This window comes from Syngnathus scovelli, chromosome 2 (genome assembly GCF_024217435.2).
Source record: "Syngnathus scovelli strain Florida chromosome 2, RoL_Ssco_1.2, whole genome shotgun sequence".
Taxonomy (NCBI): Eukaryota; Metazoa; Chordata; class Actinopteri; order Syngnathiformes; family Syngnathidae; genus Syngnathus; species Syngnathus scovelli.
The window spans coordinates 23,689,588-23,833,766 of record NC_090848.1 but is presented as its reverse complement, the minus strand read 5'-3'; the positions used below and the strand labels follow the sequence as shown (position 1 = coordinate 23,833,766).

The 144,179-nt window shown below is 45.6% G+C and overlaps 1 protein-coding gene and 1 long non-coding RNA gene across 4 annotated transcripts; one reads left to right on the top strand and one right to left on the bottom strand.

Annotated features, from left to right (window-relative positions):
* Window positions 1–43,196: 43,196 nt before the first annotated feature.
* LOC125988884 (SRSF protein kinase 3) lies at window positions 43,197–122,834 on the top strand. Of its 3 annotated transcripts, XM_049754622.2 has the most exons (18): window positions 45,068–45,159; window positions 47,584–48,557; window positions 88,089–89,161; window positions 89,268–89,376; window positions 89,464–89,551; window positions 95,296–95,383; window positions 95,476–95,582; window positions 95,790–95,955; window positions 96,164–96,189; window positions 99,461–99,553; window positions 102,844–102,936; window positions 110,818–110,851; window positions 113,679–113,885; window positions 116,489–116,586; window positions 116,688–116,795; window positions 116,881–116,950; window positions 121,819–121,911; window positions 121,979–122,834. In XM_049754622.2, the coding sequence occupies exons 2-18, from the start codon at window positions 48,229–48,231 to the stop codon at window positions 122,161–122,163; spliced, it is 2,967 nt and encodes a 988-aa protein (XP_049610579.2). In that variant the 5' UTR covers window positions 45,068–45,159; window positions 47,584–48,228; the 3' UTR covers window positions 122,164–122,834. The 3 variants fall into 3 exon arrangements, with proteins under 3 accessions (XP_068504911.1, XP_068504910.1, XP_049610579.2); XM_068648810.1 differs by lacking the exons at window positions 88,089–89,161; window positions 89,268–89,376; window positions 89,464–89,551; ... (11 more) ...; window positions 121,819–121,911; window positions 121,979–122,834 and adding exons at window positions 43,197–43,558; window positions 48,700–63,754 and having other exon boundaries at window positions 45,063–45,159; window positions 48,410–48,557; XM_068648809.1 differs by lacking the exons at window positions 88,089–89,161; window positions 89,268–89,376; window positions 89,464–89,551; ... (11 more) ...; window positions 121,819–121,911; window positions 121,979–122,834 and adding an exon at window positions 43,541–43,558 and having other exon boundaries at window positions 45,063–45,159; window positions 47,584–63,754.
* LOC137839678 (uncharacterized) lies at window positions 111,589–116,237 on the bottom strand. Its single transcript, XR_011085731.1, has 2 exons — window positions 115,341–116,237; window positions 111,589–114,864 (listed from the first exon to the last, which is right to left on the bottom strand). It is a non-coding gene; the product is annotated as an uncharacterized lncRNA (long non-coding RNA).
* Window positions 122,835–144,179: the final 21,345 nt, after the last annotated feature.

The following is a 144,179-nucleotide window of genomic DNA, read 5'->3' as shown; positions in this document are numbered from 1 at the left end:
TTATTTCCCCTGATCCCCAGTCTATAGCGGGGTTGTGGCGTTGAAGCCATGGATACCCGAGAATGAGAGGGTTCATTGGGGAGGTCACGACATGTAGCCGTATGTTCTCCTGGTGGGGACCAATTGACAGCGAGACTGGTTCTGTTATGTGAGTTATCTCAAAGAGTGCCTGTCCATTGAGTGCCTTAGCTTTCACGGGAGTGTTCAGTAGCTCAGTCTTTACCCCCCACCGGCGAGCAAATGCCCAGTCTATCAAGCTTTCGTCTGCTCCTGAGTCAATTAATACTTCGAGTTCTATTTCTCTTCCCAACTGTGTGATCCTGCCCTTGGGGAGCACTCGCCCCGGGGACAGAGCCGCCGAGAAGGCGCTTACCTTCAGGGTCCTCCTCACTGGACAGGAGAGAAGGAGGTGTCCGAGCTCGCCGCAGTAGTAGCATCTTCCCTCTCGGCGCCGCCGTAACTTCTCCTCCTCTGTTAACTTAGCTCTGCCCAACTGCATCGGTTCTGGCTTCTGGCGCTGCCGATCCCCGTACAGCCTGGAGTGGTGAACGTCAGGGCCGGCTACTGGGACGAAGGCGGGGGCGTTGCTGCTTCGGTGCTTCCTCCACTCTTGCAGCCGATTGTCAGTGCGGATAGCCAGAGCGATGAGGGCGTCGAGGTCGGTGGGAAGGTCTAAGGGGATTAGCTGATCCTGTATGGGTCCAGACAGGCCCCGGAGGAAGATGTCATATAGTGCCGCCGCGTTCCAACCGCACACCGCGGCCAGCGTGCGGAACCGGATGGCGTAGTCTCCGACGGTGTCTTGTCCCTGGACTATCTGACAGAGTTGGTGAGCCTTGTCTCGGTCAGCGGAGATTGGATCGAACACCGTTCGCAGGGCCTGGATGAAAGCGGGGAGAGAGCGACAGGAGGTGGAATCCCTGGCCCATTCCGCGGTGGCCCACGTGCGGGCCCTTCCCGTCAGGTATGATACCATGTAGGCCACCTTGGAGCGCTCGGTGGGGAAATCTGCTGGGGAACTCTCAAAATGCATCTCGCATTCTGTAATAAAGGCCCGGCTAAGGCCGGGTTCTCCGGAGTAGCGCTCTGGAGGAGCCAGTCTGGCACCGCCAGTCATGGGAGCTATTGCAAGGGGAGTAACGGGGGAAGCAACGGGTGTACTGGAGGTTGCTGCTGGTCCCGCGTTTAAGAACGAGAGCACTTCCTGCATTTGCTGACCCAGCTTTGCTACTTGGGTGGCGACCGCTCCTCTGAAATCTTCTTGATTCTTAGCGAGTCCTCGGATCTCTTCTCCCAAGTCGCCCACTTCCCTCTGGTGCTGGGCGAGCAGTGAGGCATGGGAGCGCACTGCGGCGCACAGGTGCTCCGACTCTGCCGAGTCCATGTCTGGCCAGTGTGTACTGTCAGGCAGGGGACAAGGCGAAGGACTCGGATGCAGAGTCGTTTCTTTCTTGGATTTATTCCAGCAAGCACACTGATCAAAAGTACAAAGTAAAACGCCTCTTGCGAGGGAAAACGCGTGGCAAAAAGTACAAACAGAAGGCGTCGCACTGAGGCGAGAAAAAAGGCTAAAAGTACAAATCAAAACGCCTCTTACGAGGGATAACACGCGGCAAAAAGTACAAACAAAAGCGTCGCTCGGTGGCGAGACAGAGAGGAGGGGTCTTACTGAGAATTTGGACATCAAGGAATCGCTGGTGGTCGGGACGAGGCAAGACACACTGGCACAGGAAAAGGGGAAGACACGGACTAAATACACACAAAAGGGCGTGGACACAGGTGCTGACCATTATTGTCAATTACACAGGTGCACACAATCGGAATCAGGGAAGACAAGACAACCAACACCGAGGAAGGAAACACAAACTGAAACGGAAGGGACGACAAAATAAAACCGGAAGTAAAATTACGACAGACGAGACAGAAACCCGGAAAAATAAACGCGACCGCATGACAGAACCCCCCCCCCCCCTAGGGCCGGATCCCAGACGGCCCAGGAGCCCCAGGGTGAGCCGCATAAAAGTCCTCAAAAAGTCCCGGGTCCAAAATATAACTAGGCGGCACCCATTGCCGCTCCTCCGGCCCATAACCCTCCCAGTCCACCAGGTACTGCCAGCCCCGGCCTCTTCTGCGCACATCCAATAGTTCTTTAACGGTGTAGGCCGTCCCACCTCCCACAGTCCGCGGAGGCGGAGGGGGCGCAGGATCTGGCACCAACGGACTGTCCACCACCGGCTTGACCTTCCCAACGTGAAAGTTGGGGTGGACTGCAAGGGACCTGGGCAAGCGGAGACGCACCGCGGCCGGGTGCACGACCTTGGCGATGGGGAACGGACCCACGAAGCGAGGCGCCAGTTTCCTGGAGTCCCCCCGGTGGGGAAGATCCTTGGCGGATAGCCAGACACGTTGACCTCGCTGGTACACGGGCGCCGGACGTCTCCTCCGGTCAGCCATCCGCTTGACCCGGTCCCCCTGTCGGACCAGCGTGGCCCGAGCCGCCGACTAGACGCGACGACAGCGCACCAAGGCGTGGGCTGAAGACACCGTCACCTCCGGCTCACTGTCAGGGAAGACAGGGGGCTGGTAGCCATACACACACTTGAAGGGGGACATACCTGTAGCCGTGGTGGGCAGGGAGTTGTGGGCATACTCCACCCAGGAGAGGTTCTTGCTCCACGAGGAGGGGTTCTGGGAGACCAGGCAGCGGAGACTTGTCTCCAACTGCTGGTTAATACGTTCCGTCTGTCCGTTTGCCTCCGGGTGATAGCCTGACGTGAGACTCACGGTTGCCCCTATGAGCCTGCAAAACTCCCGCCAAAACCTGGATACGAATTGGGGCCCTCTATCGGAAACAATGTCTTTCGGGAACCCATGAACCCGGAATATGTGGTCCATCATCACGGTGGCCGTTCGTTTAGCGGACGGGAGCTTGGGCAAGGCGATAAAGTGAGCCATCTTTGAAAATCTGTCCACCACTGTGAGTATGGTGGTTCGCCCATGCGAGGTCGGAAGCCCGGTGACGAAATCCATGGATATCTCCGCCCATGGGCGCGAAGGAATGGGTAGGGGATGCAGCAACCCCATACGGGCTCCGTGGGAGTTCTTATTCCGGGCGCAGACGGGACAGGCTGCAACGTATTCATTGACGTCTGCCCTCATGGAGGGCCACCAAAATCGCTGCTGGATTACAAACAGCGTTCGGCGCATGCCCGGATGGCAGGAGAGTCTGGAGGTGTGAGCCCAATGGATGACTTGGGATCGTAATTGAGCAGGGACAAATAGTCGGTTCTCAGGGCAACCACTCGGGGGTGGCTTGTTACCATTGGCCCGCTGTACCCGGCCTTCGATAGGCCAGGTCACTGCTCTAACCAGGCAATGAGGAGGCAGGATGGTTTCGGGCTTCTTAATTTCTGGATCCGAGTTGAAAACACGGGAGAGGGCGTCAGGCTTGGTGTTCTTGGTTCCCGGTCTGTAGGACAGAGTGAAGTTAAAACGATTGAAAAAAAGTGACCAGCGGGCTTGGCGTGAATTCAGTCTCTTAGCTGACTTTATGTATTCTAAATATTTATGGTCTGTCCAGACCAAAAAAGGCTGCTGTGCTCCCTCTAACCAATGTCTCCATTCTTCCAATGCCAGCTTTACTGCCAACAGTTCGCGATCCCCCACATCATAATTCTGTTCGGCTGGCGTCAGCCGTCGAGACAGGAACGCGCACGGATGGAGCTTGTTGTCGCTCTTGGCTCTCTGTGAAAGGATGGCACCTACTCCTTGATTGGAGGCGTCCACCTCCACCACAAACTGCCGCGACGGATCAGGAAGCGTGAGGATGGGAGCGGTGCTGAAGCGGTTCTTTAGCTCCTGGAAGGCCGCCTCCGCCTCCGCCGACCAGTGGAAGGGAACCTTAGGAGACGTGAGCGCGTGCAAGGGAGCCGCTGTGGCACTGAAGCCCTTGATGAACCGCCGATAAAAATTGGCAAAGCCCAGGAATTGCTGCACCTTCCTGCGTGAGTCAGGGGTAGGCCATTCCGTTACCGCGCTTACTTTCGCCGGGTCCATCTCAACCTTGCCCGGGGCTACGATGAAGCCGAGAAAAGAAACAGTGCTCTTGTGGAATTCACTTTTCTCGGCCTTTACGTATAGTTGGTGTTCAAGGAGTCGTTGCAACACCGTCTCGACGTGAACCCTATGGGTCTTCAGATCTGGGGAATAAATCAAAATATCGTCCAAATATACGTACACAAACCGGTCCAAACAGTCTCTCAAAACATCGTTTATCATGGCCTGAAACACAGCGGGAGCATTGGTGAGGCCAAATGGCATGACGAGGTATTCAAAATGTCCTCGATGGGTGTTGAACCCTGTCTTCCATTCGTCCCCTTCCCGGATGCGCACCAGATGGTAGGCGTTGCGCAGATCTAACTTTGTGAACACCCGGGCTTGCTGTAATTGGTCGAACACGGTCGACATCAGTGGGAGCGGATACCGATTCTTGATGGTGATCTGATTGAGGGGACTATAATCAATGCAGGGACGTAGGGTGCCGTCCTTCTTGCCCACGAAAAAGAACCCCGCCCCCGCAGGCGACGACGATGGTCGAATCAGTCCTGCTTGCAGGGAGGAGTCTATATATTCATTCAAGGTTTGCTTCTCAGGTCCCGAAAGAGAATAAAGCCTCCCCTTGGGTATAGTTGAACCCGGCAGGAGGTCAATGGCGCAATCATACGGACGGTGGGGAGGCAGAGAGGTAGCCTTGGCCTTGCTGAATACCTCGGCCCATTGGTGGTAACACGCAGGGACCCCGGTTAAGTCTGGGGTTGGCGCGTCTGGAGCAGGAGGCACAGGGCGCGGGTTAGACTTGATACAGGAATCATGACAGTCGGACCCCCATCCCGTTATTTCCCCTGATCCCCAGTCTATAGTGGGGTTGTGGCGTTGAAGCCATGGATACCCGAGAATGAGAGGGTTCATTGGGGAGGTCACGACATGTAGCCGTATGTTCTCCTGGTGGGGACCAATTGACAGCGAGACTGGTTCTGTTATGTGAGTTATCTCAAAGAGTGCCTGTCCATTGAGTGCCTTAGCTTTCACGGGAGTGTTCAGTAGCTCAGTCTTTACCCCCCACCGGCGAGCAAATGCCCAGTCTATCAAGCTTTCGTCTGCTGCTGAGTCAATTAATACTTCGAGTTCTATTTCTCTTCCCAACTGTGTGATCCTGCCCTTGGGGAGCACTCGCCCCGGGGACAGAGCCGCCGAGAAGGCGCTTACCTTCAGGGTCCTCCTCACTGGACAGGAGAGAAGGAGGTGTCCGAGCTCGCCGCAGTAGTAGCATCTTCCCTCTCGGCGCCGCCGTAACTTCTCCTCCTCTGTTAACTTAGCTCTGCCCAACTGCATCGGTTCTGGCTTCTGGCGCTGCCGATCCCCGTACAGCCTGGAGTGGTGAACGTCAGGGCCGGCTACTGGGACGAAGGCGGGGGCGTTGCTGCTTCGGTGCTTCCTCCACTCTTGCAGCCGATTGTCAGTGCGGATAGCCAGAGCGATGAGGGCGTCGAGGTCGGTGGGAAGGTCTAAGGGGATTAGCTGATCCTGTATGGGTCCAGACAGGCCCCGGAGGAAGATGTCATATAGTGCCGCCGCGTTCCAACCGCACACCGCGGCCAGCGTGCGGAACCGGATGGCGTAGTCTCCGACGGTGTCTTGTCCCTGGACTATCTGACAGAGTTGGCGAGCCTTGTCTCGGTCAGCGGAGATTGGATCGAACACCGTTCGCAGGGCCTGGATGAAAGCGGGGAGAGAGCGACAGGAGGTGGAATCCCTGGCCCATTCCGCGGTGGCCCACGTGCGGGCCCTTCCCGTCAGGTATGATACCATGTAGGCCACCTTGGAGCGCTCGGTGGGGAAATCTGCTGGGGAACTCTCAAAATGCATCTCGCATTCTGTAATAAAGGCCCGGCTAAGGCCGGGTTCTCCGGAGTAGCGCTCTGGAGGAGCCAGTCTGGCACCGCCAGTCATGGGAGCTATTGCAAGGGGAGTAACGGGGGAAGCAACGGGTGTACTGGAGGTCGCTGCTGGTCCCGCGTTTAAGAACGAGAGCACTTCCTGCATTTGCTGACCCAGCTTTGCTACTTGGGTGGCGACCGCTCCTCTGAAATCTTCTTGATTCTTAGCGAGTCCTCGGATCTCTTCTCCCAAGTCGCCCACTTCCCTCTGGTGCTGGGCGAGCAGTGAGGCATGGGAGCGCACTGCGGCGCACAGGTGCTCCGACTCTGCCGAGTCCATGTCTGGCCAGTGTGTACTGTCAGGCAGGGGACAAGGCGAAGGACTCGGATGCAGAGTCGTTTCTTTCTTGGATTTATTCCAGCAAGCACACTGATCAAAAGTACAAAGTAAAACGCCTCTTGCGAGGGAAAACGCGTGGCAAAAAGTACAAACAGAAGGCGTCGCACTGAGGCGAGAAAAAAGGCTAAAAGTACAAATCAAAACGCCTCTTACGAGGGATAACACGCGGCAAAAAGTACAAACAAAAGCGTCGCTCGGTGGCGAGACAGAGAGGAGGGGTCTTACTGAGAATTTGGACATCAAGGAATCGCTGGTGGTCGGGACGAGGCAAGACACACTGGCACAGGAAAAGGGGAAGACACGGACTAAATACACACAAAAGGGCGTGGACACAGGTGCTGACCATTATTGTCAATTACACAGGTGCACACAATCGGAATCAGGGAAGACAAGACAACCAACACCGAGGAAGGAAACACAAACTGAAACGGAAGGGACGACAAAATAAAACCGGAAGTAAAATTACGACAGACGAGACAGAAACCCGGAAAAATAAACGCGACCGCATGACATCTGTACTGTTAAGGATCGGAGAGTACAGCCAAGTGCGTAACGACGGACTTTATTTGAAGGGGATGATGGGAACAGCTGGCGCTGGAGCGGCGATCGGGCTGGAGAGGACAACGATTCTGCGAGGGTTCCGAGTAGTCAAGTGAGTCAATTCTCTCCGGGATTGATGAGCGAAGCAGCATCAAGGGACAGACTGGCACTCGGGTCTGCGCTGGCAGCGCTGATATAGCGCTGTCCATGAACCCGTGGCAGGTGACGGTGATCCCACTGACAGGGGGGCGTGGTCCCGTCGCAGGTGGCACCAGCACGTGACACATAGTAAAAAGTGCTCTTGGCAGCTAGAGAGTGCCGCGTTGACCACTGCGCATAAAGAAATAACCACCTGCAACGTTTGGTTTAGGTTTTAGGTGCATTTTTAATTTTATTGCTTAAATCGCATTTTCTCGACGAGCTGAGCACGTTTTCTGAAATGTGCTCCTCCCGTCACTCTGGTTGGGTGCGCATAGTAAAAAGTGCTCTTGGCAGCTAGAGAGTGCCGCGTTGACCACTGCGCATGAAGAAATAACCACCTGCAACGTTTGGTTTAGGTTTTAGGTGCATTTTTAATTTTATTGCTTGAATCGCATTTTCTCGACGAGCTGAGCACGTTTTCTGAAATGTGCTCCTCCCGTCACTCTGGTCTGGTGCGCATAGTAAAAAGTGCTCTTGGCAGCTAGAGAGTGCCGCTTTGACCACTGCGCATGAAGAAATAACCACCTGCAACGTTTGGTTTAGGTTTTAGGTGCATTTTTAATTTTATTGCTTAAATCGCATTTTCTCGACGAGCTGAGCACGTTTTCTGAAATGTGCTCCTCCCGTCACTCTGGTTAGGTGCGCATAGTAAAAAGTGCTCTTGGCAGCTAGAGAGTGCCGCGTTGACAACTGCGCATGAAGAAATAACCACCTGCAACGTTTGGTTTAGGTTTTAGGTGCATTTTTAATTTTATTGCTTAAATCGCATTTTCTCGAGGAGCTGAGCACGTTTTCTGAAATGTGCTCCTCCCGTCACTCTGGTTGGGTGCGCATAGTAAAAACTGCTCTTGGCAGCTAGAGAGTGCCGCGTTGACTGCTGCGCACGAAGAAATAACCACCTGCAACGTTTGGTTTAGGTTTTAGGTGCATTTTTAATTTTATTGCTTAAATCGCATGTTCTCGTCGAGCTGAGCACGTTTTCTGAAATGTGCTCCTCCCGTCACTCTGGTTGGGTGCGCATAGTAAAAAGTGCTTTTGGCAGCTAGAGAGTGCCGCGTTTACCACTGCGCATGAAGAAATAAAACCACCTGCAACGTTTGGTTTAGGTTTTGGGTGCATTTTTAATTTTATTGCTTAAATCGCATTTTCTCGACGAGCTGAGCACGTTTTCTGAAATGTGCTCCTCCCGTCACTCTGGTTGGGTGCGCATAGTAAAAAGTGCTCTTGGCAGCTAGAGAGTGCCGCGTTGACCACTGCGCATGAAGAAATAACCACCTGCAACGTTTGGTTTAGGTTTTGGATGCATTTTTAATTTTATTGCTTAAATCGCATGTTCTCGTCGAGCTGAGCACGTTTTCTGAAATGCGCTCCTCCCGTCACTCTTGTTGGGTGTGCATAGTAAAAAGTGCTCTTGGCAGCTAGAGAGTGCCGCGTTGACCACTGCGCATGAAGAAATAACCACCTGCAACGTTTGGTTTAGGTTTCGGGTGCATTTTTAATTTTATTGCTTAAATCGCATTTTCTCGACGAGCTGAGCACGTTTTCTGAAATGTGCTCCTCCCGTCACTCTGGTTGGGTGTGCATAGTAAAAAGTGCTCTTGGCAGATAGAGAGTGCCGCGTTGACCACTGCGCATGAAGAAATAACCACCTGCAACGTTTGGTTTAGGTTTTGGGTGCATTTTTAATTTTATTGCTTAAATCACATGTTCTCGTCGAGCTGAGCACGTTTTCTGAAATGTGCTCCTCCCGTCACTCTGGTTGGGTGCGCATAGTAAAAAGTGCTCTTGGCAGATAGAGAGTGCCGCGTTGACCACTGCGCATGAAGAAATAACCACCTGCAACGTTTGGTTCAGGTTTTAGGTGCATTTTTAATTTTATTGCTTAAATGGCGTTTTCTCGACGAGCTGAGCACGTTTTCTGAAATGTGCTCCTCCGGTCACTCTGGTTGGGTGCGCATAGTAAAAAGTGCTCTTGGCAGCTAGAGAGTGCCGCGTTGACTCCTGCGCATGAAGAAATAACCACCTGCAACGTTTGGTTTAGGTTTTGGGTGCATTTTTAATTTTATTGCTTAAATCGCATTTTCTCGACGAGCTGAGCACGTTTTCTGAAATGTGCTCCTCCCGTCTCTCTGGTTGGGTGCGCATAGTAAAAAGTGCTCTTGGCAGCTAGAGAGTGCCGCGTTGACTGCTGCGCATGAAGAAATAACCACCTGCAACGTTTGGTTTAGGTTTTAGGTGCATTTTTAATTTTATTGCTTAAATCGCATTTTCTCGACGAGCTGAGCACGTTTTCTGAAATGTGCTCCTCCCGTCACTCTGGTTGGGTGCGCATAGTAAAAAGTGCTCTTGGCAGCTAGAGAGTGCCGCGTTGACCACTGCGCATGAAGAAATAACCACCTGCAACGTTTGGTTTAGGTTTTAGGTGCATTTTTAATTTTATTGCTTAAATCGCATTTTCTCGACGAGCTGAGCACGTTTTCTGAAATGTGCTCCTCCCGTCACTCTGGTTGGGTGCGCATAGTAAAAAAATGCTCTTGGCAGCTAGAGAGTGACGCGTTGACCACTGCGCATGAAGAAATAACCACCTGCAACGTTTGGTTTAGGTTTTGGGTGCATTTTTAATTTTATTGCTTAAATCGCATTTTCTCGACGAGCTGAGCACGTTTTCTGAAATGTGCTCCTCCCGTCACTCTGGTTGGGTGTGCATAGTAAAAAGTGCTCTTGGCAGCTAGAGAGTGCCGCGTTGACCACTGCGCATGAAGAAATAACCACCTGCAACGTTTGGTTTCGGTTTTGGGTGCATTTTTAATTTTATTGCTTAAATCGCATTTACTCGACGAGCTGAGCACGTTTTCTGAAATGTGCTCCTCCCGTCACTCTGGTTGGGTGCGCATAGTAAAAAGTGCTCTTGGCAGCTAGAGAGTGCCGCGTTGACTGCTGCGCACGAATAAATAACCACCTGAAACGTTTGGTTAAGGTTTTAGGTGCATTTTTAATTTTATTGCTTAAATCGCATTTTCTCGACGAGCTGAGCACGTTTTCTGAAATGTGCTCCTCCCGTCACTCTGGTTGGGTGCGCATAGTAAAAAGTGCTCTTGGCAGCTAGAGAGTGCCGCGTTGACCACTGCGCATGAAGAAATGACCATCTGCAACGTTTGGTTTAGGTTTTGGGTGCATTTTTAATTTTATTGCTTAAATCGCATTTTCTCGACGAGCTGAGCACGTTTTCTGAAATGTGCTCCTCCCGTCACTCTGGTTGGGTGCGCATAGTAAAAAGTGCTCTTGGCAGCTAGAGAGTGCCGCGTTGACCACTGCGCATGAAGAAATGACCATCTGCAACGTTTGGTTTAGGTTTTGGGTGCGTTTTTAATTTTATTGCTTAAATCGCATTTTCTCGACGAGCTGAGCACGTTTTCTGAAATGTGCTCCTCCCGTCACTCTGGTTGGGTGCGCATAGTAAAAAGTGCTCTTGGCAGCTAGAGAGTGCCGCGTCGACCACTGCGCATGAAGAAATGACCATCTGCAACGTTTGGTTTAGGTTTTAGGTGCATTTTTAATTTTATTGCTTAAATCGCATTTTCTCGACGAGCTGAGCACGTTTTCTGAAATGTGCTCCTCCCGTCACTCTGGTTGGGTGCGCATAGTAAAAAGTGCTCTTGGCAGGTAGAGAGTGCCGCGTTGACCACTGCGCATGAAGAAATAACCACCTGCAACGTTTGGTTTAGGTTTTAGGTGCATTTTTAATTTTATTGCTTAAATCGCATTTTCTCGACGAGCTGAGCACGTTTTCTGAAATGTGCTCCTCCCGTCACTCTGGTTGGGTGCGCATAGTAAAAAGTGCTCTTGGCAGCTAGAGAGTGCCGCGTTGACCACTGCGCATGAAGAAATAACCACCTGCAACGTTTGGTTTAGGTTTTAGGTGCATTTTTAATTTTATTGCTTAAATCGCATTTTCTCAACGAGCTGAGCACGTTTTCTGAAATGTGCTCCTCCCGTCACTCTGGTTGGGTGCGCATAGTAAAAGGTGCTCTTGGCAGCTAGAGAGTGCCGCGTTTACTGCTGCGCATGAAGAAATAACCACCTGCAACTTTTGGTTTAGGTTTTAGGTGCATTTTTAATTTTATTGCTTAAATCGCATTTTCTCGACGAGCTGAGCATGTTTTCTGAAATGCGCTCCTCCCGTCACTCTGGTTGGGTGCGCATAGTAAAAAGTGCTCTTGGCAGCTAGAGAGTGCCGCGTTGACCACTGCGCATGAAGAAATAACCACCTGCAACGTTTGGTTTAGGTTTTGGGTTCATTTTTAATTTTATTGCTTAAATCGCATTGTCTGGACGAGCTGAGCACGTTTTCTGAAATGTGCTCCTCCCGTCACTCTGGTTGGGTGTGCATAGTAAAAAGTGCTCTTGGCAGCTAGAGAGTGCCGCGTTGACCACTGCGCATGAAGAAATAACCATCTGCAACGTTTGGTTTAGGTTTTAGGTGCATTTTTAATTTTATTGCTTAAATCGCATTTTCTGGACGAGCTGAGCACGTTTTCTGAAATGTGCTCCTCCCGTCACTCTGGTTGGGTGCGCATAGTAAAAAGTGCTCTTGGCAGCTAGAGAGTGCCGCGTTGACCACTGCGCATGAAGAAAAGACCATCTGCAACGTTTGGTTTAGGTTTTGGGTGCATTTTTAATTTTATTGCTTAAATCGCATTTTCTCGACGAGCTGAGCACGTTTTCTGAAATGTGCTCCTCCCGTCACTCTGGTTGGGTGCGCATAGTAAAAAGTGCTCTTGGCAGCTAGAGAGTGCCGCGTTGACCACTGCGCATGAAGAAATGACCATCTGCAACGTTTGGTTTAGGTTTTAGGTGCATTTTTAATTTTATTGCTTAAATCGCATTTTCTCGACGAGCTGAGCACGTTTTCTGAAATGCGCTCCTCCCGTCACTCTGGTTGGGTGCGCATAGTAAAAAGTGCTCTTGGCAGCTAGAGAGTGCCGCGTTGACCACTGCGCATGAAGAAATAACCACCTGCAACGTTTGGTTTAGGTTTTAGGTGCATTTTTAATTTTATTGCTTAAATCGCATTTTCTCGACGAGCTGAGCACGTTTTCTGAAATGTGCTCCTCCCGTCACTCTGGTTGGGTGCGCATAGTAAAAACTGCTCTTGGCAGCTAGAGAGTGCCGCGTTGACTGCTGCGCATAAAGAAATAACCACCTGCAACGTTTGGTTTAGGTTTTGGGTGCATTTTTAATTTTATTGCTTAAATCGCATTTTCTCGACGAGCTGAGCACGTTTTCTGAAATGTGCTCCTCCCGTCACTCTGGTTGGGTGTGCATAGTAAAAAGTGCTCTTGGCAGCTAGAGAGTGCCGCGTTGACAACTGCGCATGAAGAAATAACCACCTGCAACGTTTGGTTTAGGTTTAAGTTGCATTTTTAATTTTATTGCTTAAATCGCATTTTCTCGACGAGCTGAGCACGTTTTCTGAAATGTGCTCCTCCCGTCACTCTGGTTGGGTGTGCATAGTAAAAAGTGCTCTTGGCACCTAGAGAGTGCCGCGTTGACCACTGCGCATGAAGAAATGACCATCTGCAACGTTTGGTTTAGGTTTTAGGTGCATTTTTAATTTTATTGCTTAAATCGCATTTTCTCGACGAGCTGAGCACGTTTTCTGAAATGTGCTCCTCCCGTCACTCTGGTTGGGTGCGCATAGTAAAAAGTGCTCTTGGCAGCTAGAGAGTGCCGCGTTGACCACTGCGCATGAAGAAATAACCACCTGCAACGTTTGGTTTAGGTTTTGGGTGCATTTTTAATTTTATTGCTTAAATCGCATTTTCTCGACGAGCTGAGCACGTTTTCTGAAATGTGCTCCTCCCGTCACTCTGGTTGGGTGCGCATAGTTAAAAGTGCTCTTGGCAGCTAGAGAGTGCCGCGTTGACCACTGCGCATGAAGAAATAACCACCTGCAACGTTTGGTTTGGGTTTTAGGTGCATTTTTAATTTTATTGCTTAAATCGCATTTTCTCGACGAGCTGAGCACGTTTTCTGAAATGTGCTCCTCCCGTCACTCTGGTTAGGTGCGCATAGTAAAAAGTGCTCTTGGCAGCTAGAGAGTGCCGCGTTGACTGCTGCGCACGAAGAAATAACCACCTGCAACGTTTGGTTTAGGTTTTAGGTGCATTTTTAATTTAATTGCTTAAATAGCATTTTCTGGACGAGCTGAGCACGTTTTCTGAAATGTGCTCCTCCCGTCACTCTGGTTGGGTGCGCATAGTAAAAAGTGCTCTTGGCACCTAGAGAGTGCCGCGTTTACCACTGCGCATGAAGAAATAACCACCTGCAACGTTTGGTTTAGGTTTTGGGTGCATTTTTAATTTTATTGCTTAAATCGCATTTTCTCGACAAGCTGAGCACGTTTTCTGAAATGTGCTCCTCCCGTCACTCTGGTTGGGTGCGCATAGTAAAAAGTGCTCTTGGCAGCAAGAGAGTGCCGCGTTGACCACTGCGCATGAAGAAATAACCACCTGCAACGTTTGGTTTAGGTTTTGGATGCATTTTTAATTTTATTGCTTAAATCGCATGTTCTCGTCGAGCTGAGCACGTTTTCTGAAATGCGCTCCTCCCGTCACTCTTGTTGGGTGTGCATAGTAAAAAGTGCTCTTGGCAGCTAGAGTGTCAGGCAGGGGACAAGGCGAAGGACTCGGATGCAGAGTCGTTTCTTTCTTGGATTTATTCCAGCAAGCACACTGATCAAAAGTACAAAGCAAAACGCCTCTTGCGAGGGAAAACACGTGGCAAAAAGTACAAACAGAAGGCGTCGCACTGAGGCGAGAAAAAAGGCTAAAAGTACAAATCAAAACGCCTCTTACGAGGGAAAACACGCGGCAAAAAGTACAAACAAAAGGCGTCGCACTGAGGCGAGACAAAAGGGCTATGGGAATCCAGGCACAAACAAAAGCGTCGCTCGGTGGCGAGACAAAGAGGAGGGGTCTTACTGAGAATTCGGACATCAAGGAATCGCTGGTGGTCGGGACGAGGCAAGACACACTGGCACAAGACAAGGGGAAGACACGGACTAAATACACACAAAAGGGCGGGGACACAGGTGATGACAATTAGTATCGATTACGCAGGTGCACACAATCGGGATCAGGGAAGACAAGACAACCAACACCGAGGAAGGAAACACAAACTGAAACGGAAGGGACGACAAAATAAAACCGGAAGTAAAATTACGACATCGACGAGACAGAAACCCGGAAAAATAAACGCGACCGCATGACAGAACCCCCCCCCCCCTAGGGCCGGATCCCAGATGGCCCAGGAGCCCCAGGGTGAGCCGCATCAAAGTCCTCAAAAAGTCCCGGGTCCAAAATATAACTAGGCGGCACCCATTGCCGCTCCTCCGGCCCATAACCCTCCCAGTCCACCAGGTACTGCCAGCCCCGGCCTCTTCTGCGCACATCCAATAGTTCTTTAACGGTGTAGGCCGTCCCACCTCCCACAGTCCGCGGAGGCGGAGGGGGCGCAGGATCTGGCACCAACGGACTGTCCACCACCGGCTTGACCTTCCCAACGTGAAAGTTGGGGTGGACTGCAAGGGACCTGGGCAAGCGGAGACGCACCGCGGCCGGGTGCACGACCTTGGCGATGGGGAACGGACCCACGAAGCGAGGCGCCAGTTTCCTGGAGTCCCCCCGGTGGGGAAGATCCTTGGCGGATAGCCAGACACGTTGACCTCGCTGGTACACGGGCGCCGGACGTCTCCTCCGGTCAGCCATCCGCTTGACCCGGTCCCCCTGTCGGACCAGCGTGGCCCGAGCCGCCGACCAGACGCGACGACAGCGGCGCACCAAGGCGTGGGCTGAAGACACCGTCACCTCCGGCTCACTGTCAGGGAAGACAGGGGGCTGGTAGCCATACACACACTTGAAGGGGGACATACCTGTAGCCGTGGTGGGCAGGGAGTTGTGGGCATACTCCACCCAGGAGAGGTTCTTGCTCCACGAGGAGGGGTTCTGGGAGACAAGGCAGCGGAGACTTGTCTCCAACTGCTGGTTAATACGTTCCGTCTGTCCGTTTGCCTCCGGGTGATAGCCTGACGTGAGACTCACGGTTGCCCCTATGAGCCTGCAAAACTCCCGCCAAAACCTGGATACGAATTGGGGCCCTCTATCGGAAACAATGTCTTTCGGGAACCCATGAACCCGGAATATGTGGTCCATCATCACGGTGGCCGTTCGTTTAGCGGACGGGAGCTTGGGCAAGGCGATAAAGTGAGCCATCTTTGAAAATCTGTCCACCACTGTGAGTATGGTGGTTCGCCCATGCGAGGTCGGAAGCCCGGTGACGAAATCCATGGATATCTCCGCCCATGGGCGCGAAGGAATGGGTAGGGGATGCAGCAACCCCATACGGGCTCCGTGGGAGTTCTTATTCCGGGCGCAGACGGGACAGGCTGCAACGTATTCATTGACGTCTGCCCTCATGGAGGGCCACCAGAATCGCTGCTGGATTACAAACAGCGTTCGGCGCATGCCCGGATGGCAGGAGAGTCTGGAGGTGTGAGCCCAATGGATGACTTGGGATCGTAATTGAGCAGGGACAAATAGTCGGTTCTCAGGGCAACCACTCGGGGGTGGCTTGTTACCATTGGCCCGCTGTACCCGGCCTTCGATAGGCCAGGTCACTGCTCTAACCAGGCAATGAGGAGGCAGGATGGTTTCGGGCTTCTTAATTTCTGGATCCGAGTTGAAAACACGGGAGAGGGCGTCAGGCTTGGTGTTCTTGGTTCCCGGTCTGTAGGACAGAGTGAAGTTAAAACGATTGAAAAAAAGTGACCAGCGGGCTTGGCGTGAATTCAGTCTCTTAGCTGACTTTATGTATTCTAAATATTTATGGTCTGTCCAGACCAAAAAAGGCTGCTGTGCTCCCTCTAACCAATGTCTCCATTCTTCCAATGCCAGCTTTACTGCCAACAGTTCGCGATCCCCCACATCATAATTCTGTTCGGCTGGCGTCAGCCGTCGAGACAGGAACGCGCACGGATGGAGCTTGTTGTCGCTCTTGGCTCTCTGTGAAAGGATGGCACCTACTCCTTGATTGGAGGCGTCCACCTCCACCACAAACTGCCGCGACGGATCAGGAAGCGTGAGGATGGGAGCGGTGCTGAAGCGGTTCTTTAGCTCCTGGAAGGCCGCCTCCGCCTCCGCCGACCAGTGGAAGGGAACCTTAGGAGACGTGAGCGCGTGCAAGGGAGCCGCTGTGGCACTGAAGCCCTTGATGAACCGCCGATAAAAATTGGCAAAGCCCAGGAATTGCTGCACCTTCCTGCGTGAGTCAGGGGTAGGCCATTCCGTTACCGCGCTTACTTTCGCCGGGTCCATCTCAACCTTGCCCGGGGCTACGATGAAGCCGAGAAAAGAAACAGTGCTCTTGTGGAATTCACTTTTCTCGGCCTTTACGTATAGTTGGTGTTCAAGGAGTCGTTGCAACACCGTCTCGACGTGAACCCTATGGGTCTTCAGATCTGGGGAATAAATCAAAATATCGTCCAAATATACGTACACAAACCGGTCCAAACAGTCTCTCAAAACATCGTTTATCATGGCCTGAAACACAGCGGGAGCATTGGTGAGGCCAAATGGCATGACGAGGTATTCAAAATGTCCTCGATGGGTGTTGAACCCTGTCTTCCATTCGTCCCCTTCCCGGATGCGCACCAGATGGTAGGCGTTGCGCAGATCTAACTTTGTGAACACCCGGGCTTGCTGTAATTGGTCGAACACGGTCGACATCAGTGGGAGCGGATACCGATTCTTGATGGTGATCTGATTGAGGGGACTATAATCAATGCAGGGACGTAGGGTGCCGTCCTTCTTGCCCACGAAAAAGAACCCCGCCCCCGCAGGCGACGACGATGGTCGAATCAGTCCTGCTTGCAGGGAGGAGTCTATATATTCATTCAAGGTTTGCTTCTCAGGTCCCGAAAGAGAATAAAGCCTCCCCTTGGGTATAGTTGAACCCGGCAGGAGGTCAATGGCGCAATCATACGGACGGTGGGGAGGCAGAGAGGTAGCCTTGGCCTTGCTGAATACCTCGGCCCATTGGTGGTAACACGCAGGGACCCCGGTTAAGTCTGGGGTTGGCGCGTCTGGAGCAGGAGGCACAGGGCGCGGGTTAGACTTGATACAGGAATCATGACAGTCGGACCCCCATCCCGTTATTTCCCCTGATCCCCAGTCTATAGTGGGGTTGTGGCGTTGAAGCCATGGATACCCGAGAATGAGAGGGTTCATTGGGGAGGTCACGACATGTAGCCGTATGTTCTCCTGGTGGGGACCAATTGACAGCGAGACTGGTTCTGTTATGTGAGTTATCTCAAAGAGTGCCTGTCCATTGAGTGCCTTAGCTTTCACGGGAGTGTTCAGTAGCTCAGTCTTTACCCCCCACCGGCGAGCAAATGCCCAGTCTATCAAGCTTTCGTCTGCTGCTGAGTCAATTAATACTTCGAGTTCTATTTCTCTTCCCAACTGTGTGATCCTGCCCTTGGGGAGCACTCGCCCCGGGGACAGAGCCGCCGAGAAGGCGCTTACCTTCAGGGTCCTCCTCACTGGACAGGAGAGAAGGAGGTGTCCGAGCTCGCCGCAGTAGTAGCATCTTCCCTCTCGGCGCCGCCGTAACTTCTCCTCCTCTGTTAACTTAGCTCTGCCCAACTGCATCGGTTCTGGCTTCTGGCGCTGCCGATCCCCGTACAGCCTGGAGTGGTGAACGTCAGGGCCGGCTACTGGGACGAAGGCGGGGGCGTTGCTGCTTCGGTGCTTCCTCCACTCTTGCAGCCGATTGTCAGTGCGGATAGCCAGAGCGATGAGGGCGTCGAGGTCGGTGGGAAGGTCTAAGGGGATTAGCTGATCCTGTATGGGTCCAGACAGGCCCCGGAGGAAGATGTCATATAGTGCCGCCGCGTTCCAACCGCACACCGCGGCCAGCGTGCGGAACCGGATGGCGTAGTCTCCGACGGTGTCTTGTCCCTGGACTATCTGACAGAGTTGGCGAGCCTTGTCTCGGTCAGCGGAGATTGGATCGAACACCGTTCGCAGGGCCTGGATGAAAGCGGGGAGAGAGCGACAGGAGGTGGAATCCCTGGCCCATTCCGCGGTGGCCCACGTGCGGGCCCTTCCCGTCAGGTATGATACCATGTAGGCCACCTTGGAGCGCTCGGTGGGGAAATCTGCTGGGGAACTCTCAAAATGCATCTCGCATTCTGTAATAAAGGCCCGGCTAAGGCCGGGTTCTCCGGAGTAGCGCTCTGGAGGAGCCAGTCTGGCACCGCCAGTCATGGGAGCTATTGCAAGGGGAGTAACGGGGGAAGCAACGGGTGTACTGGAGGTCGCTGCTGGTCCCGCGTTTAAGAACGAGAGCACTTCCTGCATTTGCTGACCCAGCTTTGCTACTTGGGTGGCGACCGCTCCTCTGAAATCTTCTTGATTCTTAGCGAGTCCTCGGATCTCTTCTCCCAAGTCGCCCACTTCCCTCTGGTGCTGGGCGAGCAGTGAGGCATGGGAGCGCACTGCGGCGCACAGGTGCTCCGACTCTGCCGAGTCCATGTCTGGCCAGTGTGTACTGTCAGGCAGGGGACAAGGCGAAGGACTCGGATGCAGAGTCGTTTCTTTCTTGGATTTATTCCAGCAAGCACACTGATCAAAAGTACAAAGTAAAACGCCTCTTGCGAGGGAAAACGCGTGGCAAAAAGTACAAACAGAAGGCGTCGCACTGAGGCGAGAAAAAAGGCTAAAAGTACAAATCAAAACGCCTCTTACGAGGGATAACACGCGGCAAAAAGTACAAACAAAAGCGTCGCTCGGTGGCGAGACAGAGAGGAGGGGTCTTACTGAGAATTTGGACATCAAGGAATCGCTGGTGGTCGGGACGAGGCAAGACACACTGGCACAGGAAAAGGGGAAGACACGGACTAAATACACACAAAAGGGCGTGGACACAGGTGCTGACCATTATTGTCAATTACACAGGTGCACACAATCGGAATCAGGGAAGACAAGACAACCAACACCGAGGAAGGAAACACAAACTGAAACGGAAGGGACGACAAAATAAAACCGGAAGTAAAATTACGACAGACGAGACAGAAACCCGGAAAAATAAACGCGACCGCATGACATCTGTACTGTTAAGGATCGGAGAGTACAGCCAAGTGCGTAACGACGGACTTTATTTGAAGGGGATGATGGGAACAGCTGGCGCTGGAGCGGCGATCGGGCTGGAGAGGACAACGATTCTGCGAGGGTTCCGAGTAGTCAAGTGAGTCAATTCTCTCCGGGATTGATGAGCGAAGCAGCATCAAGGGACAGACTGGCACTCGGGTCTGCGCTGGCAGCGCTGATATAGCGCTGTCCATGAACCCGTGGCAGGTGACGGTGATCCCACTGACAGGGGGGCGTGGTCCCGTCGCAGGTGGCACCAGCACGTGACACATAGTAAAAAGTGCTCTTGGCAGCTAGAGAGTGCCGCGTTGACCACTGCGCATAAAGAAATAACCACCTGCAACGTTTGGTTTAGGTTTTAGGTGCATTTTTAATTTTATTGCTTAAATCGCATTTTCTCGACGAGCTGAGCACGTTTTCTGAAATGTGCTCCTCCCGTCACTCTGGTTGGGTGCGCATAGTAAAAAGTGCTCTTGGCAGCTAGAGAGTGCCGCGTTGACCACTGCGCATGAAGAAATAACCACCTGCAACGTTTGGTTTAGGTTTTAGGTGCATTTTTAATTTTATTGCTTGAATCGCATTTTCTCGACGAGCTGAGCACGTTTTCTGAAATGTGCTCCTCCCGTCACTCTGGTCTGGTGCGCATAGTAAAAAGTGCTCTTGGCAGCTAGAGAGTGCCGCTTTGACCACTGCGCATGAAGAAATAACCACCTGCAACGTTTGGTTTAGGTTTTAGGTGCATTTTTAATTTTATTGCTTAAATCGCATTTTCTCGACGAGCTGAGCACGTTTTCTGAAATGTGCTCCTCCCGTCACTCTGGTTAGGTGCGCATAGTAAAAAGTGCTCTTGGCAGCTAGAGAGTGCCGCGTTGACAACTGCGCATGAAGAAATAACCACCTGCAACGTTTGGTTTAGGTTTTAGGTGCATTTTTAATTTTATTGCTTAAATCGCATTTTCTCGACGAGCTGAGCACGTTTTCTGAAATGTGCTCCTCCCGTCACTCTGGTTGGGTGCGCATAGTAAAAACTGCTCTTGGCAGCTAGAGAGTGCCGCGTTGACTGCTGCGCACGAAGAAATAACCACCTGCAACGTTTGGTTTAGGTTTTAGGTGCATTTTTAATTTTATTGCTTAAATCGCATTTTCTCGACGAGCTGAGCACGTTTTCTGAAATGTGCTCCTCCCGTCACTCTGGTTGGGTGCGCAAAGTAAAAAGTGCTCTTGGCAGCTAGAGTGCCGCGTTGACCACTGCGCATGAAGAAATAACCACCTGCAACGTTTGGTTTAGGTTTTAGGTGCATTTTTAATTTTATTGCTTAAATCGCATTTTCTCGACGAGCTGAGCACGTTTTCTGAAATGTGCTCCTCCCGTCACTCTGGTTGGGTGCGCATAGTAAAAAGTGCTCTTGGCAGCTAGAGAGTGCCGCGTTGACCACTGCGCATGAAGAAATGACCATCTGCAACCTTTGGTTTAGGTTTTGGGTGCATTTTTAATTTTATTGCTTAAATCGCATTTTCTCGTCGAGCTGAGCACGTTTTCTGAAATGCGCTCCTCCCGTCACTCTTGTTGGGTGTGCATAGTAAAAAGTGCTCTTGGCAGCTAGAGAGTGCCGCGTTGACCACTGCGCATGAAGAAATGACCATCTGCAACCTTTGGTTTAGGTTTTGGGTGCATTTTTAATTTTATTGCTTAAATCGCATTTTCTCGACGAGCTGAGCACGTTTTCTGAAATGTGCTCCTCCCGTCACTCTGGTTGGGTGCGCATAGCAAAAAGGGCTCTTGGCAGCTAGAGTGCCGCGTTGACCACTGCGCATGAAGAAATGACCATCTGCAGCGTTTGGTTTAGGTTTTAGGTGCATTTTTAATTTTATTGCTTAAATCGCATTTTCTCGACGAGCTGAGCACGTTTTCTGAAATGTGCTCCTCCCGTCACTCTGGTTGGGTGTGCAAAGTAAAAAGTGCTCTTGGCAGCTAGAGAGTGCCGCGTTGACCACTGCGCATGAAGAAATAACCACCTGCAACGTTTGGTTTAGGTTTTAGGTGCATTTTTAATTTTATTGCTTAAATCGCATTTTCTCGACGAGCTGAGCACGTTTTCTGAAATGTGCTCCTCCCGTCACTCTGGTTGGGTGCGCATAGTAAAAAGTGCTCTTGGCAGCTAGAGAGTGCCGCGTTGACCACTGCGCATGAAGAAATGACCATCTGCAACCTTTGGTTTAGGTTTTTGGTGCATTTTTAATTTTATTGCTTAAATCGCATTTTCTCGTCGAGCTGAGCACGTTTTCTGAAATGTGCTCCTCCCGTCACTCTGGTTAGGTGCGCATAGTAAAAAGTGCTCTTGGCAGCTAGAGAGTGCCGCGTTGACAACTGCGCATGAAGAAATAACCACCTGCAACGTTTGGTTTAGGTTTTAGGTGCATTTTTAATTTTATTGCTTAAATCGCATTTTCTCGACGAGCTGAGCACGTTTTCTGAAATGTGCTCATCCCGTCACTCTGGTTGGGTGCGCATAGTAAAAACTGCTCTTGGCAGCTAGAGAGTGCCGCGTTGACTGCTGCGCACGAAGAAATAACCACCTGCAACGTTTGGTTTAGGTTTTAGGTGCATTTTTAATTTTATTGCTTAAATCGCATTTTCTCGACGAGCTGAGCACGTTTTCTGAAATGTGCTCCTCCCGTCACTCTGGTTGGGTGCGCAAAGTAAAAAGTGCTCTTGGCAGCTAGAGAGTGCCGCGTTGACCACTGCGCATGAAGAAATAACCACCTGCAACGTTTGGTTTAGGTTTTAGGTGCATTTTTAATTTTATTGCTTAAATCGCATTTTCTCGACGAGCTGAGCACGTTTTCTGAAATGTGCTCCTCCCGTCACTCTGGTTGGGTGCGCATAGTAAAAAGTGCTCTTGGCAGCTAGAGAGTGCGGCGTTGACCACTGCGCATGAAGAAATGACCATCTGCAACCTTTGGTTTAGGTTTTGGGTGCATTTTTAATTTTATTGCTTAAATCGCATTTTCTTGTCGAGCTGAGCACGTTTTCTGAAATGCGCTCCTCCCGTCACTCTTGTTGGGTGTGCATAGTAAAAAGTGCTCTTGGCAGCTAGAGAGTGCCGCGTTGACCACTGCGCATGAAGAAATGACCATCTGCAACCTTTGGTTTAGGTTTTGGGTGCATTTTTAATTTTATTGGTTAAATCGCATTTTCTGGACGAGCTGAGCACGTTTTCTGAAATGTGCTCCTCCCGTCACTCTGGTTGGGTGTGCATAGTAAAAAGTGCTCTTGGCAGCTAGAGAGTGCCGCGTTGACTGCTGCGCATGAAGAAATAACCACCTGCAACGTTTGGTTTAGGTTTTGGGTGCATTTTTAATTTTATTGCTTAAATCGCATTTTCTCGACGAGCTGAGCACGTTTTCTGAAATGTGCTCCTCCCGTCACTCTGGTTGGGTGCGCATAGTAAAAAGTGCTCTTGGCAGCTAGAGAGTGCCGCGTTGACCACTGCGCATGAAGAAATGACCATCTGCAACGTTTGGTTTAGGTTTTAGGTGCATTTTTAATTTTATTGCTTAAATCGCATGTTCTCGTTGAGCTGAGCACGTTTTCTGAAATGCGCTCCTCCCGTCACTCTTGTTGGGTGTGCATAGTAAAAAAGTGTTCTTGGCAGCTAGAGAGTGCCGCGTTGACCACTGCGCATGAAGAAATGACCATCTGCAACGTTTGGTTTAGGTTTTAGGTGCATTTTTAATTTTATTGCTTAAATCGCATTTCCTCGACGAGCTGAGCACGTTTTCTGGAATGTGCTCCTCCTTTCACTCTGGTTGGTTGTGCATAGTAAAAAGTGCTCTTGGCAGCTAGAGAGTGCCGCGTTGACCACTGCGCATGAAGAAATGACCATCTGCAGCGTTTGGTTTAGGTTTTAGGTGCATTTTTAATTTTATTGCTTAAATCGCATTTTCTCGACGAGCTGAGCACGTTTTCTGAAATGTGCTCCTCCCGTCACTCTGGTTGGGTGCGCAAAGTAAAAAGTGCTCTTGGCAGCTAGAGAGTGCCGCGTTGACCACTGCGCATGAAGAAATAACCACCTGCAACGTTTGGTTTAGGTTTTAGGTGCATTTTTAATTTTATTGCTTAAATCGCATTTTCTCGACGAGCTGAGCACGTTTTCTGAAATGTGCTCCTCCCGTCACTCTGGTTGGGTGCGCATAGTAAAAAGTGCTCTTGGCAGCTAGAGAGTGCCGCGTTGACCACTGCGCATGAAGAAATGACCATCTGCAGCGTTTGGTTTAGGTTTTAGGTGCATTTTTAATTTTATTGCTTAAATCGCATTTTCTCGACGAGCTGAGCACGTTTTCTGAAATGTGCTCCTCCCGTCACTCTGGTCTGGTGCGCATAGTAAAAAGTGCTCTTGGCAGCTAGAGAGTGCCGCGTTGACCACTGCGCATGAAGAAATAACCACCTGCAACGTTTGGTTTAGGTTTTAGGTGCATTTTTAATTTTATTGCTTAAATCGCATTTTCTCGACGAGCTGAGCACGTTTTCTGGAATGTGCTCCTCCCGTCACTCTTGTTGGGTGTGCATATTAAAAAGTGCTCTTGGCAGCTAGAGAGTGCCGCGTTGACCACTGCGCATGAAGAAATGACCATCTGCAGCGTTTGGTTTAGGTTTTAGGTGCATTTTTAATTTTATTGCTTAAATCGCATTTTCTCGACGAGCTGAGCACGTTTTCTGAAATGTGCTCCTCCCGTCACTCTGGTTGGGTGCGCATAGTCAAAAGTGCTCTTGGCAGCTAGAGAGTGCCGCGTTGACCACTGCGCTTGACTAAATAACCACCTGCAACGTTTGGTTTAGGTTTTAGGTGCATTTTTAATTTTATTGCTTAAATTGCATTTTCTCGACGAGCTGAGCACGTTTTCTGAAATGTGCTCCTCCCGTCACTCTGGTTGGGTGCGCATAGTAAAAAGTGCTCTTGGCAGCTAGAGAGTGCCGCGTTGACCACTGCGCATGAAGAAATAACCCCCTGCAACGTTTGGTTTAGGTTTTGGGTGCATTTTTAATTTTATTGCTTAAATCGCATTTTCTCGACGAGCTGAGCACGTTTTCTGTAATGTGCTCCTCCCGTCACTCTGGTTGGGTGCGCATAGTAAAAAGTGCTCTTGGCAGCTAGAGAGTGCCGCGTTGACTGCTGCGCATGAAGAAATAACCACCTGCAACGTTTGGTTTAGGTTTTAAGTGCATTTTTAATTTTATTGCTTAAATCGCATTTTCTCGACGAGCTGAGCACGTTTTCTGAAATGTGCTCCTCCCGTCACTCTGTTTGGGTGCGCATAGTAAAAAGTGCTCTTGGCAGCTAGAGAGTGCCGCGTTGACCACTGCGCATGAAGAAATAACCCCTGCAACGTTTGGTTTAGGTTTTGGGTGCATTTTTAATTTTATTGCTTAAATCGCATTTTCTCGACGAGCTGAGCACGTTTTCTGAAATGTGCTCCTCCCGTCACTCTGGTTGGGTGTGCATAGTAAAAAGTGCTCTTGGCAGCTAGAGAGTGCAGCGTTGACCACTGCGCATGAAGAAATAACCACCTGCAACGTTTGGTTTAGGTTTTGGGTGCATTTTTAATTTTATTGCTTAAATCGCATTTTCTCGACGAGCTGAGCACGTTTTCTGAAATGTGCTCCTCCCGTCACTCTGGTTGGGTGTGCATAGTAAAAAAGTGTTCTTGGCAGCTAGAGAGTGCCGCGTTGACCACTGCGCATGAAGAAATAACCACCTGCAACGTTTGGTTTAGGTTTTATGTGCATTTTTAATTTTATTGCTTAAATCGCATTTTCTCGACGAGCTGAGCACGTTTTCTGAAATGTGCTCCTCCCGTCACTCTGGTTGGGTGCGCATAGTAAAAAGTGCTCTTGGCAGCTAGAGAGTGCCGCGTTGACCACTGCGCATGAATAAATAACCACCTGCAACGTTTGGTTTAGGTTTTGGGTGCATTTTTATTTTATTGCTTAAATCGCATTTTCTCGACAAGCTGAGCACGTTTTCTGAAATGTGCTCCTCCCGTCACTCTGGTTGGGTGCGCATAGTAAAAAGTGCTCTTGGCAGCTAGAGAGTGCCGCGTTGACCACTGCGCATGAAGAAACAACCACCCGCAACGTTTTGTTTAGGTTTTGGGTGCATTTTTAATTTTATTGCTTAAATCGCATTTTCTCGACGAGCTGAGCACGTTTTCTGAAATGTGCTCCTCCCGTCACTCTGGTTGGGTGCGCATAGTAAAAAGTGCTCTTGGCAGCTAGAGAGTGCCGCGTTGACCGCTGTGCATGAAGAAATAACCACCTGCAACGTTTGGTTTAGGTTTTAGGTGCATTTTTAATTTTATTGTTTAAATCGCATTTTCTGGACGAGCTGAGCACGTTTTCTGAAATGTGCTCCTCCCGTCACTCTGGTTGGGTGCGCATAGTAAAAAGTGCTCTTGGCAGCTAGAGAGTGCCGCATTGACCACTGCGCATGAAGAAATAACCACCTGCAACGTTTTGTTTAGGTTTTGGGTGCATTTTTAATTTTATTGCTTAAATCGCATTTTCTGGACGAGCTGAGCACGTTTTCTGAAATGTGCTCCTCCCGTCACTCTGGTTGGGTGCGCATAGTAAAAAGTGCTCTTGGCAGCTAGAGAGTGCCGCGTTGACCACTGCGCATGAAGAAATAACCACCTGCAACGTTTTGTTTAGGTTTTATGTGCATTTTTAATTTTATTGCTTAAATCGCATTTTCTCGACGAGCCGAGCACGTTTTCTGAAATGTGCTCCTCCCGTCACTCTGGTTGGGTGTGCATAGTAAAAAGTGCTCTTGGCAGCTAGAGAGTGCCGCGTTGACCACTGCGCATGAATAAATAACCACCTGCAACGTTTGGTTTAGGTTTTGGGTGCATTTTTATTTTATTGCTTAAATCGCATTTTCTCGACGAGCTGAGCACGTTTTCTGAAATGTGCTCCTCCCGTCACTCTGGTTGGGTGCGCATAGTAAAAAGTGCTCTTGGCAGCTGGAGAGTGCCGCGTTGACCACTGCGCATGAAGAAATAACCACCTGCAACGTTTTGTTTAGGTTTTGGGTGCATTTTTAATTTTATTGCTTAAATCGCAATTTCTCGACGAGCTCAGCACGTTTTCTGAAATGTGCTCCTCCCGTCACTCTGGTTGGGTGCGCATAGTAAAAAGTGCTCTTGGCAGCTAGAGAGTGCCGCGTTGACCACTGTGCATGAAGAAATAACCACCTGCAACGTTTGGTTTAGGTTTTAGGTGCATTTTTAATTTTATTGTTTAAATCGCATTTTCTGGACGAGCTGAGCACGTTTTCTGAAATGTGCTCCTCCCGTCACTCTGGTTGGGTGCGCGTAGTAAAAAGTGCTCTTGGCAGCTAGAGAGTGCCGCATTGACCACTGCGCATGAAGAAATAACCACCTGCAACGTTTTGTTTAGGTTGTGGGTGCATTTTTAATTTTATTGCTTAAATCGCATTTTCTGGACGAGCTGAGCACGTTTTCTGAAATGTGCTCCTCCCGTCACTCTGGTTGGGTGCGCATAGTAAAAAGTGCTCTTGGCAGCTAGAGAGTGCCGCGTTGACCACTGCGCATGAAGAAATAACCACCTGCAACGTTTTGTTTAGGTTTTGGGTGAGCTGAGCACGTTTTCTGAAATGTGCTCCTCCCGTCACTCTGGTTGGGTGTGCATAGTAAAAAGTGCTCTTTGTCATGCGGTCGCGTTTATTTTTCCGGTTTTCTGTCTCGTCGGTGTCGTAACTTTACTTCCTGTTTTATTTTGTCATCCCTTCCGTTTCAGTTCGTGTTTCCTTCCTCGGTGTTTGGTTGTCTTGTCTTCCCTGATCCCGATTGTGTGCACCTGTGTAGTTGACACTAATTGTCAGCACCTGTGTCCCCGCCCTTTTGTGTGTATTTAGTCCGTGTCTTCCCCTTGTCTTGTGCCAGTGTGTATTGCCTCGTCCCGACCACCAGCGATTCTTTGACGTCCGAGCTCTCAGTAAGACTCCTCCTTTTTTGTCTCGCCACAGAGCGACGCCTTTTGTTAGTGCCTTGATCCCCATAGCCTTTTTGTCTCGCCACCGAGCGACGTTTTTTGTTAGTGCCGTGATCCCCATAGCCTTTTTGTCTCGCCCCAGTGCGACGCTTTTGTTTGTACTTTTTGCCACGTGTTTTCCCTCGCAAGAGGCGTTTTGAGTTGTACTTTTGATCAGTGTGTGTGCTGGAATAAATCAGAGAAAGAAACGACTCTGCATCCGAGTCCTCCGCCTTGTTCCCAGCCTGACAGTACACACTGGCCAGACATGGACTCGGCAGAGTCGGAGCACCTGTGCGCCGCAGTGCGCTCCCATGCCTCACAGCTCGCCCAGCACCAGAGGCAAGTGGGCGACTTGGGTGAAGAAATCCGAGGACTCGCTAAGAGTCAAGAAGACTTCAGAGGAGCGGTCGCCACCCAAGTAGCAAAGCTGGCTCAGCAAATGCAGGACGTGCTCTCGCTCTTAAACGCGGGACCAGCAGCGACCTCCAGTACACCCGCTGCTTCCCCAGTTACTCCCCTTGCAATAGCTCCCATGACCGGCGGTGCCAGACTGGCTCCTCCAGAGCGCTACTCCGGTGAACCCGGCCTTAGCCGGGCCTTTATTACTGAATGCGAGATGCACTTTGAGAGTTCCCCAGCAGATTTCCCCACCGAGCGCTCCAAGCTGGCCTACATGGTATCATACCTGACGGGAAGGGCCCGCACGTGGGCCACCGCGGAATGGGCCAGGGATTCCATCTCCTGTCGCTCTCTCCCCGCTTTTATCGAGGCTCTGCGAACGGTGTTCGACCCAATCTCCGCTGACCGAGAAAAGGCTCGCCAACTCTGTCAGATAGTCCAGGGACAAGAGACCGTCGGAGACTACGCCATCCGTTTCCGCACGCTGGCCGCGGAGTGCGGTTGGAACGCGACGGCAATGTATGACATCTTCCTCCGGGGCCTCTCTGGATCCATACAGGATCAGCTAATCCCCCTAGATCTTCCCACCGGCCTCGACGCCCTCATCGCTCTGGCTATCCGCACAGACAACCGGCTGCAAGAGTGGAGGAAGCACCGAAGCAGGAACGCCCCCGCCTTCGTCCCAGTAGCCGGTCCTTACGTCCTAGACGCTAACCACTCCAGGCCGGACGGGGATCGGCAGCGCCAGGAGCCAGAACCGATGCAGTTGGGCAGAGCTAAGTTAACAGAGGAGGAGAAGTTACGGTGACGCCGGGAAGGAAGATGCTACTACTGCGGTGAGCTCGGACACCTCCTTCTCTCTTGTCCGGTGAGGAGGACCCTGAAGGTAAGCGCCTTCTCTGCGGCTCTGTCCCCGGGGCGAGTGCTCCCCAAGGGCAGGATTACACAGCTGGGAAAAGAAATAGAACTTGAAGTGCTAATAGACTCAGGAGCGGATGAAAGCTTGATAGACTGTGCATTTGCTCGCCGATGGGGGGTAAAGACTGACCTGCTGAACACTCTCGTGAAAGCTAAGGCACTCAATGGACAGGCACTTTTTGAGGTAACTCACATAACAGAACCTGTTTCGCTGTCGATTGGGCCCCACCAGGAGAATATACGGCTACATGTCTTGACCTCTCCAATGAACCCTCTCATTCTCGGGTATCCATGGCTTCAACGCCACAACCCCGCTATAGACTGGGGATCAGGGGAAATAACGGGATGGGGGCCCGACTGTCATGATTCCTGTATCAAGTCTAACCCGCGCGCTGTGCCTCCTGCTCTAGACGCGCAAACCCCAGACTTAACCGGGGTCCCTGCGTGTTACCACCAATGGGCCGAGGTATTCAGCAAGGCCAAGGCTACCTCCCTACCTCCCCACCGTCCATATGATTGCGCCATTGAACTCCTGCCGGGTTCAACTATACCCAAGGGGAGGCTTTATTCTCTTTCGGGACCTGAAAAGCAAGCCTTGAACGAATATATAGACTCCTCCCTGCAAGCAGGACTGATTCGACCATCATCGTCGCCTGCGGGGGCGGGGTTCTTTTTCGTGGGCAAGAAGGACGGCACCCTACGTCCCTGTATTGACTATAGTCCCCTCAATCAGATCACAATCAAGAACCGGTATCCGCTCCCACTGATGTCCACCGTGTTCGACCAATTACAGCAAGCCCTGGTGTTCACAAAGTTAGATCTGCGCAACGCATACCATCTAGTGCGCATCCGGGAAGGGGACGAATGGAAGACAGGGTTCAACACCCATCGAGGACACTTTGAATACCTAGTCATGCCATTTGGCCTCACCAATGCTCCCGCTGTGTTTCAGGCCATGATAAATGATGTTTTGAGAGACTGTTTGTACCGTTTTGTGTACGTATATTTGGATGATATTTTGATTTATTCCCCGGATCTGAAGACCCATAGGTTTCACGTCGAGACGGTGCTGCGACGACTCCTTGCACACCAACTGTACGTAAAGGCCGAGAAAAGTGAATTCCACAAGAACACCGTATCTTTTCTCGGTTTCATCGTAGCCCCGGGCAAAGTTGGGATGGACCCGGCGAAAGTTAGCACGGTAACGGAATGGCCTACCCCTGACTCACGCAGAAAGGTGCAGCAATTCCTGGGCTTTGCCAATTTTTATCGGCGGTTCATCAAGGGCTTCAGTGCCACGGCGGCTCCCTTGCACGCGCTCACGTCTCCTAAGGTTCCCTTCCGCTGGTCGGCGGAGGCGGCCTTCCAGGAGCTGAAGAACCGCTTCAGCACCGCTCCCATCCTCACGCTTCCCGACCCGTCACGACAGTTTGTGGTGGAGGTGGACGCCTCCAATCGAGGAGTAGGGGCCATTCTATCACAGAGAGCCAAGAGCGACAACAAGCTCCATCCGTGCGCGTTCCTGTCTCGACGGCTGACGCCCGCCGAACAGAATTACGATGTGGGAGATCGCGAACTGTTGGCAGTAAAACTGGCATTGGAAGAATGGAGACATTGGTTGGAGGGAGCACAGCAGCCTTTTTTGGTCTGGACGGACCATAAGAATTTAGAATACAAAAAGTCAGCTAAGAGATTGAATTCCCGCCAAGCCCGCTGGTCACTTTTTTTCAATCGTTTTAACTTTTCTCTGTTTTACAGACCGGGAACCAAAAACACCAAGCCTGACGCCCTCTCCCGTGTCTACAACTCAGATCCAGAAATTAAGAAGCCCGAATCCATTCTGCCTCCTCATTGCCTGGTCAGAGCAGTGACCTGGCCAATCGAAGGCCGGGTACAGCGGGCCAATGGTAACAAGCCACCCCCTAGTGGTTGCCCGGAGAACAGACTTTTTGTCCCCGATCAATTACGATCCCAAGTCGTCCATTGGGCTCACACCTCCAGACTCTCCTGTCATCCGGGCATGCGCAGAACCCTGTTTGTCATCCAGCAGCGATTCTGGTGGCCCTCCATGAGGGCAGACGTCAAAGAATACGTTGCAGCCTGTCCCGTCTGCGCCCGGAATGAGAACTCCCACGGCGCCCGTATGGGGTTGCTGCATCCCCTACCCATTCCTTCGCGTCCGTGGGCAGAGATATCCATGGACTTCATCACCGGGCTTCCGGCCTCGCATGGGCGAACCACCATACTCACGGTGGTAGACAGATTCTCAAAGATGGCTCACTTTATCGCCTTGCCCAAGCTCCCATCCGCTAAACGAACGGCCACAGTGATGATGGACCACATATTCCGGGTTCATGGGTTCCCGAAAGACATTGTTTCCGATAGGGGGCCCCAATTCATATCCAGGTTTTGGAGGGAGTTTTGCAGGCTCATAGGGGCAACCGTGAGTCTCACGTCAGGCTATCATCCGGAGGCAAACGGGCAGACGGAACGCATCAACCAGCAGTTGGAGACAAGTCTCCGCTGCCTGGTCTCCCAGAACCCCTCCTCGTGGAGCAAGAACCTCACCTGGGTGGAGTATGCCCACCCACAACTCCCTGCCCACCACGGCTACAGGTATGTCCCCATTCAAGTGTGTGTATGGCTACCAGCCCCCAGTCTTCCCTGACAGTGAGCCGGAGGTAACGGTGACCTCGGCCCACGCCTTGGTGCGCCGCTGCCGTCGCGTCTGGTCGGCGGCACGGGCCACGCTGGTCCGACAGGGGGACCGGGTCAAGCGGATGGCTGACCGGAGGAGACGTCCGGCGCCCGTGTACCAGCGAGGTCAACGTATCTGGCTGTCCGCCAAGGATCTCCCCCACCGGGGGGACTCCAGGAAACTGGCGCCTCGCTTCGTGGGTCCGTTCCCCATCGCCAAGGTCGTGCACCCGGCCGCGGTGCGTCTCCGCTTGCCCAGGTCCCTTGCAGTCCACCCCACCTTTCACGTCGGAAAGGTCAAGCCGGTTGTGGACAGTCCATTGGTGCCAGATCCTGCGCCGCTCCCGCCTCCGCGGACTGTGGGAGGTGGGACGGCCTACACGGTGAAAGAACTATTGGACGTGCGCAGAAGAGGCCGGGGCTGGCAGTACCTGGTGGACTGGGAGGGTTATGGGCCGGAGGAGCGGCAATGGGTGCCGCCTAGTTATATTTTGGACCCGGGACTGTTTGAGGACTTTAATGCAGCTCACCCTGAGGCTCCTGGGCCGTCTGGGATCCGGCCCTAGGGGGGGGGGGGGTTATGTCATGCGGTCGCGTTTATTTTTCCGGTTTTCTGTCTCGTCGGTATCGTAACTTTACTTCCTGTTTTATTTTGTCATCCCTTCCGTTTCAGTTCGTGTTTCCTTCCTCGGTGTTTGGTTGTCTTGTCTTCCCTGATCCCGATTGTGTGCACCTGTGTAGTTGACACTAATTGTCAGCACCTGTGTCCCCGCCCTTTTGTGTGTATTTAGTCCGTGTCTTCCCCTTGTCTTGTGCCAGTGTGTCTTGCCTCGTCCCGACCACCAGCGATTGTTTGACGTCCGAGCTCTCAGTAAGACTCCTTCTTTTTGTCTCGCCACAGAGCGACGCCTTTTGTTAGTGCCTTGATCCCCATAGCCTTTTTGTCTCGCCACCGAGCGACGCTTTTTGTTAGTGCCGTGATCCCCATAGCCTTTTTGTCTCGCCCCAGTGCGACGCTTTTGTTTGTACTTTTTGCCACGTGTTTTCCCTCGCAAGAGGCGTTTTGAGTTGTACTTTTGATCAGTGTGTGTGCTGGAATAAATCAGAGAAAGAAACGACTCTGCATCCGAGTCCTCCGCCTTGTTCCCAGCCTGACACTCTTGGCAGCTAGAGAGTGCCGCGTTGACCACTGCGCATGAAGAAATGACCATCTGCAACGTTTGGTTTAGGTTTTGGGTGCATTTTTAATTTTATTGTTTAAATCGCATTTTCTCGTCGAGCTGAGCACGTTTTCTGAAATGTGCTCCTCCCGTCACTCTGGTTGGGTGCGCATGGTAAAAAGTGCTCTTGGCAGCTACAGAGTGCCGCGTTGACCACTGCGCATGAAGAAATAACCACCTGCAACGTTTGGTTTAGGTTTTAGGTGCATTTTTAATTTTATTGCTTAAATCGCATTTTCTCGACGAACTGAGCACGTTTTCTGAAATGTGCTCCTCCCGTCACTCTGGTTGGGTGCGCATAGTAAAAAGTGCTCTTGGCAGCTAGAGAGTGCCGCGTTGACCACTGCGCATGAAGAAATAACCAACTGCAACGTTTGGTTTAGGTTTTAGGTGCATTTTAAATTTTATTGCTTAAATCGCATTTTCTCGACGAGCTGAGCACGTTTTCTGAAATGTGCTCCTCCCGTCACTCTGGTTGGGTGCGCATAGTAAAAAGTGCTCTTGGCAGCTAGAGAGTGCCGCGTTGACCACTGCGCATGAAGAAATAACCACCTGCAACGTTTGGTTTAGGTTTCAGGTGCATTTTTAATTTTATTGCTTAAATCGCATTTTCTCGACGAGCTGAGCACGTTTTCTGAAATGTGCTCCTCCCGTCACTCTGGTTGGGTGTGCATAGTAAAAAGTGCTCTTGGCAGCTAGAGAGTGCCGCGTTGACCACTGCGCATGAAGAAATAACCACCTGCAACGTTTGGTTTAGGTTTTAGGTGCATTTTTAATTTTATTGCTTAAATCTCATTTTCTCGACGAGCTGAGCACGTTTTCTGAAATGTGCTCCTCCCGTCACTCTGGTTGGGTGTGCATAGTAAAAAGTGCTCTTGGCAGCTAGAGAGTGCTGCGTTGACCACTGTGCATGAAGAAATAACCACCTGCAACGTTTGGTTTAGGTTTTAGGTGCATTTTTAATTTTATTGCTTAAATCGCATTTTCTTGACGAGCTGAGCACGTTTTCTAAAATGTGCTCCTCCCGTCACTCTGGTTGGGTGCGCATGGTAAAAAGTGCTCTTGGCAGCTACAGAGTGCCGCGTTGACCACTGTGCATGAAGAAATAACCACCTGCAACGTTTGGTTTAGGTTTTAGGTGCATTTTTAATTTTATCGCTTAAATCGCATTTTCTTGACGAGCTGAGCACGTTTTCTGAAATGTGCTCCTCCCGTCACTCTGGTTGGGTGCGCATGGTAAAAAGTGCTCTTGGCAGCTACAGAGTGCCGCGTTGACCACTGCGCATGAAGAAATAACCACCTGCAACGTTTGGTTTAGGTTTTAGGTGCATTTTTAATTTTATTGCTTAAATCGCATTTTCTCGACGAACTGAGCACGTTTTCTGAAATGTGCTCCTCCCGTCACTCTGGTTGGGTGCGCATGGTAAAAAGTGCTCTTGGCAGCTAGAGAGTGCCGCGTTGACCACTGCGCATGAAGAAATAACCACCTGCAACGTTTGGTTTAGGTTTCAGGTGCATTTTTAATTTTATTGCTTAAATCGCATTTTCTCGACGAGCTGAGCACGTTTTCTGAAATGTGCTCCTCCCGTCACTCTGGTTGGGTGCGCATAGTAAAAAGTGCTCTTGGCAGCTAGAGAGTGCCGCGTTGACCACTGCGCATGAAGAAATAACCACCTGCAACGTTTGGTTTAGGTTTTGGGTGCATTTTTAATTTTATTGCTTAAATCACATTTTCTCGACGAGCTGAGCACGTTTTCTGAAATGTGCTCCTCCCGTCACTCTGGTTGGGTGTGCATAGTAAAAAGTGCTCTTGGCAGCTAGAGAGTGCCGCGTTGACCACTGTGCATGAAGAAATAACCACCTGCAACGTTTGGTTTAGGTTTTAGGTGCATTTTTAATTTTATTGCTTAAATCGCATTTTCTTGACGAGCTGAGCACGTTTTCTGAAATGTGCTCCTCCCGTCACTCTGGTTGGGTGCGCATGGTAAAAAGTGCTCTTGGCAGCTACAGAGTGCCGCGTTGACCACTGCGCATGAAGAAATGACCATTTGCAACGTTTGGTTTAGGTTTTGGGTGCATTTTTAATTTTATTGCTTAAATCGCATTTTCTCGACGAGCTGAGCACGTTTTCTGGAATGTGCTCCTCCCGTCACTCTGGTTGGGTGTGCATAGTAAAAAGTGCTCTTGGCAGCTAGAGAGTGCCGCGTTGACCACTGCGCATGAAGAAATGACCATCTGCAGCGTTTGGTTTAGGTTTTGGGTGCATTTTTAATTTTATTGCCTAAATCGCATTTCCTTGACGAGCTGAGCACGTTTTCTGAAATGTGCTCCTCCCGTCACTCTGGTTGGGTGTGCATAGTAAAAAGTGCTCTTTGCAGCTAGAGAGTGCCGCGTTGACCACTGCGCATGAAGAAATGACCATCTGCAACGTTTGGTTTAGGTTTTGGGTGCATTTTTGATTTTATTGCTTAAATCACATTTTCTCCACGAGCTGAGCACGTTTTCTGAAATGTGCTCCTCCCGTCACTCTGGTTGGGTGTGCATAGTAAAAAGTGCTCTTGGCAGCTAGAGAGTGCCGCGTTGACCACTGCGCATGAGGAAATAACCACCTGCAACGTTTGGTTTAGGTTTTAGGTGCATTTTTAATTTTATTGCTTAAATCGCATTTTCTCGACGAGCTGAGTACGTTTTCTGAAATGTGCTCCTCCCGTCACTCTGGTTGGGTGCGCATAGTAAAAAGTACTCTTGGCAGCTAGAGAGTGCCGCGTTGACCACTGCGCATGAAGAAATAACCACCTGCAACGTTTGGTTTAGGTTTTAGGTGCATTTTTAATTTTATTGCTTAAATCGCATTTTCTCGACGAGCTGAGCACGTTTTCTGAAATGTGCTCCTCCCGTCACTCTGGGTGTGCATAGTAAAAAGTCCTCTTGGCAGCTAGAGAGTGCCGCGTTGACCACTGCGCACAAGGGTCACAAGGCGACAGTTAACAAGACAATGACTGCAATAGGGGCCACCTACGACTGCACCGACATGAAAAAGTAGAAGTGAGAGAGCAGAGTATGGGATTATATGCTAAAACGTCTGCTATACAGTTACCAATAGGAGATTCTATCAAAAGAAGCTACATGAGAGATGGATTAGAATCCCTTTGTCTGTGTGTTCTGTGTTTGTGCGTAATCTCTGTAAAATTGTGACAGTTTGTTGTCGTTCGTCTGAACTTTGTATGCCGTTTTGTGTATGCGTGCGTGCAGGTGTGTGTGTGTGTGTGTGTGTGTGTGTGTGTGTGTGTGTGTGTGTGTGTGTGTGTGTGTGTGTGTGTGTGTGTGTGTGTGTGTGTGTGTGTGTGTGTGTGTGTGTGTGTGTGTGTGTGTGTGTGTGTGTGTGCGCACACCCTGTGTGGGTGAGAGCGTGTGAGGAGAAAGAAGGCATGGATAAGACAATCTCTTTTACATCAGGAGGCAATAAATGCGAACGCCCCTGTCATAAATAGTCTTTGGTTAAAGGGAATCATTAGGAAGTGTTCAAACTCTTCCCGCAAACACTCCTATTTGCCAGTTAAATGGGCACTACAATTGACTACGAGAGTTGCAAGTAACAGATGAAGAGCAGTCCTTGGCAGATTATATGATCAGGGCGCTCAAACTGTGTCAAAGACAAATTTACTGCCGCTTGATCATTCCTCCTCACAGGTCAACAACCCCATCAATCCAGGAGACTGGGTCTACATCGAGGTCATCAAAAGAAGGAACTGGGCCAGCCACGACGGGAGGGGTGTTATGTATGTTCGAAACTCCCCTCTTCCTCCACACTAGGTCGCTTGGAGGCCAGAGCAATGAATGTCACGTATGGCATCCATGGGAGGAGTTGGATATCAACGCCGAGCAGTCACAATCAGTGATGCCGACCCATCCCACTCTGGACTTGCAGACGGTGCCTATGATGAACACTTCTTGGCAAATCTCAATGTGACTGTTAGAGGATGAACAATACCACAAGTGGCCTACACGGAGAGACCACCAGCAGCGGCCACTCTCTGTCCCGTTCGGTGTTTTGTGAGTGTTTACTGAGTGTTTGTCTGGCAGTTTTGTGTGTATTCGTCTCGTGTGATACGTCGTGCTACTAGTGCGGCGGGCATGTTCTGCTCAACATCGGCGGAAGTGGGTTTTATGGCGTTCTGGACTTTGGTGTGGAGAGATTTGCTGCTGGTGTTAGCGCTCGGACTGCTTCGTCATGGAGCGACGCCGGACTGGCCTACTCTTCCTCCCCCGGTTGGACTGCGTCCTGAGCTCGGACTGCTCCGTCCTGGAGCATTGTTGGGAGGCGTCGGCAGCGGGTCTGCGAGGCAGCGAAAGAGGGGCCAGCGCGGAGACGTCGGGCCAGGCTTGCGGCCAACCCAGCTCGCCCATCCGTGCCTTCCATTCTCCTGGCGTACGTTCGTTCGCGGGACGACAAGATGGGTTGCGTTCGCCTGATAGGATCCACGAACCGGACAGTGCGTGCCTGCTGTGTGCTCGTGTTCACAGTGGCCTGGTTGACTGTCATCTTACCGGACTCTGCTGTGCATCGGGAGCGGCTAGCGTGCTATCACGCTTATTGTTCATTGATGTTGACTTCTTATGTTATTTTTCCTGTGTTGTTTACTTGTATGTGCGTTGTGAACTCTGTCTTGTCACCCTGGGATAGTGAGAAACGTAATTTCGATCTCTTTGTGTGTCTTGACATGCGGAGGAATTGACAATAAAGGAGACTTTGACTTTGACTTTGACTTTGAGTGAATTACACATGTTACATCCAAGGTAGCAGGACCCACAAATGCATTAACGACGACTGCTCTCCAGGAGGAAACTGGATGGGAGCTTTGGACATCACCGCTGTGTGCCAGGATGAGAGGGCCGTTTTCAAGGTGTAAGGGCTCTACTACCAACATGGCTGCACCATCGGACGGGACCTACTTCATCCAGAAGTTCAGAGGCACTGCCTCACCTGCATCCTATGGGTGCACGTGCCTGTTCAGAACAGATCGTGGTTTTGTGGTCACAGGAGTTGTCCGATGCTGCCTGCCAACTGGACACGAGTGTGTGCGCCAGTGTGTGTGACAGAAAACACCTACAGACTAGAGAACATCATCAGCTGACGAAAACACGAGCACATATACAACTTCTTAGACGTGACAGATGTGATAATGATAATGAGACGTGGATTGGAGACATGGGGGACAGGGGTACGGCATGCGGAACGCAGAAGGAGAGAGGATCCTAGAGTTCGGCGACGCACTGGAGCTGGTGCTGTGCAACACGCTTTTCAAGAAGGACGAAGCCAAATTAGTAACATACAGTTCGGGTGGCTACAATAGATTACATCATGGTCAGAAAGGAGGACCGCAACCTGGTCAGGGATGCCAAGGCAATCCCCGGAGAAGAGTGTGTGTCCCAGCATCGCCTAGTCATCGGAGACTTAACTCTGCGAATCAAGAAGGTGGGGGCTAAGAAGCATCCTCCCAAGTTGAAGGTGTGGAAGCTACATAGCGCAGGGAGTAAAAATGAGTTTAGGGAGAAGATTGATCATATAGCAGAAGAAGTGGAGGAGATGATGAAGTTGGGTGGCGTGGATGGCAAGTGGCAGGCAATGAAGAAGGCTCTGCTTGAAGCTACAGAGGAGGTGTGCGGATGGTCAAAGGGTAAAGCAAGACAAAGAAAGACATGGTGGTGGAACAACAGCGTTGAAAGAGCGGTGAATGAGAAGAGGAGGTGCCATAAAGCATGGAAGAAATCTAAAAGGGAGGCAGACCGAGCACGGTATGTAGAAGCAAGGAGGGCGTCACGGACAGCAGTGTGGGAGGCCCAAGAGACCAAGAGGAAAGAATTTGCAAGTGAACTGGAGAGTGAGAGAGGACGAAAGAGCTTCTTCAAGATAGCAAAGCAAATGGTTAAGGAAAGGCGTGATGTGACCGGTGCAAACTGTGTAAAGGATGAGGATGGCAACATCGTGACAGACAACAGAGGAGTGAAGGAAGTATGGCGAAGGTACATGGAGAAGCTGCTGAATGTGGAGAATGACTGGGATGGAGAGGTGGGATGCGACGAAGTGGAGGGTGAATGTGGCCAGATCACGCGAACGGAAGTGGGGAAAGCCATGAAAGCCATGAAGGATGGAAAGGCAGCTGGACCATCTGGAGTGGTGGCAGAGATGCTAAAGGCAGCGGGAGACGTCGGTGTGCAGTGGATGACTGACCTGTGTAACAGTGTCATCGCTGAAGGGCACATTCCGGAGGACTGGACAAGAAGCATCCTGGTGCCGCTATTCAAAGGGAAGGGGGACCCACTTGCATGCGGGTCATACAGGGCCATAAAGCTGCTGGAGCATGGAATGAAGTTGTTAGAGAGGGTGTTGGAAAGGAGGGTGAGGTCACGGGTAGAGGTGGACAAGATGCAGTATGGCTTCATGCCTGGTAAAGGTACAACAGATGCAATTTTTGTCATCCGACAGATGCAGGAGAAACACAAGGAGAAGAGGAAGAGGTTGTACTTCGCTTTTGTTGACCTGGAAAAAGCATTCGACAGGGTGCCAAGGGAGGTGGTGAGATGGGCCCTAAGGAAGTCGGGCGTGGAAGAGGGACTGGTTAAGGCTGTGATGACTCTCTACTGCAGAGCATGCACAGCTGTTAGAACAGGAGTTGGCGACAGTAATGGGTTTGAAGTAAGGGTAGGGGTGCACCAGGGATCGGTGCACAGCCCATTATTGTTTGCTATCGTGATGGATGTGGTATCGAGGGAAGTGAGGGGTGGACTACCATGGGAGCTGCTCTACGCGGATGACCTGGTATTGATGGCTCACAGTCGAGAAGACCTAGCTAGGAAGCTAGCAGCATGGAAGACCTGCCTGGAAGTGAAAGGAATGAAGGTGAATGCAGCAAAATCAAAGGTCATGGTCGGTGATGCTTGCCTGGGAGTGGTACCACAGTCAGGAGCATGGCCATGTGGAGTTTGCGGGAAGGGGGTGCAAGCTAACTCTATCCGGTGCAAGGGTTGTCAGAGATGGGTACACCGGAGATGCAGCGGAGTAAAAGGCAGCCTACTAGCTGCAAGTGAGACCTTCAAATGCAAGCGGTGCAGGGGAGAAGTACGAGGTGGTGGACAGCTTCTGCTACCTTGGAGACATGCTTAACGCTGATGGTGGGGTGGACCTAGCAGTGACTACAAGGGTGAGAAGCGGGTGGAAGAAATTCAGGGAACTCATGCCCTTCTTAACATCTAAGGCCCTATCCCTGAAGATGAGAGGCCAAGTGTACTCCGCCTGCGTCAGAAGTAGTATGACGTACGGAAGTGAGGCATGGGCCCTGAAAACAGAACACGAAGAAAAACTAAACAGAGCAGAAATGAGGATGATCAGATGGATGTGTGGTGTGTCAATGAGGGAGAAAAAACCCAGTGCAGAGCTGAGAAAGAAGATGGGAGTGGAGGCCATAGTGGATGTGGTGAGGAGAGGCAGACTGCGATGGTACGGACATGTAGTGAGGAAGGACGAGAACGACTGGGTGAAGAAAGTTATGTCGTATAACGTAGAGGGAACAAGACCCAGTGGCCGACCTAAAAAGACCTGGCAGACGACCGTGTCAGCCGACATGAAGGCACTCGGCATCAACCACGAGATGGCCATGGACCGTTCCCGGTGGAAGAAAGCCATGTCAAGAACCCAGTCCAACCCAGCGGCGCCTGGAAAACGGACTTTAAACTGATGATGATGATTGCGTAGATGCTGTTCTGTTGAGCATGTTTTACAGAAACTTGATGATTTGACCATCGAAAATGCTTCGCAAGTGATGGATACAATGATGTACTGTTTCTGTGTTTTTCTTTTTGTTTTTTATTGATAGCATTCTGGCCGCCTAAGGCAGAGGGGCCGTGTAAGAATTTTCCTGCTAATAACATCTGGCCAGCAGGTTTTTCGCTTACACAATAAGTTTGATCTGGGGTGGTAAGGTAATGCCTCTTCACTGGAAAGCGTTGCTATCATTGTTTGTTGTTTTTATTTTTACTATTCTTCTTTCTTCATTATACATATATATATGTTTTTTCTTACTTGTCTTTGTTGTTTGGGGTGACATAATCATTTGATAAAACAGGAGGGAGATATTAGGGTTTTCCAGGTTATCTTTATCGTAGGATTATGTTGGAATGTAGACTATAATGATTAACCAATCTTGTCTTGCTCTCACAAAGCAGTAAAATTAAGTGGTTGCTTCCTCTGCTTGATTGACCAGCTGCAGAGGAAGCAATCAAAGTTGTTCTGTTTCCCACAACATCGTAAAACACACCCTGCTCTGATCTTGTCCACTCTCACCCCCACTCTGTTCCTCCTAATAAATATGCCCTTGCAGGAAGGAGACTTTCAGATTTTATTCCTTGAGCGAGTGAACTCTCCACCTGCAGGTGTCTAAAAGGACTTGCAAATCTCTAACAGTGGGACATTTGGCTAACTTGATAAAGGGCTTTCATTGCTACTTTGCTGACATGGAGGAGAAATCTGCACAGCTGGATTGGGTGAGAAACCCATTCTCTTGTCTGAAGCAAAGAGAAGCAAGCTTCCTGTCACTCACCAGGAAAAACTGATGGAAGTGGCATCTGACCGTGGCCTGCAGATGAAGTTTGGCGCATCCACTCTCACATAGTTTTGGGTGTGTGTGAGGCAGGAGCACCCTGAGCTGGGACAGAAAGCTTTGGGGCAGCTGCTGCCCTTTGCCTCCACATATTTATGAGACCTCCTTCTCTGCAATGACTGTGGTCAAAACAAAGCAAAGAAACTGACTGAGCCTGGAGAAGAACTTGATCACAGCATTTGCCTCCCTGCCACCAAGGATAACAAAGTGAGGTACAAGCCCATGTTTCTCACTAAAATGTAGTATGAGTGCAAAAGACTCATTCAAGCTTCAAGACTGTTCAATGCTTGTCAAATAAAAATCAAATGTTCAATGCAACAATTCAATTTTAAGAGAAAACAAGTTTATTTTTTATCCCAAAAGAGGTCAAGTTGATATTTTTTATGAGCAAATCTTTATTTATTATTAAGTTATCAATTTAGTTTGTAAACAAGATATTATTTATTTATAATTAAGTTAATTTATTTTTGTGAACACATTTTTAGTTATGTATATTTTTATTTCCTTGCAAGAAATTATTACAAGAAAGATTAATATAAATTAGCAGTGTTCTGCATACAGTATTTGAGTTTTGAAAGGGTTTATGCCTTCTTGGTGGTCACTGTTTACTGTTTATCTTTTTTGTTTCTATATGCATTGTTTGAAACATAAATGTGTCTGTCAGGTACATAACACTGATGGCACAATCCTGTACCTCTTTCTTTTCGACCATAAATGTTTTGCGCTGGTCAGGGGGTAAATGGCTGAAAAAATATTTCAGAGTGGGTACATCACTGAAAAAGGTTTGAGAACCACCGGCATACTACATAAGGAAAATATACATATTATCACCCATTTCGGTGCCCCTTGGCGAACGGACAAAAAGTGTTCTCTATTAATAAATAAATTCATATGATCTAGGATAGGAGAATTCATGAATTTGAGGGGATTATGGTTACTAAGTGAAATCTTTGAGGCCAGAGTAGGACCAACTTCTGAGAAAAAAACATTGAAATTGTTTGCAATTTCCTGAGGGTCAGAAATGAACCCTCCTTTAGCCTTGAATTCTTTAGATAGTTTCTTGCATGTTTTGTTTTTGTTGAGGATACAGTTAATTGTTTTCCACAACATAGTCATGTCATTTTTATGTTTAGAAAGCTCTTTGTTGTAATAATGTTTTTTAGCTCCTCTAATAATATGATTTGATTTGTTTCTATAGTTTTTCAATTGAGCATGATTAAATGGTGTTGGAAAGATGTTTTTTGTACAATCTATGTTTAGTATTTACAGATTTGATGATGGCTGACGTTATCCATGGTTTGAATGGGTTAATGAGGTTTGGAAGACACCAGTCTAAGGGGAAAACACAGGTCATAAGCTTGAGAGATACAGTGTGAAAACAGAGTGTAAGATTCTTGTGGGTCTACAGAATGAAGGATATCGGTCCATGGATGGTTGCTGATCACTGACTTAAATTTAGCTGTGTTTGTTACATTAACTGTTCTCATATTTAGAAGATTTTGATGTTAGCTCAATGTGTTTCTTGGATATTATTAAGAAAATTGGACAGTGATCAGCAACCTCCATGCACAGAACCCCTGACTTACAGTTTACACCCAACTCATGGGTCATACTTGAATGTTCTGAAAATATTGGCTACATAATTGCATGCTTTTTAAACTAAGAATTGCACTTTAGCATGCCCATTCCTGTGTGTTGGGCTTTTTGAGTGCTGTCTGTTGTCTCAAACTTGTGGTTTTTATTTTGTCTTGTTTTACTTGGACCCGGAGTCCATCAATAAAGATGAAGTATAAAGGCTAAACTGTTTTGAGGTCAAATTACACTAACGTGCATGTATTTCCTGTCTACTTATTATTCTCTCTCTCTCTCTCTCTCTCTCTCTCTCTCTCTCTCTCTCTCTCTCTCTCTCTCTCTCTCTCTCTCTCTCTCTCTCTCTCTTTCTCTCTCTCTCTCGCTCCATGGCCAGTGCTCATGTGTGCATGTGTGCCAAAGTGTTTGGTGTCAGCAGCTGTTCTCAGCTGTGATCAATCTCTTCAAGAGCAGCCCACCAAGAATAACCCAAGATGTTATGGAACAAGCAAACCACTGTGGAAAGATGCTCTGTTCACCACGGCATGCCGTGAGTTAAAGAGGGGAAGGTCTGACAGGCTGAGAATAGAGCGTCAGCTGCTCCGACAGTGCACCCCACTCAACAGCTCAGACCCTGACCCAGTTCTTACCCGGTGCCACTAGGAACCACCAGAGAAGTCGGACTGTCTCTCAAGTCTGTTGAGCTTACAAAGGTAGAGGATAACTGTCAGCCCTGCTTGGGATTCACAATGCTCATAGGTAAAGTATATTGGATTGGGTGCTGGTTACAGAAGTTAATGTTCATTCACTCGTGCATTTAATGTGGTCATGAGCAGGTCAACATGCTAAGTGCTTAAGAGCTGCACGACCACAAAAATAGTATACGTTCATTTGACACTCATTGATGTCACTTCCACTTGTACAGTGTTCCCTTGGTATATTGCGGTTCACCTTTCACGGCGTTGCTGTTTAGCTGATTTTTTGGGGGGGCTATCAGTGTAGTAAAGAGTGAACATTTTCAATTCGGGGGAGGGGAGCGTTTAGTCGCCGACTGCAGCATAAGGATGGTGAAACATCACCAAATAACTATGCTATTGTTTTTATTTTAGCTGAACTGTAATCTGACATCTTTAGCCAAAGGTTCAATCCTAGTAGTTTATGGTGTTCCTTATTGGTGTTATTCTTCAAAGTAAGTTGCCATGGCTACTTCCAGCTGATTCATCTTCGTGTTCTTATAAACAGAGTAGATGATGACACAACGAAGTAGATGACAACAAAGAAGATGACGACGAAGAAGAAGATAACAAAGAAGCAACAAAGTTGAGGCCACCAACTTTTGGTTTTCAGAACAAAAACAAAGAGTTTAAACTCACACAAATCCACCATGGGATTCTAATTAAAGGAAGCCATTTTTCAACAAATAAATAAAGAAGTACTCGTCCACTGCTGTGGGGCAGAGCACACCCCTTCGTACAGCCAGCAGCTCGCAATCTTTTCTTAATTTTGCGTTTTGTAATCTTATTTATTATCTTTAGAAGAGTACCATTCGTGGGGGGGGGGGAGGAAGGGGGGGGCTCGTAACTGTGTAATAGAGGCGTACATAATGATAATAATGGTAATAGTAATAAATCCAGGGCGACATGGTGGATGCGACTGTGAGTGTGATTGTTTGTTCATGTGTGCCCTACAATTGACAACTACAATGTCATTTTCAGTCAACAGCAAGTGGCAAAATGGCTGTCCCCTGAGTTGGATAAGAAATTGGTGAATTTTGCTGTTCAACCCATACTCCACAAACACAATATTTATAGGTATATAGTACATGGTATTTTCCGGACTATAAGTCCCATTTTTTTTCATAGTTTGGCTGGGGGTGCAACTTATAGTCAGGAGCGACTTATATGTGAAATTATCAATACATTAGCATATCACTACAAATGTTCTTTTCACACTTAACCGCATGAGAGCGCCCTGGGCCTGTGGAATAATTGGAATTGCATCTGAGGATGAGTCTGATAAGCCACGTAGAAGACAAAGCAGTGCATCTTGTACTTCCACGGTTAGCAGAGTCATTTATAAGTGATACAGAGGATGAAGATTTTGTTGGATTTAATGATTTGGAGTTACGCGGATGGTTCAATAAACTTGTTAGCATGTTTTTGTTTTGCTATAGTTATTTGAATAACTCATAATATGGTGTGTTGAAGACATGTGTTCATGGCTTTTTGATGACAACATATGTTGTTGTTTTTCTGTCTGTCAGCATCAGCCGGGATTGGGCGTGAAACCCCTGTCTGCGTAAACAAGAAGCACAGGCGGCGAGGCAAAAAGTACCGCAGGGTCCGCACTGAGGAGACCTGGTGAGACTGATGCATGTGGACTCTTAATTTATAGATGGATGCGTGCTCCCTGCACTCATTGCACATGTGATATGCACAGCTCACCACTGCATGGACATGAACTGCGCTAAACTTAGTCAGGTTGTCCAGACTCCAGTCTCCCTTCTTCTAGCCTATGCTAGCTGGGGTCCAGTTTATTTCAGAGAGGATTATTTGACAGGACAGCCATTAATAGAAGCACACACACACACACACACGCACGCACGCACGCACGCACACACACACACACACACACACACACACACACACACACACACACACACACACACACACACACACACACACACACACACACACACACACGCACGCGCAACACGCACACACACACACACACACAGACACACACACACACACACACACACACACACACACACACACACACACACACTACCCCTTCCTCTCTCTCACACTCCCTCCTCCGTTGTTTCGTTTGCACTGACGTTTCATTGGCTAACCCAGATATGGGCAAACTACGACCCGCGGGCCACATCCGGTCCACGGGGCCGTTTACTCCGGCCCGCCAACCCTGAATAAATTGTATTATTAATTTTTTGGGGGGTCATTTTCCCTGCAATTACTATGTTTCCCCAGTAGATGGGGAAGCGCCCGCCCGCGCATTTACTCCCGGGAGCCGTGTCAGAAAGCACGGTGCACACTCACAAGTGCGTGCGCGTACTCAGTAGTACGGACGCGGCACACTCCTCGCTCTATTTCATCTATCAGTGCCGAATTTCGAGCGTAGGCTGTGACGTCAGTATTCTCGTAATTCGCGCGCTGAGCTTTCAGATGACATGACTTAACAAACAATAACTTGACTGACTGACCGGGATGTGAAACAAGAAGACAGCAGGACATGACGGCATCAAGACAGTACGACAACCCCGAACGACAGCAACCAATGATCCGACAGGGAGTGAGGGGCAGACAGGACTTTTATACACGACAGGTAACGAGAGGCAGGTGGGAACAATCACACTGATCATGGGCACACAGGAGGGGAGGGGCGAGAACACAGACAGAAACCAAGACAACAGACACATAGTGGAGCAGTTGGGGACGAGACGTGACACATGCTTTAGTATCTACTAAAAGTAAAAACCTTTTATGCAATGACCTTTACATGTCATTTATATTACTTCACACAAACACTACATCCATCTGCTCCTGGTTCGGCCCCCCGGTCAAAATTTAGAACCCAATTCGGCCCGCAAGTCAAAAAGTTTGCCCACCCCTGGGCTAAACGAATGGCTAGTCAGCTGATGGTTCTCAACCACTATAACTTTCGAAACAAGAGTAAAACGTTGACAACAAAACACCCTTTCCTCTCTCACACTTTCTCCCCTGTTGATTCAATTGCACAGACTTATGTTGCACAGGCTAAACAAAACACTAGTCAGCTGTAAAACATTAACAATGAACCCTAGTTTACAACGCATTTGCGTACTGACTGTATCGAAGACCTGGACATGTTTTAACTCGGCATTGTGCAAGATTTTCCCTCATGTTCCATACGAAATTAACCACAGAACAAAGGCAATGGGCAGCCTATCCATCTAAGGAAAGGGGTTACGTTGCCTTGCTTACCTGACTGCTGTTGTCTTTGTTCATTGTCATAAACACCTTTCTTTTTTCATTCCCTGATTTAAAATGTTGCAACATCTTTGCGGCTACGAGTCTACAACACACTGCTGCAACCCATACAGGGCTACTAGTCTACAACACACGACAGAATCAATAATGACGTCATGCGTGTCGCACGAGGCCTAATACTTATAGTGCGTGTATTGGGTGCGCCGCCACTGATACAAGATGGTTCTCTGTGCCTTTCTATGCTTTGAACTGGTGGTAAATTGAAGTACAAAAAAAAATTGTTTTATGTGCGAGGCAGCAAAATAGACAGAAAACATAAATCGGCATCTGGGCTAAGCCCCTGATGTCCTAGAATCTTAGATCCGCCCCTGCTCGGCACGTTAGCAGTGTCAAAACAGTATGTCTCCCAAGACTATAAATATGAAACTGGAAATCATAAAGGCGAAGGTACGCAGATTGTAGAGCTTGCGACGGTGTATGGCCAGTGGTTTTCCAAATTATACCCATGTGAACATCCCCTTGCTGCAGGATCGCACACGCATTGACTGAAAGGAGGAAGCCGTTGCCGTGTGGCAGACAGTACCAGCTTGTTCCTTGTTTCTGCCTGTTCCTTCCGTGACAAAATTTAAATAAGTTTTATGGAACTGAGATTAATTTTAGGTGGTTCAGAATAGAATAGATCTTTATTGTCATTGTCACACATTTACAATGAAATTTAAAAAGTGCCAACCGATCAGTGCAAAGATAAAAAATAAATAAATACAATAAACAGAGCTCTGCTTAATTTTAAAACAGGATTAACTTGTCACGTGCTGGTGCCACCTGCGACGGGACCACGCCCCCCTGTCAGTGGGATCACCGTCACCTGCCACGGGTTCATGGACAGCGCTATATCAGCGCCGCCAGCGCAGACCCGAGTGCCAGTCTGTCCCTTGATGCTGCTTCGCTCATCATTCCCGGAGAGAATTGACTCACTTGACTACTCGAAACCCTCGCAGAATCGTTGTCCTCTCCAGCCCGATCGCCGCTCCAGCGCCAGCTGTTCCCATCATCCCCTTCAAATAAAGTCCGTCGTTACGCACTTGGCTGTACTGTCCGATCCTTAACAGTACAGACTGGCCACATTCCTCCGTCTGCTGGGGACCCGCCCACCACTCCACCCGCCGAGCCCATGGATCTGGGAGGGGCTCGGGTCTCCTCGGAGGAGCACCGTCGACGCCTCTCGCTGGGCTTGTGTTTTTACTGTGGGGAGGGGGGCCATCGGGTGGCGGGGTGCCCGCTAAAAGGCCGGAGCTCACGCGGCGTCGGGGGATCCGCGTGAGCTCGACCAGCACCGGCTCTCCCAGTCCCAGCACGCTCACGCTGCAGGCACGTGTCCAGCTTGCGGGGGGCGACCAGAACGTGGCAGCCTTGGTGGATTCCGGCGCGGAGGGGAACATCATGGACATTAGCCTGGCGCGTCGGTGGGGTGTCGGCTTCCTCCCTCTGAGCCCGCCCATTCCCGCGCGTGCCATTGATGGCCGCCTGATTGGCGAGGTGGCGTTCGTGACAGAACCGGTTAAGGTACTGCTCTCCGGCAATCACCACGAGACCATCCAGTTTTTTCTTCTTTCCCTCCCAGGACAGCAGCTCATCCTGGGGCACCCTTGGTTGCGGCAGCACAACCCGGTGCTGGACTGGGAGGTGGGGGTTGTACGGCAGTGGAGCGAACGCTGCCATCGAGTGTGCCTGAAGGCGGCCACCAGCCCACTCGGCAGAGCCCCGCCCAGGTACAGTCCCGACATCTCCAATGTCCCAGCAGTTTATCACGAACTCAAGGAGGTTTTTAGTAAAGCCAGGGCCGCTTCTCTTCCTCCACACCGGTCCTACGATTGCGCCATCGACCTGTTGCCCGGCACCTTCCCTCCCAAGGGGCGCGTCTACTCCCTGTCCGCTCCTGAGCGCCGGGCTATGGAGGAGTACATCCGGGAGTCCCTGGCAGCCGGCATCATACGGCCGTCCTCTTCACCTGCGGGAGCGGGGTTTTTCTTCGTGAAGAAGAAGGAGGGCACGCTCCGTCCGTGTATCGACTACCGGGGAATAAACGCAATCACCGTAAAGAACCGATACCCTCTGCCTCTTCTTTCTTCCGCCTTTGAGAGCCTTCAGGGTGCCACCATCTTCACCAAGCTGGATCTTCGCAACGCCTACCACCTGATCCGCATCCGGGAGGGAGACGAGTGGAAGACGGCTTTCAACACCCCGAGCGGACACTACGAGTACTTGGTGGTTCCGTTTGGGCTCACCAACGCCCCAGCAGTTTTCCAGTCACTGATAAACGACGTGTTACGAGACATGCTGGACAAATTTGTGTTCGTTTATTTGGACGACATCCTCATCTTCTCCCGCTCGCTTCCTGAACACATCAAGCATGTTCGGGCGGTGCTGCGACGCCTCCTAGAGAATTCGCTCTACGTGAAGGCAGAGAAGTGCGAGTTCCACACCTCCTCTGTCAAATTCCTCGGCTACGTGGTGCGTGAGGGATCCATCGAAATGGACCCTGGGAAGGTGGAGGCGGTCACGTCATGGCCTGTTCCCGAGACACGCAAGCGGCTGCAACAATTCTTAGGTTTCGCGAACTTTTATCGCCGTTTTATCCGTGGATACAGCACGGCGGCCGCGCCACTCACCGCCCTTACCAGCCCCGCCTCTCCATACAAATGGACAGAACGGGCAGAACAAGCATTTCAGGAGCTTAAGAGGAGGTTCACATCCGCTCCCATCCTCAGAGTTCCCGATCCCGACAGACAGTTCGTGGTCGAAGTGGACGCCTCGAACGTGGGTGTCGGGGCGGTGTTGTCTCAACGCAGCCGCCAAGACGATCGTCTCCATCCGTGCGCCTTCTTTTCTCGCCGTTTGTCAGCCTCAGAACGGAACTATGACATCGGTAATCGGGAGCTCCTCGCCGTCAAGTTGGCTTTGGAGGAGTGGCGACATTGGCTGGAGGGCGCCACCACTCCGTTCATTGTCTGGACCGACCACCGCAACTTGGAGTATCTGAGATCGGCCAAGAGACTGAACGCGAGACAGGCACGGTGGGCTCTGTTCTTTGACCGGTTTGAGTTCTCTCTTTCCTACAGACCGGGTTCCCGTAACGCGAAGGCGGACGCCCTGTCGCGTTTGTTTCCTGGTGGGGAGGAGGGACAGGGTCCGCCTCCCACTATCCTCCCGAGCTCGGTTCGGGTGGCGGCTCTTACATGGGAGATCGAACGCCAAGTGGAAGCCGCATCACGCGATCAACCCGGCCCCAGCAACTGCCCGGAGGGTCGCCTGTTCGTCCCTGAAGGCCTGCGATCGGCCGTGCTGCAATGGGCGCACGACTCACGCCTGGCCTGTCATCCCGGCGCTGCACGCACGAGGTACGTGGTGGCACAGCGTTTCTGGTGGCCCACCTGGCAAGTGGACACCAGCGACTACGTCAGAGCCTGCTCAATCTGTAACCGCTACAAGACGCCTACTCGTCCTCCGGCCGGGCTGCTTCAACCCTTGCCGGTTCCCCAGCGTCCCTGGTCTCACCTGTCGATCGACTTCGTCACGGGCCTCCCCCCCTCAGAGGGAAACACGGTGGTCCTCACGGTGGTAGACCGTTTTAGCAAGATGACGCATTTCATCCCTCTGCCTAGGCTCCCATCTGCAAAGCAGACAGCGTCCATCATGGTGCGGGAGGTGTTTCGTCACCACGGTCTCCCACGAGACATCGTGTCAGACCGAGGGCCTCAATTCGCTTCCACCTTCTGGACGGAGTTCTGCCGACTCCTCGGCGCCACGGCCAGCCTCTCCTCGGGGTTTCACCCTCAGTCCAACGGTCAAGCGGAGCGCCTGAACCAGGAACTGGGCAGGTCTCTCCGATGCATGGCCGCCGGAGACCAGCGCGGGTGGGTTCAACAGCTTCCCTGGGTAGAGTACGCTCACAATTCCCTTCCCAGCTCGGCCACGGGACTTTCGCCTTTCCACTGCGTCTTCGGGTACCAGCCACCCTTGTTCGCCCACCAGGAGCGTGGTGCGGCGTGCCCGTCGGCCCAGGCTTGTGTCCGCCGTTGTCATCGTGCCTGGGCGAGGGGCCGGGCCACTCTTCTCCGCTCTGTTTCAGGCTACGCCCGCCAGGCGAACAAGCACCGGACGCCGGCTCCGGAGTACAGAGTGGGGCAGCGTGTGTGGCTCTCGACGCGGGATTTGCCGCTGCGAGCGGGATCCCGCAAACTGGCGCCCCGCTTTGTTGGACCGTTCCCTATCCAGAAGGTGATTGGCCCGGCCGCAGTCCGTCTGCTCCTTCCAGACTCCATGAAGGTTCATCCCACGTTCCACGTGTCCCGTGTGCGGCCCATCCATGAAAGCGCGTTGGCGCCGGCGCCCGTTCCGCCGCCGCCGCCCCAGCTCGTCGATGGGGGCCCGGCTTACGCTGTCCGCTCCCTGCTCCGATCGCGGCGGCGTGGTCGGGGCCTACAATACCTCGTGGACTGGGAGGGTTATGACGACGCGCACCGCTCCTGGATTCCGAGCCGCTGGATACTCGACCGTTCGCTCATCACGGAGTTCCATCGCTGTCATCCGGACCAACCGGGTCCTCGGCGCGGGCGCCCGAGGAGGGACGGGGGGGACCAGGGGTGAGGGTCCAGGGTGGTCTTGCCCACTGGTACCGGGGTCTTCTGCCCCCGCGCCCGTCGATCCTGCGTCTGGCGAGGTGTCGGACGTTTCAGCGGTGTGCTGACCCCTCCACCTGGCCACCCGGGGTAGTGCCTTCCTTTTAGTTTTTTTTTGTTTTGTTATTTTTGGTTCCTGGGGACGTCGGGAGCCGTCCCTTGTGGGGGGGGTTCTGTCACGTGCTGGTGCCACCTGCGACGGGACCACGCCCCCCTGTCAGTGGGATCACCGTCACCTGCCACGGGTTCATGGACAGCGCTATATCAGCGCCGCCAGCGCAGACCCGAGTGCCAGTCTGTCCCTTGATGCTGCTTCGCTCATCATTCCCGGAGGGAATTGACTCACTTGACTACTCGAAACCCTCGCAGAATCGTTGTCCTCTCCAGCCCGATCGCCGCTCCAGCGCCAGCTGTTCCCATCATCCCCTTCAAATAAAGTCCGTCGTTACGCACTTGGCTGTACTGTCCGATCCTTAACAGAACTAATTTTGAACATGGTATTGCTCATCTCTGATTAGCATATATGTAAATTTATCTTTGTTGGTATAACCCAGCCTCTCTGTGTGGAGTTTGCATGTTCTCCCTGTGCCAGCGTGGGTTTTCTCCGGGCACACCGGTTTCCTCCCACATTCCAAAAACATCCTTGGCAGGCCGATTGAGCACTCTAAATTGACCATAGGTGCGAGTGCCAGTGCGGATGGTTGTTCGTCTCTGTGTGCCCTGCGACTGGCTGGCCACCGGTTCAGGGTGTCCCCCGCCCACTGCCCGATGACAGCTGGGATAGGCTTCAGCATGCCCGCGACCCGGAAGTATGTATTGTAAGCTCAACAAATGACCAAATTTTATATCACCTTCATCACCATAATATTACAAAAGAAGAAAAACACCTTTGCTGTATATTCATGTTGGATCATTGTGTGACACTGATCGACTGATTCAGTGACATTGTAAGTCAGGCATTTCCAAAGTCCAGCTCGCGGGCCAAATACGGTCCCCGATCAGATTTCATACGGCTCGCAGCTTCGGTCTTATGATGTATTATTTATGGCCCGCATGCATTGTCAAACTGAATAAAAAAATAAAAATAAATGAAACTTGAAACTTTAATTCCTCCTATTACCAAAAGGTGGCAGCACCACCCCTCTCCGTTCATTTCTGCCATGGCGAGGAAAGTTGACATTGAGGGCCTTCGCATTCAAGAGAAATGGGAATTACAATACTTCTTCACTGAAAATCAAGGCAATTGTGTTTGTCTAATTTCTAAAGAGACGGTTGCCTTGTTTATGGATTTCAACCTAAAGAGACACTATCAAACTAAACATGCTAACACATATGACAAGCTAACAGGGAGTGACCGCGCTGATAAAGTGAAGCAGCTCCAAGCTGAACTGACATGACAACAGTGATTCTTCACGCGGGGCTGTGAATTAAAAGTAAATCAAAAGTAAATATTACATAATATTAAATAGTTCGAATTAGCCATGTTAATACTGTTGATGTTATGAACCTGTAGACGTGACAAAAACTATTACTTTCTGAAAGATATTATAAATGACAAGAGCAAAATTCACTTGTTTTACGTTTTAATAATAACCGACAACTTTGCATTACTTATAAGTCCTGTTTAAAATGTTCATGAGGCAAAAATAATTTTAAACTCATGCAAATTTAAGGTATTTCATACAGTTTCTTCAATGTTATCTGACTCTTCAGATATGAATGAAAGGCAGAATTTGTGTTTTTAGAGTTGTTCACATCTGCCTGAGTGGCTTATATTTGATTATTTTGTCACTTAAAAAATAAAGACAATTGGGACAATGAAATTTGTTTTATAACAGTATTTGCATGAAATTTTTGTACTTAAAAAATGTCTGAAAAAAACCATTGGCCCCTGGGCCCCTTCACTTTATCAAACCTGGCCCTCCTTGCAAAACGTTTGGACACTGTCGTATTTGGACACTTGTGTAGATGCTGCTACTGAGTAGGAGGTGGAGCAACTGATTATTTAAAACTAGTAAGTAATTGTCAATTTTTTTCACATTAAATTTTGTTTGAGTCAGTCAAATTTAGTTTCTCTGGTCTTCAGGGAGATGACTTTAGTTAGGGGGGGGCCCTTGACATATTTTTGCCTAGGGCCCTAAGGAGGTGTACCATGAATATGTGCCTCATCGTCCACTGAAAGAAAGGGATAGCTGGTTCGTCGATTCGGAAGTCGAAAATTGGTTCATAAGTAGACACAAGAAAATTGTGAAGCCCCGGTTCGTACGTATAGGCGTGCCCTCCATGAATTATAAATTTAAATGTATATGACTTTACATGCTATGTCATTATTGTAAATGTAATAATGTATGGAGTAATTGAATACATGATAGTAATAAATAATAATGTAATAAATCTAATTTTAGTTTCTATAGTAGAAGCTATACATTGCTAATAATGACTGTGGGGCGCAGCTCCTCACAACATTCCCAATCCAACCCTTAATGCTGAGTGTCAAACAGGGAGGCATCGGGTTCCATTTTATAGTCTTTCGGTATGACTCGGCCAGGGATCAAACCCACGACCTCCCAGTCTCAGGGGGGACACTCATACCACAAGGCCACTGAGCTGGTCATAAAGGACATTAAGTTGTCTTTCAAGAAAAGAATGAATAGCTCCTGGTATCCCCCAAATTCTATGCTTGGCACACTTTCAGTTATGACACAAAATACAGTTATCATGAAATATAGTTGCACGAGCAAATGGCAAATGATCGTCTATGAAACTAGCTTAGACATTCCATTAGCTAATTACGGCCCAACGTTAACCCAAGGGAAATAAGTAGACCTAATAACTGAACTTGTAAGAGTCTTTTTGCACTGCACAATCTTATAATCTTAAAATGATATCTCATGTTTGTTGAGTTCAGACAGAATTATAAATTGTAGCATATAAGCAAAGCAAGCACAAGGGAAGGCAGAAAACTTACCTAAAAAGAAAGCTAAAAAACGTAAAAGGTAGGCTATATCACAAATTATTAATAGCCTTTAAATTATAGTGTTGGGAACTCACTTATTCAAAAAAGTAAGATTTATTAACTCAATTACTGAATAAAAGTAACTTGTTACCAGGGAAAGGGTTACAGTTCTCGTGCCACATGCTACCCAGCTGGCAACTTTCCCTCAGCCACGCCTCCGTAATCACTGTAACGAATGTCACCTGCTCCCTCTTGTTAACATTTGTATTTAAACCCTGCCCGCGTGTTTCTCCTTGTCGATGTCTACTGTAAATTCCAGTCTTTGTTTGCCCCTGCTGTTCCTGTTCCGCTCTTGCACTCCCACCGGTCTCGTGTGTAGGCTCACGGTTAGTGCCCACTACCTGTCTCTGTTCCTGGTCTGAGTGGACTTCTGTTTCCTGCCCGCTGATCGTGAGCCTCTGTCCCACCTGTGTCTCTGTTATCCACTACCCCCTTCCCTTCAATAAACTCTGATCCAAGCTGCACAAGGTTGCCCTGCTCCATTCATTGCATGAATCTTTGACAGGCAGGCCGCAGTACATCAGGCTGAAACATCACCCAGAAGACAGTGCTAGACCCTGTTCTCTTCACCCTGTACACCTTAGACGATTCTGAGCTGTATGCAGATGAAACAGCCATTGTGGGGTGTATGAAGGATGACAATGAGGAGTACAGGAGTCTGGTGGGGGCCTTTATCGCCGGATGCTGCACCAACCATCTGGAGCTCAACTTCTACAAGACAAAGGAGCTGGTCATAGACTTTGGAAAGTCTGAATCAAAGGCTAGGCCAGTACTACTGGAGGGTAGTGGGGTAGAGGCAGTGGACTTGTATACGTGTCTTGGGGTGTGGCTGGATGGTAAACTGGGCACACACTAGCCACCTGCACAGGAAGATGCAGACCAGGATGTAGTTCTTCAGTCCAAGTTAGATGTAGTTCAACATCTGCAACAAGCTTTTGATCAGTATCAGAATCAGCTTTATTGACCAAGTTTGTGCATGCCAAACATGGAATATAACTGCGGTTGTTGATCTCAGCCTTTGTACAACATTTAAGTGACTGACAACATTCAGGTAACTAACAACATTTAAGTGTGATGTTATTGCACAGTGATGTCTCTGACTCTATATGAGTGGTGTGAGTTCATCAGAGCGACAGCCTTGGGGAAGAAGTGTGTGTCTGCTGGTTTTGGCGTACAGCGCTCTGTAACGCCGTCCGGACCGGAGTAGTTTGAACAGACTGTGACCTGGGTGAGAAGTGTGTGCAGAGATGTTACTTGCACGTTTCCTGGTCCTGGACAGGTACAAGTCTTGGATAGATGGGAGGTTGGTCCAGATTATTATTTCCGCAGACCTGACTGTCCGTTGCAGTCTGTGCTTGTCTTGTTTGGTGGCCAATCCAAACCAGACAGTGATAGAGGTGCAGAGGATAGACTTGATGATGGCAGTGTAGAAGGTCTTCAGCAGCTCCTATGGCAGGTTGAACTTCCTGAGCTGTCTCAGAAAGTACAACCTCTGCCGGGGCTTCTTCCGGACAGAGTCTATGTGGCCGGTCCATTTCAGATCCCGGGAGATTGTGGATCCCAGGAACTTGAAGGTGTCTGTGGTGGGAATAGCATTACTGGGGATGATGAGGGGTGGAAGTGGCGAAGGGTCTCTCCTGATGTCCAGCTGCTCCACTTCCTGTCTGTACACATTCTCGTCACCATCCTGGATCAGTCCGATGAGAGTGGTGTCATCCGCATACTTCAGGAGCTTCACAGAAGAGCCGCCTAGAAGCAATCGTTGGTGTAGCGAGAGAAGAGCAATGGGGACAGTAAGCACCCGTGGGGGGCGCCAGTGCTGGTGGTCCGGGTGTCGGATGTGATGGTCCCCAGCCTCACATGCTGTCTCCTATTGATCAGGAAGCTGGTGATCCACTGACAGGTGGAGGCAGGCACCGTGAGCTCGATGAGCTTCTGGTGGAGGATATTGGGAGCGATGAAGTTGAACGGTGAACTGAAGTCCACAAACAGGATTCTGGCGTACATTCCTGGGGTGTCTAGGTGGCGCAGGATGTAGTGCAGTCACATGTTGACTGCATCGTCCTCTGACCTGTTTGCCCGGTAGGCAAACTGCAGGGGGTCTGCAGGGCCTGTGTCCTTCAGGTGGTTCAACACTAGCCTCTAAAAGGATTTCATGACCACAGATGTTAGGGCGACGGGTCTGTAATCATTCAGTCCTGTGATGGCGGGCTTCTTTGTACGATGGTGGAGCTTTTGAAGCACGAGGGCACGTCACACAGGTCCAAGGAACGGTTGAAGATACGTGCAAAGGTGGGTGTCAGCTGTTCAGCACAGACTTACAGTCAGGAAGGGGACACGCCATCTGGGCCTGGTGCCTTCCAGACCTTCTGTCTCCAGAACATCTGACACACCTTCTCCTCACGGATCTGAAGTGCGGGCGCGGCTGACGTTCAAGTCTGTGGTTGCTAGTGGCCTCTTCTACACCGTGGTGTGCTGGGGAAGCAGCACATCGAAGAAGGACGCTTCCAGATTGACCGAACGGGTCAGGCTCTGTGATGGTCAAGGAGCTGGGCTTTCTGGGGGCAATGGCCAAGTTGAGGAACTGAACAAACTGTGGGACATTATAGACAATGTCAGTCACCTTTTCCACACTGTCATCATTGCTCAGAGGAGCTCGTTCAGTCAAAGACTGCTCCTTTCCAAGTGTCGGACCAACAGACTGCAGAACTCCTTTGTTCCTCATGCCATCAAACTGTATAACTCTTCGGCTGGGGGAAGGAGCTGATAGGAACGGTGACAAAAAATGGGACGTCACTTGATTGGCATACCTAAGTTACCTTAGATACTTTATTTATTACCGGACAATTATTTATAATTATTGTTAATTATTTTTTACTCAGGCGGCACGGTGTTGCACTGGTCTGCCTCGCAGTTAGGAGGGTGCGGGTACGATTCCACCTCCGGGCCCTCCCTGTGTTGAGCTTGCATGTTCTCCCCGTGTCTGCGTGGGTTTTTCACTGGCACTTATGTTTCCTCATCCCCCAACATCCAGCATGCCCGCGACCCCCGTGGGGACAAGCGGTATAGAAAATGAATGGATGAATTTCTTACTCAATGCTTTATTTGTTGCTATGTGTCTTATTATCCTCCTCTTTTTTACGCTTTAACCTGGATAAAACCAAGATGTTGATAATTGGTCCTGCTCGTTATAACCACCTATTTAAGGAAACCACTGTAACTATGAATAAATGTACTATCACCCAAAGTGATACTGTAACCAATCTTTGTGTTATATTTGACCAAACCCTCTCCTCCAAAAACACATTAAGAACATAACTGCGTATTTCACCTCCGTGGTATTTCTAAGATTTGTCCGATTCTTTCGACTTATGATGCGGAAATTATTATACATGTGTTTGTTACGTTGCACCTTGATTACTGTAACGTATTGTTCTCTGGTCTTCTTAAGTCTAGCATTAAAAGCCTACAGTTGGTATAAAATGCTGCGGCAAGACTGCTCACAAGGACGAGAAAGTTTGATCACATTACCCCGTTACCAGCCAACTTGGCTCCCAGTCCGTTTAATATGGAACTTCAACGTTCTTTTATCAACCTATAAAACTTCGCATGGCTTAGCGCCTTTGATAGAGTTTTGCCCTCTTTACCATCCATGCAAGAACCACACACGAGACAGCTGCCCATTCCACGCTTGCAAGCGGATAAAGCCATCATCACCCCTGTGTGGTACAGAGGTGCTTGAAAGCAGTGTCACTTATGCCTCTTGCAAGAGAATATTTATTGAGAGCAAGCAGGGTGGGGGTGAGAGTGAACAGGTTTTGTGGGTCACCTCCGCAACCTGGTTAATCAGTGCAAAGGGTCTTTGCATTGTTTTACAAGGTTGTGGAAACAGATACCAGTGATGTCACATTGTCAGCATGAGAGAGAACGGGCAGTGCAAACAGGAAGAGGAGGTAGCTGGCGCAAGTCCGTATGAGGCCGATGGCCGTGGCATGATTTTTCAACAGGCAAGAATGTTTCCACATCATTTGGAAAGTTTCAACAACTGAATGTGGAACGTGTCAACGAGCCACGGAACAGTGGAAGGTTTTAACAAAGTAAATGATTTTAGTCAACATTCCAGCATAATCATACAATCAAAATAATTTGTCAACCCTAACAGCCTTCGTATCTCGTCGACCTTGTACCTAACATTCCGTCCCAAAACCTTCATTTGCAAAATATTGGTCTTTGAGTGACCCCCGAGGGCCAAAAAGAAGGCCGCAGCATCTACAGCAGAAGTCAAATACATCGAGGGCCAAAAAACCCCCAAATTTGCTACAAGCCGAGGGCTGGACTAGTTAAATGTTTATTAGAAAATATTGAAATGAACAATAGCCTATTGAACCAAGACCTAACACAGTGTATATTATTTAATAACTAGAAAATGCAATTTCTGGAGAAATTGAGTGTGAAGGCGAAGACTTTGAATCACTTCTTGGGGAATGATGCCGAATGATGTTGAAATGAGTTGAATTTCTTGAGAAATGTGGAAAATAGTAGTGTAATACTAAATTTTGGAGAATTTGGTTGAATTTCAAATTTGAAGTTTAGAAATTTTGGTAAGTGGGAGGTTGTGGAATAGGTAGGCAAAAGATGAACAGTTGAATGTTGGGATGGGTTGAATCGGTTAAAAAATGTAGAAGTGAGAGCAAATGTTGAATTTCCATAGAGAATGAATGGGAATTAAAAGAAAAAGCAATTGCGCCAAAATATTTTGAAATTTGGAACAAAACGAAAAAAAAATAGCTTCAGGAGGTTCACTTTTGGGGTTTAAATGTTGAAACGGGTTCAATCGGACAAAAAATGCAAAAGTTAGCGACTAACTTAGGGCAGTTAATGTTGAAATAAGGTCACTTCCGGGTAGAAATGGGTCACTTCCGGTCTATTTGGGTCACTTCCGGTTTGAAAAGAGGCACTTCCGGTCTAGCTGAGGTCACTTCCGGTTTATATAGGGTCACTTCCGGTTTAAAAAGGTCACTTCCTGTTTAAAAAGGTCACTTCCGGTTTGATTTGGGGTCACTTCCGGTTTGATTTTGGGTCACTTCCGGTTTACCTAAGGTCACTTCTGGTTTACCTAAGGTCACTTCCGGTTTGATTTGAGATACTTCTGGTTCATTCTGGGTTCATTGGGGGCACTTCAAGGTCAATCCAAGATGGCCGCCACACTGGAAGTGGGGGTCAAGGGGGTGAATATGGTAAGCATAAGGTGAACAAAGTGAATAAAGTTGGAATGGGTTGAATCGGTTCAAAAATGTATAAATTACAGTAGAAAAACAAAATTGCAGAGAATTTTTGGTAAGTGGGAAGTTGTGGAATAGGAAGGCAAAAGATGAACAGTTGAAAGTTGGAACGAGTTGAATTGGTTAAAAAATGTAGAAGTTTGAGCAAATCTTGAATCCTAATAGAGAATGAATGGGAATTAAAAGAAAAAAATTGCGCCAAGATTTTTGGAAATTTGGAACAAAAGGAAAAAAACGGCTTCAGGAGGTTCACTTTTGGGGTTAAAATGTTGAAACGGGTTTAATCGGCCAAACTTTGTAAAAGTTAGCCCAAATGTAGGTATTTAAGGCACCTAATGTTGAAATATGGTCACTTCCGGTCTATTTGGGTCACTTCCGGTTTGATTAGAGGCACTTCCGGTCTACCTGAGGTCACTTCCGGTTTATTTGGGGTCACTTCCGGTTTAAAAAGGTCACTTCCGGTTTGATTTGGGGTCACTTCCGGTTTACCTGAGGTCACTTCCGGTTCATTTTGGGTCAATTCCGGTTTGATTTGGGGCACTTCCGGTTCATTCCGAGTTCATTGGGGCACTTCAGGGTCAATCCAAGATGGCCGCCACTCTGGAAGTGGGGGTCAAGGGTTGAATTGTGGAAGTGGGGGTGAAGGTTGGTGAATATGGTAAGCATAAGGTGAACAAAGTGAATAAAGTTGGAATGGGTTGAATCGGTTGAAAAATGTAGAAATTAGAAGGGAAAAACTAAATTTTTGGAAAATTTGGTGTGAATTTCAAAATTGAAAATTTGGAAATTTTGGTAAGTGGGAAGGTGTGGAATAGGTAGGCAAAAGATGAACAGTTGAAAGTTGGAACGAGTTGAATCGGTGGAAAAATGTAGAAATTAGAAGTGAAAAACTAAATTTTGTGAAATTTTGCAAAATTTTGTGCAAATTTTAAAAGTGAAAACGTGAAATTTTTGAATTTGGCAAGTTTGGGAATGTCCCTAATGTGATTTGAATGTGTTGAATTAAGTGAATTTCAAACTGGAACAACAAAAATGTGAAATGTTGAATCTGCCATTAAGAATGAATGGGGAAAAAAATGCCACAAAATCGTGAATTTTGTGAAAACGGAAAATTTTTCGAACAAAAAAAATGTAAGCAGCCGTGTCATGAATATTTGGAATAAGTGAAAAGTGGAATGGAGTGAATCGGTTGAAGTATGTGGAAGGAGTTAAGCGTCAAAAAAGTGAGCGGAATAAGTAGAATAATAATAACTAGAATTTGCAATTCCTGAAGAAATTGCGTGTGAAGGTGAAGAGGTTGAATAAATACTTGGGGAATGTTGCAGAATGATGTTGAAAAGAGTTGAATCGGTTGAAAATGTAGAAATTACAAGGGAAAAAGGAAATTTGGGAAAATTGGGTGTGAATTTCAAAATTGAAAATTTGGAATTTTGGGTAAGTGGGAAGTTGTGGAATAGGTAGGAAAATGATGAACAGTTGAAAGGTGGAATGGGTTGAATAAGTTGAAAATGTAGAAATTAGAGTAGAAAAACAAAATTGTAGAGAATTTTTGGTAAGTGGGAAGTTGTGGAATAGGAAGGCAAAAGAGGAACAGTTGAAAGTTGGAACGAGTTGAATCGGTTAAAACATGTAGAAGTTAGAGCAAATCTTGAATCCTAATAGAGAATGAATGGGAATTAAAAGAAAAAAAAATTGCACCAAAAGTTTCTGAAATTTGGAACAAAAGGAAAGAAACGGCTTCAGGAGGTTCACTTTTGGGGTTAAAATGTTGAAATGGGTTTAATCGGGCAAAATTTGCAAAAGTTAGCGCAAATGTAGGTAATTAGGGCACTTAATGTTGAAATATGGTCATTTCCGGTTTGATTTGGGTCACTTCCGGTTTGATTAGAGGCACTTCCGGTCTAGCTGAGGTCACTTTCGGTTTATTTGTGGTCACTTCCGGTTTAAAAAGGTCACTTCCGGTTTAAAAAGGTCACTTCCGGTTTGATTTGGGGTCACTTCCGGTTTACCTTAGGTCACTTCCGGTTCATTTGGGGTCACTTCCGGTTTGATTTGGGTCACTTCCGGTCTATTTAGGTCACTTCCGGTTTGATTAGAGGCACTTCCGGTCTATTTAGGTCACTTCCGGTTTGATTAGAGGCACTTCCGGTCTAGCTGAGGTCACTTCCGGTTTATTTGGGGTCACTTCTGGTTTAAAAAGGTCACTTCCGGTTTGATTTGGGGTCACTTCCGGTTTGATTTGGGGTCACTTCCGGTTTACCTGAGGTCACTTCCGGTTCATTTGGGGTCAATTCCGGTTTGATTTGGGGCACTTCCAGTTCATTCCGGGTTCATTGGGGCACTTCAGGGTCAATCCAAGATGGCCGCCACTCTGGAAGTGGGGGTCAAGGGTTGAATTGTGGAAGTGGGGGTGAAGGGGGTGAATATGGTAAGCATAAGGTGAACAAAGTGAATAAAGTTGGAATGGGTTGAATCGGTTTAAAAATGTAGAAATTAGAAGGAAAAAACTAAATTTTGGGAAAATTTGGTGTGAATTTCAAAATTGAAAATTTGGAAATTTTGCTAAGTGGGAAGGTGTGGAATAGGTAGGCAAAAGATGAACAGTTGAAAGTTGGAACGAGTTGAATCGGTGGAAAAATGTAGAAACTAGAAGTGAAAAACTAAATTTTGTGAAATTTTGCAAAATTTTGTGCAAATTTTAAAAGTGAAAACGTGAAATTTTTGAATTTGGCAAGTTTGGGAATGTCCCCAATGTGATTTGAATGTGTTGAAATAAGTGAATTTCAAACTGGAACAACAAAAATGTGAAATGTTGAATCTGCCATTAAGAATGAATGGGGAAAAAAATGCCACAAAATCGTGAATTTTGTGAAAACGGAAAATTTTTCGAACAAAAAAAATGTAAGCATCCGTGTCATGAATATTTGGAATAAGTGAAAAGTGGAACGGAGTGAATCGGTTGAAGTATGTGGAAGGAGTTAAGCGTCAAAAAAGTGAGCGGAATAAGTAGAATAATAATAATAACTAGAAAATGCAATTTCTGGAGAAATTGCGTGTGAAGGCGAAGACTTTGAATCACTTCTTTGGGAATGATGCCGAATGATGTTGAAATGAGTTGAATTTCTTGAGAAATGTGGAAAATAGAAGTGTAATACTAAATTTTGGAGAATTTGGTTGAATTTCAAATTTGAAGTTTGGAATTTTTGGTAAGTGGGAGGTTGTGGAATAGGTAGGCAAAAGATGAACAGTCAAATGTTGGAACGGGTTGAATTGGTTAAAAAATGTAGAAGTTAGAGCAAATATTGAATCCCCATAGAGAATTAATGGGAATTAAAAGAAAAAATAATTGCGCCAAAATATTGTAAAATTTGGAACAAAACGAAAAAAAACAGCTTCAGGAGGTTCACCTTTGGGGTTAAAATGTTGAAACGGGTTCAATCGGACAAAAAATGCAAAAGTTAGCGACTAATGTAGCTATTTAGGGCAGTTAATGTTGAAATAAGGTCACTTCCGGTTTGATTTGGGTCACTTCCGGTTTGATTAGAGGCACTTCCGGTCCAGCTGAGGTCACTTCCGGTTTATTTGGGGTCACTTCCGGTTTTAAAAGGTCACTTCCGGTTTAAAAAGGTCACTTCCGGTTTGATTTGGGGTCACTTCCGGTTTACCTAAGGTCACTTCCTGTTTACCTAAGGTCACTTGCGGCTTGATATGGGGCACTTCCGGTACATTCTGGGTTCATTGGGGGCACTTCAGGGTCAATCCAAGATGGCCGCCACACTGGAAGTGTGGGTGAAGGAGGTGAATATGGTAAGCATAAGGTAAACAAAGTGAATAAAGTTGGAATGGGTTGAATCGGTTGAAAAATGTGGAAAAAAGAGTAGAAAAACGAAATTGTAGAGAATTTTGGTAAGTGGAAAGTTGTGGAATAGGCAGGCAAAGGATGAACAGTTGAATGTTGGAACGGGTTGAATCGGTTAAAAAATGTAGAAGTGAGAGCAAATGTTGAATCCCCATAGAGAATGAATGGGAATCAAAAGAAAAAGCAATTGCGCCAAAATATTTTGAAATTTGGAACAAAACGTAAAAAAAAAGCTTCAGGAGGTTCACTTTTGGGGTTAAAATGTTGAAACGGGTTCAATCGGACAAAAAATGCAAAAGTTAGCGCCTAATGTAGCTATTTAGGGCAGTTAATTTTGAAATAAGTTCACTTCCGGGTTGATTTGGGGCACTTCCGGTCTATTTGGGTCACTTCCGGTTTGACTAGAGGCACTTCCGGTCTAGCTGAGGTCACTTCCGGTTAATTTGGGGTCACTTCCGGTTTAAAAAGGTCACTTCCGGTTTAAAAAGGTCACTTCCGGTTTGATTTGGGGTCACTTCCGGTTTACCTGAGGTCACTTCCTGTTTACCTAAGGTCACTTCCGGTTCGATTTGGGGCACTTCCGGTTCATTCTAGGTTCATTGGGAGCACTTCAGGGTCAATCCAAGATGGCCGCCACACTGGAAGTGGGGGTCAAGGGTTGAATTTTGTAAGCATAGTGGAAGTGGGGGTGAAGGTGGTGAATATGGTAAGGATGAGGTGACCAAAGTGAATAAAGTTGGAATGGGTTGAATCGGTTGAAAAATGTAGAAATTAGAGTAGAAAAACCAAATTTTGTAGAATTTGGTTGAATTTCAAAATTGAAAATTTGGAAATTTTGGTAAGTGGGAAGGTGTGGAATAGGTAGGCAAAAGATGAACAGTTGAAAGTTGGAATGGGTTGAATCGGTTGAAAAACGTAGAAGTTAGAGTAGAAAAACGAAATTTTGGAGAATTTGGTTGAATTTCAAATTTGAAATTTTGGAATTTTTGGTAGGTGAGAAGTTGTGGAATAGGCAGGCAAAAGATGAACAGTTGAAAGTTGGAATGGGTTGAATCGGTTGAAAAATGTAGAAGTTAGAGTAGAAAAACGAAATTACGAAGAATTTGGTTGAATTTCAAATTTGAAAATTTGGAATTTTTTTGTAAGTGGGAAGTTGTGGAATAGGTAGGCAAAAGATGAACAGTTGGAAGTTGGAACGGGTTGAATCGGTCGAAAAATGTAGAAATTAGAGGTGAAAAACGAAATTTCGTGAAATTTTGTCGGAATTTTTAACGAGAAAACGTGAAATTTTTGAATTTGGGAATTTTGGGAATGTCGAGAATCATTCCGAATGTGGTTTGAATGTGCTGAATGAGGTGAATTTAAAAGGGGAATGACGTAAATGTGAAATGTCGAATCTGCCATTGAGAATGAATGGGGAAAAATTTGTCGTAAATTCGCGAATTTTGCGAAATCGGAAAATTTTCGGAACGAGAAAAATGGAAGCGCTCATCTCGTGAATATTTGGAATACGTCAAAAGTGGAACGGAGTGAATCGGATGAATTATGTGGAAGAAGAAGCGGGACAAAAAAGTGGCGGGAATAAAATAGAAGAATAATAATAATAACTAGAATTTGCAATTCCTGAAGAAATTGCGTGTGAAGGTGAAGAGGTTGAATAACTACTTGGGGAATGTTGCAGAATGATGTTAAAAAGAGTTGAATCGGTTGAAAAATGTAGGAAGGCAAAAGAGGAACAGTTGAAGGTTGGAACGAGTTGAATCGGTTAAAAAATGTAGAAGTTAGAGCAAATCTTGAATCCTAATAGAGAATGAATGGGAATTCAAAGAAAAAAAAATTGCACCAAAAGTTTCAGAAATTTGGAACAAAAGGAAAAAAACGGCTTCAGGAGGTTCACTTTTGGGGTTAAAATGTTGAAATGGGTTTAATCGGGCAAAATTTGCAAAAGTTAGCGCAAATGTAGGTATTTAGGGCACTTAATGTTGAAATATGGTCATTTCCGGTTTGATTTGGGTCACTTCCGGTTTGATTAGAGGCACTTCCGGTCTAGCTGAGGTCACTTCCGGTTTATTTGGGGTCACTTCCGGTTTATAAAGGTCACTTCCGGTTGAAAAGGGTCACTTCCGGTTTGATTTGGGGTCACTTCCGGTTTTATTTGGGGTCACTTCCGGTTTACCTGAGGTCACTTCCGGTTCATTTGGGGTCAATCCCGGTTTGATTTGGGGCACTTCCAGTTCATTCCGCGTACATTGGGGCACTTCAGGGTCAATCCAAGATGGCCGCCACTCTGGAAGTGGGGGTCAAGGGTTGAATTGTGGAAGTGGGGGTGAAGGGGGTGAATATGGTAAACATAAGGTGAACAAAGTGAATAAAGTTGGAATGGGTTGAATCGGTCGAAAAATATAGAAATTAGAAGGGAAAAACTAAATTTTTGGAAAATTTGGTGTGAATTTCAAAATTGAAAATTTGGAAATTTTGCTAAGTGGGAAGGTGTGGAATAGGTAAGCAAAAGATGAACAGTTGAAAGTTGGAACGAGTTGAATCGGTGGAAAAATGTAGAAATTAGAAGTGAAAAACTAAATTTAGTGAAATTTTGCAAAATTTTATGCAAATTTTAAAAGTGAAAACGTGAAATTTTTGAATTTGGCAAGTTTGGGAATGTCCCCAATGTGATTTGAATGTGTTGAAATAAGTGAATTTCAAACTGGAACAACAAAAATGTGAAATGTTGAATCTGCCATTAAGAATGAATGGGGAAGAATTTGCCGGAATTTTGTGAATTTTGCGAAAACGGAAAATTTTTTGAACGAAAAAAATGTAAGCACCCGTGTCATGAATATTTGGAATCAGTGAAAAGTGGAATGGAGTGAATCGGTTGAAGTATGTGGAAGTAGTTAACGGACAAAAAAGTGAGCGGAATAAGTAGAATAATAATAATAATAATAATAAAGGACAGCAATAACAATAGTGTGAAGGTCTTCACCTTCACACTAACTAGAATTTGCAATTCCTGAAGAAATTGCGTGTGAAGGTGAAGAGGTTGAATAAATACTTGGGGAATGTTGCAGAATGATGTTGAAAAGAGTTGAATCGGTTGAAAAATGTAGAAATTACAAGGGAAAAAGGAAATTTGGGAAAATTGGGTGTGAATTTCAAAATTGAAAATTTGGAATTTTGGGTAAGTGGGAAGTTGTGGAATAGGTAGGAAAATGATGAACAGTTGAAAGGTGGAATGGGTTGAATAAGTTGAAAATGTAGAAATTAGAGTAGAAAAACAAAATTGTAGAGAATTTTTGGTAAGTGGGAAGTTGTGGAATAGGAAGGCAAAAGAGGAACAGTTGAAAGTTGGAACGAGTTGAATCGGTTAAAAAATGTAGAAGTTAGAGCAAATCTTGAATCCTAATAAAGAATGAATGGGAATTAAAAGAAAAAAAAATTGCACCAAAAGTTTCTGAAATTTGGAACAAAAGGAAAGAAACGGCTTCAGGAGGTTCACTTTTGGGGTTAAAATGTTGAAATGGGTTTAATCGGGCAAAATTTGCAAAAGTTAGCGCAAATGTAGGTATTTAGGGCACTTAATGTTGAAATATGGTCATTTCCGGTTTGATTTGGGTCACTTCCGGTTTGATTAGAGGCACTTCCGGTCTAGCTCAGGTCACTTCCGGTTTATTTGGGGTCACTTCCGGTTGAGAAAGGTCACTTCCGGTTGAAAAAGGTCACTTCCGGTTTGATTTGGGGTCACTTCCGGTTTGATTTGGGGTCACTTCCGGTTTACCTGAGGTCACTTCCGGTTCATTTGGGGTCAATTCCGGTTTGATTTGGGGCACTTCCAGTTCATTCCGGGTTCATTGGGGCACTTCAGGGTCAAGCCAAGATGGCCGCCACTCTGGAAGTGGGGGTCAAGGGTTGAATTGTGGAAGTGGGGGTGAAGGGGGTGAATATGGTAAGCATAAGGTGAACAAAGTGAATAAAGTTGGAATGGGTTGAATCGGTTGAAAAATGTAGAAATTAGAAGGGAAAAACTAAATTTCTGGAAAATTTGGTGTGAATTTCAAAATTGAAAATTTGGAAATTTTGCTAAGTGGGAAGGTGTGGAATAGGTAGGCAAAAGATGAACAGTTGAAAGTTGGAACGAGTTGAATCGGTGGAAAAATGTAGAAACTAGAAGTGAAAAACTAAATTTTGTGAAATTTTGCAAAATTTTGTGCAAATTTTAAAAGTGAAAACGTGACATTTTTGAATTTGGCAAGTTTCGGAATGTCCCCAATGTGATTTGAATGTGTTGAAATAAGTGAATTTCAAACTGGAACAACAAAAATGTGAAATGTTGAATCTGCCATTAAGAATGAATGGGGAAAAAAATGCCACAAAATCGTGAATTTTGTGAAAACGGAAAATTTTTCGAACAAAAAAAATGTAAGCAGCCGTGTCATGAATATTTGGAATAAGTGAAAAGTGGAACGGAGTGAATCGGTTGAAGTATGTGGAAGGAGTTAAGCGTCAAAAAAGTGAGCGGAATAAGTAGAATAATAATAATAACTAGAATTTGCAATTCCTGAAGAAATTGCGTGTGAAGGTGAAGAGGTTGAATAAATACTTGGGGAATGTTGCAGAATGATGTTGAAAAGAGTTGAATCGGTTGAAAAATGTAGAAATTACAAGGGAAAAAGGAAATTTGGGAAAATTGGGTGTGAATTTCAAAATTGAAAATTTGGAATTTTGGGTAAGTGGGAAGTTGTGGAATAGGTAGGAAAATGATGAACAGTTGAAAGGTGGAATGGGTTGAATAAGTTGAAAATGTAGAAATTAGAGTAGAAAAACAAAATTGTAGAGAATTTTTGGTAAGTGGGAAGTTGTGGAATAGGAAGGCAAAAGAGGAACAGTTGAAAGTTGGAACGAGTTGAATCGGTTAAAAAATGTAGAAGTTAGAGCAAATCTTGAATCCTAATAGAGAATGAATGGGAATTAAAAGAAAAAAAATTGCACCAAAAGTTTCTGAAATTTGGAACAAAAGGAAAGAAACGGCTTCAGGAGGTTCACTTTTGGGGTTAAAATGTTGAAATGGGTTTAATCGGGCAAAATTTGCAAAAGTTAGCGCAAATGTAGGTATTTAGGGCACTTAATGTTGAAATATGGTCATTTCCGGTTTGATTTGGGTCACTTCCGGTTTGATTAGAGGCACTTCTGGTCCAGCTGAGGTCACTTCCGGTTTATTTGGGGTCACTTCCGGTTGAAAAAGGTCACTTCCGGTTGAAAAAGGTCACTTCCGGTTTGATTTGGGGTCACTTCCGGTTTGATTTGGGGTCACTTCCGGTTTACCTGAGGTCACTTCCGGTTCATTTGGGGTCAATTCCGGTTTGATTTGGGGCACTTCCAGTTCATTCCGGGTTCATTGGGGCACTTCAGGGTCAATCCAAGATGGCCGCCACTCTGGAAGTGGGGGTCAAGGGTTGAATTGTGGAAGTGGGGGTGAAGGGGGTGAATATGGTAAGCATAAGGTGAACAAAGTGAATAAAGTTGGAATGGGTTGAATCGGTTAAAAAATGTAGAAATTAGAAGGGAAAAACTAAATTTTGGGAAAATTTGGTGTGAATTTCAAAATTGAAAATTTGGAAATTTTGCTAAGTGGGAAGGTGTGGAATAGGTAGGCAAAAGATGAACAGTTGAAAGTTGGAACGAGTTGAATCGGTGGAAAAATGTAGAAACTAGAAGTGAAAAACTAAATTTTGTGAAATTTTGCAAAATTTTGTGCAAATTTTAAAAGTGAAAACGTGAAATTTTTGAATTTGGCAAGTTTGGGAATGTCCCCAATGTGATTTGAATGTGTTGAAATAAGTGAATTTCAAACTGGAACAACAAAAATGTGAAATGTTGAATCTGCCATTAAGAATGAATGGGGAAAAAAATGCCACAAAATCGTGAATTTTGTGAAAACGGAAAATTTTTCGAACAAAAAAAATGTAAGCAGCCGTGTCATGAATATTTGGAATAAGTGAAAAGTGGAACGGAGTGAATCGGTTGAAGTATGTGGAAGGAGTTAAGCGTCAAAAAAGTGAGCGGAATAAGTAGAATAATAACTAGAATTTGCAATTCCTGAAGAAATTGCGTGTGAAGGTGAAGAGGTTGAATAAATACTTGGGGAATGTTGCAGAATGATGTTGAAAAGAGTTGAATCGGTTGAAAAATGTAGAAATTACAAGGGAAAAAGGAAATTTGGGAAAATTGGGTGTGAATTTCAAAATTGAAAATTTGGAATTTTGGGTAAGTGGGAAGTTGTGGAATAGGTAGGAAAATGATGAACAGTTGAAAGGTGGAATGGGTTGAATAAGTTGAAAATGTAGAAATTAGAGTAGAAAAACAAAATTGTAGAGAATTTTTGGTAAGTGGGAAGTTGTGGAATAGGAAGGCAAAAGAGGAACAGTTGAAAGTTGGAACGAGTTGAATCGGTTAAAAAATGTAGAAGTTAGAGCAAATCTTGAATCCTAATAGAGAATGAATGGGAATTAAAAGAAAAAAAAATTGCACCAAAAGTTTCTGAAATTTGGAACAAAAGGAAAGAAACGGCTTCAGGAGGTTCACTTTTGGGGTTAAAATGTTGAAATGGGTTTAATCGGGCAAAATTTGCAAAAGTTAGCGCAAATGTAGGTATTTAGGGCACTTAATGTTGAAATATGGTCATTTCCGGTTTGATTTGGGTCACTTCCGGTTTGATTAGAGGCACTTCCGGTCCAGCTGAGGTCACTTCCGGTTTATTTGGGGTCACTTCCGGTTGAAAAAGGTCACTTCCGGTTGAAAAAGGTCACTTCCGGTTTGATTTGGGGTCACTTCCGGTTTGATTTGGGGTCACTTCCGGTTTACCTGAGGTCACTTCCGGTTCATTTGGGGTCAATTCCGGTTTGATTTGGGGCACTTCCAGTTCATTCCGGGTTCATTGGGGCACTTCAGGGTCAATCCAAGATGGCCGCCACTCTGGAAGTGGGGGTCAAGGGTTGAATTGTGGAAGTGGGGGTGAAGGGGGTGAATATGGTAAGCATAAGGTGAACAAAGTGAATAAAGTTGGAATGGGTTGAATCGGTTGAAAAATGTAGAAATTAGAAGGGAAAAACTAAATTTGGGGAAAATTTGGTGTCAATTTCAAAATTGAAAATTTGGAAATTTTGCTAAGTGGGAAGGTGTGGAATAGGTAGGCAAAAGATGAACAGTTGAAAGTTGGAACGAGTTGAATCGGTGGAAAAATGTAGAAACTAGAAGTGAAAAACTAAATTTTGTGAAATTTTGCAAAATTTTGTGCAAATTTTAAAAGTGAAAACGTGAAATTTTTGAATTTGGCAAGTTTGGGAATGTCCCCAATGTGATTTGAATGTGTTGAAATAAGTGAATTTCAAACTGGAACAACAAAAATGTGAAATGTTGAATCTGCCATTAAGAATGAATGGGGAAAAAAATGCCACAAAATCGTGAATTTTGTGAAAACGGAAAATTTTCCGAACAAAAAAAATGTAAGCAGCCGTGTCATGAATATTTGGAATAAGTGAAAAGTGGAACGGAGTGAATCGGTTGAAGTATGTGGAAGGAGTTAAGCGTCAAAAAAGTGAGCGGAATAAGTAGAATAATAATAACTAGAATTTGCAATTCCTGAAGAAATTGCGTGTGAAGGTGAAGAGGTTGAATAAATACTTGGGGAATGTTGCAGAATGATGTTGAAAAGAGTTGAATCGGTTGAAAAATGTAGAAATTACAAGGGAAAAAGGAAATTTGGGAAAATTCGGTGTGAATTTCAAAATTGAAAATTTGGAATTTTGGGTAAGTGGGAAGTTGTGGAATAGGTAGGAAAATGATGAACAGTTGAAAGGTGGAATGGGTTGAATAAGTTGAAAATGTAGAAATTAGAGTAGAAAAACAAAATTGTAGAGAATTTTTGGTAAGTGGGAAGTTGTGGAATAGGAAGGCAAAAGAGGAACAGTTGAAAGTTGGAACGAGTTGAATCGGTTAAAAAATGTAGAAGTTAGAGCAAATCTTGAATCCTAATAGAGAATGAATGGGAATTAAAAGAAAAAAAAATTGCACCAAAAGTTTCTGAAATTTGGAACAAAAGGAAAGAAACGGCTTCAGGAGGTTCACTTTTGGGGTTAAAATGTTGAAATGGGTTTAATCGGGCAAAATTTGCAAAAGTTAGCGCAAATGTAGGTATTTAGGGCACTTAATGTTGAAATATGGTCATTTCCGGTTTGATTTGGGTCACTTCCGGTTTGATTAGAGGCACTTCCGGTCCAGCTGAGGTCACTTCCGGTTTATTTGGGGTCACTTCCGGTTGAAAAAGGTCACTTCCGGTTGAAAAAGGTCACTTCCGGTTTGATTTGGGGTCACTTCCGGTTTGATTTGGGGTCACTTCCGGTTTACCTGAGGTCACTTCCGGTTCATTTGGGGTCAATTCCGGTTTGATTTGGGGCACTTCCAGTTCATTCCGGGTTCATTGGGGCACTTCAGGGTCAATCCAAGATGGCCGCCACTCTGGAAGTGGGGGTCAAGGGTTGAATTGTGGAAGTGGGGGTGAAGGGGGTGAATATGGTAAGCATAAGGTGAACAAAGTGAATAAAGTTGGAATGGGTTGAATCGGTTGAAAAATGTAGAAATTAGAAGGGAAAAACTAAATTTTGGGAAAATTTGGTGTGAATTTCAAAATTGAAAATTTGGAAATTTTGCTAAGTGGGAAGGTGTGGAATAGGTAGGCAAAAGATGAACAGTTGAAAGTTGGAACGAGTTGAATCGGTGGAAAAATGTAGAAACTAGAAGTGAAAAACTAAATTTTGTGAAATTTTGCAAAATTTTGTGCAAATTTTAAAAGTGAAAACGTGAAATTTTTGAATTTGGCAAGTTTGGGAATGTCCCCAATGTGATTTGAATGTGTTGAAATAAGTGAATTTCAAACTGGAACAACAAAAATGTGAAATGTTGAATCTGCCATTAAGAATGAATGGGGAAAAAAATGCCACAAAATCGTGAATTTTGTGAAAACGGAAAATTTTTCGAACAAAAAAAATGTAAGCAGCCGTGTCATGAATATTTGGAATAAGTGAAAAGTGGAACGGAGTGAATCGGTTGAAGTATGTGGAAGGAGTTAAGCGTCAAAAAAGTGAGCGGAATAAGTAGAATAATAATAATAACTAGAATTTGCAATTCCTGAAGAAATTGCGTGTGAAGGTGAAGAGGTTGAATAAATACTTGGGGAATGTTGCAGAATGATGTTGAAAAGAGTTGAATCGGTTGAAAAATGTAGAAATTACAAGGGAAAAAGGAAATTTGGGAAAATTGGGTGTGAGTAACAAAATTGAAAATTTGGAATTTTGGGTAAGTGGGAAGTTGTGGAATAGGTAGGAAAATGATGAACAGTTGAAAGGTCGAATGGGTTGAATAAGTTGAAAAATGTAGAAATTAGATTAGAAAAACAAAATTGTAGAGAATTTTTGGTAAGTGGGTAGTTGTGGAATAGGAAGGCAAAAGAAGAACAGTTCAAAGTTGGAAACAGTTGAATCGGTTAAAAAATGTAGAAGTTAGAGCAAATCTTGAATCCTAATAGAGAATGAATGGGAATTAAAAGAAAAAAAATTGCACCAAAATTTTTTGAAATTTGGAACAAAAGGAAAAAAACAGCTTTAGGAGGTTCACTTTTGGGGTTAAAATGTTGAAATGGGTTTAATCGGGCAAAATTTGCAAAAGTTAGCGCAAATGTAGGTATTTAGGGCACTTAATGTTGAAATATGGTCACTTCCGGTTTGATTTGGGTCACTTCCGGTCTATTTGGGTCACTTCCGGTTTGATTAGAGGCACTTCCGGTCTAGCTGAGGTCACTTCCGGTTTATTTTGGGTCACTTCCGGTTTAAAAAGGTCACTTCCGGTTTGATTTGGGGTCACTTCCGGTTTGATTTGGGGTCACTTCCGGTTTACCTGAGGTCACTTCCGGTTCATTTGGGGTCAATTCCGGTTTGATTTGGGGCACTTCCAGTTCATTCCGGGTTCATTGGGGCACTTCAGGGTCAATCCAAGATGGCCGCCACTCTGGAAGTGGGGGTCAAGGGTTGAATTGTGGAAGTGGGGGTGAAGGGGGTGAATATGGTAAGCATAAGGTGAACAAAGTGAATAAAGTTGGAATGGGTTGAATCGGTTGAAAAATGTAGAAATTAGAAGGGAAAAACTAAATTTTGGGAAAATTTGGTGTGAATTTCAAAATTGAAAATTTGGAAATTTTGCTAAGTGGGAAGGTGTGGAATAGGTAGGCAAAAGATGAACAGTTGAAAGTTGGAACGAGTTGAATCGGTGGAAAAATGTAGAAACTAGAAGTGAAAAACTAAATTTTGTGAAATTTTGCAAAATTTTGTGCAAATTTTAAAAGTGAAAACGTGAAATTTTTGAATTTGGCAAGTTTGGGAATGTCCCCAATGTGATTTGAATGTGTTGAAATAAGTGAATTTCAAACTGGAACAACAAAAATGTGAAATGTTGAATCTGCCATTAAGAATGAATGGGGAAAAAATGCCACAAAATCGTGAATTTTGTGAAAACGGAAAATTTTTCGAACAAAAAAAATGTAAGCAGCCGTGTCATGAATATTTGGAATAAGTGAAAAGTGGAACGGAGTGAATCGGTTGAAGTATGTGGAAGGAGTTAAGCGTCAAAAAAGTGAGCGGAATAAGTAGAATAATAATAATAACTAGAAAATGCAATTTCTGGAGAAATTGCGTGTGAAGGCGAAGACTTTGAATCACTTCTTGGCGAATGCTGGCGAATTATGCTGAAACGAGTTGAATTACTTGAGAAATGTAGAAAATAGAGGTGAAAAACGGAATTTTGGAGAATTTGGTGGAATTTCAGAATTTTGGAGAATTTGGTTGAGTTTAAAATCTTAAAATGTGGAATTTATGGCAAGTGGAAATTTGGGGAATAGGTAGGAAAAAGATGAAGAGTTGAAAGTTGGAATGAGTTGAATCGGTTGAACAATGTGAAAATTAGAGTAGAAAAACACATTTTTGGAGAATTTGGTTGAATTTCAAATTTCAAAATTTGGAATTTTTTGTAAGGGGAAGTTGTGGAATAGGTAAGCAAAAGATGAAGAGTTGAAAGTTGGAATGGGTTGAATCGGTAGAGAAATGTAGAAATGAGAGTAGAAAAACGAAATTTTGGAGAATTTGGTTGAATTTCAAATTTGGGATTTTTGGTAAGTGGGAAGTTGTGTAATACGTAGGCAAAAGATGAAGAGTTGAAAGTTGGAATGGGTTGAATCGGTTGAAAAAATGTACAAATTAGAGTCGAAAAACGGAATTTTGCAGAATTTGGTTGAATTTCAAATTTGGAATTTTTGGTAAGTGGGAAGTTGTGAAATAGGTAAGCAAAAGATGAAAAGTTGAAAGTTGGAATGGATTGAATCGGTTGCACAATGTAAAGATTAGAGTAGAAAAACAAAATGTTTGAGAATTTGGTTGAATTTCAAATTTTTAATTTTTAATTTTTGGTAAGTGGGAAGTTGTGGAATAGGTAGGCAAAAGATGAAGAGTTGAAAGTTGGAATGGGTTGAATCGGTTGAACAATGTAGAAATTACAGTAGAAAAACGAAATTTTGGAGATTTTGGTTGAATTTCAAATTTGGAATTTTTGGTAAGTCGGAAGTTGTGGAATAGGTAGGCCAAAGATGAAGAGTTGAAAGTTGGAATGGGTTGAATCGGTTGAACAATGTAGAAATTAGAGTAGAAAAACAAAATGTTGGAGAATTTGGTTGAATTTCAAATATGGAATTTTTGGTAAGTGGGAAGTTGTGGAATAGGTAGGCAAAAGATGAAGAGTTGAAAGTTGGAATGGGTTGAATCGGTTGAACAATGTAGAAATTAGATTAGAAAAACGAAATTTTGGAGAATTTGGTTGAATTTCAAATTTGGAATTTTTGGTAAACGGGAAGTTGTTTAATAGGTAGGCAAATCATGAACAGTTGAAAGTTGGAATGAGTTGAATCGGTTAAAAAATGTAGAAATTAGAGTAGAAAAACAAAATTTTTGAGAATTTGGTTGAATTCCAAATTTGGAATTTTTGGTAAGTGGGAAGTTGTGAAATAGGTAAGCAAAAGATGTAAAGTTGAAAGTTGGAATGGATTGAATCGGTTTCACAATGTAAAGATTAGAGAAGAAAAAACAAATGTTTGAGAATTTGGTTGAATTTCAAATTTGGAATTTTTGGTAAGTGGGAAGTTGTGGAATAGGTAGGCAAAAGATGAAGAGTTGAAAGTTGGAACGGGTTGAATCGGTTGAACAATGTAGAAATTAGAGTAGAAAAACGAAATTTTGGAGATTTTGGTTGAATTTCAAATTTGGAATTTTTGGTAAGTCGGAAGTTGTGGAATAGGTAGGCAAAAGATGAAGAGTTGAAAGTTGGAATGGGTTGAATCGGTTGAACAATGTAGAAATTAGAGTAGAAAAACAAAATGTTGGAGAATTTGGTTGAATTTCAAATATGGAATTTTTGGTAAGTGGGAAGTTGTGGAGTAGATAGGCAAAAGATGAACAGTTGAAAGTTGGAATGAGTTGAATCGGTTGAACAATGTAGAAATTAGAGTAGAAAAACGAAATTTAGAAAGATTTGGTTGAATTTCAAATTTGGAATTTTTGGTAAACGGGAAGTTGTGGAATAGGTAGGCAAAACATGAACAGTTGAAAGTTGGAATGAGTTGAATCGGTTGAAAAATGTAGAAATTAGAGTAGAAAAACAAAATTTTTGAGAATTTGGTTGAATTCCAAATTTGAAAATTTGGAATTTTTCATAAGTTGGAAGTTGTGGAATAGTTAGAAAAAGATGAACAGTTGAAAGTTGGAATGGGTTGAATCGGTTGAAAAACGTAAAAGTTAGAGTGGAAAAACGAAATTTTGGAGAATTTGGTTGAATTTCAAATTTGGAATTTTTGGTAAGTGGGAAGTTGTGGAATAGGTAGGCAAAAGATGAACAGTTGAAAGTTGGAATGAGTTGAATCGGTTGAACAATGTAGAAAAAAGTGGAATGATGTAAATGTGAAATGTCGAATCTGCCATTAAGAATGAATGGGGAAAAATTTGTCGTAAGTTCGCGAATTTTGCGAAATCGGAAAATTTTCGGAACGAGAAAAATGGAAGCGCTCATCTCGTGAATATTTGGAACGCGTGAAAAGTGGAACGGAGTGAATCGGATGAACTATGTGGAAGAAGAAGCGGGACAAAAAAGTGGCGGGAATAAAATAGAAGAATAATAATAATAATAATAATAATAATAATAGAGAATGGTGTAGAATAACATATGTGTGAAGGCCATTGCCTTCACACAACTAGAATTGCAATTTCTGGAGAAATTGCGTGTGAAGGCGAAGACCTTCGCACTATTGTTATTCTACTTTAAGCGGGAAGAATAAAAAGGAAATTAAATTATTATGAAATAAATGGGAAAATGACAAAAGTTACAAATGATAAATGATAAAAATGATAAGCGGGAAGAATAAAAAGAAAATTAAATTATTATAAAATAAATGTGAAATTGACAAAAGTTACAAATGATAAATGATAAAAATGATAAGCAGGAAGAATATAAAGGAAATAAAATTATTTACACAATAAATGGGAAAATGACGAGAGTTACAAATGATAAGCGGGAAGAATAAAAAGGTTATCATTAAAATAAATGGTAAAATGACAAGTTACAAATCATAAGCGTAAAAAATAAGAAGCAGTGAATAAAAAGGAAAAAAAACAGTACCCACAGTTGGAATCGAACTCACACGGGGAAATGGCTAGAGTTAAGAAGTGCCCACGTTACCACCTGAGCTAATTGGTTTTCCTTTTTAAAGTGGTGAAATTCGCTTAATGTGATGAATGTTCATGTTGAATGCGCCATTAAGAATGAATGCGTAATTTCCCACCACAAATGTACTAATTATGCAAAAACGATAAATGTTTATGACGAAAAAAACTGCAGCCAGTGTCATGTGAGTTTGTGTAATAGTGAGACGCCCAATGTGACACATGTAAAATTCGAACCCACGCAGGGAAATGGCTTGTGTTGAAACTGCCATTAAGAATGAATGGGGAATTATAAGTCACAAATTTGCTAATTACACAAAAACGGTAAATGTTATCAACAAAAAAAATGGTAGCAAGCATGACATGAATTTTTGGAATGTGTGAAAGTTTGAACGGGGTGAATCGGTTGAAGCATGTAGGACTAGTTAGGTGCCAAAAAAGTGGGCGGAATAAGTTGTTTAATAATAATAATAACTAGAATTGCAATTTCTGGAGAAATTGCGTGTGAAGGCGAAGACCTTCGCACTATTGTTATTCTACTTTTTTCGAAATGAAAGAAAGGAAAAATGAAAAAGGGAAATAAATGATGAATAAAATAAATGGGAAAATGATGAGAGTTACAAATGATAAACATTAATAATAAGCGGGAAGAATAAAAAGGAAATTAAATTATTATAAAATAAATGGGAAAATGACAAAAGTTACAAATGATAAACGTTAAAAATGATAATCGGGAAGAATATAAAGGAAATTAAATTATTATAAATTAAATGGGAAAATGACAAAAGTTACAAATGATAAACGTTATAAATGATAAGCGGGAAGAATAAAAAGGAAAATAAATTAATATTAAAATAAATGGTAAAATGACAAGTTACAAATCATAAGCGTAAAAAATATGAAGCAGTGAATAAAAAGGAAAAAAAACATTACCCATAGTTGGAATCGAACTCACTCGGGGATGCGGCTAGAGTTAAGAAGTGCCCGCGTTACAAACTGAGCTAATCAGTTTCCTTTTGTGGAACGGTAGAATTTGCTTAATGTGATGAATGTTCATGTTGAATGCGCCATTAAGAATGAATGCGTAATTTTATACCACAAATGTACTAATTATGCAAGAATGACAAATGTTTATAACGAAAAAAACTGCAGCCAGTGTCGTGTGAGTTTGTGTAATGGTGAGACGCCCAATGTGACACATGTAAAATTCGAACCCACGCGGGAAAATGGCTCGTGTTGAAATCCCCATTAAGAATGAATGGGGATTTAAAAGTCACAAATTTGCTAATTACACAAAAACGGTAAATGTTATCAACAAAAAAAATGGTAGCAAGCATGACATGAATATTTGGAATGTGTGAAAGTTTGAACGGGGTGAATCGGTTGAAGCATGTAGGACTAGTTAGGTGCCAAAAAAGTGGGCGGAATAAGTTGTTTAATAATAATAATAATAATAATAATAACTAGAATTGCAATTTCTGGAGAAATTGCGTGTGAAGGCGAAGACCTTCGCACTATTGTTATTCTACTTTTTTCGAAATGAAAGAAAGGAAAAATGAAAAAGGGAAATAAATGATGAATAAAATAAATGGGAAAATGATGAGAGTTACAAATGATAAACATTAATAATAAGCAGGAAGAATAAAAAGGAAATTAAATTATTATAAAATAAATGGGAAAATGACAAAAGTTACAAATGATAAACGTTAAAAATGATAATCGGGAAGAATATAAAGGAAATTAAATTATTATAAAATAAATGGGAAAATGACAAAAGTTACAAATGATAAACGTTATAAATGATAAGCGGGAAGAATAAAAAGGAAAATAAATTAATATTAAAATAAATGTGAATAAAAAGGAAAAAAAACATTACCCATAGTTGGAATCGAACTCACTCGGGGATGCGGCTAGAGTTAAGAAGTGCCCGCGTTACAAACTGAGCTAATCAGTTTCCTTTTATGAAACGGTAGAATTTGCTTAATGTGATGAATGTTCATGTTGAATGCGCCATTAAGAATGAATGCGTAATTTTATACCACAAATGTACTAATTATGCAAAAATGACAAATGTTTATAACGAAAAAAACTGCAGCCAGTGTCGTGTGAGTTTGTGTAATGGTGAGACGCCCAATGTGACACATGTAAAATTCGAACCCACGCAGGGAAATGGCTCGTGTTGAAATCGCCATTAAGAATGAATGGGGATTTAAAAGTCACAAATTTGCTAATTACACAAAAACGGTAAATGTTATCAACAAAAAAAATGGTAGCAAGCATGACATGAATATTTGGAATGTGTGAAAGTTTGAACGGGGTGAATCGGTTGAAGCATGTAGGACTAGTTAGGTGCCAAAAAAGTGGGCGGAATAAGTTGTTTAATAATAATAATAATAATAATAATAATAATAATAAAGTAGAATAACAATGTGTGAAGGCCTTCGCCTTCACACAATAATAAAGTAGAATAACAATGTGTGAAGGCCTTCGCCTTCACACAATAATAATAATAATAATAATAAAGTAGAATAACAATGTGTGAAGGCCTTCGCCTTCACACAATAATAATAATAATAATAATAATAATAAAGTAGAATAACAATGTGTGAAGGCCTTCGCCTTCACACAACTAGAATTTGCAATTCCTGAAGAAATTGCGTGTGAAGGTGAAGAGGTTGAATAACTACTTGGGGAATGTTGCAGAATGATGTTGAAAAGAGTTGAATCGGTTGAAAAATGTAGAAATTACAAGGGAAAAAGGAAATTTGGGAAAATTGGGTGTGAATTTCAAAATTGAAAATTTGGAATTTTGGGTAAGTGGGAAGTTGTGGAATAGGTAGGAAAATGATGAACAGTTGAAAGGTAGAATGGGTTGAATAAATTGAAAATGTAGAAATTAGAGTAGAAAAACAAAATTGTAGAGAATTTTTGGTAAGTGGGAAGTTGTGGAATAGGAAGGCAAAAGAGGAACAGTTGAAAGTTGGAACGAGTTGAATCGGTTAAAAAATGTAGAAGTTAGAGCAAATCTTGAATCCTAATAGAGAATGAATGGGAATTAAAAGAAAAAAAATTGCACCAAAAGTTTCAGAAATTTGGAACAAAAGGAAAAAAACGGCTTCAGGAGGTTCACTTTTGGGGTTAAAATGTTGAAATGGGTTTAATCGGGCAAAATTTGCAAAAGTTAGCGCAAATGTAGGTAATTAGGGCACTTAATGTTGAAATATGGTCATTTCCGGTTTGATTTGGGTCACTTCCGGTTTGATTAGAGGCACTTCCGGTCTAGCTGAGGTCACTTCCGGTTTATTTGTGGTCACTTCCGGTTCAAAAAGGTCACTTCCGGTGTAAAAAGGTCACTTCCGGTTTGATTTGTGGTCACTTCCGGTTTACCTGAGGTCACTTCCGGTTCATTTGGGGTCACTTCCGGTTTGATTTGGGTCACTGCCGGTCTATTTAGGTCACTTCCGGTTTGATTAGAGGCACTTCCGGTCCAGCTGAGGTCACTTCCGGTTTATTTGGGGTCACTTCCGGTTGAAAAAGGTCACTTCCGGTTTAAAAAGGTCACTTCCGGTTTGATTTGGGGTCACTTCCGGTTTACCTGAGGTCACTTCCGGTTCATTTGGGGTCAATTCCGGTTTGATTTGGGGCACTTCCAGTTCATTCCGGGTTCATTGGGGCACTTCAGGGTCAATCCAAGATGGCCGCCACTCTGGAAGTGGGGGTCAAGGGTTGAATTGTGGAAGTGGGGGTGAAGGGGGTGAATATGGTAAGCATAAGGTGAACAAAGTGAATAAAGTTGGAATGGGTTGAATCGGTTGAAAAATGTAGAAATTAGAAGGGAAAAACTAAATTTTGGGAAAATTTGGTGTGAATTTCAAAATTGAAAATTTGGAAATTTTGCTAAGTGGGAAGGTGTGGAATAGGTAGGCAAAAGATGAACAGTTGAAAGTTGGAACGAGTTGAATCGGTGGAAAAATGTAGAAACTAGAAGTGAAAAACTAAATTTTGTGAAATTTTGCAAAATTTTGTGCAAATTTTAAAAGTGAAAACGTGAAATTTTTGAATTTGGCAAGTTTGGGAATGTCCCCAATGTGATTTGAATGTGTTGAAATAAGTGAATTTCAAACTGGAACAACAAAAATGTGAAATGTTGAATCTGCCATTAAGAATGAATGGGGAAAAAATGCCACAAAATCGTGAATTTTGTGAAAACGGAAAATTTTTCGAACAAAAAAAATGTAAGCAGCCGTGTCATGAATATTTGGAATAAGTGAAAAGTGGAACGGAGTGAATCGGTTGAAGTATGTGGAAGGAGTTAAGCGTCAAAAAAGTGAGCGGAATAAGTAGAATAATAATAATAATAATAATAATAATAATAAAGGACAGCAATAACAATAGTGTGAAGGTCTTCACCTTCACACTAATAATAATAATAATAAAGGACAGCAATAACAATAGTGTGAAGGTCTTCACCTTCACACTAATAAAGGACAGCAATAACAATAGTGTGAAGGTCTTCACCTTCACACTAATAATAATAAAGGACAGCAATAACAATAGTGTGAAGGTCTTCACCTTCACACTAATAATAATAATAATAAAGGACAGCAATAACAATAGTGTGAAGGTCTTCACCTTCACACTAATAATAAAGGACAGCAATAACAATAGTGTGAAGGTCTTCACCTTCACACTAATAATAATAATAATAAAGGACAGCAATAACAATAGTGTGAAGGTCTTCACCTTCACACTAATAATAATAAAGGACAGCAATAACAATAGTGTGAAGGTCTTCACCTTCACACTAATAATAATAATAAAGGACAGCAATAACAATAGTGTGAAGGTCTTCACCTTCACACTAATAATAATAATAAAGGACAGCAATAACAATAGTGTGAAGGTCTTCACCTTCACACTAATAATAATAATAATAATAATAAAGGACAGCAATAACAATAGTGTGAAGGTCTTCACCTTCACACTAATAATAATAATAATAATAATAAAGGACAGCAATAACAATAGTGTGAAGGTCTTCACCTTCACACTAATAAAGGACAGCAATAACAATAGTGTGAAGGTCTTCACCTTCACACTAATAATAATAGAGAATGGTGTAGAATAACATATGTGTGAAGGCCATCGCCTTCACACAATAATAGAGAATGGTGTAGAATAACATATGTGTGAAGGCCATCGCCTTCACACAATAATAGAGAATGGTGTAGAATAACATATGTGTGAAGGCCATCGCCTTCACACAATAATAATAGAGAATGGTGTAGAATAACATATGTGTGAAGGCCATCGCCTTCACACAATAATAGAGAATGGTGTAGAATAACATATGTGTGAAGGCCATCGCCTTCACACAATTAAATTAATAAAACAATATTTCTTATGGATCTGTCAGCAATTTCAAGTGAAACCATTTTTCAACAGGCAGACAAAAACAGACTTCCTTCAAAGAAAAATCACATGTTTTGTACATTAAAAAAAATGAAGCAATACTTTGTTATGGTTCTGTTAGTAACAAAATTCACACATATCCGGCAAATTATTCCCCATTCAATCTTATTGGCACATTCAACATTCCAGTTTGAAATTCACATCATTCAGCACATTCAAATCACATTGGGGACATTCCCAAAATTGCCAAATTCAAAAATTTCACATTTTCACGTTTAAAATTTGCACAAAATTTCACAAAATGTCCTTTTTCACTTCTCATTTCTACATTTTTCAACCGATTCAACCCATTCCAACTCATTTACATCCGTCCTGTTGGAAATTCACATCATTCAGCACATTCAAATCACATTGGGGACATTCCAGAAATTGCCAAATTCAAGAATTAAAATTTGCGCAAAATTTGATCAAATTTCCTTTTACAATTCTTAGATCTACATTTTTCAACTGATTCAACCCATTCTAGCTTTCAACTGTTCATCTTTTGCCTATCTATTCCACAACTTCCCACTTCCCGAAAATTCCAAACTTTCAAATTTGAAATTCACGCCAAATTCTCCAAAATTTCATTTTTTTCTTCTAATTGCTACATTTTTCAACCAACTCAACCCGTTCCAACTTGAAACATAATTCTGCAGCATTACCCAAGTATTTATTGAACTTCTTCGCCTTCACACTTTTGCAATTTCTCCAGCAATTTCATTTTCTAGTTCTTCTATTTTATTCTCCTCACTTTTTTGTCCTGCTACTCCTTCTACATATATCATCCGATTCACTCAACTCCAATTTTGACATATTCCAAAAATTCACGCGAGGGGTGCTTGCATTTTTTTTATTCCAAAAACTTTCTTTTTTTGCAAAATTCACAAATTTACGGCAAATTTTTCCCCATTCATTTTTAATGGCACATTAAAAATTTCACATTTACGTCGTTCCAGTTTGAAATTCACATCATTCAGCACATTCAATTTACATTGGGGAATATTTCCGACGATCACAAAATTGCCAATTTCAAAAATTTCACCTTTTCTTGTTTAAATATTCTGCAAATTTAAAAAAAAAAAAATCATTTTTCACTTCTAATTTCTACATTTTTCAACCAACTCAATCCATTCCAACTTTAAACATTCCAACAAATAGGGCAATGTCAATTATACATTTTAATAGTAGGAGCTTGAAAGCAAACATCTCTAAGATCAAACAATGTTTAAAAGATATGAATAATCCGTTTACTGTTATTGCAATATCTGAAACCTGATTAAAGGAAGATCAGTCTGAAAAGATTGACATAGAGGGGTATGAGAGTTATACATTAAATAGGATGGTAAAAAGATGCGGAGGGGTTGCTCTATTCAGACAAAAACTATAAGTGTAAGATAGTAAGAAATATGTCTCAACCAATAGATAATCTCATGGAATGTATTACTGTTGAAATAGAAATGGAATCATCAAAAAACATTCTGGTAAGCTGTGTATACAGATGTCCAGGTTCAAGTATTGAGGCATTTAGTGAACTATTATCAAGAATGTATGAAAGAAAAATCAATACGAAAATGGTCTATGTCTGTGGTGATTATAATATAGATCTACTGAACTCACTTCAGCTGACTCCAATAACAGAATTCATTAACTTAATGTACAGTATGAGTCTTTACCCGGCAATAACTCATCCGACTAGAATCACATCTATCAATGCCACTATAATTGATAATATATTTACAAATGTGATTGAAAAGAAAGTAAAAACTGGACTGATAATAAATGATTCAAGCGACCACCTGCCAGTGTTTGTGGTGATCCAGAACTGTACAAAGAAAAAAAAGGATGCTATAGCTTTTAAAATGTGTAGAATGAACTCTGGTAATTCAATTAACTCATTCAAAAATGATCTTCTAAAACAAGACTGGAAAAAGGTATATGTGGGTGATGTAAATGAAGCCTACAACACATTCATGGCCATTATATCTGAACTTTATGATAAAAACTGTCCTCTTGTAAGGAAAGCGGTCAAACACAATTCAGTGGAAAAATCATGGCTGACAAAGGGAATCTTAAACGCTTGCAAGAAAAAAACCTGTTATACAAAGATTTCCTAAAGATAAGAACAAAAGAAGCTGAATTAAAATATAAAACCTATAAAAACAAATTGATCAAAATGATGAGAAACAGTAAAAGGAACTACTATAGCAAGAAACTGGAGGAAAACAAGAGTAACACAATAATAACATGGAAAGTGTTAAATGAAATTATTAAAAACAGAACTGGAAAGCCAGGATATCCTTCTTACTTTGTAAACAGTAACAATATAACTATAAATGAACTTGCAATGATTGCAGAGGAGTTTAATGATTACTATGTTGGTATTGGGCCTACTTTGGCGGAAGAAGTACCAAAAAAAAGGGAGTACAAGTGACCTAATTAAGGATGTACCCATAGCCAAAAGTATGATTCTAAGGGGAACGGATGAGACGGAAATAATAGAAATTGTTAGAGGATTTAAAGGTAAAAAGTCAACTGATTGTAATGGGATAGATATGTCCATCCATCCATCCATTTTCTGAACCGCTTAGTCCCCACGGGGGTCGCGGGCGTGCTGGAGCCTATCCCAGCCGTCATCGGGCAGTAGGCGGGGGACACCCTGAACCGGTTGCCAGCCAATCGCAGGGCACACAGAGACAAACAACCATTCGCACTCGCACTCACACCTAGGGACAATTTTGGAGTGATCAATCGGCCTACCAAGCATGTTTTTGGGATGTGGGAGGAAACCGGAGTGCCCGGAGAAAACCCACGCGGGCTCGGGGAGAACATGCAAACTCCGCACAGGGAGGGCCGGAGGTGGAATCGAACCCGCACCCTCCTAACTGTGAGGCGGACGTGCTACCCAGTGCGCCACCGAGCCGCCGATAGATATGTCACTTGTTAAAAATATTATTGAAAGTGTGGTGAAACCCCTAACACATATTTGCAACCAATCCCTGACAAATGGTGTTTTTCCGAGTGAAATGAAAACAGCTAAAATTATTCCGATATATAAAGCTGGGGACAAACACATATTCTCAAATTACAGGCCAATATCTTTACTCCCACAATTCTCCAAAATACTAGAAAAAATATTTTATAAAAGGCTTGATGATTTCATCACAAAACAAAATATTCTGTGTGACCAACAGTATGGATTTCGGAAAAATAGAACCACAACAATGGCTTTGTGAGATTTCGTAGCTGAAATAACAACAGCTATTGAAAATAAACGATATGCTGTAGGTGTCTTCTTGGATCTTAAGAAAGCTTTTGATACTGTAAATTATGAAATACTGTTAACAAAACTTGAGAGATATGGCATACAAGGTATGCCACTCACTTGGTTAAACAGTTATTTATCAAACAGGAATCAATATTTGCAATTAATGGACTTCAAATCAAAACTAAAGCAGGTAAAGTGTGGGGTTCCTCAGGGCTCAATATTAGGCCCCTTGTTATTTATTTTGTATGTTAATGATATGTGCAAGGTCTCCAGGTTACTCAAGGCCGTAGTTTTTGCAGATGACACGAATCTGCTCTGTAGTGGGGACGACCTGGACCAACTACTGGATACTGTGGGTATTGAAATGGAAAAAATACAGAGTTGGTTTGACACAAATAAACTTACATTGAATTTAAGTAAAACAAGGTATATTATATTTGGAAACCGTCCGACAAACACAGACAAAATTCTTACAATACATAATATAGAAATAGAAAGAGTGAATGAAGTAAAATTTCTTGGAGTGCTAATAGATTAAAAAAATTAAGTTGGAAACCACATATAATGTATGTCAAATCAAAGATCTCAAAATCACTGGCAGTATTGTATAAAGTAAAAGATCTTATAAACCAAACATTATATTCCTTGTACTGCTCCTTCATACTCCCATACAAAACAAACACAGATCCAATCTACTTTTTACAAAAAAAAGCAATCCGACTTTTAAATAATGTTGATTACAGAGAACCATCTAACCCTCTTTTTGTAAAACTGAATGCACTGAAATACAATGATCTAGTCGATTTTAAAACCATCCAACTCATGTACAAGATAAAAAATAATCAATTACCAAACAGTATCCAGAGGTTGTTTGAGTGGAGGGAAAGTAACTATTATTTAAGAGGAACACTTATGTTTAAAAGAGATTTGGTGAGAACAACTTTAAAATTGCATTGTATAACAGCTAAAGGTGTGGAATTATGGAACACCAGCAGTGACGAACTAAAGAATTGTAGTACTTTACCTCAGTTTAAAAAAATGTATAAAGGCAAAATACTGATGGGATACCGTAACATGCTTTGAGGTGTTTAAACTGCTTTTGTATTTATCTAAAGGAGGTGTATGTATGTATAAGTGTGTGTATGTATAATAGCTGTATGTATGTATGTATGTGTGTGTATATGTGTGTGTATATGTATATATGTGTGTAGTATGTATGTATGTATGTATGTATGTATGTGTATATGTATGTGTGTATGTATGTATGTGTACATGTATGTATATATATGTATATGTACGTGTATATATATTATATATATATATATATATATATATATATATCTTTAACATATCTGAAAATGGACAAATCTTGACGGAATCAAGCAAACGTGTGGTTACAAGGGGTAGAGCTAGATAAGCCTAGGCTTCCTTCTACTCCCTTTTGAACAAATAAGATTTTATGATAAAGTGAAAATCTATAACGCAATGGGTTTTTTTTTCTTTCTTCTCTATTGTACTATGGAGTTATTATTTTCAGTATTTTTTACTTTCTTTTCTTGTATTTCTTTAAATGTTCAAAATAAACAAAACAAACAAACAAAACTGTTCATCTTTTGTCTACCTATTCCACAACTTCCCACTTACCAAAATTTCAAAATTTTCCATTTTGAAATTCACGCCAAATTTTCCAAAATTTCGTTTTTCCCCTTCGAATTTCTACATTTTTCAACTAATTCAACCTGTTCCAACTTTAAACATCATTCTGCAGCATTCCCCAAGTATTTATTCAGTTCCTTTGCCTTCATTTTCTAGTTTGGGATGATATTTTACTTGCACCGCTGCTGAAGATGGTAATCATTAATCAAAAGTCATTAATGTTAGTGAAACCTTGCCTCATTTCATTACTGGGTGTACTTAATCATTGTCTCTGTCTCTTCCAGTGGTGATGACCATTGTGACAGACCACAGCACTGGTTGCAGGAAGATCTCTCAGTCCCACCCTTAACTACCAAAACAGTCCCACCTCTAGAAAGTACTCATAGTGACACCACAGTTGAAGTCCAAGAAGCTACCCCCCACTCTATGGATACAAGATACCCCCACCTGGACCCACCCACCACAAATTTAACACATACCCCTTTAGGTTGCCTGCACTGTCCTAAAGATGTTCCTGACAGTGTCATACTCCTACCTCTTGACACTATAGCATTGGTGCCTACTGAGACACACCTCAGCCAACTGTTTTCTGTCGCACATCACAGGCCCACTCAGTCACTTCCTATTTCACATGAGTGCCCTGCCGACAGCCAGCTACTTCCTGTTCCATCGCCGAGTCCCACCCACTGCACATCATTTTCTGTTTCACCTCAGACCAGGCATTTACTTTCTGTCCCATGTCAGAGCCCCTTCCACTCTCAGGCCCTTTCAGATCCAAGTCAAATCCCCACCTACAGCCATTCACTTCCTTCCCATAGCCAGTTACCCCCTGTCACGTTTCAGAGTCTCCCAGAACTCTCTCAGAACGCCACCGGCAGCCAGTCACATCCTGTCCCAGCCATGAGCCCCAGCCAAAATCATTCATTTGGTATGCCATCTAAAAACCCTGCACACAACCATGCACATCCTGTCACATTTCAGATTCCTGCCCACAGCCAGTCATTTCCTGTCCCTTCTCAGAGTCCCACTCATAGCATTAGCCAATCACCATCAAGTGTCAAGAAAGAAATGCCATATTTCAGCACATGGACTCATTTAACATTTGAAAACTCTTGTCTGACAGCAGCCAAAACCAACACCCTGTGCCCAGCTGAGGCCTTTAGTCCTCCATTAAGCCCGTCCCACACAAATCCATCACTGCTCATAAATGCTAACCATTTAAGTTCTGTGATATCATCAGTGCCAACGTGCAAAGCCATGGCATCACCGGCCCCACCTGCGGCGTTAAGACTGCCCCATGGTCAGCTTCTGGGCTCTGATGATGAAGAGCAAGAAGACCCATCAGATTATTGCAAAGGTAGAATTTTCAAAATAAAACCTTATCTGGACATCCCAGGAATCTTTTTACATGACCATTAGCTGGATTAAGTATATTTGTGACTCTTCTGATCTTTGTACTCCAGGTGGTTACTACCCAGTCACCATTGGGGACCTATTTAACGGGAGATACCATGTGGTCCGCAAACTTGGTTGGGGACATTTCTCGACTGTCTGGCTCTGCTGGGACCTCCAGTATGTTTCTTTACAGTTTGTATGGTTTCTCTACCTTTGCCTGCAGTCATGTCCCTTACCATGTGCCTTCTCTTTGTTTGTTGTCAGGAAGAAGCGCTTTGTGGCATTGAAGGTGGTGAAAAGTGCACCCCATTACACAGAGACTGCACTGGATGAGATCAAACTGCTTAGATGTGTGAGTGTCAAGCCTCTGACATTTACATCCTTTACCTAACCCTTCTTCGTGTCCTGCATTAAGCCCTATTGAAACGAGTTGAATCGGTTGAAAAATGTAGAAATTAGAGGTGAAAAATGGAATATTTGAGAATTCGGTTGAATTTCAAAATTGAAAGTTTGGAATTTTTGGTCAAGTCAAGTCAAGTCAAGTTTATTTGTATAGCCCTAAATCACAAACAGTCTCAAAGGGCTTCACATAGCCAAAATTGACAATTATTCTCAAAGCATCCCCTGATCATAAGCTCCCAAAAGGGCAAGGAAAAACTCAAAAAACCCCTGCCAGGGGAAAATGAGAAACCTTGAGAAGGGACCACAGATGGAAGGATCCCCCTTTCAGGATCACCAGGTTGTAATGGATGCAGAGAGTGCACAAGTAATACATAATATGAAAATCAATGAAAAAAAAAAAAAAGGATGTCGGAGGTGCCCTCGATTGTCCTGGCAGTGTCCTCAAGGGGGCCAAGCCGCAGCTCCCCCATCCCGAACTGGTCCCCGAGAATCCAGCCAGCCGCTATCAGCTTTTGAGCCACCTAACCCCCTCCCCAGCCGGGGAGGAGGTGGGCAGAGAGAACAGAACAAACTCCGGCCAAATCGGCCATCACAAGTTAGTTAAAGGCCATCTCATAGAAATGTGTCTTTAAACGTGTCTTAAACGTTTCTACTGAGGTAGTAGTTCTAATATCCATTGGTAGGGCATTCCAAAGCTCTGGAGCCCGAATAGAGAATGCTCTAGACCCTGCAGACATTTTCTTGGCCCTCGGTATAACTAAAAGACTAGCGTTTTGCGAACGAAGGTTACGAGACGGAACATAAGGAACGACTAGGTCGACGAGATATGAAGGCGCTAAGCCATGCAGTGCTTTATAGGTTAGTAGAAGAACCTTGAAGTCACATCTTAAATGGACCGGGAGCCAATGTAATTCGGCTAATATTGGGGTAATGTGATCAAATTTTCTTGACCGTGAGAGCAGCCTCGCAGCGGCATTTTGCACTAACTGTAGACTTTTAATACTGGATTTAGGAAGACCAGAGAATAATACATTACAGTAGTCCAGGCGCGACGTGACGAACGCATGTATAATAGTTTCCGCATCCCCGGTCGAGAGGATAGGACGAATTTTAGCAATATTACGAAGGTAAAAAAACGCAATCCTGGTTATATTCTTAATGTGTTTTTGAAAGGAGAGCGTGTGGTCAAATATTACCCCGCGATTAGTTACCGTATCACTCTGAGTGATAGTACGGTTATCTATAGTTATAGTGGTTTCCTTAAATAAATGTTGATAACGAGTAGGACCAATTATCAACATCTCAGTTTTATCCGGGTTAAGACGAAGGAAGTTGAGAGACATCCATTGCTTAATCTCCGCAAGGCACGCCTCGAGATTACAGCAGTCCTGTGGATCTGTCATCGATAACGGCATATATAATTGGGTGTCATCCGCGTAGCATTGAAAACTAATATTATATTTACGTATTATGTCCCCAAGCGGAATCATATAAATATTAAATAAAATCGGTCCGAGTACCGATCCCTGTGGGACACCACACGTAACATTATAAAGCTCAGATAAGTGGGAAGTTGTGGAATAGGTAGGCAAAATATCAAGAGTTGAAAGTTGGAATGAGTTGAATCGGTAGAGAAATGTAGAAATTAGAGTAGAAAAACTAAATTTTGGAGAATTTGGTTGAAATTCAAATTTGAAATTTTCTGTAAGTGGGAAGTTGTGGAATGGGTCTCCTATCCCACAACTTCCCACACTCTAAATTTTCCATTTTGAAATTCACGCCAAATTCTCCAAAATTTTGTTCTTCCCTTCTAATTTCTACATTTTTCAACTGATTCAACCCGTTCGTACTTTAAACTGTTCACCTTATGCTTACTATATTCACCCCCTTCACCCCCTCTTCCGCTATCCTTACCCAATTCACCCATTCACCCTCACTTCCAGTGTGGCGGGCATCTTGGATTGACCCAGAAGTGCCCCAAAATGAACACAGTGAATTGGAAGTGCCCCAAAACAAACAGGAAGTGCACCAAAATGAACAGGAAGTACCCCAACATGAACAGGAAGTGAACTAGAAGTGCCCCAATTTTAACAGGAAGTGAACCGGAGGTGCCCCAAATCAAAAACCAGAAGTGACCTTAATTAAACCAGAAGTGCTCCAAATGAAAGTCAAAGTCCGATTTATTGTCAATTTCTTCACGTCAAGACATACAACGAGAACGAAATTGCGTTTCCTACTATCCCACGTTGACAAGACATATTACACCCAATTGGTCCACAGACAAACAAAACATTCACGTAAACAATACAAAAAGTAAAAATAAGAAGGCACATACAATGAATAAATAAGAGGAACTTGGTTGAAATGGAGCAATTGTGCATACAGGAGACAGTCAGTATAATAACGCAAAAGTACAGGAGGAGGAGTTCAAGTGGAGTAGTGCAAGGCAGCCATCGTGGCCCAAAAGGCCAGGACGTTATGCAGCCGAGGGTGGAGGGGGGAGAGAGCTCAGGATCCTAACAGCCTGGAGTATGAAGCTCTTGGTGAGTCTGGTGGTGCGGGAGTGCAGGCTTCTGTACCTCTTCCCAGAGGGCAGTGGATCAAACACAGTGTGAGCAGGGTGACTCGCATCACTCACAATTGTGGTCGCCTTGTGGGTGAGATGGGAGGTGTAAATGCCCTTCTGGGAGGCGAGTGAAGCACCAATAATCCTACCAGCTGTGTTCACTATGCGCTGCAGGGCCTTCCTGTTGTATTCAGTGCAGCTTCCACCCCACACAGCGATACAGCTGGAGAGGATGCTCTCAATGGTGCCTCGGTAGAATGTGGTCATGATGGCTGGTGGAGCTTGCTCGCCTGAGTTTCCGCAGGAAGTACAGGCGGTGTTGAGCTTTCTTCGCCAGTGATGCGAACCCTCAGCATTAAGGGTTGGAATTGGGGGGTTAGATCACCAAATGATTCCCGAGCGCGGCACCGCTGCTGCTCACTGCTCCCCTCTCCCCCAGGGGATGGATTAAAATCAAATGGGGATGGGTTAAATGCAGAGGACAAATTTCACCACACCCAGATGTGTGTGTGACGATGATCATTGGGACTTTGACTTTGACTTTGACTTTAGGTCTGCATGATTCAAATCCCCAGCGAAGATGGTGAAACCATCAGGGTGCACCGTCTGTTGTTCACTGACAGCCTGCTACAGTTCACGAAGAGCCGTGATCCTGACGCTTTCAATGTTGGAAGGGGGATGTATACCGCGACTAGCAGAATCACAGTAATTTCCCTTGGCAGGTAAAAAGGACGGCACAAACTCCGCCAGTGGCGAGCAGTGTTTGCATACAACCACAGTGTCCCGGCACCATTCATCACAGATGTAAACACAGATTCCTCCTCCTCGTGATTTTCCACCCTTTACAATGGCCCGATCTGCTCGATAGCATGCTAGCTGCCCCAGTTGTACAGCAGAATCCAGAATGTTGACATTTAACCAAGTCTCAGTGAACACGAACACACAGCAGTTACTCACTGTCCGGTTCGTAGATCTCAGCAGTCGTATGTAATCCATTTTGTTGTCCAGTGATCGAACATTCGCCAGAAGAATGGAAGGTATGGCCGGGCGAGTTGGGTTGGCCGCTATCCTGGCCCGGAGACCTCCGCTTGCCCCTCTTCTGCCTCCTCGCACACCGCTTCCAACGCTTCCTATCCGGGGGAGGAGTAGCCGGCGAGTCCGGTGTTGTTTCAGGCCGCAGTAGTCCGAGTTCCTTTAATGTCTCTGTTTCAAAGTTCAGAACGCTGCAAAACTCGCTTTTGCCGATGTCTAGTAGAAACTGCCTGCTGTACTTGTAGCACGACGTACTAAGACAAGACGAACACGTAAAACTGTCGGACAAACACTTCTTAAATGAACAAAACATCGCTCGGTTGGGACAGAGAGAGGTCGCTGCATGTGCACGCACCACCATCTTGAATAAATAAACCAGAAGTTACCTAAATTAAAGCGGAATTGCCCCAAATCAAACCAGAAGTGACCTAAATTAAACCAGAAGTGCCCCAAATAATCCGTAAGTGACCTCAAGTAAACCAGAAGTGACCTCAAATAAACCGGGAGTGACCTCATTTTAACCAGAAGTGACTCCAAACAAACTGGAAGTGCCCCAAATAAACCGGAAGTGACTTAAATTAAACCAGAAGTGCCCCAAATAATCAGGAAGTAACGTCAACTAAACCGGAAGTGATTCAAAACAAACTGGAAGTGCCCCAAATAAACCGGAAAAGACCTCATTTAAATCGGAAGTGGCCCCAAACAAACTGGCAGTGACCCAATAAAACCGGAAGTGCCCTCATTAGATCAGGAAGTGCCCGCAAACAAACTGGAAGTGCCTTATATTTCTTTTTTTCCTTCTAATTTCTCCATTTTGCCACCGATTCAACCCGTTTCAACGTTTAAACCTGCCGCGAGAGCTGTTTAAACCTGCCGCGGGAGCTGCTGAAGACCTTCTACACTGCCATCATCCAGTATGTCCTCTGCACGTCCATCACTGTCTGGTTTGGATCGGCCTCCAAACAAGACAAGCACAAACTGCAACGGACAATCAGGACTGCAGAAAAGATAGTTAGAATCAACCTCCCATCTATCAAAGACTTGTACCTGTCCAGGACCAGGAAATGTGCAAGTAACATCTCTACAGCTCCTTCTCACCCAGGTTGCAGTCTGTTTGAACTACTCCCCTCCAGACGGCATTATAGAGCTCTGTACGCCAAAACCAGCAGACACAGAGACAGCTTCTTCCCCCAGGCTGTCGCTCTGATGGACTCACACCACTCTTAGAGTCTCAGAGTCATTACCGTGCAATAACATCCTGCTCTCCACACTTTTTTTGAATTGTCTACACTATTGTACTATGTGTCCTCTCTGCATCCATTGCAGCCTGGTCATCCTAGAAGAGGGATCCTCCCATCTGTGGTCTCTTCTCAAGGTTTCTCATTTCCCCTAGCTGGAGTTTTGAGTTTTTCCTTGCACTCCTGGGAGTTTAAGATCAGGGGATGTTTGAGAATATTTGTCATTTTTCACACGTCCTGAGTGTTGTTAGTCACCTAAATGTTGAACAGAGGCTGTGATGTACCAAAGTCAAATTCCTTGTTTGGCACGCTCAAACATGGTGAATAAAACTTCTTGAATCTTGAATCTTAACTATACATCGTATTCCACAACTTCTCACTTACCAAAATTTCAAAATTTTCAACTTTAAAATTCGCGTCAAATTATAAAAACAATTGTTTTCCCTTCTAATTCCTACATTACTTGACCGATTCAACCCGTTCCAACTGTCAACATCATTCTGTAGCATTCTCCAAATATTTATATTTATCATTTTTTCGCGCTTAACGCGAAAAGCATTCCCCAACAATTTTTCAGCTTCCTCTTGCTCCAGGAATTGCATTTTCTTTGTCATTTCTAGTTCACATGTAAGTGTGATTTAAACAACAATAGCAAAACTAAAATAAATCGATGTAGCTCAATAAGTGCCGCTATTTAAGCTAATTTTAGAACAGCCCTGCGGGCAACTCACGCGGTCCTCATGGGTGACTTGGTGCCCGCGGGCACCGTGTTGGTGATCCCTGCTTTAGTCAATACATATTCCTTCATTTTGTGTGGTCATGTGCCGAATAGGCAACACAGTGCCTCTCTGTGTCCAGGTGAGGGACAGTGACCCCTCCGACCCCCACAGGGAGAAGATTGTCCAATTAATCGATGATTTCAAAATTTCTGGAGTCAATGGAGTTCGTATCCTTCATCCAGTCCCACCTGACTGACCCGATCTGCCTGTCTGTCTGACCATGTCCACTTGAGTCTTTGTTCTCCTCAGCCATTGTTAGATGTGTGTATGGTTCTCGAGGTTCTTGGTCATCAGCTGTTAAAGTGGATCATCAAGTCAAACTACATGGGCCTACCTCTTGTATGCGTCAAGAGCATCATCAGACAGGTAACAAACACGCCAATACTCTCGCTTTCACACACACACACACACACACACATACACACACACACACACACACACACGCATACTCACTCACACGCACGCACACACACACACACACACACACACACACACACACACACACACACACACACACTAACGCTGATTTCGTGTCACGTGTTGTTCCATATGTTTGTGTTGACATTTTTGCAGGTGCTACAGGGTCTGGATTACCTGCACACAAAGTGTAAAATCATCCACACAGACATCAAACCAGAGAATATTTTACTGGATGTGGATGAGGTCTACATCAGGAGACTGGCTGCCGAAGCCACCATCTGGCAGAAAGCAGGAGCCCCGCCACCATCTGGCTCATTAGGTGAAAGTCAGTGATTTGTCAGACTCTTTGTTAATGCTGACAAATCTGTCACACTCGATGCCAGTATACTCTTTGCCTGACTGGTCTGCTGCTGTCTTTTAAAAGCCATTTCCAGATGTTTTATGCACTTCCTGCTCCCTGTTCTCATTTTCTCCTCTCTTTATCTCTTCATCTTTCATTCCATCTTTCTCTGAATATGTCTCACCAGTCAGCACAGCTCCCATTGACGTTCAGGTAACAGATTCACTGTACCAGATGCTGTGTTGTGATTGGTTGTTTTGCTTATCTTGACTTCTAACTGAACAAAAATCAATACAACAGCCAAATAGTTGTATGTAATCACCAACTCCATACCACTCACCCAGTCACACACAAATAGGCAAAGACTTTTGGACTTGCTCCTCCCCTTGCGATCACTTGTTGTAATGCTCCTTTGATCTCAGCGTTCGTTTAGTATGGGAATACTGCTTCTTTATTTGGTCTCACTTTCATGTCAATCTTTGTGACACAGCAGATAGGCTCAACAGCACACATAAAAGCTATCACACACACTTCCACCCAACTTTGCAGCTCCCATCCATCCATCCATCCATCCATCCATCCATCCATCCATCCATCCATCCATCCATCCATCCATCCATCCATCCATCCATCCGTCTTCTTCCGCTTATCCAGGGTCAGGTCACGGGGGCAGCAACTTTAGGAGGGACTCCCAGACTTCCCTCTCCCCAGCCACTTCATCCAGCTCATCCCGGGGGATCCCAAGGCGTTCCCAGGCAAGCTGAGAGACAGTCTCTCCAGCGCATCCTGGGTCGTCCACGGGGTCTCCTACCGGTGGGACATGCCCGGAACACCTCCCCAGGGAGTCGTCCAGGAGGCATCCTGATGAGATGCCCGAGCCAGCTCATCTGGCTCCTCTCAACGTGGAGGAGCAGCGGCTCTACTCCGAGCCTCTCCCGGATTACCGAGCTTCTCACCTTATCTCTAAGGGAGAGCCCGGACACCCTGCGGAGGGAACTTATTTCGGCCGCTTGCATCCGGGAACTCGTTCTTTCGGTGAGGGTAGGAGCGTAGATGGACCGGTAAATTGAGAGCTTTGCCTTTTGGCTCAGCTCTCGCTTCACCACGACGGACCGGTACAGAGTCCGCATTACTGCCGACGCTGCACCAATCACGCTCCATCTTGCCCTCACTCGTGAACAAGACCCCAAGATACTTGAACTCTTCCACTTGGGGCAGGATCTCATCACCGATCCAGAGAGGGCATTCCACACTTTTCCGACCGAGGACCATGGACTCGGATTTGGAGGTGCTGACCCTCATCCCGACCGCTTCACACTCGGCTGCGAACCACTCCAGTGAGAGCTGGAGATCATGGCTTTAAGAAGCCAACAGCACCACGTCGTCTGCAAAAAGCAGAGGCGCAATGCTGAGGTCCCCAAACCGGACACCCTTAACGCCTCGGCTGCGCCTAAACATTCTGTCCCTAAAAGTTATGAACAGAATCGGTGACAAAGGGCAGCCTTGGCGGAGTCCAACCCTCACTGGGAATGAATCCGACTTACTGCTGGACATGCAGACCAAACTCTGACATCGGTGATACAGGGACCGAACGGCCCTTATCAGTTGTCTCGGCACCCCGTACTCCCGAAGCACCCTCCACAGAACTTCCCGAGGGACATGGTAGAATGCCTTCTCCAAGTCCACAAAACACATGTGGACTGGTTGAGCGAACTCGCATGCCCCCTCGAGGATCCTGCCGAGGGTGGAGAGCTGGTCCACTGTTCCACAGCCAGGATGAAAGCCACACTGCTCCTCCTGAATCCGAGGTTCGACCTCCCGACGGACCCTCCTCCCCAGCACCCCTGAATAGACCTTACGAGAGAGGCTGAGGAGTGTGATTCCCCTGTAATTGGAACACACCCTCCGGTCCCCCTTCTAAAAGAGGGGAACCACCACCCCAGTCTGCCAATCCAGAGGCACTGTCCCCGATGTCCACGCAATGTTTCAGAGGCATGTCAGCCATGACAGCCCCACAACATCCAGAGCCTTTAAAAACTCTGGGTGGATCTCATCCACCCCTGGGGCCTTGCCCCCGAAGAGTTTTTTAACTACCTCAGTGACTTCGACCCCAGAGATTGGAGTGTCCAGGCCCTGCTTTCACAATGGAAGGCGTGTCGGTGGAATTGAGGTCTTCGAAGTATTCTCTCCACCAACTCACGATGTCCCGAGTCGAGGTTAGCAGCACGCCATCTCCACTGTAAACAGTGTTGACGGTGCACTGCTTCCCCTTCCTGAGACGCCGGATGATGGACCAGAATTTCCTCGAAGCCGTCCGGAAGTCGTTCTCCATGGCCTCACCAAACTCCTCCTCCCATGCCCGGGTTTTTGCCTCACCAACCACTGAAGCCGCATTCCGCTTGGCCATCTAGTACCTGTCGGCTGACCTCCGGAGTCCCGCAGGCCAAAACGGCCCTATAGGACTCCTTCTTCAGCTCTGCCCCTTTCTTCACCCGAGTGTCCAAAACATGCAGCCGCAAATCCGATAACACGACTACAAAGTCGATCATCTAAGGTGTAATCATCATGCGGCCTAAGGTGTCCTGGTGCCAAGTGCACACATGGACACCCTTATGTTTGAACATGGTGTTCATTATTGACAATCCGTGTCGAGCACAGAAGTCCAATAATAGAACACCACTCAGGTTCAGATCGGGGGCGCCGTTCCTCCCAATCACGCCCTTCCAGGTCTCACTGTCATTGCCCACGTGAGCATTGAAGTCACCCAGTAGAATGATGGAGTCCCCAGAAGGAGCACTCTCCAGCACTTCCTCCAGGGACTCCAAGAAGGGTGGGTACTCTGAGCTGCCGTTTGGTGCATAGACACAAACAACAGTCAGGACCCATCCCCCCGCCCGAAGGCGGAGGGAGGCTACCCTCTCGTTCACCGGGGTGAACCCCAATGTGCAGGCGCCCAGCTGGGGGGCAATAAGTATACCCACCCCTGCTCGATTCCTCTCACCGTGAGCAACTCCAGAGTGGAAGAGAGTCCAGCCCCTCTCAAGAGGGCTTGTACCGGAACCCAAACAAGTCTGACTATATCTAGTCGGAACTTTTTTGCCTCGCACACCAGCTCAGGCTCCTTTCCAGCCAGAGAGGTGACATTCCATGTCCCAAGAGCCAGCTTCTGCAGCCGGGGATCAGACCGTCAAGGTCCCTGCCTTTGGCCGCTGCCCAGCTTACAATGCACCCGACCCCTTTGGCCCCTTCCACAGGTGGTGAGCCCATGGGAAGGAGGACCCTCATTTCCTTTTCGAGTTGTGCCCGGCCGGGCCCCATGGTTGAAGGCCCGGCCACCAGACGCTCGCCTTTAAGCCCCACCTCCAGGCCTGGCTCCAGAGGGGGGCCCTGGTGAACCGCAACCGGGCGAGGGAAATCCGAGTCCATATATATTTTTCATCATAAGGGTTTTTTTGAGCCGTGCTTTGTCTGGCCCCTCATCTAGGACCCTTTTGCCATGTGTGACCCTACCAGGGGCATGGAGGCCCAGACAACATGGCTCCTAGGATCATTGGGACACGCAAACCCCTCCACCACGGTAAGGTGACGACCCACGGATGGAAGCTCCACCACAATTTAACCAAATTAAATTTAAGATTAGGACAGCACAGCACAGTAGAACACTGGTTTGCACATCCGCCTCACAGTTCAGAGATGCAGGGTTCTATTAACCTAGCCTTTCTGTCTGGAGCTTGCATGTTCTCCTCATGCCTCTGTGGGTTTCCTCTGGGGTCTCCGGTTTCCCCGTAGGTTAAAAAAAAACACGTGGTAAGCCAATTGACCCCTCCAAATTGTCCATAGGCTTGAGTGTGAATGGTTGTTTGTTCATATGTACTCTGCAAATGGCTGACAACCAGTATCCAACCATTCATCCATCCGTTAAAAAAAAAAAAAAACACACACCCGTCCGTCCGTTTGTCTGTCTATGCATTCCGCCAACTCACTGGCTTTTCCCAAACTGACTCCTGTTGCCGACCTTGCCTGCCTGCGTGCCTGTTTGAACGTCCGTCCTCGAACTCTGCCTGGCCTGAATTATTGCCTGTACCTGACCATGTCTTGCCTGCCTGTTTGACTGTCGGTTCATGAACTCTGCCCATCTTGACCTATTGCCTGTCTTTGACCATGTATTCGCCTTGCCCCTGCCTGGTTTGACAACGCATGCTGCTATGACATCTGCTTGTATGCCACCCATCTGCCGATCTGGCTGTTCCTTCTCTGCAAGTAACCAGCCACGTCCAAGCACGTTGTCTCTCTCCATCGGCGCTGCTTCCCTGCTGCACCTGCTCTCCTGGCGTTCCAGTCTTCCACTTCCCCTTTAGTCAATAAACAAAGTTCGTGCTACAAATGGTTGCCCTGTCTGGTTCGTCACACAATGTGCTAAAAATGCGACTTCTCCCATAATGCTTCTCTTATAATGTATTATTTTTTTCCAAAACTAAAAGTTGTCAGTCGTGTTTATAGTAGTTGTTAAAAAGGTGTGATTTACCTTCATTTTATTTTTGTTTGTTTTTCTTAGAAACTAAACATTTTATTAAACTTGCACCACAGCTGAAATTGTTTGATGAGTTGATTGATAATGAGTTGGCTCAAGTTCGTTCTATGCTGCACTCTGGTGGGTGATGCCTAACCTAAACTGTGTTGAGGAATACGTTTATCAATAGCATCAACGTACATGTTCGAGGCAGTAAGTCTACCTGTTTATGGTGTAAATATAAACGTGAGAGTATTGTGGAGATGCCGAGTGATTTAATTGCTCGTGATTAAGAGTGTAGAAAAAAGTAACACTACCGCAGCCTACTGGATGGGCCAAATTTTAAATGCTTGTGCATTTGACACTCACAATAATTGCATTTATTTTTACAGCACATTAATTTGCTGCGTAATTAATTAATCTTATTAACACATTAAATTGACAGCCCTATATTTCCTACATCTGCTCAGAAGAGACTGCTGTCTGCCATGCCCCAGGTAGCCGCAGTTTTTCATAGTAAGGCTAAAAAAAGAAAAACCATGTATGTACCATGTATTGACAAGGAGTGTGTAGCCTTAATTTAGAGACTGGTGGGCATTGGAAGCAGCATGCCTCAGAGTGGTCGTCTCTCAACCCAAAGGTTGGAGATTCGATCCTCAGTCATTGTGACCATGTCGAAGTGTCTTTGAGGCAAACACTCAACCAACAGTTGCTCCTGATGGCATGTCATCAGTAGGTAAATGAGGAAGCAGTGTGAAGAGCTTTGAGTACCAAAGGTAGAAAAGTGCCATACAAATACAGCCCATTTACTATTTACCATTTTTCGGCTGAAGGAGGCAGTTGCGATCAAAAACTCAATATTCTGTGGATTTCATCTTGAATACTTAATCAGAATCAGCTTTATTGGCCAAGTTTGTGCATGCCAAACAAGGAATTTGACTCTGATTGATCTCAGCCTCTGTACAACATTTAAGTGACTAACAACATTCAGGTGTCTAACAACATTTAAGTGGCAAGAACAGGATATTATTGCCCAGTGATGTTTCTGAGTCTCTATGAGTGGTGTGAGTTCATCAGAGCGACAGCCTGGGGAAAGAAGCTGTGTCTGTATCTGCTGGTTTTGGCGTACAACGCTCTGTAACGCCGTCCAGAGGGGAGTAGTTAGAACTGACTGTGACCTGGGTGAGAAGGGTCTGTAGAGATGTTACTTGCACGTTTCCTGGTCCTGGACAGGTACAGGTCTTGGGTAGATGAGAGGTTGGTCCCGATTATCTTTTCCGCAGTCCTGATTGTCCGTTGTAGTCTGTGCTTGTCTTGTTTGGTGGCCGATCCAAAGCAGACAGTGATGGCGGTGCAGAGGATAGACTGGATGATGGCAGTGTAGAAGGTCTTCAGCAGCTCCTGTGGCAGGTTGAACTTCCTGAGCTGTCTCAGAAAGTTCAACCTCTGCCGGGCCTTCTTCCGGACAGAGTCTATGTGGCCGGTCCATTTCAGATCCCGGGAGATTGTGGATCCCAGGAACTTGACGGTGTCTGTGGTGGGAATAGCATTATTGAGGATGGTGAGGGGTGGAAGTGGCGAAGGGTCTCTCCTGAAGTCCACTGTCATCTCCATGGTCTTGAGCGGGTTCAGCTCCAGGTGGTTTTGGCTGGACCAGGCGCTCCACCTCCTCTGTATGCAGTCTCGTCACCGTCCCGGATCAGTCCGATGAAAGTGGTTTCGTCCGCATACTTCAGGAGCTTCACAGAAGAGTCGCCTGAGGAGCAATCGTTGGTGTAGAGAGAAGAGCAGTGGGGAGAGGACACACCCCTGGGGGGCGCCAGTGCTGGTGGTCCGGGTGTCGGATGTGATGGTCCCCAGCCTCACATGCTATCTCCTGTTGGTCAGGAAGCTGGTGAGCCACTGACAGGTGGAGGCAGGCACCGCGAGCTGGATGTGCTTCTGGTGGAGGATGTCGGGTGCGATGGTGTTGAACGCCGAACTGAAGTCCACAAACAGGATCCTGCCATGCATCCCTGGTTTGTCTATGTGGCGCAGGATGTAGTGCAGTCCCTTGTTGAAATCATAAGTAACCATTAGGAATGAAAATATAGTAGTCATGTTGGAGCCTACTTTGGGCATCCTTAAATACCTGCCTTTTGATACATGATACTGTGAGCCCAAACAAAAACAATTCCTGAACCATAGTAAAACGTTTTAAAGATACTTTAGACTATAGTTTGTGTGAGTATAGTGCTGGCTTTCTGGAGGGCCATAATTTGGTGTGATGCCTATGCTCACAGTTATAGTATGTGATTGAACTGAATTTACAATTGTGTTGTGTCTTAATTCATTCTCTTATGTATGTGTGTTTGTAGGTTGGTAAAATTTCAAAAAACAAGAAGAAAAAATTGAAACGAAAAGCTAAGCAGCAAGAAAAACTGTTAAAGGAGAGACTGATGGATATTCAGGTACTGCAATCACATTTATTTGTAAGCATACTTGTACCACGGTACTATTACCAATTCTAGTAACGTCTCTATTGACTAATCCTGAATTATTACATTACATAATTACGTTTTTCTTTCATATTATAAATCACCCTAGAGTATAAATAACACAAGTCAAAAAATGCGTCAAGAAAAAAACAGTTTTTTGCGTCAAGAAAAAAACCCCAGCATTTTTTTGACTATAGTCTCACTTTGTTTCATAATTTGGCTGGTGCAACTTATATTTATTAAAATTAGAGCTCAGAAGTCTCCATTCTCTAATCAGGTTCGCTTTCTTTTTGCAGTTGAGAAATAGTTTTAATGTGTTACTGCAGGTGGCCAGAACGTGCTGGTAATGGACCAAAAGTATTTGCTAGCCGCCAAAAGAAAGAAGGAGCACGTGTCAAGTCAAGTGTATTTATACACCCATTTATGAAAGAAACGTCTTTAAGAGCTTCACATTCCCACAATTGACAAGTATTAATGACATCCCCTGATCTTAACACCCTTAACTAAAAAAGAAAACTCATTCAGGGGAAAATGAGAATGCTTGTGAAGAGGCCACCAATGGGGCAATACGCCATTTTGGGACGACAAGGCTGCATTGGATGCCTAGTGTGCAAAATTTAACACATAATGTGATACGAAACAATATGAGATAAAATAGAGTGAAAGTCTATTCAATCAGGAGAAGCACCGCAGGAAGATGTTCAATGAAGTGTTGCTCAATGCAGAAATCTAAACGGAAGCGACTGCAAAGTGGTGGTTCACCTCAAATCTTGTCAGTCGGTCAGTCGGAGCAGAATCGAGACAGCAACTTTCAGTTTGGAGAGTAGAATCGGTTGTCAAATAGGCCAATATTTATCTTAACAAAATGTCAGACGATACAAATACGTTGTTAATCAGGTTTTGACTATTTCTACAAATAACTGTAAGTAGTGCTTTCCAGAGCTCTGGTACCCAAATAGAGAATGCGCTAGAACCTGGGGACATCTTTTTGGCTCTCGGGTCATTAAAAGAACAATGTTTTGTGAAAGAAGTTTTCATGATGTAAGATGTAGTACCAATAAGTCAATGAAATAGGAAGATGTTAATCTGTGTAATATTTTATAGGTAAGTAACAAAGCCTTTAAATCGCAATTGGATCGGGAACCAATGCAAGATGGCTATCACAGTAATACAATCCAATGTTTTAGCTGCAGCATTTTGTACTAACTGCAGACTTTGTCTAGGTATAGCAAGACCAGAGACCAGAATACATTGCAATAATTGAGACCAGACGTAACAAACGCATGAATTATGATTTCTGTGTTATGTGTGTTAATGTGTGTTTGAAACAATAATATATAATTTCATATGATTTTCTGTTGAATCATTTTGGGTTGTATTACTTGTATCAAGACTTAAATAGGTGATGATGACAAGCAGGGAAAATGATCAACATCTCAGTTCTATCACGGTTAAGAAGCAAAGAATCAAAATACGTGTCAAGATTACAGCAATTACACGGATTTGTTATTTCCAACAGTAAATATAATTGGGTATCAACCACATAACAGTGAAAACTAATTTACATACTAGAGCTGCCCTGGGAATGTTAGGATACTAGCACATTGGGATACGAGCACATTAAAATTAGATTTTTTTTTTTTGAAAAAGAACATCAGACTAAAAGCTCCTTTGATAAAATATGAGCTCAATCAAAGGCCAAAAATGAGGCAAATTATTAAAGGAAGTCGAAAATGTCTGTTCTCCTGTTCAGTTTAGAATAGAGCTTAGAGCTCCAGAGACTTTTTGATGCTCCTCTGTGCGACATTGCGGGATGGAAGGAGACTTTTTCCAGCCTATCAGCACCATCTTCCTTATTTGCATAAAAAGTTGGGCGGTCCAAGCGCAAGTTCGAGTCCGCCCTGCCTGGCATTGCGTAAAAAAATATTCACCCAACTTGGGAATCACACCCACGGCACCGGTGACCCCGGGTTGGAAGCACAAAGCACTAGCCGCGGAGTTAAACCTTGGGGCTACCGATCCACATAATTGACTTATGACCCCGATGGAAAGTACATCTGATGTGCATCTGTTAAACATTTTCATATTTGGGGCCTTTTGCTCCCTCTGACCCAGAAAGATGCCCTTCAACGTGCACATTAATTGTTGATGAGCCAATAGTTAATAATCAATTAAATTGATTAACAATACGGAATTGTCCAACGATGGTGTTATATTTTTGAATGAAATAGCCTACATGACGTCGTCCATCATTCACACCCGTGAGGCGGTCTGTGCCTTGGTCAAATAAACCAAAATTGTGTTCTACGGCTTGCGCATCAAAGTGGAGATGCTTTTTTTCAGTCTTGCATTTATTCTGCTTTTTACACCAAAACAGCATGTGTGCATGTGAGACGTAGCGTGTCCACCTAATTTAAAACCATGCCAAATTATACCTTTGTCCCTGAAAGTTTCAACATGCTCTAAGGAAATTTTGTGCTATATGTAGCAGCCCAAGACCTACAAAAAAGTCTTTTGGAGCCATATGTTAAAATGAAAAAGAAGGCAGCCATTTTGAGTTCACTTTAAATTCGGGATAGCTTTGACTTAAAAAGCTGCTGTAACATTACCCATGATCTTAATTCTCAAACATTTGCAAATTTGATGACAGTCTGGGCCAAGGTCATCTACAAACTTAATTTTCGTTGTAGTGGCAGCGCCACCTACTGGCTACAGAAAAAAACGTTTTATTATTTTGTTTTCCTTCTAGCGGGTCAACCAGATCTCTTTAATATTTGCTTGTCAAGTCAAATCTAGTTTATTTATATAGCCCTAAATTACAGGCAAGTCTCAAAGGGCTTCACATATACAAAAAATTGACAATTATTCTCAAAAATCCCCTGGTCTTAAATGCCCAGAAGGGCAAGGAAAAACTCAAAAACCCCTACTGGGGGAAAAAATGAGAAACCCTGAGAAGGGACCACAGGTGGGAGGATCCCCCTTCCAAGATGACCAGGCTGCAATGGATGCAGCGAGGGCACATAGAATACATAATATAAAATAATCCAAAGAAAAATGCCGAAATATAGATCGTCTCTCGAGTGACGCTGCGGTGCTCTACGTGGAAAACCGGACATTTGTGCGGTCGGACGGAAAGGATGAAAAATCAGCTCGTAAAACGCTGTTGCCATGGCAACGCAGTGTTTACATAAACAACGCTAAGTTTGATGGTCAAAACCTGCACGAAAACCCGTGAAACTGCACACACACCAAGGTAGACACACTCATCAAATCATCATCATCCCTGGTTACATAAGTTGGCTCTTGGGATGTGGAATGTCATCTCTCTGGCCAGGAAGAAGTCCAATCTGGTGTGCGAGGCAGAGGTGTTCTGACTAGACATAGTCAGACTTGCCCCACACATACCTTAGGTTCTTGTACCAGACGGCTTTGAGGAAACGCTGGTACACCATCCTATGCAGTATACCATTAACACTGTAGAGTGGAAACGTGGTGCTGCTGACCCAGACTGGGGACATTGTGGGTTGGTGGGGAGTAGACCTCAATTCCACCATCACGCCTTCTTGAGGAAGCACAGCCTGCAGACTCTGAGGTGGGCTCTCCTATCTCTGAGTTTGAAATCACAGAGGTATTTAAAAAGCTCCTGAGTAGCAAGGTTACTGAAAGGCTTTGGATGTTGTGGGGCTGATCTGGTTGACACCTCTACAACATCATGTGGCCATCGGGGACAGTGCCCCGGGCTCCTCGAAACACAGAGGAGCAGCGGCTCGACTGAGTCCCTCTCGGATGACCGAGCTTCTCACCCTGCCTCCTTGGGAGAGCTCGGACACTCTGTGGACGAAACACATTTCGGCCACAAACTGGAGTCCCACGGAAAAGGGTTGATAGGATTTTCTTCAGGTGGACAACATCCCTTGGGACCCACAGCTCGTGACCATAGGTGAGGGTAGATCAGGGGTCGGCAAACGTTTTGACTGGCGGGACGAATTTGGTTCTAAATTTATACCGGGGGGCCGAACCAGGAGCAGATGGATGTAGTGTTTGTGTGAAGTAATAGAAATACATGTAAAGGTCATTGCATGAAAGGTTTGTACTTTTAGTAGGTAGTAAAGCATGGATATTAAAAAAAAAGCTTTTTGAAAACAAATGCATTTATTAACAGCATTAAAAAAATATTTCACCAAAAAACTACTATCAGTGATTCTCATTATGTACGACACTGTTATTATGAATAATAGTTTCCATCACTTCAGCGCCTGCAGGTCAGATTTGTGAAATATGTTTATCTAATGAGACGAAATCACATCAAACGGCAAACATTCTGACCAAATACATCTTCTTGAAGAATCAGTGAAAGAATACATCTAAATAAAGTAATAAAGAAATCAATAGTATTGTTGGTCTCCCGTTTTTTGCAAGTGCATCATAGTCTGGAGTAAAATGTGTTGTGGTAATACTTAGGATAGAGCTGAGGTGTCGGTCCATTAATCCAGATCTGTGATGGGCTTTGTTGACGTTCATGTGGCTGAACGTCTACTCGCACGCGTAGGTCGAGCCAAATTGTCTACTCTTTTTTTAAACACTCGGCACTCAGTGTCACCCTTTCTTTTCCTCGGGCCACTCATTTTAATGGAAGGATTCCAGGGGAAGGTTTGTGGGTGGTATTAGCATAAAACTGTATCTGAAAGTTCAGCGCGCGAATTACGAGAATGCTGACATCACAGCCCACACTCGAAATTCGGCACTGATGGAAATAGGGCGCGGAGTGCGCCGGGTCCGTACTACTTAGTACACGCACTTCCGGGAGTAAATGCGCAGGCGGGCGCTTCCCCATCTATTGGGGAAACATAGTAATTGCAGGGAAAATGACCAAAAAAAAAAGTTTGATAATACAATTTATTCAGGTTTGGCGGGCCGGTTGTGGCCCACGGCCCGTAGTTTGCCCACGTCTGGGGTAGATGTTAGTATGTCATCAGTAGGTGAATGAGGAACCTGTGTGAAGCAGGTAGAAAAGTGCTATACAAGTACAGCCCATTTCGAGATACTGATTTTCATCCCAACCACTTCAAACTCGGCTGAGAGCCGCCCCATTGAGGGGTTTAGATCATGGCTAAAGAAGCCAACAAATAAGATAAATAAAACAAAAAAAAGTACATTTGTATCAAAGACAGTAACAGGTTATCTTACTTGGAGGCTTAGTCTTGGCTTACAGAAAAGGGCAAAAAAATGACATTAAGTGATGGTAAAAAAAAAGCACCACCATATGCAAATAGCAAAGATGTGAAACTGATGTCACCAAACCAGACCCTCAATGCCTAGGCTGCAACTAGAAATTTTGTCCATTGAATTTATAAACAAAGGGCAACCTTGGCGGAGTCCAACCCTACACCGGAAAATAATCTGACTTACTCAGTGATCAGTAAATTTGGTAGAATAGGATGACATTTTTGTCATTGTACAACCGATACACAATGAATATAAGATATTCTACCAGCGGGTGGCTGCTGCCATGCAGGGTGCTTCCAGGTGCCAAATTCAGGGTTAAGTGTCTTGCTTAAGGACACTTAGACATGGTCACCATGGACATGGAATGAGGATTGAACCCATAACCTGCAAGTTGGGAGACAAACACTGTACCACTGAGCTACAGCACCCTGATCCTGCACCCTCCACACAATGAATCTGAAATTCGACCACCTAATGAACCCTACTCTCCAGCACCCCTGAATAGACCTGTGAGTGTGATTACTCTGGAGTTGGACCACCATCCCAGTTTGTCAACCCAAATGAGTTAACGTGTGCATCTGATTAAGATGCTGCCTTGATGCTTCCCCAATGGAAGTCCCAGGAGGGAGGGTTAGGGTTAACCCTAACCCAGGACACATAGGAGAGACTATGTCTCTCGCTGGCCTGAGAGCATTTTGGCATCCCTCAGGACGAACTGGACATAATGGCTGGGGAGAGGAAAGTCTGGGTTTCTCTACTCGAAACTGTGGATGCTAAAGCATCTAAAGATGTTCATGATGAAACAAATCCAACCAAAGCTTTTTATTTTGTCCACTACTGTTGTCGTGGGAACACATTTTTTTCTTAAAAAACACTAAACAAAAAACACAAATTTTAATGGTCTTAGCAATGGTGAAATATATTTAAAATATAGGGCTCAAAAGTAGGACATGTCTGGGAAAAAGACAACGTCTGGTGACCCTAGATCTACATTGTATTAGTTCTACTATATCTTTATTCATCTTCTCTCAGCTAGAAAACAAGTACATTGTTATTTAGTCCTGTATGTGCAAATGGAGGGGTGGCAAAGAGTAAATCTGGCCACACTTTCCCACACAAACACACAACATAATTAGACACTCATCCATGTTACAGTTGGCTCAACACTCACTGTCATGTACAGTATTTACAATGAGGTATTTTTCTTCTTTAGAACAGGCCTATGTAAAAACATAAAAATTTTGCGAAGTGCTGTTGCCATGGTTCCCAAGTAAATAGCACTTACTTTGATTGTCTAAACGTGCACCAAAACTTTTAAAACTTTGTGCACACACAATGGGTTGACTTAATCATCAATGTTTTATTAGTTATTGTGTGATATTTTTTTATGGTTCAATGAAACACCCTGCAAAAGTTTAAAAAACCAGGCCCGGATGTAAATTCCTCCTAGCTCTTTGAAAAATATCAATACATACTAGCTCGAGACCTACTAAAAGCCCCTCGCAGCTATATATTAAACCCAACAGGAAGGTATCCATTTTTTATTTACTTAAAAATTCTGTGTAGCTTTGACTTTAAAAGTAGCTTGAACATTACCCACATGATCCTATCTTGTAAAACGTTTGTAGATTTAATGAGAGTCTAGTCCTGAAGACATCTATGAACTTATTTTTCGTTGTAGTGCTACCACTATGGGCTATAGTCAACTCCCAAAAATCGTAGTCAATTTTCAATTATCTACAAACTGTTGTGCGCACTGTCAAACGTGCACTTTTTATCAAAGTGCCCGGGTCCCCATTAAAGGGTTCGATAAGACGGGGTGAAGGGACTCGTCCGTCTCTGACCACCCGAGTTAAATTAATTCTAAAAGAATCAATATAATCTCTTTATGACGGCAATCCCTCTCAAGTCAAACGACGTGCGTTCCGAGTAACTGAAATTCGAGGCAAGTCATCAGAATAACCGCGCCATAATGATGGCTCCCTTCGGTTGTTTGATGCTTTTGTTATGTGACGGATAATTTTAGATGTCTTTGTTAAGACCTCAAGGATTCGTTAATTTACTAGAGCGCCCTAGCTGAGCTCAAGATAAATACTTCGAACCAGATCTGACAGTTCCTGATCTTAAGGTTTAAAGCTGTCTTCACTTTAAAAAGAATTGAACGGATTTAAAGAATGACTGATAGGGAAATAAAGACATTTTAAAGTTCTAATTACTGCATATAAAACCATGCTTAGTTAATACGAAATAATCGATAACCGAATTAATGATTAAGAAGGGATTTAATGAATAAGCAAGAAAAATAATTACAAGTCGAAAAAACAACAACACTCACCCACGCAGAACAAAAGCGGAGACTAAAGGTCTAAAATCCTATTAATTGAATTGCTCAATAATTTAGAACAATTATGTTTTGTAGATGTGTAGCCAGCTCCAATGTAAACAACTCCAGCTCTCATGGTTGTAACTCTAATGTAAGGCAGACAATGGGAATCTTGGTTGCAAGTCTGAACTCTAATTTGACTACATACAAGTCACACCTGCAACTATTACAAAAAGTGTTACTAAAAATACTGCACTATTAATTAACAATCAATTGCATTAAATATGTCTTCTGTTTATGTTCAGAAGATGGATGAGGAAGACGACACACACTCAAACTGTGAGTACACACGTACAGTAATTCTATGATATTGTAAACTAGGGCTGGACAATATTTTGTCAGAGGTGGTCATCATCCTCCATCCTTGAGTTTTGTATCCTTGACCCATGTATGCCCAGCCTGCCCCTCGTTGGTGAGAGCCAATTGGCATTTAGACCATAATTTCTACGTCAGAAGCAGGCACAACGCAAGCAGACACAGCCAAATAACAACAACAAAAGAAACGCACGCATAACGTGGTCATCAGTGGTACAAAAACAATACGGGATGCATCACTGCAGTCTGTGGGACCAAAAGGTATACACCTCTGTTCTTTTTTACTTGTTGTTTATTTGGCTGCATGTTAAGTGTGCAGCATCTGGCTGTGATGAAGTACTGGTGAGTTCGTTCTCTATGGCATTCGGCTGACTCGGACCGACTGGGCGAGGCTGTAATGGGGACTGGAAAGACAGGGACAATGCCCACCTCTAGTTCCATCCATTATTTTCTATACCGCTTGTTCCCACTGGGGTCACAGATGTGCTGGAGCCTATTCCAGCAGTCATCGGGCAGTAGGCGGTGGACACCCTGAACCGGTTGCCATCCAATCCCAGGGCACACAGAGACGAACAACCATCCGCACTCACACTCACACCTAGGGGCAATTTGGAGTGCTCAATCGGCCTATTAAGCATGTTTTTGGGATGTGGAAGGAAACCGGGAATGCCCAGAGAAAACCCACGCGGGCACGAGGAGAACATGCAAACTCCACAGAGGAGGTGGAATCGAACCCACACCCTCGTAACTGTGAGGCGGACGTGCTGACCGAGCCACCCTCACCTCTAGTTATCGTATCAAAATCAAGATATGAACATTAAAGATATTAACATCGAAATTCGGCCAATATCAGTCATGTGACATTGCCACACTTGAGTTGCATGTTTAGCTCAGTCCAGCTAACCAACCATATTGCTCCTTTCAAATTTGACATGGAAAAAAAATGAAAAAATAAGCCAGCCAATGATGGTCATCTTGCGGAGGATGCAGGGTCGGGGAGCAGAGCCATGCAGAGCCACAGCATACAGTAGAACCCTCCATCTTGACACTAATGTCTACTAAAAGAAGCATTGACAGGTGAAGCCATAGCGTTCCGTATGTGGCGCATGACATGTCCGACATTTAAAAGAAAATTATGAGCTGAAAATAAATTAATCATGACAAAGTAACACTACTTAAACACAAAACGTACTTACCATGGTAAAAGAGCCAAAGTCTTGGAAATAATGTCCCAATACGAATCAATGTGAACAAAAGAATAGCTATTGTTTACAAATACAGTGTGATGCAGAAAAATGATTGACCTTTCACCAAGGCCCCTACTATTTGCTTCTCTTACAATACCTACTGTGTCATTGTCCAGTATGGAGGTTGAGCTGAGTTGCATCTCACGAATATGTTCATTACTTAAAAGGCCCCGCATTAAAGAAAAAGATCTGCTGTCCAGCTTCCTAAATATAACATACTTTAGCTCTCTTTTTGAATGGTTGTTGTCGCGTGAACTAAACTCTTCAACTTGTACCCCTCTGATCTTGTGGGCTCGCCGGTGCAGCTTTCCAGCTATGTACAATAGCTGTTTTTACCTGATTGTTATTGCGTGAGCTCAACTCTCAGCGTGAACTCCCGTGATCTTGCATTCTTGCGGGGCAGCTTTCTGGAAGCGTGCCACGCACGACTGCACTCGTGTGTGTCAGTGGTTTAAAACCCATTAAACAACAATGCCAACTAATCTTAGTTTCTGAAGCTTTATCCGACAACCGAGACAAAGATTTCCCGAAATTCTGCGGCAAAAAACGAACGTGTCAACTACCGAGGCGGTCAACTTCCGGGTTTCAACTGTACTTAATATTTGCGGAAAATTGTAAAATATACACGGTATACATGTATTGAGCTTCAAAACATGTTGTGGCAAAAACAAGAAGCACAACCGGTTGACTGTGAAAACACGTCTTTCTTCCAAAACTGCCAACAAGTGAATAATAGCGAGGACAATATTGTGCCCAAAAAATTAAACACTCCCCCAACTGCATGCCTGCCTGGGTGAGAGGCATTGTCCTAATGTCCACCACAACATGAACATATTTTTGATTTCCCCATTGCCCATGGATGAAACAGTAGCGCTTGTTGGGAAAATATACAAGCTGCTCATCGTCGCCCGTCTATTCACATGAAGGGCCAAGAGCATCAACTTTCATGTGGCTTTTGTCAAGTTGCGTCTTCCTTGACTCTCAGTATGTTTTTGTCGATAATAAAAAGTCATACAATGCAACATGTTGTATAGGAATCTAGGGGTAAACTCTTTTTTTCAAATTGGATAAATCATTACATATAATGCAGTTAACACAAGCGTGCACACACATGCACAACACGCACGCACACGCACACACACACACACACACGCACACACACACACACACTTCTTCCTATTATTATCAAGATATCTAGCAAAAATATAGAGATAGGACGCTTTGGCCATATTGCACAGCCCAAATGAACCCGCACACACACACACACACACACACACACACACACACACACACACACACGCACACACACACACACACACACACACACGCACACACACACACACACACACACACACACACACACGCACACACTTCTTCCTATTATTATCAAGATATCTAGCAAAAATATAGAGATAGGAAGTTTTGAGCATATCGCAAAGTCCTAATGAACACACACACACACTCACACACATGCATACACACACACAATCACGTACATACGCATATTCTTGTGGATTTAATTAAAAAATATATTGCTTCCACAGGCCCACCATTCATCAACGGCAACACTTCCTGCAATGCAACCTATGACGAAGTGAGCCCATTGTCATCTTATTCTTTGTTGGCGGACAGTTGTAATGGCCACGGTCATGGGCGGTTCTCCAGCCCTGCCTCCGGTGTGTCAGGGCTCTCCACTTCCGTGATCTCAGCCACATCTGAATCATCGCTTTCCACAAAGTCAGGATATTCTGGTAGACAAGATAGTGAGAATATTCTCCCAATTGGAGAAATGATTGACCTTTCGCCGAGGCCCCTACCGTTCACTTCTCCCAAATATACTGTAGTCATTGCGGTTACGTATATGACCGGCAGGGTGATTGAAGCGTTCAAAGCGGAAATTTTGCTCCTTTGTCCATTCCTCCCGCATGGACTGAAGTGAACTTTTGGCATTGCATCGACAGCCAATTGGCATCCAAAATGTATCTCACGCATGCGCATGAACAAGCACATACTGCAGCCAAATATAGTTAAAAAAACACAAACACCTGAACACAACGTGTGTTGTGAAATAAAAATGAGGGAATACAATATTGTTGCGGTCTGTGGAAGAGACTTTCAAGAAAAATCTTGGATTGAGATTTTTCTGGCAGATTTTGTGATTTTGATTCGATTTGTGATTTTACTTAAATGAAGCTTTTTACATGTGCAGTAACACAAACATGACGGGCAATGACATCATAACATGAAAAACATTCAAATCTATAACCAGACTGCTTCAAACAGAAACCGTTGCTGAATAAAAGTTTAGCGACATGGCCTAAACTTCAGACCATAGTATTAATTGAATATTTTGTTCCTATTAGCAATGGTTAATGTATAAGTGTAGAAATCATAATGGAAGTTGCTGATTGTGTTTTTTAAATGGGAAAAGGTTAATATGGAGTCAGAAAGTTCATTCTTCAATCCGCTTCTTTTTATATTTTTCATTTTCATGTGTGGGTTTTGAAATCTAATGTGATGTAATGCAATCTATTTAACAAATAGCAAAAACAGCATAGTCCTTGGGCAAAGCTGATGTCACAGTTGGACGACCCAGGACGCGCTGGAGAGACTATGTCTGTCAGCTGGCCTGGGAACGTCTTGGGATCCCCCGGGATGAACTGGACGAAGTGGCTGGGGAGAGGGAAGCCTGGGAGTCCCTCCTAAAGCTGCTGCCCCCGTGACCTGACCCTGGATAAGCGGAAGAAGATGGACGGATGGATGGATGGATGGATGGATGGATGGATGGATGGATGGATGGATGGATGGATGGATGGATGGATGGATGGATGGATGGATGGATGGATGGATATAAAGATTTGACATGATGGTGGTGATAGAGAGGTCAGCTCAATGATTTTCATCGGCTATGTATTCAACAAACAAAGTGTCTTTCACAAAAAATTCTGTAAACAATTTTCTGAAGGTAAATGTTCCTGGGGTCAAATGACTCCAAGGACCAAATTTGCTATTATATCTGAGGACGATGGGAGGGCAGAAAAAAAACAAGATTCTCGTATAAAACCCCAAAATCGTGCAGCTCTACAGAGAGGTATACAACACAGCCACCTTCCTTTACACACCGATACAAAATTATGATTCAGACCAAAGAAGTCGGAATATCTTGTTAGTAGATCTAATTGTTTAAAATTTTAAAACCAAGATACCTTTTTACAGCCAGCTCAATCATCGTCAGTCACCAGATTGACTGACAATGTGTAACAGGTTTTTTCCCCCGAAAGAGGTGTGCCCCTCTACTTGTCTTGTTAAAGCAACCCGCAGTGAAGTCACCTCCTGGTTAAAACACATGAAACAAACAACACATTACGATATTTCACATTTGGTCTGAATGTGGCGTAAGCATTAAACCGTCTGCACTCCCTTTGTTTTGGTAAGGCCTTGGTTTCAAATTCAACCAAAGTAGACGGTGTGCAGTACATCCACTCAAGCTAACCAAATTTAAATGCTAGGCTAACACATCATTCACATTATAGCGCAACTTTGTCAGTTCTCTCTTTACTTTTACAATGCTTATTGACTTTTAGCAATTTGCTACTTGCAAATGTATCTACTTATCTTTTCATTTTTTGTATAGCCTTTGTTTGCCACTGAAAAATGTGCTGTTTAAGCAAAGATGGCACAAGATCCCAGTGTGATGAACTACAGTATGTTGAAATGACAAATCTCTACTAATCTCTACTAAGAGACAATTAAAAACGATTTTTGGAACACATTTTCATTGCTATTCGAGGCATCGTTTGGAATGTGCAGTCATTCAAAAGCAAAAAACCATAGGTCTATGAGAATATTCCAATCAAAAGCATGTACATACCGATTAGTTTATCAGATTAAAGCTTCACCAACGTTCACATTTTTGAGAGAACAGCAGATCATTTTACAGATAAGGTAATAATTTTTAAGTAATTGTTTACCCTGTGAGTGATTCAAATGACTGCGTGATTCAAATGTCAATGCGGATGACCAGAGTTTGCATTTATCTGGCTTACACTGGGGTAATAAAAAGGGAATGAAAAACATTTCCCTTCAACGTACCACTTATATTCACTTATAAGCTGCACAAGAATTTGTGCAGCTGCCCCAAGCACATCTTTTAATCACAAAACAAAAAACTAAAACCCTGGTGAATTTAACAGTGCTTCTAGGAATGAAAGGTCTCGGTTTTCTTCTGCTGCGATTGGCCAGTCTGTTTGGGTGTGGCTTAGCGAAAGGTCAATTGAACAGTACACATTACAACAATCAAATTTTGACAAAAAGGATACTACTTATCAATGTGTGTCTCGGTGTGTGGTAACAGTGTTAAGCGCATCAGACTTTGTCCTCAGTCCTCTTGACCCTCAAAACGCCAACAAGCTGCGAGTGAAGATTGCTGATCTAGGAAATGCTTGCTGGGTGGTGAGACTCTTAATGTGCTAACATTCTGTACTTTCGGCATCACATCTTTATGAAAAATGACCACTCACACTGCTTATCCCCACTCTGTCTCCGCCACACAGCACAAGCATTTTACTGAAGACATTCAGACAAGACAGTACCGTGCCCTGGAGGTTCTGATCGGAGCTGAGTATGGACCGCCAGCTGACATCTGGAGCGTCGCCTGCATGGTACACACATGATCAGATACACGCAGCACACAATGAACAGCGCATACACATTCAAAGAGTCATGTTTGTGTTTTGGATATTTCAGGCGTTCGAATTGGCTACTGGTGATTATTTATTTGAACCTCATTCTGGCGAAGATTACACAAGAGATGAAGGTAAGGCTATATGTGTCTAAACACTAGGGGCCATCAGAGATAAAATTCAGGATTACGTCTCACGCCCATACTAGTGAAACACTTTCATTCACACATCATACAACAATTAGACCACATTTCTCTAAGACTGCAGTCCAGTTGTTTCGCAAACAACCAACAATCTGCTCCTTGGACTGCGGTTGGGGCTGCAATGAAATTGGGTAAAACAACAAAACAGAGCAAGTTGGCAGTTTTGTCTCCATGGTTCTAGTCGCAGGCAAGCGCAAGCATCAAATATTTGCTCACTGTCCAAATATTCCATCACAGTCAGGTGAATGCAGAGTTTTCACAATATGTATTTGTCCAAAGTCTTAATGGTTGTTGGCCACAGAGAAAACAGCTTGCATATAAGCGTATAGTATTATTATACTACACCGCAAAAACTGACTTAGATTTGATTCTACCCTGGGCTATAATGCAGTCGGATCCTGGTAAAGAAGTCATTTTAAACTTTGGGGTGCTGTAGCAAGTATTAAACAGCTTGTGACTGAGCGTAAAGAAGCGTGCTTAGAGGAGGAATGCAGGCGCGAGAGTGACTGACAGTATGATACAGGAAAGTTATCGGGATGTCACCACGTTAGTTAGCCATGAATTGTTTGAAAGACAGTGACAGCTGATACAGGAGTTACCAATTTGCTCCCCACCCTGTGTTGCTGTGAATCACTCGAGAAACACAAGTACAAATTCTGCACAATTGTGTATGCTGCCTGCCTCGTAGCACATAGTAGCAAGCAATCGTCGCGAAGCAATTACTTAACCCTGCGTGTCACAGGTTCATATCTTGCTCTCAAGCCACCCACATTATAGTTAATGTTATTTTTACCATGTTAACATTATGAACGTCCCTAGGCGCTCATTGTTGAGGCGGCTCTTGGCACCCGTCTCTTGTCACACGAGACTTCTCAAATCTCTCGCTGATCAGATGGGGAGTTCTCTCACAATTTCCTCACAATTCACCGGTATCCAGACATCCCATCAAATCACAATTCCTTGGTATCCACACTTATTTACAATCAGGATTTCTGAACATGGAGATTCCAACAACTTATCACTAGTTTCGGCCGTGCTCCCACTCCACAATATTACGAAGCAGCCAGGAGATTTATTGAAAAAGGGTCCCCTACCTTTATGTGTCCCAAACGGGCTTGTAATATTGTAGAGTGCAGAGCAAGTCACAAAATCCCCAAAGGATCACGTTGAGGTCACCATTTATATGTGGCACCAATGAAGAGAATAAAGCAACACAGCAATATATACAGGGTCCGGCAAAATGATCTGACACATTTGTAGGTTTGATAAAACAGCCTCAGAGGACGCTAGACAGGAATTTGGCTCCTCCGAGCGAATCGTCTTTGGTTTTAAAATAACTATAAGAATTCAGCGATTTTGGTTCAAAATGATACAAAACTACTGGAATTAAAAGGAAAATGACTGTATAATAAAAACAATTGAATTTGTTTTTCCCCTTTTCATGATGGCAGGGGAGACGCCTGCAATGGCCTTTGTCAGGCTCCCATCAGGGGCGGTGTTGTTGGGGATAAAGGTACAGCACTGTTCTCCGAACATTGCACAGACCCCTCCTTTCTCAGACAACAACATCTCAAGAGCAATGCGATTCTGGAAGGCCATTAGGGAAGTCGTGCCTAGCTGTTCATGCACTGCCTCAAGCCCCGCTTGTGTCCAATTGCCCAATTTTTGCACGTTGTAATGGATGTAATTTATCCTGTCTACGTTTTTGTTTATCGTACACCACCAACAAATGGAAGACTCCCATCCTGCTGCAATTTGGTCAATTAATTCTTATTAATCAGGAACTCCTCTGGGGACTCTAATTGCATCAATTAAAGTCAGATCATCGTCGCCTCTCAAATTTAAAGACATTTTGGTTTTTACCAGCTTTTCCCCAGATCTTGGCGTGTCGATACATATACAATTTTGCTTGACTACATTCTCTAGAAGCAGTGGTTTCTTTTCTTTTCCTCAACGGATATTATATAGAACGCTCTGTTGCACATTTCACAATCAGTAGACGTGACAGATTTCACACAATCTTTGGTCAATGGTAATGGTACAACATAAAGAATCGGTCGCAAACCCATACACATGACATATTCAATTTTTTCCTTTTTTTTTTCTTTTTCTCTCTGGTTTGCAGCTTGTTTTGCCATTAGCAATCAATCGTTTCTTTTACCAGTTACTCTTATAGGTAGTTACCTGAAACCAATTATCGAACATTCATTTTAGAGATATTAATTTCATTCTTTAACTTCTACAGCTGTTGTTGCCAAAGTATTATTTCGTTACATAACATTTTTGCCACTGTTAAGGCATTCAGTGTTTATTTTGAAGCCAATTCAATCCATTTTGAGAATGCATCTATTATGACCAGGCATTATAACCCTGTGGATTGAGTTTAGCACATGGTAAACAAGCTCTACAATTTTTTTTTATAAATGTTTTGAATATGAATCAAATCCATATGTTGTATAAAGCCGACTGAACTGCCCTTTCATCCCCCCTGTTGAGCCATGTGTCAAGTCAACATCACGTGACAATTTCATGGCTCAATATTGCTGCCCATATGTATCGGTTCATTTGTACGGGCAGATAATATTGCTGCCCATTTGCATCGGAAGTTTTTCTTTCTCAAAGTGACAAACCAATCCACCAATCGGAAAAAAATCAACAAAATAACTGCCAGTGAATTAATATAATAGTTAATTGTTGTTGTTTCTTAACTTTAACTAGCTCAATCGCTCTCTTATTCTCAAATTTTAAATTTAGCTTTGAAATGTCGTTATTACATAATTTTTCTTCATCCAATTCCAGAAAGCAAGTTCTTTCCATCCAAATTTTGTTTCATCAAGGCTAGGCATTAATGCAGTGTGGACCATAAACAAATTGCTTGCTTTTCTTTACTTCCATATTTTTTCAAAATTGATTTTGTTTTACGGTGCAAATCAGATAGACTACAGTCTAATAAATTATTTTGTGCACCTACGTATATTAGCCAATTTCATCCTATTAACACCTAACACTGACAGCACACAGACAACACAAAAACAGCAGAGACACAGATCACAAACAATACCAACAAACAACGCTGCGCAAACGTCATCCTCTATTTTGACGTTTTGGTTATACCTTTTTTTTTGTCATCAGTGCCTTTTATCCTTCATGCTAATGTTGTCACATCTTCGTTAAGCATTACCCTGCTTCAAACATTCTCTGAGAAACTCACACTTTCCCTGGCTCGCCCACAGCCATAGCACCCCCCGTGCGAGGGGGGGACGCGACATCAATGTTGATTGGTCACAGGCTGGCCATTTCCTGCAACAATCATGATGCAGGCCCACCGCCCACACGAGCATAGCACAGGCCCACGCGCACAGCCCCGACCCGCGATTATGCGCGAGCGCAGGCACGCTTATCAGTCTCACCCTCTCAAAGGGCAGGCCAACTTTGCTGTTGCCCCCTTTCATCATGTTCACATACGACATCTTTCACGGTCTTCTACACAACATTTGCTGTCTCTTATTTTCGTCCTATCAAGCCACCGTTCTCGTCACTTTCTGCCACACACGTCTTATTTAGAAAAACTGGTCTGATAAACTACAATCTATGAACCAAACCTATATCTAAATGAAAAGGAATGAAGTTCCTGTGAATCAAACAAACATGTCACCTATGCAAATAAGCCCTGCTCATTGTTAGTGAAGGGCTCTTACGGGAACGAAAACACACAGACAACATAAGGACAGGAAGGATACAAATGGCTGACAGGGATCAAAAGACATCCCTATCACTAAAAAGGAAGAACCTAGATAAAAGGAAAGATAAACTCGTAAAGGTGAGGCCTCCAGGTCTGGCAGGCCAAAGCTTCACTTGAAATTATTCCAACACTTTGTAGTGTATTCACTTGAATATGGGTTGAGAAGGATTTTCAAATCGTTGTATTTGATTTTTATTTACATTTTACACAATTTCCCAACTTGAACCGAATCCGGTTTATATACGTATATATATATATATATATATATATATATATATATATATATATATATATATATATATATATATACCGTAATTTCCGGACTATAAGCCGCGACTTTTTTCCAAAATTTTGAACCCTGCGGCTTATAGTCAGGTGCGGCTTATATAAGATTTTTTCGTGATTTTTGTGATGACTTGATCACTTTTATACACTCGTAAAAAGGCTGTGGACCACCGTTGTGCGGTATCTTGAAGAAAAAAACAACAACAAAAATACTATTTTGAAACACTACTATGGCTGCTGCTTATTCTGGCTGTGTTGCTTGTGACTATTATGAGTTTAGTAGGAATGCACGCTAGGTTACCTGCGTCAAAGGGCTCTAAACCCTTTCTCTTACTCTGCCATGTGACTCAGAGATTACACAAAGCAGTGCACACTTCCATGTTGCGTCACAGGTAATGTTTAGAAAGATATGTTAAAGTATGTTATTAAAACTTTTAAAAGGCTTTCTGTGTACTGTCTTTCTTTGTAAAAAACTCGTGTGCACGTGCGGCTTATAGTCCGGTGCGGCTTATGTAAGAAAAAAACTAAAATATCCCCGAATTTTAGCTGGTGCGGCTTATAGTCCGGTGCGGCTTACAGTCCGGAAATTCCGGTATATATATATATATATATATATATATATATATATATATATATATATATATATACACACATACTATATACATATATATGTTGAGTCTCATCAACAAGCCTCTAATTTTCATTGACGACAGCACCACTGCACAGACACACAGTGCAGGGAGTAACAGTAACATTGATGATTTTTGTTCAGATCACATCGCTCACATCATCGAGTTGCTGGGCTCCATCCCTTTGCCGTTCGCCTTGTCTGGCAGATATTCTAGAGAATACTTCAACAGACAAGGTGAGCCCCCACGTAAGTCCTTGGCGTGTGTGCACATTATATTATGTGATCCATATGTGGCCGTCAGGTGACCTCCGCCACATCGCCAGCTTGAAGCGATGGGCTCTCTTTGAGATTCTTCTAGAAAAGTACGAGTGGCCGCTGGAACAGGCTGCTCAGTTCAGCGGTTTCCTGTCTGGCATGCTAGAGCTGGAGCCAGAACACAGAGCAACTGCTGCTGAATGTCTGCAACACGCCTGGCTTCAGCCATGAGCGCACATTTTGTGTGTGTGTGTGTGTGTGTGTGTGCGTGTGTGTGTGTGTGTGTGTGTGTGTGTGTGTGTGTGTGTGTGTGTGTGTGTGTGTGTGTGTGTGTGTGTGTGTGTGTGTGTGTGTGTGTGTGTGTGTGCGTGTGTTTGTGCGTGTGTGTGTGTGTTTTTAAATGAGAGAGAGCTGTCATGATATTGCAAATAACCATGACTTTAGGTGATGCCAGCTCCTTAGGAATGTCACAAGATCACAGGGTGCATTCCCAGCTGGATCACACTCGTATTTCCTGTCTGGCTTAGGTCTTTAAACTTGGTGCCTTGTGTCTATCATCATACCTCCTGCAAAGGCCATTTGACACACGAGTACATTTTTAAAAAGTACCTGAAGTGGACTGCGCTGCCTCTTTTTTTACTTTCGTTTTGGGACTCTGCTGAATTGTATTGATTGAGCTTGTGTTCTTCGTGACCACAAAAAAACAACATCCTACCATGGAGTCAAGGTTCCTCTCTTGAAAAACAAGTGCCTTTAAAATAGCCCTGATCCTTGACCTCCTCTCAGTCTCTTTTTTTCCTGCCCATCCGCCTTTTCTGTGAATTGTTTCTTCTGTTCAAAATAAACACAAAAGCAATCCTGACATGTTGGCTTAGCTTTGACCTCAAGGGTTGCACCCAATAGTGAGAGTGAGTTTATATGCTTCCCTCTGCTGGTGATGCCATACGCTTACAATATATACAGTGCTGTGAAAAGTTTTATAAAATGTGACCTCTATAAATGGGACGCTTTTAAAGAGAAATGTTGACGTCCTATTATACTAGCATATGATTCCAAGAAACGTTTTATAGATCTTGTACTGTAACATAAACCTCCAATATGTCATAGATTTAGATGAAAGTCGACATTTATGAAAAAATGTATTTGAATCACACAATAACCTAATGACATAATGCTTTGTCCAGGCCTGATGTGTTTACAAAGTTTCAAATTTATGTTAATGTTTAGACCCTTTGACCAGTTCTTTATCTTAAATGCTTGCTAAGCTTTTAGTAATCACCAGAAGTCTGCCTTCTCAGTTTAACTATTTAATACTAGGGGCTCAAACTTAATTTACCAGGGGGCCACTGGAGGTAGAACCAGGGGTGAGGCTGGGCTGCATTGTTTTTTTTTTAGGCTCGAATAAAAAAATTTAATGTCATCAAATGTAAAAAAAATAATTATCAAACAGTAATCAATAAATAAAATGATAATAATGAAAACAATTATAATACAGCAGATATAGAAACCTGAAGAAACCACATATAGTTGCTGACTAGAAAAATGTGTTATTCATATTCACATATCTGTATTAACAGTTCCGCCTGTTAATACAGACTGTTAATACATGTCTGTATTAACAGTTCTTTAAATTTGGAAGGAACATTGTTCTGAACATACTTCTGCCAACGTTTTGCTGCTAGAGAACTGGCAGCGCTTCCTTTCGCATAGCTGAGTCACATTTGGCGTGAGGGAGGAAGCAGTTGAGACTCTGTCGGGATTGAAAATGTGCATCAATAAGTCTGGCCCTGTACTTGGGACATATTGAAGTTCAAGGTTGAAAAGACATTTTCGCACAAGTACATGTGCTCCAAAAAAAAATAAAAAATAAACATTCGAATCAGCACCCAACAATTAATATCAAAATTGCAGGCCTCACTAACATTAAACTTTCATATTAAGCCGAGGGCCACAAACTATCATCCAGTGGCCCCCATTCGCCCGTGGATCAAGAGTTTGAGACCACTGATTTAATATATGCCAGAAAGATCAAGACACAGCTGTGGAGCCTTCTCTGCGAAATTGCGGCAGAAGGCCTAACCCATTTGAGCATTTATTCCATATCCTTGATATCGGACACCAGTGTTCTTCACTAGTACGGTCTTTGTCAGCACTAGTTGGACATTGAGCCACACTAGCTATTCACATTGTCATACAAGTTGCGCAGAAACTTAAACCAGTCACTCATTTTTAGCAACGTGCAAACTACTCAAACATGATTTATTCCAACATGTTAAGTATACATGTAACCTATGATTTTCTGTACAAGTAAACTAGTAAGAGCTGAAATACTCACTATGTAACTCGGATGGCTAAAACACTGACATGTTAACGAGTGAAAGCCCCATGAATCCTTGATATCAAACTAGTGAGTCTACTTGTTTTTTACTTGTTTACTAGTCATGCCCCAAATATACACTACTGTGGCATTTTGACTTAACTAGTTCTACTAGTGAGGTAAAAAATGTTCACTAGTAGAACTAATGGATGCCGACCTGCTCACGAGTGAACTAGTTGAACAAAAAACTAATGAGGAGGTGGGACAGATGTGTAAATCTAAGGTTCCTATTGGCTATACAGTTGAAATACACCAATCAGGATTCAGATTTTGTCATCATCCCACCCACTTTATTTGCATGTTTTACACTAGCTGATGTATTGTCATGAGGGATTGCAGCTAGTGAACTAGAAGCTGCATGTTATGGGTTACATATTTACTCGTGAATGCACAAACACAGACTACTTAGCTACTTAAATCAATTTTTACTTTACAAGCTAACTAGTGAGGCGCAAAATGTTTGCTAGTCAATTAGTAAATGTAAAAATATCCACTAGTTCACTAGTTGGTTCCAATTTAACCTCGCTTGTGTCAGGCGCAGAGCAGGGAGAGGACTCGAATGCAGAGATTCCAAAGTTCAACAAAGTGTTTATTGTCTCCACTGATGGTCGAACAAAAAACGCCTCACGAGGAGGGAAAAAGGGGGAAACTAAGGCGCCTCGAACCGAGGGAGAAAAAGGAGAAATCAAAGCGCCTCGAACTGAGGGAAATACAAAAACAAGATAGCGATGTAACCAAGTTAACATCGGTGATCAAAGACGTTCAAACAAGGCTTCTACGTGGACTCAAGGGTTTCGTGATCGCTAGTGTTCTCAGCAAGGCAAGACGCACTGGCACTGGATACTAGGAAAGACGCGGGTTATATGGACACAGGAGGGGAACACAGGTGAAGACAGTTGGTCATTGACGCAGGTGCACACACTTGGAATCAGGGGATCACGTGACCGGACGCACAGGGGAAGGACACACTGACTGGAACGAGAGGAAAATCACACAATAAAACAGGAAGTGATCCGGACGACACATGACAGCATGACATAACCCCCCCTCTAGGGCCGGATCCCAGACGGACCCGAAGCATCGGGGTGAGCCGCGTAAAAGTCATCTAGTAGCCCGGGATCCAGGATATAGCTACGCGGCACCCATTGCCGCTCCTCTGGCCCGTAACCCTCCCAGTCCACCAGGAACTGCCAGCCTCGGCCCTTCCGGCGCACGTCCAGCAACTTCTTAACTGTGTAGGCAGGCCCACCCCCCACCGTCCGCGGAGGCGGAGGTGCCGCGGGAGCCGGCACCATCCCACTCTCCCTAACCGGCTTGACCTTCCCGACGTGGAAGGTGGGATGCACCGCAAGGGACCGAGGCAGACGGAGTCGCACAGCCGCTGGACCGACGACCTTGGAAATTGGGAACGGCCCCACAAAACGGGGGGCCAGCTTCCTGGAGCCCACCTGGAGGGGAAGGTCCCGGGCGGACAGCCAGACCCGCTGGCCGGGCCGGTAGACGGGCACCGGACGACGTCTCCGGTCAGCCATCCTCTTCACCCTGTCGCCCTGGCGGACCAGTATGGCCCTTGCCGCCGCCCAGATGCGCCGACAGCGTCTCACCACGGCGCGCGCCGAGGTAACTGACACCTCCGGCTCGCTGTCGGGGAAGAGCGGGGGCTGGTATCCGAAAACGCACATGAAGGGGGACATCCCGGTAGCCGTGGTGGGAAGGGAGTTATGGGCGTACTCTACCCAGGTCAAGTTTTGACTCCACGACGAGGGGTTCTGGGTTACCAAACAGCGGAGGCCCGTTTCCAGCTGCTGGTTAATGCGTTCTGCTTGGCCGTTCGCTTCCGGGGGGTAGCCCGAAGTGAGGCTCACGGTGGCCCCTATAAGCTTGCAGAAGGCTTTCCAAAAGCGAGACACGAACTGGGGGCCCCTATCTGACACGACGTCCCGAGGAAATCCATGAATTCTGAAGACGTGGTCCATGAGAACCACTGCCGTACGTTTTGCCGAAGGTAATTTGGGCAGGGCAATGAAGTGGGCCATCTTGGAGAACCTATCCACGACGGTGAGTATCGTCGTCTTACCGCTAGACACCGGCAGTCCCGTGACAAAATCCACCGAGATGTTGGCCCATGGTCGAGAGGGGATGGAGAGAGGTTGCAGCAACCCCACACGGCTGCCCGGAGTGTTCTTACTTCGCGCACAGATAGAACAGGCTGCAACATACTCCCGGACGTCTGCCCCCATGGAGGGCCACCAGAATCTTTGTTGGATGACGTGCAGGGTTCTTCGCACGCCCGGGTGACACGTGAGCCGGGAGGTGTGCGCCCAGTGGATCACTTGGGATCGTAGTTGGGGCGGAACGAACAGTCTATTCTCGGGACTTCCTCTAGGGGGTGGATCATCGTGGTTTGCCTGCTTCACCAAGTCCTCTATGGGCCAGGTTACGGCTCCCACCACGCAGTGAGGGGGGAGAATGGGCTCTGGCTCTGTGGACACCGGGTCTGGGCTGTAGACGCGTGACAGTGCATCAGGTTTGGTGTTCTTGGCCCCCGGTCTGTAAGACAACGTGAAATGGAAACGGTTAAAGAAGAGGGACCAACGAGCCTGGCGGGAGTTCAATCGCTTGGCATCCTTGATATATTGCAGGTTCTTGTGATCGGTCCAAACCAGAAAGGGGTGTTGGGCTCCCTCCAGCCAGTGTCTCCATTCTTCAAGGGCTTTTTTGACCGCCAACAATTCCCGATCTCCGACGTCGTAGTTCTGCTCCGCGGGGGTCAGCCGTCGGGACAAAAAGGCGCATGGATGGAGCTTGTTTTCGGCCTGGGATCTCTGAGACAGGACGGCGCCGATTCCCTGACTGGAGGCATCAACCTCCACCACGAACTGACGAGATGGGTCAGGCAAGGTAAGGATTGGGGCGGTGGTGAACCGCCTCTTCAGCTCCTGGAAGGCGGCTTCAGCCTCCGCCGTCCAGCGAAACGGAACCGTCGGGGAGGTGAGAGCGTGCAGGGGAGCCGCGGTGGCGCTGAAGCCTCGTATGAATCGTCTATAAAAGTTAGCAAATCCCAGAAATTGCTGTACTCTTTTTGCGGCTATCCGGTACCGGCCATTGGGTCACCGCGCTCACTTTGGCTGGGTCCATCTGGACCTTCCCTGGGGCTATGATGAAGCCAAGGAACGATATTGTTTCTGCATGGAACTCGCTCTTTTCGGCCTTTACATAAAGTCGATGGTCCAGGAGCCGTTGCAGGACCGACTTAACATGACTCTCATGGGTCCTCAAATCTGGTGAATAAATTAAGATGTCATCCAAGTAAACGAAAACAAAGTGGTCTAAGAAATCACTCAAAACGTCATTGATCATGGCCTGGAAGACCGCGGGGGCATTGGTGAAGCCGAACGGCATTACCCGGTATTCAAAGTGTCCCCTGGGGGTGTTGAAGCCCGTCTTCCACTCATCACCTTCCCGAATGCGCACGAGGTGATACGCGTTACGCAAATCTAGCTTGGTGAATACCCGAGCCTGCTGCAACTGATCAAACACGGCCGACATGAGTGGGAGGGGGTACCGATTCTTTATAGTGGCATGGTTGAGGGGACTGTAATCTATGCAGGGGCGCAGGGTTCCGTCCTTCTTCCCCACAAAGAAAAACCCGGCCCCTGCAGGCGATGATGACGGCCTGATCAGACCCGCTTTCAGTGATACGTCAATATAGTCATTTAAGGCCTTCTTTTCGGGGCCCGAAAGGGAATAAAGTCTCCCCTTGGGGATCGAAGCAACGGGCAATAGGTCTATGGCGCAGTCGTAAGGACGATGGGGTGGTAAGGAGCTTGCCTTGGCTTTGCTAAATACCTCCGCGAGTTGATGGTAGCATTTGGGTACTTGGTTTAGATCCGGAGATCTGGACTCTGGTTCAGGAGACGCAAAGTCCGAGGGAGAGGTGCATGTGGACTCGATCGAAGGGTTCGGTTTGACACACGATACTTGGCACTGGGATGCCCACCCCTTTATCTCCCCTGACTCCCAGTTTATTGCAGGGTTGTGGTGTTTTAGCCACGGATAACCGAGGATAAGCGGATTCAGGGGGGAGGTGACTACATGCAATCTTACTAGTTCATGATGAGTCCCAAAAGACAGTGAGAGGGGTTCGGTTATCGAGGATACGTCAAAAAGGGCTTGTCCGTTAATTGCCTTAGCCGTTATGTTCGTGTTCAAGGGTTCGGTCTTTACACCTAAGCTGCGCGCGAAAGCCCAGTCAATCAGATTCTCGTCGACCCCAGAGTCAATCAACACCCCAAGCTCGATTTCCTTGCCTTGGCAGGTTAGCGTTCCGACGGGTAGAACCCTATTCTTCTGCCGGACCACGGAGAAGGTGCTTACCCTCAGCGCATTCCGCTCCGGGCAGGAGAGGCGGAGATGACCAAGCGCCCCGCAGTAGTAGCAGCGGCCCTCCTGGCGTCGACGCTGTCTTTCCTCTTCGCTCAATTTGGCCCTGCCGAGCTGCATGGGTTCCGTCCCAGCGAGTGGTAATGCCGGGGTCGATCTTTGCTGGTGCGTCTCGTGGGATGACCGCCCGCCCAATGATGCGGAAGGAGTAACGATCGCGCCCCGGCTTGCGCGCTGCTTCCTCCATTCCTGTAGTCGGTTGTCTGTTCGGACGGCCAACGCGATGAGAGCGTCGAGTTCCACAGGAAGATCAAGGGGAATGAGTTGGTCTTGGATGGTCCCGGAAAGACCCCGGAGAAAAGCATCGTACAGGGCCGACGAGTTCCATCCGCTTTCCGCGGCCAGAGTGCGGAAGCGGATCGCGTAGTCGCTGACCGTCTCTCGACCCTGGGTGATAAGGCACAGCTCTCGTGCCTTCTCTCGGTCCGTGGGAACTGGATCGAACACCATGCGCAGGGCCTCGATGAATCCGAAAAACGAGTGACAGGTAGCGGAGTTGCTGGCCCATTCTGCGGTCGCCCACGCCCGGGCTCTTCCCGTCAAATAGGATATCGTGTACGCCACCCGGGAGCGTTCCGTTGGGAAGTCGCCGGGAGCTCGCTCGAACTGCATCTCACAAGTCGTTATAAAGGCTCGACTCAGCCCGGGTTCACCTGCATATCGTTCCGGGGAAGCCAGTCTGATCCCCCTCGCAATAGGCGCGGGTGCCGGGTGGTCCACAGGGGGCGCCGCTGTGGAACAGGGTGTCGCAGCTCGCCCCGTGGTCAGCAGAGTGAGGACGTCTTGCATTTGACGACTCAACGCATCCACCTGGACGGCCACCGCCTCTCGGAAGCCTTCCCGGTTCTTCACCAGTTCCTGAACTCTAACACTCAGAGCGTCGACCTGCTTCTGCTGTTGGCCCAGCTGCGACGTCTGGGAGCGTACTTGGGCGACCAGCTGCGCTGTCTCTGCCGAGTCCATGTCTGGCCAGTGCGTAATGTCAGGCGCAGAGCAGGGAGAGGACTCGAATGCAGAGATTCCAATGTTCAACAAAGTGTTTGTCTCCACTGATGGTCGAACAAAAAACGCCTCGCGAGGAGGGAAAAAAGGGGAAACTAAGGCGCCTCGAACCGAGGGAGAAAAAGGAGAAATAAAAGCGCCTCGAACCGAGGGAAATACAAAAACAAGATAGCAATGTAACCAAGTTAACATTGGTGATCAAAGACGTTCAAACAAGGCTTCTACGTGGACTCAAGGGTTTCGTGATCGCTAGTGTTCTCAGCAAGGCAAGACGCACTGGCACTGGATACTAGGAAAGACGCGGGTTATATGGACACAGGAGGGGAACATAGGTGAAGACAGTTGGTCATTGACACATGTGCACACACTTGGAATCAGGGGATCACGTGACCGGACGCACAGGGGAAGGACACACTGACTGGAACGAGAGGAAAATCACACAATAAAACAGGAAGTGATCCGGACGACACATGACAGCATGACAGCTTGTCAACTAGTGAAACACATATTTTCCTTCTAGCTGCAGACCCAACCTAAAGTACGGAAGGTGACCAAAGTCTGGTAATAGTGCCGGATCCTGGTGCCAAGATCCAGGGTTGACACGAAAGCTAGCAGAAGCCAATTTCCAAGACACCAACCCGAAGCTCAGGGTGTTGACTCTGAGGAGATCCAAAAAACATGAGCATTAGAGAGTCATTTGGTGTGTGCTTTAATCAGGCTGTGGCCTGCGCTAAGTCTGCCATGTGTTTTTGGTTGCTTTTGCTGGTTTGTGTTACCATTGTGTTTTTTTCGGGGGTTATTTTATTTGGAGGGATAGAGTACCATGAGCCTCGAACATTCTTTTCTCAGGCAGCTACCAACGCTAATTCTAATTGATATGGCTCATGGGGGAAAAATTGCTAGACATAAGCGCGACACTAAATCCCCTTTTGATCAGGTTGTTTGTATTCCAGGAACCGTCTGCGTTCCAACTTGCGTACCATGGCTTTTGTCTTGGACTTACAATAAGTCATTAATGTTTACACTCCTCTATCTCTTTACTGTGGCTCCTAATACATCTTCTTCTATTATTTTACCTATGAAGAGTTTGAAAGGTTTCGAAATGGTCACCCCGCTCTCTGGTTCCAGTGAAGAGGCTGTGTTCTTTGCTAAACGAGTGACTTTGAAAAATCAGGGCAAAAGCCTCCTTTTGTCTCTTACACTCGCTGATGGTCAAATTCTTCCTCCAAATGCCACCTTGTTTAACGCTTCTTGTTGGGGTTTTCAACTGTGGGCTTGGTCCTCTGGAATCGATCCTCGCTTTCCTATTGCTATTTGCCTTAATAGAACAATGTCGGTCGCAGACCGTCCCGTTACAAATAAATACACCCTGTCAGCAGGAGCAAAAATCACAAGTACGCTCCTCACTGATGTAGATAGCTATTTTGTGGCCTCCACAGGGATAAGCGGTCATACTAACAACTGGCTTCTTATGGCTGAGCAGGCCGCAAAGATGGCTGGCGCCAGTTGCGTTGCATGCATGGGTCCAAGACCTCTTTTGAAAATCATACCTGCGAATATAGGTCCTAAGTGTGCTGTTACTTTAATGTTAAGCCTATCCATTTCACCCACTCATGATTGTTTTAAATGGGATAAGGTTTACCCTGTTGCCTCTATGACAAAATATAAACCCCTTTTTTCGTCCGATGTAGCTAAGGGTAATTTTACATGTATTAGATTACCTGGTACCGGTGAGAAGCTCGGCGCCCTACCTCCTCTATGGTGTGGGTCCATGACCAATGTCACTGCCCCTTTTTTGCCCATTGCTCGTAGTGATGTTTGGTTTTGGTGTAATAGTAAAAAACTTTATGATAGGTTGCCTTTCGACAGCTCCGGAATTTGCGCTTTGGTAACCCTATTGCTGCCCGTTCATTTGATACCGATGTCCTCTTATGATCTGACATCTTTTGCTAAGTCCGTGGTTCCCGTATTCTGGCCGAGAACAATACGAAGCGCCGAATGGCGGGGCGCGGCTAATCCAACTTACATTGACGCCATTGGTGTTCCTAGAGGAGTACCGGATGAGTATGAGCTGGTGAATCAGATAGCAGCTGGTTTTGAATCCGCCCTGTGTTGGTGGTGTACTATTAACAAAAATGTTGACAGGATTAACTACGTCCATTACAACGTGCAGAGGCTTGGAAACTGGTCCGAGGCGGGTTTCAAGGCGGTCCACTCCCAACTGGCCGCTACTTCCCTCATGGCTTTCCGGAATCGAATGGCCCTTGACATGCTACTCTCAAAAGGGGGCGGTGTCTGCGCCATGTTCGGTGAGCAATGTTGCACGTTTATTCCGAATAATACTGCAGCCGGCGGAAGCCTGTCCCAGGCCCTTGAGGGCCTGCGGGCCTTGAACGGGAAGATGAAGGAGCACAGTGGGGTGAACACAGAGGTTTGGACCGACTGGCTGAACGTGTTCGGAAAGTACCGCACCCTGGTTTCCTCTGCCCTGGTCTCCATAGCCGTTTTCTCTGCCATTTTGACTTTGTGTGGATGTTGTTGCATCCCTTGTCTCCGATCCCTAATTAACAGACTAATTACAACTGCTATCTCTCCACCAGCTGAGACTTTCCCGTTGCTCCAAAGGGATGACCTTTCGATCGACGCGGGTTCCTTCTCTAGTGACGACCCGGTCGGCGACTCTATTGTGGTAAACCTGTCCGGTTTGTTTCTTGACCCTAGCTTTGCCGATTATGGCTCAGTTTCCTCCTGAGTGTAAGTTAGTTCTTGCGAAATGTGATCCCTTGGCTGAAAATCTTTTTTGAAGTGGCCATATGGGTGATGGGTTGTTCTCCGGGAACTTATGATAAAACAGGGGGGAATTGTTAGATAAATTGTATATATATATATGTTATCATGCGTTCCCTAATGAGTACTTATTAATAAAGTTATTGCGCAGAATGCTTGCTGTTTCTTCTTGCAGACATCACCTAGTCCACAACAAGTCAAACGATGCTGGCTGGAGCTTCCTGACCTTCTACACATCTGGGAATCCAAGAAAGTTGTTGATGTCTGCACATGTCATTTTGTCTATGCACTCTTTTCACATGACTACTTTGTTTCCCATAACATTTTATCCTTGCGACTTCTAGTTTCACATAGAATCTCGTTTCTTCACTCTTGAGACTAGCCCACGCTTTCCCCCCCACCTATCAGGGGCTAGTCTCACATTGTAGGTAGGGCATTTCCTTAATAAAAAGAGAGGAGTGTAAACAAGACCTTTAGTGTATTTTGGATTGCTGTAAGTCTGGATGCACTCCTCGCGAGAAAAGATCAACATTCTGTCTCACTGGTTTTGTGTAAGAAAAACCCTATTTTTGCTTTTCCCCTAAAGCCCATATAAAACCTATCTTTTCATGGATAAAGAAGCCAAACCAGCTAAACAAGAGTTAAGAAAACACCACAGATGGCAGCAGAAAGCTAGGAAGGTTAACTAGGAGGCCCACGACACCTCAGCGGAATTTAACTGCTCCAAATTACCTGTACTTCTCTAGAAAACAGATGGGTCCGCTTTCCCATGGAATTTAACTGACTCATCAGTCAGGGGACTCCAACATCCCAGCAGAATTTACTGTTTCTAATTGCACTTGATAGGGTCTAGAATTGTCAAGGTTTTAAGTGACCTCTTGTCACTGCACTTTCATTACTTCAACAGAATCAAGATTCGTACTCACAGTCTGCTGGGCCTTCTCCTCGGATGATCTCGTCAACCATTCCGGCGTCCAACCGACTGATCGAGACAGCCCCGTGAAAAGGGTTTCTATATGCCTTGGCCAAGGACTTGTCCTGCGTCGAAAAGTCGGCCGGAACCAGAAATAGTCCTATTGAGATCCCGGACGAGCCCCCAAAAATAGAAGGAAAACTAGCTCGAGCCATAGTGAGTCACTAGTTTACGCGTGACATTGATTTTGATTTAACTCTTGAATGAGTGCTTCACATGGGCTCACCACCTGTGAGAGGGGCCAAAGGGGTCGGGTGCCAAGTGAGCTGGGCGGCGGCCAAAGGCGGCGGTCAAAGGCGGCAGCCAAAGGTGGCGGCCAAGGGTGGCGGCCAAAGGCGGCGGCCAAAGGCGGCGGTCAAAGGCGGCAGCCAAAGGTGGCGGCCAAGGGTGGCGGCCAAAGGCGGCGGCCAAAGCCAAAGACCTTGGCGGTCCGATCCCCAGCTGCAGAAGCTGTCTCTTGGGACGTGGAATGTCACCTCTCTGGCTGGAAAGGAGCCCGAGCTGGTGTGCGAGACAGAACATTTTCGACGAGACATAGTCCGACTTGCCTTCACACACAGTTTGGGTTCTGGTACAAGCCCTCTTGAAAGGGGCTGGACTCTCTTCCACTCTGGAGTTGCCCACGGTGAGAGGCGTCGAGCAGGTGTGGGTATATTTATTGCCCCATGGCTCGGCACCTGCACATTAGGGTTCACCCCGGTGAACGAGAGGGTAGCCTCCCTTCGCCTTCGGGTGGGGGGACGGGTCCTGACTTTTGTTTGTGTCTATGCACCAAACGGCAGCTCAGAGTGCCCACCCTTTTTGGAGTCCTTGGAAGAAGTGCTGGGGAGCGCTCCTTCTAGGGACTCCATCGTTCTACTGGGTGACTGGGTGGGCAATTACAGTGAGACCTGGAAGGGCGTGATTGGGAGGAACGGCCTCCCCGATCTGAACCCGAGCGGTGTTCTATTATTGGACTTCTGTGCTCGACACGGATTGTAAATAATGAACACCAAGTGTGCACTTGGTACCAGGATACCCAAGGCCACAGTTCGATGATCGACTTTGTAGTCGTGTCATCGGATTTGCGGCCGCATGTTTGGGACGATGGTGAAGAGAGGGACGGAACTGTCAACTGATCACCACCTGGTGGTGGGTCGGCTCCGATGCTGGGGGAAGATGCCGGTCCGACCTGGCAGATCCAAACGTACTGTGAGGGTCTGCTGGGAACGTTTGGCAGAATCCCCTGTCAGGAAGAGCTTAAACTCCCACCTCCCGCAGAGCTTTTCCCACGTCCCGGAGGCGGCGAGGGACATTGAGTCCAAATGGACCATGTTCCGTGCCTCCATTGTTGAGGCAGCCGACGAGAGCTGTGGCCGTAAGGTGGTCGGTGCCTGTCGGGGTGGCAATCCCCAAACCCGCAGGTAGACACCAGCAGGAAGGCATGCCCTGAAGTAAAATGAGTCCTATCGGGCCGTTTTTGCATGTGGGACTTCGGAGGCAGCCGACGGGTGATGGATGGCCAAGTGGAACGCGAGTTTGGCGAGGCCATGGAGAATGACTTTCGGACGGCTTTGAGAAAATTTTGGTCCACCATCCGGCGTCTCAGGAGGGGGAAGCAGTGCACCGTCAACACTGTTTATGGAGATGGCGTGCTGCTGACTTTGACTCGGGATGTCGTGAGTCGGTGGGGAGAATACTTCGAAGACCTCCTCAATTCCACCTACACGCCTTCTATTGTGGAAGCAGGGCATGGAGACTCTGAGGTGGACTCTCCAATCTCTAGGGTCAAAGTCACTGAGGTAGTTAAAAAACTCCTCGGGGGCAAGGCCCGAGGGGTGGATTAGATGAGTTATTAAAGGCTCTGGATGTTGTGGGGCTGTCCTGGCTGACACACCTCTATAGTATTGTGTGGACATCGGGGACGGTGCCTCTGGATTGGCAGACTGGGGTGGTGGTTCCCCTCTTTAAGAAGGAGGACCGGAGGGTGTGTTCCAACTACAGAGGAATCACACTCCTCAGCCTCTCTATTCTGGGGTACTGGAGAGGAGAGTCCGTCGGGAGGTCAAACCAGGAAGAGCAGTGTGGTTTTCGTCCTGGCCGTGGAACAGTGGACCAGCTCTATACCCTCGGCAGGAACCTCGAGGTTGCATGGGAGTTCGCTCAACCAGTCCACGTGTTTTGTGAACTCGGAGAAGGCGTTCGATCGTGTCCCTCGGGAAGTTCTGTGGAGGGTGCTTCGGGAGTACGGGGTGCCGAACCAACTGATAGGGGCGGTTCGGTCCCTGTATCATCGATGCCAGAGCTTGGTTCGCATTTCCGGCAGTAAGTTGGATTCGTTCCCAGTGAGGGTTGGGCTCCGCCAAGGCTGCCTTTTGTCACGGATTCTCTTTATAACATTTATGGACAGAATTTCTAGGCACAGCCGAGGTGTTGAGGGTGTCCGGTTTGGGGACCTCAGCATTGCATCTCTGCTTTTTGCAGACGATGTGGTGCTGTTGGCCACTTCAAGCTGTGATCTCCAGCTCTCACTGGAGTGATTCGCAGCTGAGTGTGAAGCAGTCGGGATGAGGATTAGCACCTCCAAATCTGAGTCCATGGTCCTCAATCGGAAAAGAGCGCAATGCCCTCTCAGGATCGGGGATGAGATCCTGCCCCAAGTGGAGGAGTTCAAGTATCTTGGGGTCTTGTTCACGAGCAAAGGTAGGATGGAGCGTGAGATCGACAGGCGGATCGGTGCAGTTGCAGCTGTAATGCAGACTCTGTACCGGTCCATCGTGATGAGGCGAGAGCTGAGCCAAAAGGCAAAGCTCTCAATTTACCGCTCCATCTATGCTCCTACCGTCACCTATGGTCACGAGCTATGGGTCGTGACCAAAGAACAAGATCCCGGATACAAGCGGCCGATATGAGTTTCTTCCGCAGGGTGTCCGGGCTCTCCCTTAGAGATAGGGTGAGAAGCTCGGTCATCTGGGAGAGACTCGGAGTAGAGCCGCTGCTCTTCCATGTTGAGAGGAGCCAGATGCGGTGGCTCGGGGATCTCAACAGGATGCCTCCCTGGGGAGGTGTTCTGGTCATGTCCCACCTGCAGGAGACCCCATGGATGACCCAGGACGCGCTGGAGAGACTTCGTCTCTCAGCTGGCCTGGGAACACCCCGGGATGAGCTGGACGAAGTAGCTGGGGAGAGGGCAGTCTTGGAGTCCCTCCTATAGCTGCTGCCCCTGCAACCTGACCCCGGATAAGCGGAAGAAGATGGATGGATGGATGGATGGATGGATGGATGGATGGATGGATGGATGGATGGATGGATGGATGGATGGATGGATGGATGGATGGATGGATGGATGGATGGATGGATGGATGGATGGATGGATGGATGGATCGATGGATGGATCAATGGATGGATCAATGGATGGATCAATGGATGGATGGATGGATGGGGACAAGACTAAGCGACTCTCATCTATGTGACATCTTGGCATCAAAACGTCTGCTTTAGAGCCAGATCAGGTCAATATACTGGAGTCGAGATCTCAGTATCACCCTTCGCATTAGAGCAGGCCAGGTATTTGTTTTGTGGTGATCAAAACCAGTTTTGAAATATGCACTGATTCATTTCAATCAGTGTGTAATTTGTTCTTTGGATTTTGAGTTCACTTTACTGACAAAGGATAGTCATTTCCAGTCAATACATTTCTTTGTTTAAATAGCTACATTTTTACTACTTGAACTATTAAAACACAATACTACAGGTTCAATGAATCCAGATAGTTCCTGTTGAAAATGCATTTTCTCATTTTATTTTTTCTGTATCAAACTTTGAAGAACAGCCTGAAACATCCTCTTGAATTAATGTTCTCGTGTAAACAGCATTTTCAGATGTGTTTCATTCATATAAACATTATAGCCTTTAGTTTACTATTGGGCATTTGAAAAGTTGTTCCTACAAAGTCTACACGAGGAATGAAATGCCATATAGGCTTCTTTTGTTTATTGTGTTGCTGAAAAACAAAATAGAATATTAATAAAATATGAATGCATGGGTTGAATATTTCCAGTTTTTTCTTTTCCCCACACATAATTTTTATTTATTTTATGTGGTCCTCAAATATGAAAGACACGGTGATTTGGGTAAAAACTTTAGATTTGTTAGCTGTGAAGACATTAAAGGTATGCCATTTGCTATAAACATTTAATAAAACAGTTCATTTACATTTAACATTAATGGTTCAAAGAACGTCAGGCTGAAAGGACAGCCCCACCACATTTTCACCTCACCAAATCTGCTTCTCTTTTGAAAACATTTAGACACCCCTGCCATAGACCATGCACTTCTCAAGAGATCAACTAAAGGCAACTACATTCGTACCATATCTGGGTCATTCCAGCGCCCGGGACCAGCTGATGGGACAATGACGTCCCGGTGAGTGGCAGTCCAATTCAAGATGAACTTGATGCTGCTCCACGAATTGTAGACGTCTGCGAAGTTGCGCCACTGGTTGTGTGTTTCTGCAATGGTGTTGCAATTTGGCTGAAATGTCGGTTTCACAGACCTGGAGGCGGGGCTCGAAGGCGAGCGTCTGGTGGCCGGGCCTTCGCCCATGGGGCCCGGCCGGGCATAGCCCGAAAAGGAAACGTGGGTCCCCCTTCCCATGGGCTCACCACCTGTGGGAGGGGCCAAAGGGGTCGAGTGCAATGTGTGCTGGGCGGCAGCCAAAGGCAGGGGGACCTTGGCGGTCTGATCCCCGGCTGCAGAAGCTGGCTCTTGGGACATGGAATGTCACCTCTCTGGCTGGAAAGGAGCCCGAGCTGGTGTGCGAGGCAGAAAAATTCCGACTAGATATAGTCGGACTAGCCTCCACGCACAGTTTGGGTTTCGGTACAAGCCCTCTCGAGAGGGGCTGGACTCTCTTCCACTCTGGAGTTGCCCACGGTGAGAGGCGTCGAGCAGGTGTGGGTATACTTATTGCCCCCCGGCTGGGCGTCTGCACATTGGGGTTCACCCCGGTGAACGAGAGGGTAGCCTCCCTCCGCCTTCGGGTGGGGGGGACGGGTCCTGACTGTTGTTTGTGTCTATGCACCAAACAGCAGCTCAGAGTACCCACCCTTCTTGGGGTCCCTGGAGGAAGTGCTGGAGAGCGCTCCTTCTGGGGACTCCATCGTTCTACTGGGTGACTTCAATGCTCACGTGGGCAATGACAGTGAGACCTGGAAGGGCGTGATTGGGAGGAACGGCCCCCCTGATCTGAACCCGAGCGGTGTTCTATTGTTGGACTTCTGTGCTCGACATGGATTTTCAATAATGAACACCATGTTCAAGCATAAGGGTGTCCATGTGTGCACTTGGCACCAGGACACCCTAGGCCGCAGTTCGATGATCGACTTTGTAGTCGTGTCATCGGATTTGCGGCCGCATGTCGGGTGAAGAGAGGGGCGGAGCTGTCAACTGATCACCACCTGGTGGTGGGTTGGCTCCGATGGTGGGGGAAGATGCCGGTCCGACCTGGCAGACCCAAACGCTCTGTGAGGGTCTGCTGGGAACGTCTGGCAGAATCTCCTGTCAGGAAGAGTTTCAACTCCCACCTCCGGCAGAGCTTTTCCCACGTCCCGGGGGAGGCGGGGGACATTGAGTCTGAGTGGACCATGTTCCGCGCCTCCATTGTTGAGGCGGCCGACCGGAGCTGTGGCCGTAAGGTCGTTGGTGCCTGTCGTGGCGGCAATCCCCGAACCCGCTGGTGGACACCGGCGGTAAGGGATGCCGTCAAGCTGAAGAAGGAGTCCTATCGGGTCGTTTTGGCCTGCGGGACTCCGGAGGAAGCTGACAGGTACCGGATGGCCAAGCGGAACGCGGCTTCGGCGGTTGCTGGGGCAAAAACCCGGGCGTGGGAGGAGTTTGGTGAGGCCATGGAGAATTACTTTCGGACGGCTTCGAGGAAATTCTGGTCCACCATCCGGCGTCTCAGGAGGGGGAAGCAGTGCAACGTCAACACTGTTTACAGTGGGGATGGCGTGCTGCTGACCTCGACTGGGGACGTCGTGAGTCGGTGGGGAGAATACTTTGAAGACCTCCTCAATTCCACCTACACGCCTTCCATTGAGGAAGCAGGGCCTGGAGACTCTGAGGCGGATTCTCCAATCTCTGGGGTCGAAGTCACTGAGGTAGTTAAAAAACTCCTCGGTGTCAAGGGCCCGGGGGTGGATGAGATCCGCCCGGTGTTCTTAAAGGCTCTGGATGTTGTGGGGCTGTCATGGCTGACACGCCTCTACAACGTTGCGTGGACATCGGGGACAGTGCCTCTGGATTGGCAGACTGGGGTGGTGGTTCCCCTCTTTAAGAAGGGGTACCGGAGGGTGTGTTCCAATTACAGGGGAATCACACGCCTCAGCCTCCCTGGTAAGGTCTATTCAGGGGTGCTGGAGAGGAGGGTCCGTCGGGAGGTCGAACCTCGGATTCAGGAGGAGCAGTGTGGCTTTCGTCCTGGCCGTGGAACAGTGGACCAGCTCTACACCCTCGGCAGGATCCTCGAGGGTGCATGGGAGTTCGCCCAACCAGTCCACATATGTTTTGTGGACTTGGAGAAGGCGTTCGACCGTGTCCCTCGGGAGGTTCTGTGGCGGGTGCTTCGGGAGTACGGGGTGCCGAGCCAACTGATAAGGGCGGTTCGGTCCCTGTATCACCGATGCCAGAGTCTGGTCCGCATTTCCGGCAGTAAGTCGGATTCGTTCCCAGTGAGGGTTGGACTCCGCCAAGGCTGCCCTTTGTCACCGATTCTGTTCATAATTTTTATGGACAGAATTTCTAGGCGCAGCCGAGGCGTTGAGGGCGTCCGGTTTGGGGACCTCAGCATTGCGTCTCTGCTTTTTGCAGATGACGTGGTGCTGTTGGCTTCTTCAGGCCGTGATCTCCAGCTCTCGCTGGAACGATTCGCAGCCGAGTGTGAAGCGGTCGGGATGAGGGTCAGCACCTCCAAATCCGAGTCCATGGTCCTCGATCGGAAAAGGGTGGCATGCCCTCTCCGGATCGGGGATGAGATCCTGCCCCAAGTGGAGGAGTTCAAGTATCTTGGAGTCTTGTTCACGAGTGAGGGGAGGATGGAGCGCGAGATCGACAGGCGGATCGGTGCAGCGTCGGCAGTAATGCGGACCCTGTACCGGTCCGTTGTGGTGAAGAGAGACCTGAGCCAAAAGGCAAAGCTCTCAATTTACCGGTCGATTTACGCTCCTACCCTCACCTATGGTCACGAGCTATGGGTCGTGACCGAAAGAACGAGATCCCGGATACAAGCGGCCGAAATGAGTTTTCTCCGCAGGATGTCCGGGCTCTCCCTTAGCGATAGAGTGAGGAGCTCGGTCATCCGGGAGAGACTCGGAGTAGAGTCGCTACTCCTCCACGTTGAGAGGAGCCAGATGAGGTGGCTCGGGCATCTTATCAGGATGCCTCCTGGACGCCTCCCTGGGGAGGTGTTCCGGGCATGTCCCACCGGTAGGAGACCCCAGGGACGACCCAGGACGCGCTGGAGAGACTATGTCTCTCAGCTGGCCTGGGAACGCCTTGGGATCCCCCGGGATGAGCTGGATGAAGTGGCTGGGGAGAGGGAAGTCTGGGAGTCCCTCCTAAAGCTGCTGCCCCCGCGACCCGACCCCGGATAAGCGGAAGAAGATGGATGGATGGATGGATGGATGGGGTTTCACAGAAGGGCTACAACTTGAACCATATCTGGGTAATTCAGAACTAAAACGTTAGGGATCAGGTGTTACCTTTTGGAGCGGCCACTCATACAAAGGCCACTCACAAAAATATAGGATAGGTCTTCCCGTTTTGTTTCGCGCTTTGGACATGTTTATGTACCCTGAAGAAACACAAATGATGCGTTAAAGCACCTTCACTCCATTGCGGAGTGGAGTCATTCTGACCCGTAAGAGGCTCTAAGTGCCATCAAGTCAGACAACTAGGTGAATTAAGGCACAGGGAAATAAATGCAATTTCTGCTACGCTCTCTATTTTGGCCATCACAAATCACAAGGCTGGAAAAAACAATGCTCTCAAATTGTAGCCTGAATGATCACACAATGGACATGCTCACCTTCCTCAAGCAAAGTAGCGTCCATGGGGCAGCCATCAAACTTGAGCAGGTCAACTTCCCACTCAGCGAAGATCTGGGCATCCGTCTCGTAGTGGCCCGAACTGCCAGGGTATCCATCGCAGGTGGTTGTGCCAACATCTGCATAAATGTCCAACTTCAGACCATTGGAGTGCACCTGTAAGCAGAGCTTTTACTTTAGGACAGTCTCAAGAAAAGGGCAGTGTTGCACTAAGAATTATGTCTAAATGTCCAAAAACAGTTCTAAATGATGAGATGCAACCATACTGTAGCCTACCTAACGTTAAGCACAACTTGAACTGTACATAACAAATGTACTGTAGTGAAAGTGAATCACCACTAGGGGAAGCCTAGTACCACACTGAGAATTAGGGTGTATTCAGATTTGACTGTTTGGTCCGCTTAAAACGGACCAGGCTTCTATTGGATAGTACTTAGTGATTTTTTTTAAATATTTGACTTAGCTAATATGCCATATGAATACCAAACTAAGGGTGTATTCAGACCTGACAGTTTGGTCCGCTTTAAATGGACCAGGGTTCGATTGTAATGCTGGTCCAAACCTTTTGTTAATACAAGTAAACGAATCCTCGTGCGGATTGAAGAAAGTGACCGAGACCCACTTTTTCAAGTGATCTCGGTTCGCTTCCAAACGAACTCTGGTGCGGTTCGCTTCAGGTGTGAATAAAAACAGTGAAGATCCGAACCAACAGCACCAATATGCAGCGCAAAAACGCAGTGCGTAGGACTCGCATGTTTTCCTCCATTTGCGGGTCTGTGCTCTGAGTGCCTCCCTTGTCATTGCTGTCCAATGGGAGCACAGATCATCACAAGCGTCGATGTGTATACTTACTTCACTTGCAAAATGTCTGAATGGTAACCGCACCAAACGAAATAAATTAAGTCCGCTTTTGGTCCGGACCAAACAAGCGGACTGAAGGACTTTTCTGGTCTGAATGCACCCTAAAACTAATAAGGAAACTAAATTAAAAACAGAAAATGCAATTTCTGGAGAAATTGCGTGTGAAGACGAAGAAACTGAATAACTTCGTGGGGAATGCTGCAGAATGATGTTGGAAAAACTTGAATTACTTGAGAAATGTGGAAAACGAAATTTTGGAGAATTTGGGGGATATTTCAAAATTGAAAATGTGGAACTTTTGGTAAGTGTGAATTTGTTGAATAGGTGGGCAAAAGATGAACAGTTGAAAGCTGGAATGGGTTGAATCAGTTAAAAATTTTAGAAATTACAAGTGAAAAATGAAAATTTGGAGAATATGGCATGAATTTCAAAATTGAACGTTTTCGAACAGGTAGGCAAAAGATGAACAGTTGAAAGTTGGAACGGGTTGAATTGGTTGAAAAATGTAGAAGTTAGAGCAAATGTTTTATGGGATTCCCCCATAGAGAATGAAAGGATTTTTTTTTTTAAAAAGTTGCGACATAAATTTTTGAAATTTGGAACGAAACAAAAACTACAGGTTCAAGAGGTTCACTTTGGAGTCTAAAAGTTGAAACGGGTTAAATTGGACAAAAATTGTAAGAGTTGGAGCAAATGTTAAATTTAGGTCATTTCTGGTTTCATTTAGGGCACTTCTTGATGAAATAAGGTTACTTCCGGTTTATTTGGGGCACTTCCGGTTTAATTTAGGACACTTCCGGTTTAGCTGAGGTCACTGCCGGTTTATTTGGGGTCATTTCTGGTTTTAAAAGGTCACTTCCGGTTTATTGGGGTCACTTCCGGTTTCCTTTGGGGCACTTCCGGTTTCATTTAGGTCACTTCTTGTTTATTTGGGGCACTTCCGGTTTCATTTAGGGCACTTCCGGTTCATTTGGGGCACTTCTTCTACGTCATCTGATGGCGCCGCGGATGGTTGCCACGGTGAGTCGCTCTCTGTTTTTTTGTCTTATTTTGTGTGTTTTCTGTGTCTTCTGCTGTCCATCCCGGATCACTTTTACTAGAGAAGCACTGTTAAACATCGGTCAGTCTTCTTCTGGTATTTTCTCTCCTGTTCTCTCTGATTCAGACTGTTTATCGGAGATTTTAGCCGGAGCGGCGGTGCTATACAAGCTAGCGCGACGGCGGCGACGCGGAAAACGTGCCGGAGCCCTCGTAAAGCTGAGGCAGAGAGGGTTCCGTTCTGCCCTACCGTCAATTCATCTGGCGAATGTCCGCTCCCTGGCGAACAAGATGGACGAACTGCTGCTCCTCACTTCAAGGAACACGGACTTCAGCAGATCCGCCGCGCTGTGTTTTGTTGAAACGTGGCTTAGCGAACGAACCCCCCACCACGCCATGGAGTTAGCTGGGTTTCGGCTAACGCGTGCAGATCGCAGCGCGGAGCTTTCCGGAAAATCAAAGAGAGGTGGTCTCTGTTTCTACATTAATAATATTAATTAATAAACATTAATAGATAAAAAATTAAGTTGGAAACCACATATAACGTATATCAAATCAAAGATCTCAAAATCACTGGCAGTATTGTATAAAGTAAAAGATCTTATAAACCAAACATCATTATATTCCTTGTACTGCTCCTTCATACTCCCATACATTATGTACTGTGTGGAGGTGTGGGGCA

Excerpts from the sequence above, each read along its gene's own strand:
- LOC125988884 (XM_068648809.1), top strand. The coding sequence starts at position 48,229 with ATGGACATTAGCCTGGCGCGTCGGTGGGGTGTCGGCTTCCTCCCTCTG.